This window comes from Paroedura picta, chromosome 6 (genome assembly GCF_049243985.1).
Source record: "Paroedura picta isolate Pp20150507F chromosome 6, Ppicta_v3.0, whole genome shotgun sequence".
Classification (NCBI taxonomy): domain Eukaryota; kingdom Metazoa; phylum Chordata; class Lepidosauria; order Squamata; family Gekkonidae; genus Paroedura; species Paroedura picta.
The window spans coordinates 21,499,028-21,634,745 of record NC_135374.1 but is presented as its reverse complement, the minus strand read 5'-3'; the positions used below and the strand labels follow the sequence as shown (position 1 = coordinate 21,634,745).

At 41.5% G+C, this 135,718-nt stretch overlaps 1 protein-coding gene across 3 annotated transcripts; it reads left to right on the top strand.

The window, feature by feature from the left end:
• Positions 1 to 15,718: 15,718 nt before the first annotated feature.
• Positions 15,719 to 127,125, top strand: MICU2 (mitochondrial calcium uptake 2). Of its 3 annotated transcripts, XM_077341690.1 has the most exons (12): positions 15,721 to 16,021; positions 74,738 to 74,885; positions 80,317 to 80,348; positions 80,456 to 80,531; positions 91,710 to 91,757; positions 99,943 to 100,025; positions 103,069 to 103,134; positions 108,075 to 108,172; positions 119,203 to 119,374; positions 119,552 to 119,660; positions 121,179 to 121,336; positions 124,160 to 127,125. In XM_077341690.1, the coding sequence occupies exons 1-12, from the start codon at positions 15,797 to 15,799 to the stop codon at positions 124,262 to 124,264; spliced, it is 1,320 nt and encodes a 439-aa protein (XP_077197805.1). In that variant the 5' UTR covers positions 15,721 to 15,796; the 3' UTR covers positions 124,265 to 127,125. The 3 variants fall into 3 exon arrangements, with proteins under 3 accessions (XP_077197806.1, XP_077197807.1, XP_077197805.1); XM_077341691.1 differs by lacking the exon at positions 124,160 to 127,125 and having other exon boundaries at positions 15,719 to 16,021; positions 121,145 to 121,272; XM_077341692.1 differs by lacking the exons at positions 121,179 to 121,336; positions 124,160 to 127,125 and adding an exon at positions 119,777 to 121,136 and having other exon boundaries at positions 15,720 to 16,021.
• The last annotated feature ends 8,593 nt before the right edge of the window (positions 127,126 to 135,718 follow it).

Genomic DNA, 135,718 nt, shown 5'->3' with positions numbered 1-135,718 from the left:
TGAGGATCCCAACGATAGTAGGCCAAGGGAGATACTGCGGTGGTCAGAGATGGGACAAAAGAGTGGGGAGCTATAGAGCTTCACTAAGGTTCCAGCCATGGATGAAGTCTTGTCACGCTTCCACGATCTTCCTGCCACAATTGATACAGAAAGGGTACTAGAGGCCCCTTGGCCATCTTGGGGGGATATGTTTGAGGGCTTCAGGCGGCTCTCTGAGACTGAAATGGACAAGTTGCTGGGGTCAATGCAGGTGACCACCTGCACCCTTAATGTCCATCTTGGCTGTTCAAGACAGGCAACCAGCTAATAGGAGGCTCCTGGGAGAAATTGACAACCGCTCCCTTACTACTGGGGAGTTCCCAGAGGTGCCAAAGATGGTGGTGGTTCATCCTCTACTGAAAAAATATAGCTGGATCCGCAGCTACCGTCCTGTCTTGCATCTTGCGTTTCTGGGTAAGATAGCTGAAAGGGCTGCCACGGACCAGCTCCTGGCATTCTTGAAGTAAACTTTGGTGTTCAATCCATACCAGTCGGGCTTCCATCCTGGCTATGGGGTGGAGATGGTGCTGGTGGCCTTGGCAGACGACCTCCGGTGCCAGCCGGCTCAGGGCAGTTTGGCTATCCTTGTGATATGGTTGACCACAAGTTGTTTACCTGCGGTCTTGCCTGGCCTGGAATTCAGGAGACAGCCCTTCAGTGGCTGTGCTCCTTTCTCCAGAACTGGACACAAAGTGTTAGAAGAGTTTTCACATCCCTTTCAACTCCCTTCTGGGGTTCATCAGGGAGCAGTTCTCTCCCCCACATTATTTAACAACTTTATGCGCCCTCTGGCCCAGCTGGTATGGAGCTTCAGACTGGGTTATCACCAATATGCGGATGACACCCAGCTCTATCTCCTGATGGATGATCGCCCCAGAGACATTTGCACTAGTCACTTTTGAAGTAGTGGTATAGAAATATATGTATAAATAAATAACTATAATTCAAAAATAATATGCAAGTTGTCTACTTCTCCAAGAAAACTTTAAGAGTAACATGGTATTGTTGTTCTTCTAAGGAGGAGTGCGAAACTAATTTTACCAGCAATGTCAAAATAGCTAGGGCTGGCTCTGACAATAATAGCTATCATGTGAACAGCATCTCCCTCTCTCTATATAAAGACACTTGGGCCTCACTTACTCCCTGACAGGAATATCAAAGTTCTTAAGGTTCTTCTATAATAGAAAGTTCCAATTTGGAACATTCGTAGTCCAGCATACCATATATACTAGAAAGGTCTTTTTAAAAATCCATCCAGGCATTTTTAATGGTCTGGGTTCCAGTGCCAATCCCAGAGACAAATTAAGCAATGGAAATGTAAAAAATAGGGACCAACATGGCCACATCATAGAAGTAGTGGGGGACTGCAACCATGCCATCAACCAAGGTGGGCATTGAATAACAAGCTACAGCAAAGCAGTCAAGAGAGGCAGTGATTTGCCCAGCTAGATTGCTAGATTGATCAGGCACTGGTGATGGGAAAAGGGAACCAACACGAAACTTGGGAAATGCTGCTCCATCAGTTTGATGATCGAGATTTGACTGCTTCTGAGGGGACCAGAGTTATAAGAGGCCTGCTGGTTACTATGTAAAGCTGAGAAGAGCATGGCTGTGGAACAGTCTATTAGAACAGAGCCTCAAGAGTTGGATTACTTCCCTCAAGAGCTGAGGCTTTGGGTCTATGGATGAAAGCACTGAAAGAGAGATGTGAAACACTCAAAGGGAGGTCTAGAGGAAGATATGATCCCATGCCTATTTATCACTACAGATACTGTAAGGCCTTTACATTTTTTTTATTCCTAAAAATATATAAGGACTTTAGCGATATAACTGTTACACATGAAGCTTCCTTATACTGTTATCACACCACAGATATCTCAAGGCCATTATGGTCTACTCTGACTGACAGTAGCTTTCCAGGGCCTCAAGTTGAGGACTTTTATAATGCCTGCTACAGTTTACCTGGACATGGTGACTATTGAACCTTGGACCTTCTGTGTGCAAAGCAAATGATCTTCCAATAAATCATTGCCCCACCCCAAGACTCCAAAACAGAACAAACCATATCCCAGACAGAATCTTGGGCTGTAATCTCAGATGGGGGTGGGCAGGGAGCAAATGCCAATATTATGTAGGGCAGTGGTTCCCAAACTTTTTCAGCCTGCCCTCCCCTTAGCTCCCATGCCACATCCCTAGTACCCCCCCACACACACACACACACATACACACACATATGAATATATACCTCTTTCCTGGTGTTAAGTCTACTGCCACTTGAAAACACACTATATTGCCTACATATTATTTATTGTGGTGTGGTGGCTATATTTTAGTCTGGGAAACAATATATAAGTTCTTTGGAAAAGTCATTTGTAAAAGCTACTTTGGGTCCTCATTGGGGAGAAAGACAGATGGGGAAAGAAAGAGAGAGAGAAAAGCAAGTAGTGGAAAATTCCAGGGCCAGGAGCAAGCAGGAGAAGGCCTCTCACAGATGCCAACCCTGGGTTAAGAAATTCCCGGAGATCTGGGGTAGAGCCTGGGAAGGACAGAGACTGATGAGGGGAAGGAGCTCAGCAGGAATAGGATCCCACCCAGCCCACCTTCTGAAGCTGGCATATATTACAAGAAGCCAAGCATGCTTGGCCCTGTCAGCACTAGGATGGGAGACCACCAAGGAAGTCCAGGGTAATTACTAGCCTGCAGCAGGCAATGGCAAGCCACCTTGGAATGTGTTTTGCTAGAAAACATAGCCACAGCAAGAAGCGTCAAACCGCTGTCCCCCTTCTGCTCCAAAATGCCTTACCACCTCCCTGGATCCTTCCACCACTCCCAGGGGGCACATACTGCCCACTTTGGGAACCCCTAATCTAAGAAGATATGTTTGGTAAAGAGCCAAGTCACACATGTATGACTCGTCTGTTAACTTGCTTTAACATTCTTCAAACTGACAAAGCAGGGATGGTCATTTCTGGTTAAAAAACTATTTTTTGCAGAAATGTAATCATTTAGTATATGAGGCTATTTCTGTGTCACTTTTCTCCTCTAGGGAACTCTAAATGGCTTTGAGAAATGTCCTAATAAATTTTTTTAATAAACAAAAAGACCAGGTATCAATTCACATGGCTGGCTAAAGAAGGCTACAAGTTCAAAGCCTTTTGACTAGTGCTTAATGGCTCCTGCCTGTGGCCACACCCTAACCAAGCAAAGGAGGAATTAAACTCAGTTCAGATCGTATTCAGATGCAGTTATTGAGCTTTTAAGTTCTTCCCTACTTCCCATGGCCAAGTTTCAATAAAACATCCAGCCCAGGAAAATACTGAATACTGCTCTCTCAGATAAATTATCGCTACTTGTGATGATGATAAATGCACAGTATGATTAACATACTGGTTGATTATAGCAATTAGTCAAACAACAATGGCAAGATGGCCCATTATGCACGGAATGGAAGGTCCGCATTCGGGGGGGGGGGAATGGCGGCAGCTAAAATCACCAATTATGCACGCTGCAGGCGGCAACCGGGCACAGAGTCAACGTATGCTGCTGAAAAAGCCGCATTAGCGAGATGCAGAAGTGGAGCTTCTCGGGACCAGGGCACCACCAGAAGCGGCTCTGGAGTAGCTGTGTGCATAATCGGATACTCTGGGTTTTGCCACCATTGCATTCCATCCCGTGCATAAGAGGTTTGCTTCGCTTCTTCCTCCTCTGCGTCCTCCATGCCACCATTTCATCGGCCGTGCATAATAGGCCCATGAAAGCAACTGGCATAATTTAATTCGATTTGCAAACTCATAAGAACCTACTTATTTGGCTAAGGAATGTGGAGGAGTTGTCTTGTATTGATTACGTCTTGCATTAAAAATTGATCTTAGTTGTAACACATGATTCCTGAGTAGCAGAAGGCCATTTCTGGTATGCCAGCTGGATTTCTGGTACATGACCTCAAGGTAGTAAAGTGCAGATTTAAAGTGTTGCCAGCAGCAGCTGGAATGGATTTGATCAGTTTGTTTATTGAAAAGTTTTTTAATCTTGCGCATCAAGAGCCTCTTGTGGCGCAGGGTGGTAAGGCAGCTGACATGCTGTCTGAAGCTCTGACCATGAGGCTGGGAGTTTGATCCCAGCAGCCGGCTCAAGGTTGACTCAGCTTTCCATCCTTCTGAGGTCAGTAAAATGAGAGAGATGGAATCCACCTGGACACTATCCAGTGGGAATCCCTCTCTCCACTCACCACTCGCCCACCCACTGAAAAATATGTGGCTGCTTTGTGTAAACTTGCCAACCTGTTTGTGGGTGGGTGGGAAGAAGTATGATTCATAGCTACTCAGAGCAGTGGGGGTGGGAAGATCTTTTTGAGGGCTGGGGAGAACAGGCTGAAACCCTGCAAATGGGCAAGATCAACAACTACCAGTACACAAGCATTCTCTGCAGTGGCTCCCACTCTATGGAATGCTTGCCATGGAACTGTTCCCTATATCGTTGTTGGCTTTTTTTTGGGGGGGGTAGCTTAGTGGGGATGACTAGGAAGTTACTGGGCAATACCTCCTTCTAGATCCTATCAGTGGTGTAGTTGTTAAGAGTAGCAGAGTCTAATCTGGAGACCTGGGGTTGATTCCCCACTCCTCCAGATGAAGCCTGATGCGTGGACTTTGGGCCAGTCACCCTTCCCTCAGAACTCTCAGCCCCATCTTCCTCAGAAAGTGTCTTTAAGCTGCTTTGAGATTCCTTAGGGTAGACAACAGTGAAGTATAAAGCCCAATTCTTTTGACAGCTTACTACAAGCTGAAACCACGGTTCAAAGCTCATGTGCCAGGGTATACCATAGAGCCCCTAGCAAGGTTCTCAAATGTGTTTTAAATGGTTTTCAGGGCTGAGATGTATTGGAATCACGAGATCTATCAATGTGTTTCTGTGTATGGGATCTTCAGAAGCTAATTTGTTTATAGACTATCTTCAATAACTATTTTGGGCATTTCAGAATGTCCTATACATTGATTGTGGTTTGTTTGTGTATGTTAAGTCTGCGACCGATAAGGCCTTGATGGACCAATCTAAAGCAGATAGGGGAGGAGGACAAACCAGATGACAAACTAAAGTTCATCACAAATTTTTCTACAGTTCATTTGTGAAGTGGTGTTCACAAACTGAAGATCCACAACGAACTTCCACAAATTTTGATGCAGTTTGTGGCAGTTCATGAAGAGAAGAAAACAGCGGTTAAGTTTAAATGGCCCAAAGACATTTAAACTACCGCTTTCTGCTCCCTATGAAAAGCTGCAGGAAGCTGAAAGCAGGGGTTTAAAATGGCTTATGAACTGATATTGATTTATTTTATTATTTATTTATTTAGATTTCTATGCCGTCCTTCCATTCGGCTCTGGGCAGTTTACATTAAACGTTGTAGAATGGTTACATAGAATATTATAACAATGCAATAAATAACAATCATAAAATAATCATAGCATAACATGACACCCAGAACAATATTATTAACAGAACAATAAGAAAGATAATCTCTGGACAGGTCAGATTGTTCAGTCATGGGAGAGCATCTGGGGGGGGCAGCAGATGTTTTGAATCAGTTGGCCTCATGCAAATGCAGGAGCTCCCTTTTGCAGGCCCTGCAGAATTGTGGAAGTTCGGGCAGGGCCCTGATCTCTGCAGGCAGCTCGTTCCACCAGGTGGGGGCCAGGACTAAGAAGGCTCTGGCCTTTGTTGAGGTCCGACGTGCTTCTCTGGGGCCAGGGATCTGCAGCCAGTTGGAGGTGGTGGAGCATAAGGCTCTTTTAGGGGTATAGGCAGGGAGGGGCGGTCTCTCAGATACACTGGGCCCAGTCCACGTATGGCCTTGAAGGTGATTACCAGAACCTTAAGCTTAATCCGGAATTCAACTGGAGCCAGCTGAAGTACCGGCCAGATGTGATAATTACTTCAGTCTGTGATTTGGCTATTAATATGGGGCAGTCACAGAAATGTTATGCTCACTTTTGCACTGAGAGTTTAAAGCACTACTTTCCATTGAAGACATTTCCCGCCCCCTTAACAAAAGGTTTCCAAGCACACTTAAAAAAAAAAAATTAAATTTCAAAAACAATTCCATAATTGCACACATACAGCAGTTATAGAAAGATCTATTGAAAAAAATCACAACTGCAGAAAAGGAATTGAGGGGACGGGAAAAGTTGTGGGGGAACAAAGTACAACTAAGTACAATCTCCAGTGCTGCCATTCTTTATCTTCCTTGAGTTTAAAACAATATTTTTTGCCATGAGGACTGAGAAAGGGCACATTTGTAAAGGATAAGAAAATAAGAAAACATAATAAGAATTTTTTTTAAGGTGAACAGTGGAGGGAGAGAGGTGGGGTGAAGACACATCAATAGAGCCATGGCAATAAAGGCTGGTGGGATGGCGGTGGTGGTGGTGGTTTGGAAATGCTGCCCCGGCTCAGTGTGTGCACATTAAAAGCTGGGGTGGACCATGTCTGGCAGGGGAAATCTTCTCCCGTCGGTACACTGGAAGCAGCAAGGTATGCTGTCCAGCTACCAGAAACTGGTGGCAGCATGGCGCGGCAGCCACCGTGCATAATTGGTCACAGTGACCCAAAACCAGGAGTCATCAGGAGGTCCACCAGCACTCCAGAAGCCCTCCAACTGTTGCCCCTCAAGCACCAAGAATACAGACAATCACTTCCCCAGACAGAGTCTTCCGTCTAAACCTCATAACTAATAGCGAGATGGGCCTTTGCTCCACATGTATATCCAATCCCCTCTTGATGCTGTCTGTGCTTGTAGCCACTTCCTGTGACAGTGAATTCCATGCATTAATTATTCTTTCAGTGAAAATGCAAATTCATGGAAACTTCCCACATTTTTGACAGGGAAAAAAATCACACAAATTGTGTTCAGCAGCCTTAATATCCGAGAATAATCTGATCTTGATAGAGATAAGAAACTAAGGAAGATTGGTCCATGGATGAGAGACCCAGGAAGGCTGGGACTGCTATTTTAAAAAGGCAACCTCTGAATTCTCTGGCTTTCAAAACTCCATGAAGAGGAATTTCATTGGGTTGCCATGAGTTGCTTGCAACCAGATCGCACATTTTACCATCTTTTCCTGACCTAGTTGGCCCAAGCTAGCACAATTTCATCAGAAGCTACATTATACATTCTGTTAAATCGAAGGCTACAGGAACTGGATTGTTGCCTGGGAGGTGTATGGATCAAGTCTATATAAGATGTGAAATTTTATGGTAATGCTGGCCAAAATTAAAGCCTTTAGCTCCAATAATGAAAATGAAACTTTCTGGGGAACTACAACATACAAGTATCCACTGCAGTCATGCCAAGTACAAACCTGCATCAATATAACATTCTGTGTAAATAGATACACTTTCAGAGGTGTTCAAATGAGCACAAGATCTGGAAACATCATGTAAGAATTAATCTCCCGTGCAACTCTTCCATTATGTTAAGTACAATTATAAGAAATAAACCCTCTTAAATAGACCTCAGTAGGATTCTGGCACTTTCTTAGGATTGTTCCCAATCTGCAAACATGACCCACCAGAAATTTAGGATTCCCACAAGGGAATTTTATTTCCACTTGAGGGCATTCGTGAGAATACTTTTAAAAATCTATCTGGGAGCACACACACACAAAAAAACCTTACATCAAAAACAGTTCTCAGTTCTAGAAATTGAAAGTGTCTTCAGATGGGATGAAATGAACTAAGTTCTAAGCTTGTAGACAGTAGTATAAACTATGACAATTGAGGTTGCAAAATTAGTGTTCAGGGGTGTAATGGAATGTTCCTTACTAGGTGGTGTTATTTAGCTCCATTTCAAGGAAAGTTTCAGCTGCCCATTTCCACATATTCAACAATCTTTATTAATGGTCATTTAGACCAATCCAAATTGTAGAATTTCCACATATTAAACCTGACTGTACATTTTTTTCTCTTCTGAACATCCATTGCCTTGAAAACAGGGTCACCATGGCACTTTCCATCACATTTCTTTCCAGACCTGTTGGTAATCTTAAAGAAATACAACAGAATAAAATGCACAGAATAATGACACTCTACCTATAAGCAATTTCCTGTAATGTGTTGTTGTAAAGTTGTAGTTGATCCAACGGTTAATACAGAATATCTTGAATAATGTAATTCAACATTATTAGGAGAAAAATGCCTTTAGGAAGGTTGGAGAAAAAGAAAAACTCATTACAAATAGGATGAAGACTGAAGCATGAAAACTTCCAAAGCAGATCTCTAAATACAACATGACCACCGTAATTACATAAAATATTCCAAGTAAGTCTTGGGAGTCTCAGTTTTATCCTTGATTTCCAGCTGCAGTTCCATGCCTTGCATGAAAATCCAATGACACAATAAGGTTTTATCACTTCTAGGAATTCACATAAACCCATACAAAAAGCCGGCTGATCCTTACTGTGAGAACGAGCATTATTTCGGTCTTTAGGAATGAAGAGATTGTGTGATCTCAAGTGTCATGACTTAAGTATAGAAGAAATAATCCCATTATCAATCAGCCAGGGCGTGCTGTCTTCTTTCTAAATATGGCTGAAATTTCTTTCTGTAGGGTATATTTGAAGATAGGTGAGAAGGAAGTGTATGTTCAACATGTCACAAATGGAAGAGATTCCTCCCACACATTTCTTTTCTATGAACAGGGACCTATGCTAAGTGGCAGTTTGCATCTGGTGGTGATAATTAAATTATACTCCTGAGGCTGTGAAGGTTCTGAAAGATACCGTGCAACGAAAAAATTGAAATTTCATACCTCCAGCAACAAAAAGATGAAAACCGAAACACTCTTGCATGCTTGTAACAGCTCTGTTCTAACACTAAGGATCACTGAACACAAATCTTCTCAACCGGCCGTGGACTCAAAAGCATTAATTGTGTACTGGTTTCTAAACCAGGGTATTCTTAAAAGTGAAAGTGTAGTGCTAACAAGAGTTCCATGTCTCTAAGTCCATTTACTTTGTACTTAAAGTGCCTACGTTAGACATGTGATTAGGACTGCATTGAGACTATAATTGTTTCCTTTGGAATAATCTAGAGAACAATTAACATAATCTTTGCAGTGCCATCCTAAGAACACTTTCCTGGGGGTAGATCCATAGAACCAACTGCAAGCTAACATTGCTAAATCAATTGGAGGAAAATATCTTTATAACGGTTTAATGGACAGAAATGCACAGTTGAAGCTTTTCATGGCTTGGAGGTAAATAATATCATCTGTTAAATAGTAGTCCGTTAAATTTCTATTTGTGGGGTAGGATCCCCCCCCCAGCTAGTTGGCAAGCCTAACTGTAACAGTGCCAACCTCAGCAGGTCTACACACAATCTTGCTCTAGTCAGTTCAATGGGACTTACTCCTCGGCCAATGGATTAAGGATTGTATTAAGCCCATTTGAGTCATTAAGCTTACCCTACAGTAACTTTGCATGAAATCGCACTGTAAATCTTGTAAAGATCTGGTTCTACTTAACTGTTGAATGAACTGCCCTGCAGATTTACTAAAGATCTCTGTTAAAGGGAATACAAAACAAACAGAGGATCTAAAGGTCTTCTAAAAACTCTCTAAAGGGTGCCAAATACTATCCGTAGGAAAGAGTAATTCTCTCAGCCCACTGAATAGAATAGCGGCAACAGCATTAATTCCTAAGCTAACTGCTCTTACAGCAACGCTCATGGCATTTTACAGAGTACAAGAAAATAGATTCCTATGCTGAGGAATTTAGAGAAAAGTATACCAAATTGATGGCCAGATGGCATCTTACTCCCAGCGAGCTTCATAGTATGCATGCTAATTATAATCCAAATGGGCGGAAATGTAAAAAATTAAGCACCTTATTCATTCATGGTAGCTTTGTTCTATAACAGTCGTTCATCAGACAGGAATGAAGGTCTGGATGAATTGTATTAAAGGATTAAAACTGAATGTGGATCTCCTATTATTTCTTTCTTTACACAAATAATTTTTTATAAGAAACAGAAATGTGGCTTTCTATCTAGTTAGCGCTACTTGCATCTTGTATGCTTATTCTGGGAGATCTGATATCATTCTGAGAGTGGGAATCAAAAAGCTTGACTATGCACCCATCGACAAACTTACCTGTTCTATACGGAAAAAGAAATTAGGAAAAAAAAGAAAAACGTTATGTACTTCATTTATTACCCCTCCCCCACCCCCACTTTGTCCCCATTGGGGACCCCAAGTGGCTTACATGGTTCTCTCCTCCATTTTTTCCTCACAACAGCCCTGCAGAGTAACTCAGCATTTGTCTGGCCCTGAGTCACCCAGCAAGCTTCCATGACAGGGAAGGATTTGAACTGGAGTCTCTCAGATCCTACTCTGACTCTCTAACTAGCATCACCCTGGCTTTACTTTTGTGTAAGAATAGAATATGTGTCTCTGAACAGCTACGAAGGGGCATAATCGTATGCAGAGTCATTTGAGCTGATCTTTATTTATATATTTATTTATTTTGCTTTTTAAAGATTTATTGACCCTGGCCTCAGCCTAGAGGAATGAGCTCCCAGGAGAGATCAGCGCCCTGCAGGGCCTAACTCAGTCCCACACAGCCTGCAAGGTGGAGCTATTCCACTGGAGTTATGGTGGATTCCAAAAATAACATCCACCACAGTAGCTGGCCTCACGGCTAGGGGAGGAAGGAGAAGAGATGTAAGATCTGCTCCTGCCAGACCTCCCCCATCTGGGGCTGTAGCTGAGGGCATGACTGGCAGAAATTGGAATGTTTTAATGTTTTAACCTTGTATATGTTTTTAAGGTGGTAAACCGCCCTGAGCACTGGAAGAGTGGGATATAAATAAATATGATGATGCAAAATATAAATGCAAAAAAAAAATCACATCTCTCTTTATTTCAGGTTGCCAGCCGGCATGGAGAAAAAATGCCTTTTTTTAAAAAGTAAAGTGTAAATTGACAGGAATGGGCAATGGAAGCTTTTCAGGGCATGGAGATAGTTAGTATCAGTATATGACATTCCTATAAGTCTCTGTTAAAAGGACACTTTTTTCTCCAGGCAACTGATAACTCTGCCTGCATTCCTCCCTACAACATACCCAAATTTTTTAGGCTGTGGTGAAAACGACCCAGTGTGGTGCAGTGGTTAGAGTCTGAGAGACCCAGGTTCAAATTCCTATTCTGCCATGGAAGTTCTTTGGGTAACCTTGGACCAGTCACACCTTCTCAGCCTAACTGCCCTAAGCCACATGGGAGGGCAGTTTCCATGGAAGGGTATATAAATTAAATAAATAATAATACATAATAGTAACCTACTTCACAGAGTAGCTATGAGGATAAAATGGAGGAGAGAAGAGCAAGGTAAGCTGCTTTGGGTCCCCAATAGGAGAAAAGACAGGGAATATAAAAACTAAAAGAATTAAAAGATTCAAGTTGGATAATCTGAAAATGCTATTATGGGGTATAAGGAAACCAGACTTCTGAACTGAGTATGTAGTACCATAGAACGTTCCACTGACAGATTTTTCTGGCATATTTTTCCATACAAACACAAACTGTTTAGCATCTTCTGAACGGAGGAATGAAAATTTGTATGATCGAGGAGCCAGTTTTTATAATTAGGACTGTCCCTGGACACTGGAAATGTTCTTATGTAGTCCTATCACATAACCTGTAAAAGCAGACAGCATGATTTCACCCACAGAGATCTTCTTTGTGAGAAATGGTCTCACCTTCTTTGTGAGAAATGGCCTCCGAGTGTCAATCCTGGACCAAGGAGGCAATGGGGAGGCGCATGATCTGCCATTTTTTGAGGTTTCTCAAAGCCTGAAGAATGTTTCAAGGGTTTCTTAATGGTAAAAAAAGTTGAGAAAGGCTGGAGTAAAGAGTATGCATACACACACTTTGAATGATATGACCAATGACACAGAATGCAAACAGTGGAGTTGGGTGCAGAATACCAGACATGTCTATTTCAAACCTTTGGCACAATGCTGCTGCTCATGACTGGGCTAATTCTAGTGCCAGCCAGCATTCCCACACTGCTGCTGTCATCTTTGTGGTGAGTGAGTGATGAATAAAGCTGCAAGGTTTCTGGGAGAGAGGGACCAGATCGAAGATAAAGGACTGGGTTTTATGTTGCTGATATAGACCCCTTGGTTTTATTGCACATGGACATCCCAATTAATCAAACATCATGTTATTTTTGGCAAAGGAAGTTTTTACAGCTGTGAAAGAAGAGGAGGGGGAACTGCAAGAGGTTTTTAGTAGTTTTTAAAACTCAGAATTGTCAGTCTCTTGCAATGATTTGGGGCTTTTCTAAGTTTGCACAGTGATATGATCCAGGAGAAGGAAGAACAGCAATTTTGGAAGAAAAGGAAATACAGCTTTATGGCCCACCAGGTCATTAATTAAAAACCTTCCCGTATAACAAATATTTGGTTTTTAAGGTTACTTTTGCAAGTGAGACAGAGAACACCTATTTATCTCGAACGTAATAGTTCTCTAACTCCTTAATAGTTCTCTAACTCTTTAATCTTACTCTGCCTTTCAGGATGTAATTGTGAAGGAACGCCATGCCACTTTCCACCTCTAATATAAAGCGCACATACACACACACATCAGGTTAACATTGAACAAATGTTGCATTTTATTTTTAGTACCTATCTTTACTTACAACAGTTACAAACCTGATTATTGTTAATTCAGTCCTTTTAGGCAGGAGTTCTATATTCCTACCAGCTCCTTTTACCCAAGAGGTATGTGACTGTCAGTAAGAAGACACAGGCCCAAAGTGTTACTGATATGAATTCAGCAGTTTATTGGCAGGCATTACTATGCAATATACCACAGAAGGAAACTGGAAAGATGCATGACACAGGAATACATAAGAAAAAGGCATAGATGCAAAACCATCAGAAGGGTGCAGATGGCTACAGAAAACAATATAAACTTGGTGTCAAGTAGGGCAATAATAGCTTGGCAGAGGTGGTTGAAGGCCTGCTACACTACTCTCATGACCTGTACCTTCATAGAGAGGGAACCATTAAGGATCACACCCAAGTTTCTGGAGGAGTGGACTACTTCTAATTGCACTCTGTCCAGGTTGGGCAAGCACGCTTCGTTTGGTCCCTTCTTACCCAGCCACAGGACCTCCGTCTTTGAAGGGTTGAGCTTCAGATAACTCTGCTTGAGCTACTTCATCACTGCTTCCAAGCATCTGGTTAAGGATTCTGGGGGAGAGTCAGGGCAGTCATCCATCAGAAGGAAGATGGGAACCACAAGCCAACAGGTCTTGTAAAAAAGTTACAAACAAAAAAGCAAACTTAATGTGTTTAAGCCAATTTAAGCAAACTATTAATTGCCACCCTTCTGTCCTAGTTTTAGCTTAGTTTCCTAGCAAGCAAACTAACGCAAATTCATAGTTGCTCATCCAAGGATCCAAGAAGGCTGAAGAAGCAAGACTCTCACAGGCTTATGAGCCTCGACCTTCAAACTCCTGGGAAGCAAGGGGTGAACTAACTAGAACTGACACAAGGGACTATGTGCTACAGAGGACAACTGGATGTCCAGGATCCATAAGCCAAGATCCGGTAGCACCCAGAAGCTGGCAGGGGCTCCTGGGAATTGTAGTCCATGAACATCTGGAGGGCCGCAGCTTGATTACCCCTGATTTAGGAAGAAGTAATCCCCCCAAATATATTTTTCTTGATATTTCAGATTTTTCTGCACACCTACTGTTGTTTTGTTTTGTTCAAGCTTGTAGAAAGACCAGTCATGTCTCCAGTCTCCAAACCTAAGTATTGCAAATCTTCAGAAAATTAGATATGTGGACCGGGACACATTTTAGTTTTTAAAAATCTTTTACCTGAGTTTCTGTGTTGGAAGGAATAAAACTGTAAATAAACAAATGTAGTACTTGATGAACCCCTTCTTTAATATGACTTTGTTGTCTTGATTCAAATGGCTAGCCATGTTGGTCTGAAGTAACACAATAAAATCAGAGTCCAGTAGCACCTTTAAGACCAACAAAGATTTATTCAAGGCGTGAGCTTTCGAGTAAACTGGGTCACAGCATCCAAACACAGCCACATGATAACTCCCTGCTAAACCAGCCAATCAGACCCCTCGAACCCATTTGTAGTTCACAAAGACATATCAGAAATAAAACTGTCAATTCTAGTGATGGCCTATTTACTGCTGGCCTTGGTTATACTTAAGAAATGCAAATGGATGCAAGTAACATGCTATCTGAGGACCTCTTCACAGATTACAAAATCCTTGTGGATGCCACAAAGACTTTTGATCTGCCATGTTCTAGGGTTATTTGGACAGGTATTATGGGACATGAGGAGAGCAGGCTTCCATCTTCCTCCTCTACAATTTCCCTGATTTGAGATGGTCCCAGGACCCACTAGTTTTCCCCTAAGAAAACCTATATATAATGCAGATATCCACAACAGGACAAATGGCTTCCAAGAACCATTTCAGATTGAGGAAAATGGTACAGAGAAGGCCAAAGCCCTATCTATGTGTGCCTGCAATAAGGGTTGTCAGCAGGTCCATGGGAAAAAAATCCTGTCCTTTTGGTAGAAACAGGGAGTGGGAAATCAACCCCAGCTGTCCAGATAAGAAGCCACCACTCTTAACCACTACACCAAACTGGCTCCCTTGGCACCAAGCTAAAACATTTGACTCATGGCAACCAGAGGATACACTGTGGCACGAATACAAACCATGCAATTTAGACTGGCAACCTCTGGGCTGGATTTGTTATTTACTTTACCAGGTTGTTGCTCTGAGCTCTACCTTCTTCCTTGGTGTGGTAGGCAAGGAGAAGCACAATGATGCCAGACTTTGCTCTGTTCACCTGACCAGAGTACAGCCAACGAGGATATGCATGGCAATGCCCAGCTCGGTATGGCCAGTTGTGAGGAGAAGCATGGGCACAGTGGCACCTAGTTTGGAGAGCAAAGAGAAGCACCAGCACAATTGGCCTGGACATGGTCTAGCCCAGCATATCTCAACTTTTTTACTATTGATTAACCCCTGAAACATTCTTCAGGCTTCAGAAGTGACATCATCATGCAGCAACCCACAGAGGGCCCATCCCCTTTCCATCCACCCCAGGCCTATCAATGGCCAATTTGGGAGGGGGTGGGTGAGTCAACATGACTATATATGGTCATATCACTGATAAATGTTTAACAAATCTTAAAAATATATTAACAATGAATTAACTCCCACCCATTCAGGAAACCCTTCCAGGGCCATCAAGAAACCCCAGGATTTCATGAAATTCCAGCACCCAGGGAGTCCAGGCATGGCAGTGTCTAGCTTCACCCTGCTGGCATCCGCTTCCTGCCATGCAAAGAGCACAGGCGTGGCGATGACCTACTTTGACCTGGGGTCTCTGAACAGAAACATGGCAGCATCTCCTTCCTTTCCCTCTGGCTCTCCCACTAGCAGCAGCGAAAGGGAGTTCAGCCCTTTTCCAGGGACGATTTAACTTCCCCGTCCAGCAACCCTTACTTCGGCCCTGCTGGGAGGAAAACGGAACATCAAAAGCAGAAGCTGCCCCAGCAGCACCTGACATTTCCTGAGCGCCCAGTCAGGTTTTCCGCGCATGCGCAGCCGTTCTTCCCCCGCCAAAGCAGCGGCGCAAACTGCGCCTGCGCGCGCTCTTGACAGAAGCGGTGTTTTGGCGAAGGTGCTTCGTTCGGAGCTCTTTCTATTTCCGGGAAAATGGCGCTGGCCCGGAGAACCGCCTTGGCGACCGTAGCCCGGTGTTGTCTGAGGGGCGCGGCCACGGCGCCGAGGGCCCCCGGGGGCCACAAGCGGGGGAGGGGCCCGTGGGTGGCCGCCGCCGCTGCCGTTGCCGCTGTGGCAGGCGGTGTCACGTTGGCAGGCTTGCAGAAAGGATGGAGCAGGCAGGCGGGGACTGGCGGCTTCCTGACAGTCCTGGCTCAGGTAAGGGGCAGATTTAGCGCAGCCCACCCCGGGATGCCGGTGGAGCTTCTCACTGCTGCTGGAGCAGACCCGCCGTTTATTCTTCCCTGTCAGTCTCCACTTTGTCTTCCCCTGTAGCACCGTGGCCGCATCAGAAGCTCTTCTATCCAAGGGTTTGCACGGAAGGAAGCCTCTCTGAAATGCATTGGCGGCCAGCTCCTCCGTGGGTCTTTCCCGGGAGGGACGTGGGAGAAACTGACCCCCCCCCCAGGGGCGAGGGGTTGTGTCAAGGTAGCAAACGGCAAAGTGCCTTGAAGGACGTCTTTGCTCTCCCGTGGGTTTGGGGCAAAGTCAGAATTTAAGAAAAAAACTGTGTAGGAATTAAATTATACTACACTGTCTAGGTACAGGGAATGTTTCCTGGATTTTTGGTATTAGTAGAAGAGAATCATAGGGTTGGAAGGACCCTTCAGGGTCATCTAGTGCAACCCCCTGCACAATGCAAGAACTCACAACTACCTGCCTACCCACAGTGACCCCGATTTCATTCTCAAATGATCCCCCACACACACCAAAAATCTCCAGAATCCAACCTGCCATGGAGGAAATTCACCTTCCATTCCACAGTGGTGATCAGCAATTCCTTGGGTATGCAAGGAAGGGCCACAAGAGACAAACACTGGCACATCCCTTCCTGCCCACCCACTTACAATTTGCCTAAGTTCATAAAATCAGCATTTCTGTTAGATAACTATCTAGCCTCTGCTTAAAAGTATTTGCAATGTTGACAGGTACTCCTAAGTACTCATAAGAAGTCATTTTGTGGTCCAGCAACGTTGACACCTAATTCTTCTGAGACAAGGGTGGCTGGATTTGTATCTTGCATCGGTTGGTGGCTTCAAAGCTGTCAACAGTCCACAAACTGCCACAGTCCACATTAGTGGACTAAGAAGGGCCTGTAGGGTTGTGCTGTGTATCAAGAAGCCAGTTTTGAACAGTATGTGAGAGACTTTTGGATCATGCTGTTTGTTTGTTTGTTTGATTTATTCACTGCTCCTCCCAGCATAGCTGGCTCAGGGTGGTTTACAACATTACTATGAAACACTATATAATTCATAAAAACAACAAAACATTCTACATCATCAGAGTAGTGTCAAAACAAAAAAACAATTGATGGTGTGTGTTGGTCTTTAGTGCTCTTGAGTTAATTCTGATATAGCTGTACATTTTAATAACAACCTGTTAGGAAGGAGTGTGCTTGTTTTAGGTTGATAGTATATTGTGGCAAAGGCGGCACTGGTAATTGCTGGCCAATAGTTGGAAGTGACTACAAAGATATGGAATATTATGGTTGTTGCTCTCAATTCATATATTTCCTTTCTTATTTTTAGTTCTGGTGCTCAATTGGTTTGTTAACACACACAATGCCTTTATTGGCATAAATTAGATTAGGAAAACAATTGGTTTGTTATGGTTGTCTTAATAGGTTATAAGTAGCCATGAGTGTGGTTCTGAAATGTATTTCTGCTGTTAAAGCTATACTCCTTGGTATTGGTTCATACTGATTGATAGTGTAATACTTTGTCATAAAGTAGTAGTTGGAAATTTCCTGAGAGAAGCTCATTGTTCAGCTGTACAGTAGTAAAAGCTCAGCTGTTAAACAGGAAAGATTTAATCCCTCATTTATCTCTGTTAACTATTTTACGTCCTTGTAATGTAGGCTGTCTCAATTATATTTTATGTGTTATCTCTACTATAAAGTGTTTTTTGCTAGGTATTATTTGCTTCCATTTTTCTATACCATAGTAAATCAAGAGTTTGGCACCCCTCCCTCCCCGTGATAGGTTCCAGGTATTAGATGACTTTTGTTCTTTTACTGTTTGTGTGTTCTTAAGTGATAAAAAATTGAGACAAATTTGATCTGGTAGAAAAAGTTCTGGAGTTCTGGGGTATGGGGTTGTCAACAGGAGGATGATACCCTCCTCTTATTTCTCCATGTGATCCCTGAATGCATACCTGAATTTTGTAATGAACTAAATAAGAACAAATAAGCTTAAGCTAAATCCAAATAAAGAACTAATGATAGTGGATAATTTGGTAGACTTGTTGTACTTGGAATAACTGCATTAGTTGGAGTCTCTTGCTTGAAAAATCAGGCTATATCTTGGTGATGCTTTTGGTCCCAGTTCTGGTCCTATATTTCCAGGTGTTGGTACTGGTCTGGGGTTCCTTTGTATTATCTTTGACCAATGTGTCAGCGGCAGCTTCTGCTGCAAGACAGGTGCCTCACTTAGCCACTATCATTTATACCTTAGTATCCTCTTGAAAAGACACCTGTGAGCCTGATCTGAATAGCCCAGGCTAGCCGAATCTCATCAGATCTTGGAACCTAAATAGGGTCATTCCTGATCAGTATTTGGATGGGAGATTACCAAGGAATACTAGGGTTGCTAAACAGAGACAGGCAATGTCTGTGAATATCAATTGCCTTGAAAACTTTATGGGGTCACCATTAGTTGGCTGTGACTTGACAACTAAATAAATAAATAAAAACCCAGTTCTTAGTGCTGCTGAAGAGGAATTGAAAAGTGCAGCAGTTACACTTAATGTCACTTGTGAGTTAGCAGATGCATCATTGTATTAAAACAACCATGCTGTGATATAGGGGGTTGGCCTTCACTTATAAAGTTCTAAGGATAAGCCAGTGTGGCTCAGCCTTTAGAACTTTATAGGAGTGACAGAGGCTCATCCGAAGGTTTGATTCCCCACTCCTCTCCATGAAACACCTTGGACCAATCAGAGTTTTCTCAGAATTCTCTCAGCCGCACCTACCTCACAAGGTGATTGCTGTGGGGAGACAAAGGGAGGCACTTGCTATTTTGAGGCTCCTTAGGGTAGAGAAAAACTAATTCTATTGAAATTGCTTCATCATCAAAGATCAGCTAGAGAGATCCTGGTTCAAGGTATCATCTCATTCACTGGATAAATTGAGCTCTGCATAAAGTGACTAGCTGGCTGCGTGGCCCTGTCTTTTCAGTTGCCTAAGGAACTTACTAACTATGGATTTAGATGGCATCGCTTCTGGATGTAAAGCATGCTGGGAGACTGCCTACATTCCCTGCCCTTCCCCTCCCCCATTTTCCTCCCGCCAACCAGCCGATTAGCTGTTTAGTGGAGGCAGGGGAACAGGAACCCTGTCTTCTTGGCTGTCCCCTGCCTGCTGTTTTGATCTTTTCCTGATTTAGAATTTTGGATGAAGGTAGCTCACCCGAATTCTGTGGAGCTAGAAATAAACCTTTTTTTCTTTGGTATGGGCTCTGTGTAGCAATTAGCAGAGTCATTTTCCAGTGTTGTTGAATGCCGGACATAGTGATATTTCATACTTGTTTATCTTTAGCACTATATTTTCCAGTGTCAGAGTCATAGTAATGTACTGCAGAAGGTCTTGAGATGGGACACTTCTATCAAACATCTGTTGCTGGCTTTGACTGAATGTTTATTTTCAGAGATCTTGCAATCTGCTGTATTAACATGCCACTACAGACGTGCTTCTCTCATTAACCAACTTCATCTTGGAATGTCTCGTCTTCATGCGGGTTTACTTTTGTGATCCTAAGCCTTGAGCTCAGTCAGTTCTTCTGTGGTTTGTTTTTGCATTTAATGGCTCTTCTAATTTCTTTGTATTCAACTTCACCTTCTAAACCAAACTAATCTTTGGCTGCTTCTTCAGATGTGAGAAACTTAAAGAGTTATCCAAGTTGCTTAGAAGTTTAAGAAAGCAAAGTTACTGCCTAGAAGGGCTTACGGATCAGACAGATGGTTTTAATACTGTAAAGCACTTTGTGCCTTAAAGTGTGGTAGAAACAATTCATAATCTAACTGCAGTTTAAATGATTGATAATAACGGGCAGGCGATGTGCCTGTGCTAGTCTGAGATGTGTTGAATTCTCAAAGTTGTAAATTCTCAGAAGGGGAGAGGCTGTGGCTCATTGGTAGAGCATCTGATTAGTAACTGGAACAAACAAGAGCAATAATAATAAATAAATATAACATAACATACAACATGCCAAACATAACTTCAGATATTTACTTGTGTTGAGTTTGCTATTTTATATAAGCAGTTCAAATCTCTTGACACATATTTAACCTTAGCAGTCTTCTAACGTTCTAATTCATAGACAGGTAAAGTAGATAGATTTTTACTTCCTATGTAAAAGGCTGCAGGTTCAGTCACTGGCATTTCCAGTTTAAAAAAAATAAATTGAGTAGTAAGTGATGTGAAAGACTTCTAAGTGTAAGCCCCTGGAGAGTCACTTGGAGTCACAGGAGTCAAGTGACAATGCTGGCCTTGATATACCAATGGTCCGACTCCGTGTGTTGAGTGACTACTGGAGCCTGTGAGCAGGATTGCGGAAGGACATGGAGGCAAATTGGTGCCACAGCTTGTTTTGATCTCGAGCAGTTGACTACAAAATTCTAACATTCTTCCAACAGTGTGTTCAAATTAATGGCCGTGCTTGCTTTCCTGGTCTCTCATAGTTAGTGATCCTCTTTTGCTTGCACTTATATAGTGCATTTTTATATACTGGACAGTTTACAGGTTTATCTGCAATTTTTTCAAGAAGTTGGAGGGAGTGCATGAATGGCAGTCTCTTGCTGTTTACATACTTCAGGTTGCCTCCTGAAAGGGCTGATGGACCTGTATCACCCACAGTACAACAGATCAACAAATAATCTAACTTCAGAGTACAGCCTTCAGCAAATACCTCATATATTCATGATAATTCAGTAGCAAATTTTGCAAACCATCATTTTCATCAAATTCATTGTCTATGTTATCCAGCTTCGCAGCATCAAGAGCTGCAGGAAGTCCTCAAATGTGCTGCCAGCAGTTTTACCAGCTGCTGCTTCCAGCTATCTTGCTTGGAAGAGCTCATGACAGTAAAGTCTTGCTTTCCAAAGCTTATGTGCAAATAATATGGTAGTGACCAATGACCATGCTATGTAGTTTTATTAAGCACTCTGTAATAATAATATACTGTTTTCCCCCTTACCATCTGAAAACAATGTGGTGATTACAAATGAAATGTTGAAATAAATCAGTGGCAGTGATGTGGCATGCCTTCTTTTTATTTGTTGCTTTAGCCATAAGATAATCAAGCCATTTCTGAAATGGCTGTTCACAGTACATTATCAGTACATAAGGTAAGTGAGCTCTGAAGCGCTTGCTTAATTGTCTGTGAAATGTGTTAAGGAAATTCTGCCCAGTATTAGATATCCACAATTTAAATGGATTACAATGCAATCCTAAATAGAGTTACCGTTTTCTAAGCCCATTAGATTTAGAAGGGTGTAACTATGCTTCAGACCACACTTATATGACATTAAATATATCAGGAGCACCATTAGTCACATACAGACATAATCATGTTGAATGACCGAGACAGTAAATAATTTCGCAAGCATGGAATCTGTAAGGCCATAATGTTATGTTCAAATTTAGAAATGGATTTTACTTAAGGGCGTGCACTTGTTTCTCGGCTTGGTGTCACTTACAGCTTTTTGAACGCAAGTTATAAATATGTCAAAGTGTTGTCTTTGAAAATATTTATACTTACGCATTCATGCATGTTAATATTTCACTTGGATCACATGAAATTTTAGAGTCTTACATACTAATGTAATCTGTATTGTCACTTCATTAGGAATTTTACTACATTTGTAATGTAATTTTTTTTTAAGAGCAATTATTTATCTATGCCAGATTGATCCATGTGAATTTTTAGAGTGTAAAAAAGAAATTGTTTGCATAGCAAAGCCATGTGGTACAGTGGTTTCAGAGTTATGCTGCTTTCTACAAGAAGCTGGGTATATCACCCAATGAATTACTAAGTAAGTAAACAAAATGAATCCTGGACAGTCTTCACACCTGTCTATAGCCTTATGCTGGTTACTGATGCTCATAAAAATTGATCCTGTTAATCCTATCTGTGTAGCCCTATATCTAATTCATATGACCAAATAAGGTATGGTGCTGCTAGGGGTTATCCCTGTGACTAAGGTAAAAAAAACTGATTTGCTGATGTTCTGTGATGCAACATGCTCGTTATAACTAAGCACCTAGTAACAGCATGACTGTGCCTTCTTAAATCTGCAAGTGGCAATATTTCTGATTATTTCTCCTAGATTACCAGTATAATTAATTTTATTACATATCAGACTTAATACAGAGTACACAGAAGGAATGGTAGAGGACAGGAAAGCCTGGAGGATCATTGTCCATGGGGTCGTGATGGGTCAGACGCGACTTCGCAACTAACAACAGCAACACAGAAGGAAGCATTTCATAGTGATAAAAAGGATATAATGCCTCCTGAATATTCCACTAGGGAAATACACTGACTAATGTGTTTGTAAAAAATGGTATATGCTTGAATAGATTTGTGTGTGTGTGTGTGTGTGTGTGTATATATACACATGTACATATATATATGTACAAAGAGGAAGACTTAACATGAAATGGATTGACTGAATAAAGGCAAACATGGCTTTCAATTTGCAAGACCTGAACAAGACTGTTAACATTTTGAAGGTCAATAATTCATAGGGTTGCCAGTGTTGACTCTTTTGAGCCTCTTTGAGACTCCTGTGAAAAGCGGGGTATAAAAAACAACTCTTGTTTTTCTTTTCTCCTTTCATTCATATATAATCTTGTGCTTGGTTGTATCTGGAATACTAGTGCTAGATTACAACTGAACCTTTATACCTTGGATATAAAGCACAATCAAGCTCTTATATCATCAAAAGATGACAAAGTTGAGGACTAGTATGTTGAAGGAGGGTCTTAAAAGTTAGCGGTGGCTTAAGGAGGAGGACGAGGACGAAGATGCGGCTTATAGTCACCTTCCCTTTCCTCTCCCCACAACAGGCACCCTGTGAGGTGATAGGAATAAAGCAATAAAATATACAGTAATACTGACAGTTTGTAAAGCAATAACATTCATAGGCAAAATAGTAGCCATGGATTCAATGGTCCTTAAAACAGAGTAAGACCATTTATGCACTGGAGGTTTCATGCCAGGCTGCAGGCTGGAGTTTGGGGCAGTGAAGTTCCCAGTACATAAACGGTCCCACTGAGCCCCCAGTGAGTGGATATTAGGAGCATGTTATACATGAGATGTCGCAAGGGAAAATGTTATCAGTCAGGTTTCAGTGATTACGGGCAGTCCTTCTTTTATTAATGACAGACATACTTCTGTTATCATATTTAGGATGACTCGAAAATATTTCTGATCTCTGAATAATAATCCTACATAATCCTCAAACATGCTGATTTGTGGACATTTGATCTAATTTTTATGGCTTTGAAATTATATTTCATTTTCAACTTGTTTCCATTCCAGTCCATCAAGATTTTAATGGTGAAGCCTGAAGTAAGGTATTTGTCTTTAAATTATTAAGGTTAAAAATAATATGTCAGATATGGGACCATGTAGCAGGATGATATGTAAAAGGCATGTAATGGATATATTTGGATCCCCTCCAGTTCTGCTGGACTCAGATATTCTATCTAGATGCATTCCTGAGCATTAAGGGTAATCATTAACAAATATGTGGAGTGGATTATTTGGAGTAGTTCTTCTTTAAATCAGAGACAAGACAATATATTTTGTTAATTGGTGTTCAGGCCAATGGAAGCCTGATATGATTTAAGGAGTCCTAACTTTTGAAAACTTTTTAATCATTAGTTATAACAGGTGTCTTAGGGTATGTGGCCAAATATTTTAGCCATTGGTTGCCCAAAATTTGCTTACTGAACTTGCTCTTGTGTCCTCCATTAGGCTCCATGCGTGGGGGAGAAAAGACCATTTGAGGGCACTACCCATCCCAAAAAGTCTTGCTATGTGCCTTGAATTTAAGTAATTTAGCACAGCAGTTCTTGATGGATCCCTCGCAGGGACCTTCCCTTAATCTAATTTTCAACAGAATCCAAGTACATACTGCACCCTTTCTATGGAAGCACTGTAATGATGCTATCACCCTCCTGGTTAACATGCTCTATAAAATTTGGTGTGAAAAGCTGACATTCATATGGTAGCAGATCTGCGATACCAGCTGCATTTCCATAATCTATTTTGAAAACAACATTTTAAATTGAACACGTGCTCCTATTATGCTTAACTCTAGGAGAAAAGCAGCATATTGGCTGAGAGGACAACCTGCTCCACCAATCACCAGCTAAAGCATAAAAAGAAAAAGGAGGAGAAAGAGTTTTTAAGAACATAAGACAACCAGTGATCCATCTAGTCCGGAATGTCTTGTGATGGCCAATCAACTGCACCTCAACATAGAAGCTGAGGTTTTCTTCTGATGTTGCCTCCTGGCACTGTTATTCTGAGGTTTACTGACTCTATGTAGAGCTTATGTTTAGTCACTGTGGCTAATAGCCACTAAAAGACTTTTCCTGTATGAACCTACGTAAGCTTTTAAAGCCATCTATAACTGTGGTCATCACTACATCTTCTGGCAGAAAATTCCATATTTTAGTATTTTCTTTGGTCTACCCTGAATGGGAGCCCTTCGGTTCTAATATTTTGGCATTTTTTGTCTTAGTAGGGCTAATTGTTCCCCTCCCCTAGTTGTATTAGTCAACAGGAGAAGAATACTTTTGAACTATTGAATTAGAGCAGTTCTTTCCATCTACAATTATGGGGGATTTAGCTGCTGTAGTGATTGTGCTACTCAATCCTTTGTCCAAGAGGGAAATAAACTTTTAGATCTGTCATTCATAACTGTCAGATATCTTACAATTGTATTCCTTCAAAGGGTTTCTTGTTGGTAGCCTGCTTTATGACCATAAAAATCTATAAAATGTCAGCCTTAGGTACAAGTTAATGTGTATGGGATCATTAAGCACTTAGTGCTTCATTTTTGTTAACAAAAACTTGGTTAAACATTGCAAACAGATACTATTTTCTTCTTGCATGTAAAGAGGTAGAAGCTGTTAAAGTGAGAATTTAAGATAAAGAAGATTACATCTTTTGTCAGGTGAAATCTTGATTGGAAAGGGAATGCAAACTTCAGGGCATTACCAGTCTCAGGTTTCTTTTCAGTTCTTCAGTGTCATTATGTGATTTATTTGAGAGTGTTTGTCCTAGCTTATAACTACTTGTAAGCACTGGAGATATTTTACCAAAAGTATGCCACTTAATAAAATTTCCTTTAGTCAAGTACCTGTTATTTACACCATAATGCAGACCTATCCATTGTTCTAGGATTTCATATCATTATTGCTGCCCCAGACTGTATTGAAGTTTCTTAGAAAGATGTTTTTTGAATTGGGGCAGGCTCCAGGTGTCCGTATGGCAGGCTTTCTCAACCGGGGTTTCATGAAACCTTAGGGTTTCTTGATAGCCCCAGAAGGGTCTCTTGAAAGGGTGGAAGTTAATTAATTTTTTATATTTATTTAAATTTGTTAAACGTTTATCAGATGCTGTGATCATATATGGTCATGTTGACTTGTGCCCCCTCCCAAAATGGCCAATGATGGACCTGGAGAGGGTGGGAAGGGAAGGGCCCCCAGTGTGGACATGTACACAGCTACGCTTCCCAACCATATTCTGCATGATTGCACCACTTCTGGGGTTTCTCAAAGCCTAAAGAATTTTTCAGGGGTTTCTCGGTGGTAAAGAATTTGAGAAAGGTTGCTGTAGAGTATTATAAACCAGTTATATGTTCTTTTTTTAGTTGGGAAGGCAGTATAGGGAGAAGTCCTATGCTGCTTGTTTCAGAAGTATGTCCCACGTTATTCAGTGGAGTTTACCCTCAGGAAAATTTCTATAGGATGCTAAATGGAACAAAACTGGGAGCCAGTGTGATGTAGTGGTTAAAAGTGTTATACTAGTATCTGGGAGACCCAGGTATAAATCTCTACTTGTGCTTGCTGGGTAACCTTGGGCCACTCACACATCCTTGGCCTAATCTACCTCACAGGGTTGTTGTGAGGGTAAAATGGAGTAAAGGCAAATAATGTAACCTGCTTTGGGTTTCCACTGAGGGAAAAGGCAGGATATAAATTAAGTAAGTAAATACAAGTCCAGTGGTGTCTTGAAAGACAAACATTTCCTATGGGATTTCATGGGTCACTGCTCACTTCTTCAGGTATCTGAAGCTCATGTTGAAATGACGTAGCTAAAACAGTTCTGCAGGGCCTGCAGAAAGGAGCTCTTCCTCCAGGCATTTGGTTGAGACCAGGCATAACCACAACCTCTGAAGGACCCTTGCTCCCTCCCTTCCAGAACTCCATCAGTGCGCTCTGGACCTGTTTGCACTATTGCATTGTTTGCACTCTTAAGATCACTACATAAACCCGTTGTTTTTGGATCTGTGCCTGGGGACTGTAGTCTCATGTGGCCTTTCAGTGTCTTTGTCAGCCAGTAGAAAAAGTACATCTAGGAGCATATTATTCACCACACTAAGGATGCTCTCTGTTAAGGACATCACACAGGCTTCAAAGGAAGCTAAGTAGAATTCAGAATTTAAGAGCTTCCGTAGCTTAAAGCAGTGTTCTAGTAGTTGAATGTCATGTAGTAGCAAAACTTTGTTGCCTGGAAACATGGCATAATTCAACTGTACTATGTTTTTAAAGATATGTTCTTTATGTTTATATTAATGTATCATGATAAAACAAGTTGTATCCATTTTCCCTATTTAAGACTGTATTTTTAATTTTTTTCTTTTTTAAGGCTTTTAATACAGAGGTTTACTCTTTTTTTTTAATTTAGTCTCTCCCAAGCGTGAGTCTTGTTTTATCCATAACATTTTAGAATTCTGTGTGTTTTATGCTGCTTTTGCATCCAATTGTATCTTCAATAACCTGTGTTTATCAGTTTGTCTTGTTTGCTCTGTTTGTGTGGGATTTTCTTGCTTTCATTTGCTTGACATTATTTTATGGTCTTAACTGTGAGCTGCCTGAAACAGGACCTGGATCGGTGCTGTGCAGATTCTCTAAACAAAACAACAACTCTTTAACATCTCTACACAGAAAGCAAGTAACTTTATCACAGATTGCTAATGTATCTCTCTTTTTTGTCTTGATCACACTGGAGTGTTGCTAAGAACAGATGGGGCTATGCAGAGACTGGAAGGCGTGGTTTTCCAGCACTACTACTAGCCGTTGAAAGCCTCAATAACTTACTGCATTATCCTTTGTTCAATGTTTTTAATGACTGTTTCTCTTCAGATTGGTTGCCTCTCTTCTTTAAGGGCAAGGGCTGCCTTGGGAGAAAGGTCTCCTCAGCAGTAGTCCTGAAACCACTGCAGCCATTGAAGCTTGGATGGTAATGCAAGGTGCCCCCAAGGAGCTTTGAAGGCAAGGACTCACTTCCCCTGTGATAGCGCCCCCTGCCAGGGTAGTGATGGAGAGTGGAACATAGCCAAATCATTCTTCTGGCAGAAAATAAAATGGTATTTGTGTGTGGGCAAGTGCTTTTCCCTAATATTGGGCAGCAGTATCAGAGCCAGGATTCTAATTCGGCCCTTTGTCTTACATTTTCCCAGCATGCTGTATTGGTTAAGAGTGGCAGCTTCTAATCTGGTGAGCTAGGCTTGATTCCCTGTTCTTCCACATGCAGCCAGCTGGGTGATCTTGGGCTTGTCACAGCCCTGATAGTGCTATTTTTACAGAACAGTAATTTTAGGGCTCTCTCAGCTCCACCTACTTCACCCCTACAGGGTACCTGTTATGGTTGTGAGGAAGGGAATGCAATTATAAGCCACTTTGAGACTCCTTTGGGTAGTGAAAAGCCGGGGAATAAAAACCAACTCTTCTTCTTCTAAAAGAGTGACTGCTGTCCATTCATGTAAGAAACCATCTCTTCTGCCTCTGGCAGCAACTCATCCCAGACATTCTGGAGAAATATGTGTCTAAAGCTTTGCGTCTTCATATATACACAACCTTGGAGAGTGTTTAGCAGTGTGTTCATTTGGACTCCAGAGCCTACTGAATTGTAACATGAAGAAAAATATATGGGCCAAAGCCGTTCCCCAAGTAGTGGTAATAAATGTTTTTGAGAACATGCAGTTCTGTGGATAATTTCTTCCTGAGAAATGTGTGCTGAATTCTGAATGCCAAGTTAGGATAATTGACATTTTCATTTGGGTGGTATTACTTTAAAATAAGTAAATAAGTATTTTTTAAAGTAGTCATTAAATCTATATTTGCCAGTGTGGAAAAGTTTATGTAATTGTTCAGGGGGTAACATTTTTTTAGAGTTGAAGCCTTACACCCTTTGAAATCCATTAATGTCAGTTGGTTTAGAAGGGAATAGCTCTGTTTAGGATTGTAATCTGAGACATTTTACCTTGTGTGTGATGCCACTGGTGTTGGTATGTCTTGTTATATGAGGCAGATTATTCAGACAAAATGCAGAAATATCAGAATATAGTCACAAACTACTCAGGAACTCAGGAATGTAGTGTGCTTTAAATGAAAAGAAAAGTCCCACTGAAGTAGGTTCAAACAAAAAACTTACTGGAACAGATCAAAATGAAGGTGGTATGGCTAATAAAATAATAGCAGTCTTGAGGTCTGTAATTCCTTCTTAGATTAGATACATGATATTTTGTTGGCACAGAGTTCAAACGCTGATTCTCATACTATTAGTAATTTGCCTTCAGTCATGCACAGGCTTGTTGACAGCTATTTACTAGAAATCTCCTGTAAAGTTGGGAAGGTAGACCAGGTATCCTGCTGTGTAGCAATAAGGGTATTGGCATACCAGCTGCAAGGGCTATTTTTAGCTTGTGTTTTAGGTTTATGGTGGCATTGTTATTAGTGCAATAAATGCAGTAAAAATTCAGAGTAGTAGAAACCTGAACGCATTACTGTTTTGTTCCTTCTTTGAGAAATGGGGAGGTTCAAGGTAGACTGTTGGGATCAGGATACCTCAAGAATAAAGGACCAGAGATTATCTCTCCAGTTAATCCTTTAAAGAAATTCTCTTTGGCTTCCCAGGCAACAAGAATAAAAGTACTTCAAACTATTAAAATGTAAACGCAATATATTATACTGGGTGAATGCCTAAACAGAAAGCTAACATAATGGGTTTGATCTAACAGACTGCAAGAGTACTCACGGATGTGGATCTTTACCAGTCCCTTTTACCCAGCAGCCACTTGAGACTGCTGAAAAGCTGATGCTTGCAATCATGGATGCTGTGTGAACAAAACAGGACAGGGCACAGGTTGACACTGTGTCCCTTCACTCCTAATAATTTCACTCGTGCAAGATGCTCCATCAGTGCAAGGGAGAGGTTGTGGCCACCCAGTTCCCTCTTCACTGTAGTACCCTTTGTTGTACTGTTGGGCTTCATGACTCTGTGCAACAGCTTTTGGGACTTCTTCGGCTATGAAGAAAGGGGTGGGTGGGAAAGATCCTTGACCACTTCGTCTTGAAATCTGTAGGATTCAACCCAATGCAACTGAAAGTACAAGAAGTTTTACAGGGTAATACTTATAATGCTGAGCATTTCCTGTACATTTTCTCAGAAACTTTGATAGCAAGTCCACCTGCAAAAATTGTTATCCTTGCAGAGACCTAACCAAAGGCCATGTAGAAGAAGAAGAGTTGGTGCTTATAAGCCCAAGGTCACCCAGCTGGCTGCATGTGGGGGAGCGCAGATTCAAACCCAGCTCGCCAGATTAGAAGTCCGCATTCCTAACCACTACACCAAACTGGCTCTAATAAAAATATGGTTTAATCAGCAGTCCACTTAGGGACCTCCTGACTCACAACACGTGTTCTTGCGTGTTCTTGGCTTCTATACCATAATAACTAAGTGAAATGGGTAATATAATTGAAAGAGTGAACCTTGCTTAAAACAATTATTTTATAGAATCAACAAAAAAGTAATCAAAATGCAATTCACCAAGTCTTTAAAAGTATCTATTTTAAAAAATTGAGCATGTTGTATAAAATAACCTTGAGGGATGGGGATTGAATATCATCTGAGGCTGGGTATTTCAGGATGAATGGTTTTTAGACGAATGCAGAATGCCCACTTCAAAACCAGTGAATTTCATTACCTGTGGCATCTGTTACTTTACATACAGGGCAATTATGTCTATTAATACTTCTAGGAACTAGAAAAAAATAAAACATTTTTAATGAGTTGAGATAATGTCCTTGTCACTAGCCCTTCTTATGACACCGTTGGCGTTTTTCCATCTGCGTTTTTCCATCATGCCAGACGGCATTTTCCATCTGCAACAGGCACAACTACTAGCACCCTGCCTGTCCTTGGAACACCTACCCACAGTGATCCATGCAACAGTCACTTCCAAATTCTACTTCCGTAACTCGCTGTAAACGGGCCTACCCGTGTAGGTTACAGCTGGGACAGAATGCGGCTTCCAGGGTCCTCACTAGGTCAACTTGGAGGATCCATGTTCAGCCACTGCTGAGGCAATTGGATTGGTTACCAGTCTGTTTCCAGATCAAGTTCAAGGTTTTGGTTTTGACTTTAAGGCTATATGTGGCTTGGGTCCTGATTACCTGTGGAACCGCCTTCCTCCCTATGCCTCCCGCAGGGCTCTTTACTTTGTGGTAAAAATCTGCTGGTGGTCCTGGCGCCCTACCTAGTAGAACAAGCTGCGGGTCCTGTTGGAGCTCTCTGTGTTCCACAGGGCCTGCAAGACAGAGCTCTTCCAACAGGTGTTTGGTTGAGGCTGGGTACAATGAGTACCAGGGATATTTCAGACCCCTTCCCCTATGGTTTCTTAGGTTTGATGCTAGACTGACCTAGAACCATCCTTACTATTTCATCTTGGGTGGTTCCGGTCCATTTATGCAACTGCTTCAGAGGTTGAGGGAATGGGTTTTTTTCTGGTAGGCTGTAGAATATACCTCTGTCTTGTTGTGTGAAATTGGAATTTTGGAGGTTTTAGAATGTTTTTATGTTATATTATGTATTGGTGCTTTTACACTTGTGGTTTTAGTATGATTTTTTTATTGTATGTATGGGTTGTGAACCACCTCGAGCCAGTGATGGGAGTGGCAGTATACAAATCAAATTATGAAATACATAAATACATAAATTCTTTAAAAGAATATAATACTATCAGTACTTTTTTGTCTGATTCTTATGCACTGAATTTAAAGACTGGTAAAAAACAGTGCAGATGGCTTTTCTTGGCGGAAGATAAATCTAAATAAATAATAAATAAGAAGAAAAAGAAAGTTGGTCTTATGCCTCATTTTTCACTACCTGAAGGAGTCTCTAAGTAGCTTACAATCACCTTCCCTTCTTCTCCCCACAACAAGCCCCCTGCGAAGTAGGTGAGGCTGAGAGAGCTCTGAGAGAGTGCTCCGTGGGAACAGCTCTAACATGAGCTATTATTATTGTTGGAGATTTTTAAAGGGGTTTTGCTGTGAGGTTTTATCTATTGTTAGCCACTGCAGGCCAATTATGGGAACGGCAGGGTATAAATTGAATAATAAATAAATAAATAAATGAGACTGTGACTAGCCCAAGGTCACCCAATTGGCTGCATGTGAAGGAGTGGAGAATTAAACTAAGCTCACCAGATTAGAAGCCACTACTATTAACCACTACACCCAGCTTGCTCTTGGTGGAGATGGATGGTGTTGAGAACATTGCTGGTGATAGAGGAAGACAACCCTCATGTGGGGCTGATGATATTGGGTGAATGTGAATGAGAAGATTTGGTCATATTATGCAGTGAGAAGCAGAGGTTGGGAGTGGCTTGACTTCCCACACTAATACCGCCTGAGACCCTGAGTAGGTATCTGCATGTATAGGATCAAGTTCAACATCTGTAGGCTCGTAGAGAATCACTATGGGAGTCATTTTTTCTCCAACTCCTCAGTTTCTCAAGAGTGGGAGATTGGAGATTTTATTCATGAAAGGAATGCTTTAGATATTGTCTTGAAACGCTAGACAAGAAAAATGAAATTAATCTAAACATTTGCTAACTATGTTTAATCTAAGCATTTTAATGAATCTAAATTTAAAATGAATTAGTCTAAACAGCAGATCTTTTGCACAAGCAAAAGTATAAAATATATAGAAACTGCCTGTTATCATACCGTATGAACACTGTTTGCCTTAGTCTGTTGCCTTTCATTCACAGTTCTTTAGATCTAACTCATTGTGTAGAGCCAGCTGTACAGGTACTCCTGAAGAATGGCTTAAAACAGTGTTCTTTTATCTTTCAAAATCTCCTATCCACTATTCATCTCTAAGCAGCAGCATGGGATGTATTAAACTGTAAGCATGTGTGCTCAGTCATATCACAAGAGGGGAGCATGCAGTGGGATGAACTAAGAAAGGTGGGGGCAGGAGACGTAAGCTCAGCAGTAGGGTGTATAGTAATATGAAGCAAGCCAAGGGTGATAGTCCTGGAAGAATCTTCACCACATCATGACCAGAGGAGGGTAGCCTGGTTTCCTTTTCTATACATGTGCACTAGCTGCTGGGCATATATTAATAATAAACAGCACCAAAAAAAGGCATCTGTACAGGACCTTGCAACTAGCAAGCAGGACTTTTCAGATCAACCTTGGCTTGAAGACACCCAGCCTAAAACACACTTGGGATCTATTACAACAGGAATCCACAAATGGTACTTTTGAGTCTTCCCTTGTAGTAGCAAAGACTAAGGGTCTTAGAAAAGCTATAGAATTGCATCATATCAATTCTATCTTTGTCGGTCAGTGGGTCAGTTTCAGAAGCCCAGGAAGAATACTCTGTATTGATGCCCCAGTACTATCAGATAGACTTGTCCATTCAAATAATCTGTGCAGGCTAAGCTGTTATTCTGTTATACCGTTATGTTATACTGTCACCCGGTTTATCAATTAACAATATGAATGTTATTATATATATGGTTTCATTTATGGTTTCAGTTATATGTAAACTGCCCTGAGCCTTCGGGGAGGGTGGTAAATAAACAAACAAACAAACAAACAAACAAATAAATAAAAGATACTTATGTGTTTTCTGAAAGGTTGTCCATGTCGCCCAGTAATCAGGGCTTTATGTGGAGGTGTAACATTTTCTGTTCTAGTCTTCAACTTGTTTTTTTTTTTCCAAATAAGCGTAGATTTGACTTGCTCTCCAGAAGTATCTTGATCAGGCATCTAATTGCTCACTGTACTCATGAGAATGTTGAGGAAGTCAGGTGGAAAGGCTGATAGAAACTTACCATGCTGTTTCTGAAAACACCCCTCCCCCATTCATTAGTGATGTTACCTAAAGTGTGGCAGGATTATTTGACTCTCTGGATGGAGCATTGTCAGAAAGCCTTTCATTGGTCCTGGAAAAAACATCTGTAAGTTACTGTTCTATGTCATAAAAATTATGGCATTTCTGTGATTTCTACTCTCCTCGGTAATCACCGTTTGTGGGAAAGACAGCTGAGTAATGAAGAGATAAAGAGTTGGCTCTTATATGCCACTTTTCTCTACCAGGAGTCTCAAAGCAGTTTACAATCGCCTTCCCTTTCCTCTCATAATCATATTTATGTGACTTGTTTGATGGATCCAGTTTGATGGAAAATTTTGTTGTCTACGCAAATTGCTTTTGCCAAACCTTGAGGGGGCACTGGTGATCCCTATATTGCTAGTCTTTGGACTGCGTCATCTTTGGAAGGATGGGATACAGATGAGATACAGATTTGCAACTCACATGTGGCCTAGGGCAATTTTTGGTTTAATCAAGCTAAGTTTAATTTTTGGTTTAATCAAGCTGGTATAAAGTATGCCTCTTTATACCAGTTGCATGGATGGGAGGATGCTGTTGCAGTTGTCCTACTCATTGGCTACCTGGAGGCAGCTGGTTGGCCACTGGGTAAACAGAATGTTGGAGTAGATGGGCCTTTTGTTTGATCCAGCATAGTTGCTCTTTCATTGTTAAGATTTCTTATGAACCTTTCCTCTTCAGAGGCCTGTGTCTTCAGGAATGCTGTTATTACAATCCAGTGATCATTTTCTCAGCCGAAGTCACAGTTAGTTACACAAAGGTGTGAATGGGGAAAAGGGAAGGGCCTGTGGGATAGAAGCTTGACCCATTACAGCCACCACACCTCTCTCTGTGTACGACAACAATTCCATTAAGGCTGCTCAATGTGTTACATGAGTAACTTTATGGCATGTAATATTGACACAAGCATGCAAAACTTCTAAAATTAAACAGTCCATTATACTCCCATTCAAATCTGCATTAATTACATATATAGTCATGTTTATGAAAAAATAGTATTAACAATAAAAATATAATTTCAGAGTACTGTACTAATGTATTTACTTACAACAGTAAGTTAAATTATAGTGTATTTTAAGACTTCACTGCCAAGGGCAATAAACTTAACAACATGCTTATTAAAACCTTTGTATGAAACATCATAAGAACAATGCAGACTAAACCATTCTTGTATCCGAAAACCTGGAATGCATAGGAGGTTTTTTTAAATTCTTTATTGCCCCAAGTAAAACTCTGTGGAAACAGATAAGTGATGACAAAGCTTTGATGTTAATAAACCCAAATGGAAGTCAAAAATCAAAGTGTGTAAGCGGCTAGGTTATAAAAAGAGAGATGACAGAGTTATACCCTGTAATTAGGTGTAATTTGTGCTTTTGGCACAGCTATTTGTCCTGCATGAATGAGAGGCTGTCTTACATTCTCTTTGCTTGTATAATAGAATTACAGTACTACTGACACATCCCCTTAAACATGTTAAAAGTTTTTTAATGTATTTGACAACAGCATGATTTTTCCTTTTCCTTTGAGACTCCTGACTTACATGGATAAATAGGTTTAAAGGTAGAAAAAGCCAAGCAACAACTATACCCGGTGCAAGTATTTAATAGTAAAAGTATCAGCAGTGAGTTCTGGGGGTTGGGGACAGGCAGGACTGGGGGGGTAGTGAAATACAGGAAAACCACACTTCAACTTTCTGGCACAAGTCTTAACCACAGAGGTACTTCGAGTTGTCCATAGAGGCAAGAGAACAATTGAACAATCTCATTAAAGAATGCTCTGACCTTTTATGTTTAAGAGCTGCAGAAGCACTGTCTGGTCCAGATTTCAAAGTTCAGCTTAATTGTGTTGGCTCCATTACTGGTACGCACTCCAGAGTAATTGCAACATAAGCAAAACTATCAAACAGTTTATACAACTGAATAGGAGCACTTAGCTTCAGAGGAACCCCAATTTCATATCAAAGAGCTTCTTGAGACCAGGATTTCAACTAGTATATTTATAAGTACAAATATTTCCATTGTACTAAATTAACCATTTTGATAAGCCTCTGTAATTGCAGACCGAACGCTTTTTCTAATGAGGAATAACTTAAGTGTATGTGACCATGCTTCACACACTGTGGTAACAGCTTCACAATATGATCCCACGTTTTTGTGCTAGTGCTCAAACCTGGCTTTATTATGCGGTTCTGAAATTGTATGCTTGTGTTACCACAATCGAATGGTAGTGCTTGCATATTTAATAGGGGTAAACATCTGCTGTAACAAGAGCCTTACTCACTCTGAAGTAAATTAACATTTTCCTGTGAAGAAAACTCAATTTCTGCATTATTCAGCTTAATTCCAGGATCGCTTGAATCCTTTCCAATATATCTATATTTTTAATCTTCATTAGAAGTGAGGTTTCTATACTTTTGCTTGACTGGATTGTCAATGCCAGCTGAAGGTTTACTATCAGGAATGAATACTTGTTTGTGAATCATTGATCAAAGGTCACAGCAACCTTGGTACATTGATAAATTCTAATACAAAAGGTTAGGAAACAGTGCGATTGTGGCATTGCTTAAAGAGCAGAACTATGCTACATTTGCTGGTAAAGTTATATAACCGCTAGGGTCGCAACTTTAAAAAACCAGATTAAACAATCCTCCTTCCATTCATCTCACTGGATTTCTAAAAATTGAAAATATAGTGCATAGATTTTTAATTTAAATAGACATATCTTAAATTCTTGTTTATAGGTTTCATAATCCTAGCAATGATTTTTTAAAATTATGTTTTCATGACAGTGCCAGACTTTTAAAATCACTTGATCGAGTAAACTGTGTGTGGCAATATCTGGCATCATGCAAAAATGAGGGCAGTATCTCTATGGGTAGGCTTTAAGAATTCATTCAGAGACCACCATGAAGGGTGCCTAGCACGTCACAGGGTTGACTCTTTCCCTCCGTAAAAACTAGTACATATAAAAGTGTATGTTAGAAACCATCTGCAGGAAATTGTTTTGGCGTAGCTTAGAATTGGACATGGGTTCCATACACATCAGTGCCTGTTAAAAGGGAAGCCCCAATGGTGTTTCCCTCAGTTAAACTAGTGTTGTTCCTAAGATCTGGCAGATATGATTGCCAATCAGAAGAAAGCTTTGATGTCTGAATGAGAGGGCAACTTGGAAATGGTTGCTTGGCAAAAATTATTATATTTAAAGGCTCCTTTCCTGACAGTTGTCTCCCAAAGGAGATTCCAAAGAGAGATAGACCCATGCTCAGTCTTACGTTCTGAAAAATGCATGCCTATCTGACTTATTCAGTTATATATTTATATATATGATAAATTGGACATCACTGTGACTCTTTAGCAGAGGATTAAGTAAAGTGTTTAATTATCGGCATTGTGACTCACAGGGCACGTCACTGAAACATAAAGTTTGACTGTGTCCAGTCATTCAGTTTTTCTGGGAGGAATTATTACTGAAAGCAATTTTTGGATTAGAATTTTCATTGATTTGAGGATACTCGTTTATGTACTTTTAAATTATCTGCCCATCTCTTGGAGGCTAACTGATGGTAATAAAATGAACCCTTTGGTCACTTACTACAGCTAAAAGACTTGTATTACAATGTTGGAGAGTTAAATGCCCACCTACGGCAAATCATTGAATTGAGGAGCTTTAGAACTATTAACATTTAAACACATGGCATGTAGACCACACTTGCGTATGGATTTATTTGTAGATTTTTGGAAATCTTTCATAGAAGGTTCTGTGTAGATCTACCACCACTGTTGTTACATTTTTGTCTCTATATATACTTTTTAAATTTAGTTGCTAGATTCCCCCCCCTTGTTCTTTCTTTTTGTCTTGCTTTTTTTTGAAAGAAAAATAAAATAAAAAAGTTAAGACCCACAAAGAAAAGGGAGTAGGTGAGAGTAGGAGAAGATTATTTTGACAGAATTTAGGTCTGCTTGCTCCTCTCTGGTTTTGCTTGGGTGAGATTGGTGGCACTGCCCTATGGCCTGTACCCTTCTGGCCAATGGCAGAGGTCATCTGATTTTTGTTGCGGTCCAGGAGAAATTTAATTAGGGTTTCTTCTGGCATGGGTGTGCACCCTGTATTTACATCGTCTTTGGCTGATGGCTGGGGCCAGGCTGGGTTTATCCTTACCAGGGAAAGAGGAGGTATAGCCTTGTAGTGGCCCTTTGGCCTCTGGCTGATGACAGAGGCCTATGTGTGTCCTTCCTATCACACCTGTCACCTCAGGGAATCTAGTACATGATACAGTATGGCCTAAATGCCACTGTACTGTAGTACCTCTTTAAATACACATATTTTCATTCCTTTGAAAGGCCAAAATAGATGCCAAATTTCTTAGTATTGAAAATAATTATGAAATTCTGACTTCTCTCAGCTTTCCCCACCCTTGTTAAGCATGTGGGCATTTTCAGATTTTAAAATAGAGAGCCTAGTGGGTATCACCACATAGTGACCACCACGGAGGTGGTCAATACCAATTTGTTTTGGGAGAAGGAGTTTCTAAACCAAGTGTCATCCTACAACAGAGGTACTGCTTCCAAGGGGTGCGTTTTTAAACTCAAATATGATAGATTTTCTGAAACATCACCTGAACTGAGCAAGGGGGGGAATACTATGGGAAGAACTGCTGTTTGTTTCCAGTTTTCAAAGAGAATTCTTCCTTATGGGACAACAGAATGGGTTTCCAAACCCAGAAATAATCCCGAAGTGCAAGGCTATAATATGCCTGCCTAGATGATTTGCAAGTCAATGGTTATACGGACCAGACCAAGCCAAATATTTCCCCTGCCCCATTTTTAGTTGAGACCTTTTAGATTTTATTACCAAACATGGTAAGTTAGTGGAAATATATTGGTGGGCACCACAATGCTTCAGGAGCCACAATTGAGATTACTGATTTATCTGGACCTTTGCTTTTGAGCTAAACACACAAAAAGGAAGGGTTATTCTGACTCAATTTAAATTACTAGGTTGGTCTTGAAGTATGTGAAAGTCGATACTTCATTTTCACCATGAGCCATGTATGTTTATAAAGTTGGCAGTCCCAGGAGATCTTGCAGGAATGGCATAGGATGATTTCCCATGTCAGCCTTTTTATTTTTATTGTGCAGGGATCAGTCGGTGATTAGGTGATGAGATCTGATGAAAAGATCTGGATTCATACCTTAAATATGTTTAAAGGTAAAGGTATCCTCTGTGCAAGCACCGGGTCATGTCTGACCATTCTAGCATTTTAGTTCCCATTAAATACTGATGAATTTGGCAGAGTGTATGCATGTATTAAGCCCTATCATCAATGCTCATAAACTTGTTTTAACAATTATTGAAAGAAGCATTTTTCAGTGGTGCTTTAAGATGCTTTTATAATATAATAACCCTATCTTAATTGCAGTTATTAAATGTTTCAAAATCAGATAATCATTTCTAATGTATTGAAGACATGGACTTCCATCAAATACATTTATAGCCACGTATGTGGCTGATACCTGAAAGCTATTGGCATAAAGTAACAAAATGCTTTTGTTTAAGTTGAATAATGTGTGTTGTGGGCTCAGACTTTTTGTTTTTACATTTTTATTGTAACTGGTTAACTTTTAACAGAGGTGTGAAAATGTAATTGGTTGAGTAATGAATTAGTTTGTCTCATTCAGATGACCCTAGCCCCTTTTAAGCCTTCAAGATGCTTTGGAAAGCTGACACAGAGTGGTGTTTGCCACAAAATGGCTGCTTCAGGAGGTGGAGCCAACTACAAAATGTCAATGAGTGAGGTTAGCTAGATAAAAAAGCCCAATGTTTAGAAAGGCCAATTATAAATATGTATTACACATCCATCAAAAAGCTGTAATGTCCACAAATACAACCTTATTAAAAAAATTCTATACCTACAATACAGTTCTAAAAATCCAAGTGATAAAAAATTATCCAATATAGTACATTACAATGAGGCCAGCACAAACATCAATCATTTATACAAAGAACTGCATAAAGATCTTATATCTACTTACACAACTATTCAAATTGCTCAAAAACAATATTTTTCACATAAGAAGGTAAGTCCAGTGAAAATAGTATGCAAGCTTCTGTCTTCCTAGTCTCCACGTCATGTCTTATCATCACATATTCAAGGTCAAACCAGGAGATTCCCGGCCAGAACTCCCTGGGAGGCTCCCCAACAGATACTGGGCCTCTGTTATATAAGCTTTATCCAGGGGACAAAAATACCAATTCTGTTGTCTCTTTTCCAAGTTGTCCTTATTGAAAAAGGCAGTGTTCCGTTAATCCCATATAAATAATTTCCTTTAGTCAGGTTCGGAAAGAGTGACGTCTGCCTTGGCTTTCATGGCAGTCTTTTTCATACTGTTTGCATCGCGTCCCATGTGGGCTTTCAAGCATGATAGCCTTACTCAGCAATGATGGTTTCCTCTCAGATTTTGATGTAGAGGCACCAAAAATGGCTGGGAGCTTAGGGGTTGCAGTGCCTAAGGAGGCAATTAGAGCAACTGTATCAGAGATGGCGAGTGATAGAAGCGCGCCAAAATGGAGTGTGGACCAAAGCAGCCGTTTCAACTGGTGTCCATTTTAGTGACTGGTGTCACTACAACCGGAGAAAGCCTTCTCTTCTAACTCCTTCTACAAGCTGTATGGACTCCATTTGCAGTACTGCTGAACATGATTTGAGGGAAACATCACAACCTGATAACATTAATACTCCCATAAATGTCAATTTCACTCCTGAAACGTAGGCTAATCTCTGAAACCTTATCTGCTTAGATATGACTGGACAGCCTTATCAGTACTGATAAGTGCCTGGGTGAAGAGTGGATAGTTAGAAAAATGACCAAATAGGGTGTGGGACTGTACCATTGTGTAAAACCAGGCATCAGAGGCAGCTCAGTCAGTCTGCTAGCTGTGAATGACTCCTTATGTATTATTTATTTTTTATTTATGTATATTTATATACCGCTCTCTCCCGAAGGCTCAGGGCGGTTTACAGGGAACAGATACAGATAACATGAGGTAACACATGCGACAACAGCAATAACAGTGCAACACCCATAACCCCAACATGATAACAGCAATAACATGATAGAACTGCAAAGGAGCCTCAGCTCAACTCTTACTGGGACCCAGTGGGATAGGCAGATTAGTGATGGTCTTAATAGGGGGGGGGGGGGCTGAGTGCCAATTGGAAGCGATGGTCCGGGTCGACCTCAACCAAATGCCTGGTGGAGGAGCTGTATTATTCCCCACCCCTTGCATCCTGCCTAATCAATAGTAGGTCTTGTAGTTGATGATGACTTTCTAAGTTTTCTCAAAGACTGACTCATGATCTTAAATCCACTACCTTGAGAAGACAAGTAGCAGCACTAGTTACGGTAATTTCTCTTATCAGAGAATGCCGCATTTCAAGACATCCACACATTTGTACTATCGAGAGGTGCAGCTATTAAAGACCCACCTTAGAAAACATAGATTTCCTACGTGGAAACTGAATATGGATCTTTTTGCCTGACCAAATCACCTTTCAAGAGTATTCACCAGTCATCACTAAAGTTCTTAAGAAAGAAGTCATTATTGTTGGTCATGATTATGTCTGCTAGGCAGGTGTCAAAATTAAGAGCGCTATCTGTCAAATCAGAATTATGCATGTTTTATAAAGATAAGGTAGTCTGTACCAATCCATCATTTAAACCCAAGGTGGACTCTTCATTCCATAGGACACAGGATATTGACCTTTCTACCAAATCCTAAACATCCCAAAGAGAATTCATGGCACACGTAAGAGGAGCCTTAAAAGCATTCTTCATGAAAACAGATAAAATAAGATCAGACAGCTTTTTCATATCAGTTTCTTCTTCTCTTGACATGTCAATGTCTCAAGTCCTGCATCACAGAGGCGCACAAGACTCTGAAACTGGAAATTTCTCCAAAGATCATTGCTCATTCAATACGCAGAATGGCCACTAATGCTGCCTTCTCTAATCACACTTCCCTTGAAGAAGTATGCAAAGTGGCTACTTAGTCTCCCATGTCATCATTCATTTGTCACTACAAAATTGATTTATATACCCCAGCAGATATGGCCTTTGGCAGGAGAGTACTGCAACACATTAGTGATAACAAAGATGATGACCCACCCATCTCTTAGGACACTGTCATGGGAGATCCCACAAAATGCCCTCTGCCTCAGAGGGAGAACAATCATTGATTACTCATCAACATTCTTCTCTGAGTATGGGAGGACATTTTGTCTAACCCATCTCTGCTATTCCTTCTCTAGCCTACTGTTCTTAGAGTATTATTTTTCAATCTTTCAAACCATTCTCCCTGGGTGAATGGTGGGAATCACTCCACAAGATATCCTCCTGTCCTCAGAGGAGAAGAACCCTTCACGGTGATTAATTAATGGTCGTTCTTTGGCAGCAATTGCTGCCAAAGCAACTTAAAAACATCTGCATAGCTAGCCAGATATCCAGTGGTTAATCAGAAGCTTTGATGGGCACAAGCTCCATTTAGTCTCACCTGCTTTCTAAAAAGACTTGGTGGGTGCCAGAACAGGTGTCGTCGGCAGGCATCATGGTACCCACCACCACAACATCCAGCTAATGCTAGCCTTGGATTCTTTTTACACTGCTGACCTCTATTTCAGCTGCCTGGCATTATTAGTTTGATTTTGTGCCCCCACCCCGAGCATTCCTCCAGGATATGGGGATTCTTCCACTTTATTGGGTGTGGATGAGAAGGATATAATTGGCTACTTACTTTAAAAGCCTTAGCAAACCAATGTAATGTGTTACTCTTGCCTCTTCTTTTAAGAATAATAAAATTATTCCCCTTAGGAGTGGTCATGATGTGAAGTTGCTTAATAATGTTTTAGGGCATGATTATGACATCATTTGCCCGCTTCAATTTGGAGAGTGCTGAACGTGAACATACTTAGAATCGGGGCTTGAAACATTTAGCATAGTAGAGTTCTAAACAACTCAAAAGCTTGCATGCTGTTTTGTAATATTTTTTGGTCTTAATAAAAGGTATCACATTAATCTAGGAATTAAAGCCTCATTCATCTAGGAATACTGTTTCATTAGAAAACATTGGTTAGCTACTAAGCCCAGCCACAGATCAATAGTGAGCTCTAGTTAAAGTTCTGTTTTCAAATTCTGCCTAACAAGTACAAGTTTAAATTATTATATCTTCACTGCTTCTCTCACAGCTATAATTCTCAACTTCAAAAATGGGAATAGTAACTCTCTTCACAAATGTCTCTGAAATATTTGTAAAGCATTCAAAGCAAACTAAAATAACATAACTCCATTTGGAGTGGGGAGGAAAATCTCAAGTAATTTGAAAAGGTTACTATTTATATAAATAAACTCTAGTCCTTTGTTATAATCCTTAAAAACTTTATAATTGTCTGATGAACCAAAAGAACAAAAATCCCAATTGTGTGTGACATGTCATTTCACATTATCTAGTCTCCAAGAACTGAAATCCTGTCAGATGTGAGATTCAAAGCAAGATATACTTTGAATAAGCACTTCAGAAATCAAACTCGATTTTCTTTGTAAGTTATACATCCCTACCTTGAATTGCTTTCCTGGATCTAAGTTGATTGGCAAACAGCAGTTGGTGTTAGGAATTTAGGACATCCATTTGTGGATATCTAGGAGATTTAAATAACACATTCTTTTAAAAATATCTACTAGCTAGCTCACTCCTTGCAACCTTTGTTTTACAGATGGCTTTAAAAAGTCTGGTGCATTTCAGATCTGAGCATGGATTTAGAACAGCTTTTAAAAATCGTTCTTACTGCTGGGGACTAAGAAATACTGTGACATAACTACTTAATCTCTAGCTAGGCCAAGGATTCTTTTTACATAATCCTGTCTTTCTTAAAAGATGTTAATACAGACTGAAAGCAGTTACAAGAAAACTCTTGTTAAGTCCAGTGGCCTATAATAAAAGCAGTGGCATTAATTGTGTTGCTTTTGATGATTACTTTGAGTTCTTACATTTAGGGTTATTAATTTTGTGAGGATATGTATTCTTTCTCAACCAAATATTGAGAGATGTATTACTTTGCTTTGCTAGAATATTACTTTGGGTTATTAATTGGGGGAAACATGAAAAGTTGTGTGTGTTAATACAAAATCAATCCTTAATTTTTTGGAAGAGGGGAACGATGACTCATAATTGCAAGAAGAAAATCAGTGTTCAATACAGTTGACCTTGCAACTGACCTTGAAATTGTTTCATGAAGAATAATGTATTTCACAAACTTACGGTAATTACATGTCAATATAATTCTTTTTTTTTTCTAAAGATTTCTGAAATTATGTCAAGATTATTGTTTAGTTTACTGATAATTAGTCAACAAAAAACTTTGAATCAGTGTCCATGATGAATGCCAGAAAACATTTTTTTTCTTCAGAATCTTCTTCTATGGACTCCTGCTTATATAGTAGTAGTTTTGGCATTTAGACATCCTCGTGATTTGGAGTTTGATTAAGCCAGGAAGTGTTAAATCACAATCCAAGTACTAAAAGAGGATGGCACTGGGAGAAGATTTGAGCTCTCAACAAAGTCTGTTTGTGCCTGATCAAGGTTAATTGCTTCCTGTTTTGATCAGGAAACTTTAGGCTAAGGACTGAAGTCAGACTAATGTTTCCACCAGCAGAACTGCTCTCCCATTTCACTTCCCTGATCTCCACAAAATGGTGCTCCTGGGGTCTGCAGTGGGAAGGGCGAATTGGTGGAAATTACCAATTTAGTCTGGATCAAACTATAAAACAGTTGCCTTGGAAACACTGTTCTGTGCAGGAAAAGTATAATGATTTTTTTTTTCAGACCATTATCTGAGAAATGTAGCTAGTTAATGACGTTGATCAACAAACTGATTAGAAAATAGGATGAAATTTCAGTGTCGAAGTATGGAGGCATTCTTGAAAGGGTTTCATCCCACCTTCCCAAGAAGATGAGAAGAGCTGGGTTTTTTATAACCTTTTTTTCACTACCCAAAGGAGTCCCGAAGCAAGAACTTTTCCCTTCCTCGTCCACAAAAGATACCCTGTGAGGTAGGTGAGGCTGAGAGAGATCTGAGAACTGTGACTAGGCCATAGTCACCCAGCTGGCTGTATGTGGAGGAGTGGAGAATTAAACATGGCTCTCCAGATTAGAGGCCAGTGCTCTTTAACCACTATACCACACTAGAGCTGCAGAGCTACTGATGAATCTGTGTTTCCTAAGAGAAGACCCCCCCAAAAAAAAAACGACCAGCCCTTTGCCTTGCACAGAGGTAGCTGATGAGGCACATAAGGCTGGACAGAGATTCCTATGGACTGTCATTGTCATTACTGGAGTTGATAAATGATTTTTAATTTTGGATTGCTGAGGGGGGGGGGACTCTTTTTTCCTCCAAGCATGTAAACTGCTCTCTTTCAGTGTGCTGTTTTGATGAGGATTCTGTATTTGTTTCCTTCCTTTAAAAACACACAAAACAGTGTAGTGGCTAGAATACTAATGTTAAAACATAGCTTTTTAAATGTGGTAAAGTAAGATCCATGCTTATTAAGAAGGCTTTGATCTTAGATTCAGGTGGGTAGCCGTGTTGGTCCGAAGTTGTGGGTAGCTGTGTAGGTTGCATTGATTTTAGGATTATTGAGGTGCGTCTCATTGTTTGTTTAAACAAATGGAATTTTCATTCCTTACGCTAGTCTTGACTGTAGACAAAAGACACTTGATGGGTGTAAATGTTTTGCTTTCTGGCACAAAAAAATACAGCATACTAATACTACAGGGTGTATTGGCTCTTAGAAAACGTAGTAACGATAAACAACGGAAGCAGCAAACCCTACTTGTTGCCTTCTATGGCTAATGGCTTGCATGTAAGTGGAGTTCACAGCATATACTTAACACTGACTTTGATGTCTGAGAAATCACCAAAGGATCTTGTTTGAAAAACAAACCTCTTGCCATATGTGTCGGGACAATGAAGGGAACGTCTTTTGAAAGCAGCTATGTTGCTGTAGGGTATTGAAACAAATGCCCCTCAGAATTCTCGGAGAATTGCAAGGACAGCTCAAAGGCTTTATTCTTTACGGAATTTTGTCCTGAACCAGCTGTGTGGGCTTGCATAGTTTGCTTCTGTTCTTATGAATGACTTGCTAAAATAAATGGAACTAAAGAAAATTGCATTGGGGTTAAGGGGTTGAGCGAAAAACTGAGCAGACATTGAAAGGCTGTTCTGACATACATGAGTGTACTGGTAGGATAACTTTTTGAAATGATCTCACGTGTGTGCTCATGGGATGCGGATTTCGTTCTCCTCTCAGAATGTAGCTATCTGCACAAACAGGATTCCAGGTTGTTATCATTGATTTAGTTTAGAAAATTCGTAGGCATGGTGGGCACACCCCAAGGTATGCAAGTGGACTCCAGTCACACAATGGGGCATTACTGCTTCCTTCCTGTTGCTGTCTCTGATGCCCTCAAAAAGCCGTTTCTGGGTGTCAGGAGCCAGTTTGGTGTAGTGGTTAAGAGTGCGGACTTCTAATCTGGCGAGCCAGGTTTGATTCTCTGCTCCTTCTCTACATGCAGCCAGTTGGGTGACTTGGGCTCACCACAGCCTTGATACAGCCGTTCTGACTGAGCATTAATATCAGACAGAGCTCTCTCAGCCTCACCTACCTCAGAGGGGAAGCAGAGTCTAGCACCTTTAAGACCAACAAAGATTTATTCAGGGCGTGGGCTTTCAAGTGCAAGCACTCTTCGTCAGACCTTCAGGGCATGCAAGCACTCAAAAGCTCAGACCCTGAATAAATCTTTGTTGGTCTTAGTGCTACTGGACTCTGCTTCTATTGTGGTACTTCAGACCAACACGGCTACCCATTTGATTCTACCTCACAGGGTGCCTGTTGTGGGGACAGGAAAAGGAAGGCAATTGTAAGCCGCTTTGAGACTCCTTCTGGTAGTGAAAAGCGGCATATAAGAACCAACTCTTCTCTCTACATGAGCTGCGGCATGCGCGTCTGTGAATGGAAAGGGAATCCATGGAAATTGGAGAGGTGGTGAAGAGACCCTTTTCTGCAATTGCAAATGCCTTCCAGCCCTGTGAGAAGACTGTGGGATTCCAATCCTAGTTTCCAGCTGCGTGGTACTGTCAAACCTTATGGGAATGCCAAACCTATATTGTAATTGGCTTTGAAGCAGAGACTGAAACATGATCCTGGAATGAAGAATGCATCTGGTCTGCACAATATAACATTATGCATTTTGCATGTTGGCATGGAAAGTGAAGTCCTTTCATTATTTTAAAACAGTGAAATGCCCTTCCTCACAACATGCCAGTGGGAGGGGGAAATGTCTGGCCCTCCGTTTCGTTGCTTTCTTCCACAGCACAGTGGCTCTTAGATGGTCATTGCAGTTGGCAGAGGTGTCCACCCTGCTGCTTATGGAACTGGTGTGTGCTGGCTTCCTTGCCTGCCTCCTCCAAGCTTTCTGTAATAGAGGAGTTGTTCTTCCCTGGAACAGGGGTGTCTATTTGGCTTGGAAAAGTTTTAGTTGTGAGAAATTCCTGCCTTCCAGAAGAATTTCAAGTTCAGCTTAGCCTTAATTTTTGTGTGGGTTTTGATTAGATGACAAGCGGGATACGAAAAGGCACCGAAAACTGTAACAAAAGGAGCTATGTTCTTTCTCTCCTTCAACCCTGCTGTTGTGCTTAAGAGCCACTGGCCTCCCTGGGAAGGCATGGGCAATTATTAGAGGTTGATCGAGCCCCTTCTCAAAAATGAGAAGTAGAATGCCAACTTCTGAGCTGAGACTGGCTTTTTTGTTGCTCCTAGAAAAACGTTAGGGGTCATCAGAAAAAGTGTTGTGAGCCCATCACACGCCCACATTTTGAGTTGCTTTTTTCCCTTAAGCAAAAGCCTGCTTGCGGAAGACAAATTAGGTTTATTGATTTTACTGACCGTCTGAGGCTGTCACTAATGAGTTGCTTTCCTCTAGCGATGAAACGTTTCCCTCCACTAAATCTAACCCCAATCAACTATTGTGTTGCTGAGTTTAGCGTTCGGAGACTGGCTAGTTCTATATTGAATTTATGAATGCCACTGGCTTATGTTCCACGGTTCCACTCAGCAATGTTTCCTCCAACTTAAGTGATTGTTCTTCCAATGACTCCTTAGGCTGCAGGAAGGCTTCAAATGAGTAGAGTGGTAGGATACAGATCACGGTTAGATCCTAATAAGTTTATGGAAGCAACCCCCCCCCCCTCCCCAAGCCTCTGTTCACAAAGAACCAGTCATTTGAAAATGACCTGAAGAGAGTTGTGCCTACATATTATGTTATTGAAATTTAGGGCAAGCCGTAGGAATTGGACTACAAAACAACGTTAACTGTAGATACAACTTGATTTTGTTTTAAAATTGTCTGGTAATTTCTTTGCTAAGAGTGGCAGACTACCTTTTATGATGGCACTTAGAATCACAGAATTGGAAGGAATCTCCAGGGTCATCTAGTCCAACCCCCTCCACAATGCAGGATCAGCCTAAAGCATCACTAAGTTGCTGTCCAGCTGTTGCTTGAAGACTGCTGGGGGGGGGGGGGAGGGAAAGCTCACCACCTCTTTAGGCAGCCTATTCCACTGCGGAACTATCCTGAGTATGGAAATAAAATTCCTGATATCTAGTCAGCACCATTCTCCACATTGTCCATTACTGTGGGTCTTATCCTCTGCTGTCAACAGGAACTGCTCCTCCAAGTGATAACCTTTCAAATACTTAAAGAGAGTATTAGCAACTTCCTCTTCTCTAGGCTGAACATTCTGAATTCCCTCAGCCTTTCCTTATAGGGTTTGGTCCCCACTTGTCTTGCAGGGAGAAAAACCATGAAGTTCTGTGACCTGTTCTAAGTGGGAACAAAAGGATTGCTAAAAGAGCCATTGCTCAGTGGTACAGCATATTTTGCATGCAAAAGGTTTCTGGTTTGAAGCCAGTCATCTCCAGTTGGGTAGTGGGGTTGTGAATGATTTCTGTATACGACCTTGAAAAGCAGCTGGTAGTTGAAGCAGAAAGTGCGGGGCTTCACAGAACAAGCCTGACTTGGTATAATAAAAGTGCCACTTGCTTAATTTTATTTATTGAGTTCATTTATACCCTGCCTTTTTCTCTGGTGAGGACCAAAGCAGCTTCCAGCATTCTCTGTGAAGATAAAGTGGAGAACCAGCGAATGATGTAAGCTGCTTTGGGTCCCCATCCTGTGATATAGACTGTGTCACTGGTCCAAGGGCTCCTAATGAGCTTCTATGACAGAATGGACATTTGAAGGTGGCTTTTCCAGATCCTAGTCCGGGCTCTTCAGGTTGGTTCCTGTTAAGCTGTTCAAAATAGCAAAACAATGCTAGTGAAAAGCAAACATTAAAATTGTAAAGGTTAAGTAAATAATTTTGTGGTTTGCTATTTTTATAATTTGTCTAATTTTGACGCAAAAAATATGCTACATATGTGACCTTGAAATAGCTAACTGAAATAGTTCTAAGACTGAAGCTCCCGTACCACAGTATAAATAACTGTATAGGTGCCAACCACTAAATGTGCAAAAAATAACACCTCTGTCTTGAAAGTCATATGATTTGCTTGCATCACACTTTTTTTTAAGGAACTCGAGAGGAGGGGGCATGGTATATGGTTAAAGCTTATCCTGAACATCTGTGACTGGGGGGGGGGGAATGTTAATGAAAGCTCAGGTTTGAAACAGCTGGAGTTTTTCAGGAAAGCACCTGAGATCTTGAAAGTGGTAATAAAATCACAGTAACTTGTAGGTAGCCAAGCATTTTAAACAAAACCCCCAAAAACTTGACTTTGGAAAATAGGAAGGCAGTTAAGACAATGGACTACAATACTTACAGTTGTACCATTTACTAATAATCACAGTTTAACATTGGTAACTTCCCACTGTTGAAAATGAGGTTGGTAAACATCATGTATTGCGGATATTTACTAATGGCATATCAGCAGTCCCTCAAGGGAAAAAAAGTAGACTGGATTTTTAAATGGTTCTGAGCTATTTCTGCTAAAATGCTTTTTAAGGCTATAAACCAGCAGTGTAACAGGTGCGTCAGCTTTTGTTCCCATGTAGTTATGGAAAATAATTATGGTATTGGCTGGCCATGTTTCAGAGCCAGCAGTATGGGAGCCTGATGCAACGATTATAAGAAAGTGTTGTTATATTAACTCATTTTAACACTTTTGTTTCTGTACCTTAATTTTTATTTTAGCTGAACAAACTGTTTAGCTTCTCAATGTTTTGGACTTCCAAAGTATTCACAGTAGAATTTGGTTAAGGACATGCAAATTGCACGCCGTTGTAACAAACTCCTCTGAACAGGTTAGGTTTATGAGTAGTGGTTAAGAACAGCAGCTTCTAATCTGGTGAACTGGGTTTGATTCCTCGCTTCTCCACATGCAGCCGGCTGGGTGGCCTTGGACTCGTCACAACACTGATATGCTGTCCTGTCAGAGCTTGCTCAGCCTCACCAACTTCACAGGGTGTCTGTTGTGGGGAGAGGAAGGGAAGGTGATTGTAGGCGGCTTTGAGACTCCACTGGTCAGTGAAAAGTGGGGTATAAAAACAAACTCTTCTTTTTCTAAACAGGTTTACATGACTTTTCAGACCCTAAACCAATTTGTGTGTGTGTGTAAGGCAGAGATAATTATATGAGCATGGGCTCCAGGCTAGTTACAGAACATTTAAGACATTTAAAATATGGACTAGTTAAAATCAGGATAAAAATATTGCAAGATTGGTCCAAAATACCCTTCTTCCCACAATGTACTGACATAATCTCATCCAATGTAGGCAATCTCATATATGAAAGTTTTATAGTAATGAGGCATATCACTACATATTCTTCCAATAATTTGAGTATATTGTTGATACCAATCTTGGAGCTTGTGGCAGGACGTAAGGGAAGAGATGCCTCAGTCACTTTCCCTTTCGCCCTCCTTCTCCATCTTCTACTATCCTGTCGCATTATCAGGACATGAATCCACTGAAGGGTCCCATTTATGGAACATGGCTTTCTCGCCTCCTCCCTCCCATTGTCATCCCCTTTTAAAGGATTACTAATTACTAAAGGAGAGCCTCTTGTGGCGCAGAGTGGTAAGGCAGCCGTCTGAAAACTTTGCCCATAAGGCTGGGAGTTCAATCCCAGCAGCCAGCTCAAGGTTGACTCAGCCTTCCATCCTTCCGAGGTCGGTAAAATGAATACCCAGCTTGCTGGGGGGTAAACAGTAATGACTGGGGAAGGCACTGGCAAACCACCCCGTATTGAGTCTGCCATGAAAACGCTGGAGGGCGTCACCCCAAGGGTCAGACATGACTCGGTGCTTGCACAGGGGATACCTTTACCTTTACCTTTAATTACTAAAGGACTGAGGGAACGAACCGACTGAGGGATTGTCAAGTTATTGTTGAAGTGCCGTTCTAATTGTTCCAGTTGATATGTTGTTGTTATTGTTATATTGTTATATTGATTTTGATATTGATTTTGATAGTGTTCTATGTGAATGTTCAAAAATGTAAACCGCCCAGAGCCGTAGGGAAGGGCGGTATAAAAATATAAATAAATATAAATAAATAAATAAATGTCCAAAGAAATCCAGGCCAATTCCAGCTTTTGAAACTTCTCCCCATAATAAAATAAAATGACACATGACACATGCTCATTGAAACATGCTGGGAAACTTATCAAATTGCCCCAGAACTAAGCACCTAAATGTGAAGTCTCCCACTTTGAGCTCAAAGCTCAAGCTAAATAAACATCCTGCCCTTTCCCAGATGATTCTGCTGGTAAGTCCCCAGTGCATTATTGGACCATATATTGAGAGTCAACTTGGTGTAGTGGTTAAGACTGGTGGCCTCTAATCTGGAGAGCTGAGTTTGATTCTCTACTCTTCCACATGCAGCCAGTTGGGTGACCTTGGGCCAGTCACAGTTATCTCAGAGCTCCCTCAGCCTCACCTACCTCACAGGGTGTCTGTTGTGGGGAGAGGAAGGGTAGGTGATTGTAAGCTGCTTTGAGACTCTTCGGGCAATAAATAGTGGGGTACAAAACCCTAGCTCTTCTTCAGCTCTCTCTCATATGATTGCAGTCGAAATCACACAGGCAAGAGAAAAAGGGGGGATGTTGGTGGTGTGATCAATGTAAAACCACCTTCTGTATGTAATGATAATGATTGCATTGAGTGTGCTAGCTGGGGCCAATGCTTTTGAGTTGCCCTCACCAAGCAAAGAACAATTGCACATTTGTAGCGCCATCAGCAATTGTCCTCAAGAAAATGGCTTCTCAATATTTATTGCTTTGAATTGGGAAAGGGGAAAAAATACTTTTAGTCACTTAGGTAACTGACCTAACAGCTGGCGGCTGATGTGGAAAAATGTAAAACAATTTGTCTGGGACTACAAACCAAAGGAAATACTGCATGTGTCTAAATGGAACAATCATTCAGCACTCCAAAAAGATTTGAATAAAGCTTTGATGGAAAAGAAATCATTGGGTCTAGGCAGCAAATACACAGCTGCAAGAAAAGTTACTAGGTTGAATTAGCAGCTGTTCAGAATGTTAAACAAGGAGCGATATGGTCTCATGAGCGGTACACTCTGGTGGAAGTCTTTGTGGGTCGCTATACTACACAAAACAAGAAGGAGAAATTATGGAAATTGTGAGGACTGGAAACGAATTATGAGAGGAAGGCATGAGACTGAAGATAATCCTGTGTAACACGTTAGGCATGCATTATAGTCTAAATTCTGTAAAACACTTGGCTGCTTTTTAATGTGCTGCATAATGGACAGAGAACGTTGATTCTAGCTAGGAGGATGGTACAACTCCTGCTGTTTTCTTTGCTCATCTTGGGGGCTTCATTCAGCCAGGCTGAACTTTAAATGGGCCATTCCAGCAAGCACTGACTGACCTGCCTTCTTGTCCTAGAGAGGAAGGAATTCTGCATACATCCTAGCAGGGTTAAGGAGTGCAGCCTGATTGTTGGTGCCAATGGTTGATCTCATTTTCTCTCTGCCTATATTCTAATTGCCTTGTAACTTCAAAAAAAATTGCACTTCTTAAGAAACATAAAGAGAAACAATCCTGTGCAGCTGTTCTACCATGCAGGTGAATAGATACTTTGCTGCTAAATATGCATACTTGGAAATCTTCTTGGGAGTAAGTCCCGTGTTATTCAGTGGGGCTTATTCCACAAAACAGTGCTTAGATTACAACCTCAGTGAGGCTGACTCAGCCTCAGAGTTAAGCATACTACCTTCCTATTGACTTGAAGAAGAAGAAGAGTTGGTTCTTATATGCCGCTTTTCCCTACCCGAAGGAGGCTCAAAGCGGCTTACAGTCGCCTTCCCATTCCTCTTCCTTTAACAGGCAAGTGACTCCTTTCCTATGTACAAATAGATCATTATCCTGCTTCTGTGTAACAACAACTTGATATATAGGCATTTATTGGCAATACGGCTTTATGCTTTTTCCCATGCCACCTGAAGCACCACTTGCTGACTTTTTCAGCTAAAACTGCTGTTAAAGGCAGAAAAGAAGACAGGACTCTGTTTTTCTTCATCATTTGTCAACCCTGCACTGGAGCAGTAAGTTAGAAATCAGAATGCTAAAGAAGCTTTTAAAAAGTTGGGTACAACAGCGTTAAATCTTGTTTGTTTCCATAAGAATTTTTCTGTTGTTGTTTGGGGGGAATTCCACTGATTCTGCCTACCTTCTGTATACAGTCCATGAAACATATATATATACTAGATTCAAAGCCTTTGAAAGCCCCCCCCCCCGTGTGCTTCTGGGCATGAGGGGAAGGCCTGCTTCTCCCCTCCCAGCATCGGCGCAGCCTTTTGCTCGGGCCTAGAAGCACAGCCGGGGCCTCTTTGAGGAGAAGGCCTCCATCTTCACTTCCCCGAGGCTTTCTGGCCTGTCCTGGTGAGGGCCTCAAAGTCTGTCCCGGTGAGGGCCTAGAAGCCTTTCTGGCCTATCCTGGTGAGGGCCTAGAAGCCTTTCTGGTCTGTGCTGGCGAAAGCCTAGATTGTGCCCTCACCCGATTGGCTAGAATTGCTGTCTGTCCTGTTGAGGGGCAAATCGGAAGGCTGGTCCCGCCCCGGACTGGTCCCGCCCACTCTCCATCCACTTACACCTTAGCGAATTACACACAGACACACACACACACACACACTAGCAAGAAAGCCCATTGCAAGCGGGAATGCAATGAGCGCTAGGACCCAGGGGACACCGGAAGGCGCAGATCTCTCTCTCTGTTTCTCTCTCCCTCTCTGTCACAGCAGGAGCCCTAGCAGGTAATCAGGGCTGGTTTGTAGCAGGGAATGAGAGCTCGTTTGTAGTTTGGGGCGGCTCTCTCTGTCTCTCTCTCCCTTGCAGCAGGAGCCATAGCACGTAATGAGGGCTCGTTAGCAGTTTGGCAGGGCTCTCTGTGTCTCTCTCCCACACACTGGTTCCTGCAGCCTCTAAGAGCAAAGTGGCTAGCATCCAGGGAGGCAGGGAGGGAGCTGTTGGTGCAGGGCCAATCAGGGTGCGGCCCTATTCCAACTCAGAAACTCCGGACTGTTCCACCCCTCAGGCTGTTTCACAAATATTAAGAGGAGGAACAATGGATGAGATATTTATTTATTTATTTATTTATTTGTTTATTTATTTATTTATACCGCCCTTCCCTACGGCTCTGGGTGGTTTACAGAAAACATTTTGGAACATTTGCATGGAACAGTATCAGTATCAATATAACAATATAACAACAATAACATACCAACTAGAACTAGAACAGTATTTCAACAATAATAACTTTGACACTCCCTTGGTAGGTTCGGCCTACTCACACACAGACACACAGACGTACACATACACACACACCTCTGGCTCTTGCTGTGCTATTTTCCTATAAAAATGTATTTCCAAGTGCTTACAGAGGTCGTGCAGCTGGTGTAACTTTTCGTGCCTTCACTGACCCCTTAATCAAAAATCCCCCCCCCCCCAAATAGGCCTGCGTGGGTGCTTTCATGGTTGTGGCTCTGAGCTCTCTCCCCAGAAAGATTTTTCTGCCCCCTTCTGTTGGCATCTTTTCATTTGGCATTCGCTCAGATCTTTCCTTCTTGACCCATGTTTTAATTGCTGTCTTTATGCCTTGATGTGTTTATTAACTCTGTTTTTAATTTATTTTAATGATGTGTGCTTGGGGATGGTAATGTTAATGTTTTTAAAAACATTGGGCAGAAGGGTGGGATATAGAATTTGTAAATTAAAAATAAAACTGGCTTGCTTAAATAATTCCTTAAAACTATAGACATATCCAAGAGAGAGATCTCTTTGGGGCATCTTTTTAAAAAATTGGCCGTTTAGAATACTGACACCTCTTTCCAAAGGCTGTACTCATTCCAAACATTTCCCAGTAATACTGACAAAATAATGTGCCAAAAGATATTAGGTAAATTCCTATAGTCAAGCCAGGAGGCCAGATTTAAATTCAGTATTATGTATTAAGGAAGGCTGAGTTACCATGCCCATAATTAATATTGGGAATTTGGGTGGCTATTCAGAAAGAAATAATTGGAAACTAGTGCTTGAAAGAGTTAAGATGGGGGACTAAATAGTAAAAGCAGTGTATAAATAACCCATTCATTTAAGAAAGAGTCCAGCAACAACCTATGGATGCGAAAGCTGGACCTTGAAGAAGGAAGACAGGAGGAGAATAGATGCTTTCGAATTGTGGTGTTAGAGACGAATGCTGCGAATACCACCGACAGCCAAAGTTACCAACAAGATAGTCTTAGAGAGGAGCAAACCAACTATGTCATTAGAAGGGAAGATATTACGGCTAAGGCTCACTTATGTTGGACACATCATGCAATCAAACTCGCTAGAAAAATCATTAATGCTCAGCATGGTCAGTGGCAAAAGGAAATGTGGTCGCCAAAGGATCCACTGGCTCGACACGATCAAAGCCGATACAGGGATGACCATAAACCAATTAAAAGAAGCAGTCAGACAGGGACGCATGGCGGAGACTTTACTATAGAATCGCTGAGAGTCAGACACGACTGAACGGATAGTATCATCATCATCACAAGCAACATCAGTCATATTATCTCAGGTTCATACTCCTGCTCATCTGTGATATATGCCATCATGTGTCAGCTGTGGACAGTACCACTGACATGTGTTCGCTGCTGCTTTTTGCCTTTGTTTTGCTCTCACTGCATATTTCCGCTTACATAATACAATTTCTTGCATTGTTTGCCATGTCACGTTTAATACTTATGCCTTTTTTGGGATGGGATTTTTGCTATTCTGCTCCTATTACATTGTCTCCTCATCCTGTTGATTGGACTGACTCACATTATGCATTCTTACTTTAAGTCACAATCAGAAAGTCAGACTATATAAATCACAGTTTGGTGTAGTGATTAAGAGTATTGGCCTCTAATCTGAAGAACCGGGTTTGATTCGCCACTCCTGCACATGCAGCCAGCTGGGTGACCTTGGGCTAGTCACAGTCCTGTTTAGAGTTCTGTCAGAGCTCTCTCAGTCCCACCTACCTCATAGGGTGTCTGCTGCTAGAAGATGAAGGAAAGGCAATTGTAAGACGCCTTGAGACTTCTTCAGGTAATGAAAAGTATAAAAACCAACTCTTCTTTATAAATAAAATTAAAAGTAAATGTAGAAGAGGATCAAGCTGTTTATTGATGTTGGTGTTGCCAAATTATAGCATCATGCCAAGCACCATTTTCCTGCTCCTTCAATATTATATTAGCTAAGTTTGAGAGATTCAGTTTTAGTGTTGAGTCTATTGAATTGTACTCACAGCAGCTCCAGAGTAAACAATAGGTAAGTAGGAATTAAATCACGGTTAAAAAAGTGGTAAATAGGCATTAAACATGGTTCCATAAATACTCAGAACTTAACTCCAAAACTGTGACCTGGCTCACATGTCAAGGGGCAATAGAGGGATAGCAAAGGAGCAAAAGTAATAGGCTTTTTTCTGAACAACCTGGAATAAATTTGAGATGCAAAGATTCCCCAGAAGCTTTAGAAAATTTGCAGTGTCAAACTGGAATTAATGCTGCGATTCTTTGTTGCTAGGGTTGCTAAGAGCCTCTTCTGGTGCAGAGTGGTAAGGCAGCAGACATGCAGTCTGAAAGCTCTGCCCATGAGGCTGGGAGCAGCCGGCTCAAGGTTGACTCAGCCTTCCATCCTTCCGAGGTTGGTAAAATGAGTACCCAGCTTGCTGGGGAGTAAACGGTAATGACTGGGGAAGGCATTGGCAAACCAACCCGTTTTGAGTCTGCCATGAAAACGCTGGAGGGCGTCACCCTAAGGGTCAGACATGATTCGGTGCTTGCACAGGGGATAACTTTACCTTTACCTTTAGGGTTGCCAGCCTCCAGGTGCTGGCTGGAAAGCTGCTTTATTTATTTATTTATTTTACTGATTTCCAGGTGACTGAAAACAGTTTATCTGGAGAAAATGGCCACTTCAGGAGGTGGATTCTGTGGCATTATACCACATTGAAGTTCTGTCCCCCCAAACCCCCGCCCTCTTCAGTCTCCTCCCCCAAAATCTCCAGGTGTTTTCTATTATGGAGCTTGCAACCCTATTTGTTGCATACATTTTAAATACATCCTCTGGGTTAATTTGGAAACATATATTTTACTTCCACACTTCTGTGTTACACAAAATAGAAAAGAACGGAGCAGAATCCAGACTTTTCTTTTTCTAAGTAAAGACTGTTCGGGCAAAAAATAAAGCAAAACATTCTTGACAGAAATAGCTCAAAATAGTACCACCATTTATATAAATAAATATACGTTGACAGCTTTGAAAAATGTAGGAGTACCTGAAGTCTTGAAGATGTTTGGATACATTTATTGAGCAAAAGGAGATGGCACCAATTTATATGTAACTTGACTCAACCTGTTTCACACATAGCTTTATCCTTCTTCAAATAAACATTATTATACTGAAAGTATCTGGAAAAAAAATACTGAGACGTGAATAGTGTTGAAAAACTTTAGCAGGAGGTAAAAAAAGTATTGCTTTGCTTTGAATTTTGGACCTCCCAAGGAAGTTTAATGGAATACTATCAGTCTGCTTCCAAGAATACAGAAGCTTTTGATAAGGGCAACCTTCGCTAGTAGATGTGGAGGCCTGGAAAAGGGAAACCTGCAAATTCTTTCTCCGAGGCATTCCATTATTCTGAAAGGTTGTTTGGGCAGCGCTTCCTTTTGCAGGAGCCATGTTGATTCTTCCTCAGCGAGGCTTTTAGCAAGTATTGTATTTCTCACGGAGATAGTTCAATTATAATTTACTTTTTGTACATTTCACTGTAGGGTTTTTCCCCCGACCTTTGAACTGCAAATGCAACTCTGAAAATATACAAAAGATTTTAAATTGTTATGTGTGTGTTAAGTGTCATCACCTTCAATTTATGGCAGCCCTATGAATTAATGACCTCCGAAGCGTCCTGTTGTTAATAGCCCCGTTCAGGTCTTGCAAACTGAGGTCCGCATTCCTTTATTGAGTCAGTCTATCTCACGTTGGTTTTTCATCTCTTCCTGCTGCCTTCAATTTTTCCATTATTAGCCACTGATTAACCTACTTTTTATGACACTGTTAATCCAGAACACCCATGAGATGTTGGGTGGTTTTCTTAGATTGTTAAATTGTGCTTACCTCAATGTACTTTTTTTGAGAATATATTTTCCCTGAAATTTGTCACTCATAGATTTACCGCAACAACAGGGTTTCCTACAGTCATTTCCCATAAATGATATTCAAATATTTACAGAAGGGGGCTTTTTCCTCCAATATGAAACTGAGTTGTACTTCAGGGGGGGAAACCTTTTGTTAGAGCAAAACCTTTTTGTTAGAGCAAACCTTTTGTTAGGTTATTGCTCTGTAGTTTAAAATGCAGCTCCATTTTGTGTGTTATGGTGTCTTCTGTGAACTTCAGGGCAATTTCTAGTTGCACCTTTTGTGAAGGGCTCTGCACTGTTTAAAACATTTGACATGTGTGATAGCTATGCTGGTTGTGAATAGCAGCCTTTCTTGATAAGGATTGCTGAGAATATGCAAAAGGCATCTGCAGAATAAGTGAAGCATTATTCATGTAGTTAATTGTCATTGCAGTAAACGGTTTATTCTTACCTTTCTTGCAGATCAAGTCTGCTGTTAGAAGCAGACTTCTTATTCACCTTCAAAGAGTTGGTTTTCATGTCTAGAGTCTCTCTCTTGAGGGATAAACCTCATTGTAAAATGCGCTTTCTTGGTCTTTGCTTGTGGTCCCTTGCATCTGGGGTACTGTTTGAGAAATGTTCTAAATGTGGAACAAAAATGACTCACAGTGGCTTAGGAGGGCCCCAGAGTGTTGGACCTTGTCCAGTTTGTCAACACTGTACCCAAAAAACTCATTTGGCCCTTTAGGCTGAAAGCTGTCCAGAGCGATTCCGAGCTTGAGTCCAGCTATCTTGGGTTGGCTTTAACTTCTGAAAATCCCATTCTGGGTCCCCATCAGTCTGTTTGGTTCCTGTGGACCCAACTATCAAGTTGTCTCTGATCCCTCCAAAGAGGGTTTGGTTGCCTGGGAGGCAGAATCTAGTTTTACTTGTTTGCCTTCTTCAGAACTGTCAATCATAGTCAGAACCCCCTGCGAAGAAGCACAATAAATCAAAGCACAGGGAGAAGACTGAGCCTGTCCCAAAGTCAGCACATATAAAGGTATGTATCTCATCAAAGCTACAACAATGAAATTTACTCTCAACAATATTGCTGCAGTTGACCACAAATGATAAATATAAAATGCCTAGAAACATATATACTTATTGGGGAATAAGTGGGCTTTTCATTTTTGTTGTGGTGGGACCCAGGTAGGACCATAAGAGACAAAAAGCGGAACATAAGAGACAAAAAGCCAAGAACCACTCCTCTAGACTCTATGTAGGGTTTCCCTTGGAAATGCACAGCTAAGTCAAGAATGTAGCTTCTAGTCCTCTGGTTTCCTGTTTGCTTCTGGGCTCAATTGAAGGTGCTAGTTCTTACTTTTGAAGTAAGATGCTAATTCTTACCTTCCCTGTTTGAGACCTGCATATCTGAAGGGTTTCTGAACCCGTGTTTAGCATGGAGAGCTGAGGACCCTCTCAGAGCTCTCGCAGTTCCACAGGGCCTGCAAGACGGAGCTATTCCGTCAGGCATTTGATTGAGGTTGAATGGCAGAACATCAATTGGGCTGCCCCCTCGAAGCACCCCACCTTGGGTGGGGGTGGTGTTTCCAGCATTGCATGGCAGGGAGATGGAGGAGTTGTTTGGGGTTGTTTGTTTTTTCTGGGTTGGTTTTAAATTGTGTTTTTCATTGCTGTGAACCGCCCCAAATAAACTGGACGGGAGGGGCAGTATATAAGTCCAACAATAAACAAACAAACTACTGTTTTCCTCATAGCAATCCCTGCTTCTTGTGGTGCCTTCATGCTGAGAGTACATTCTTCTTTTGGTTCTCGTGCTGTGTGTGTGGTGATACCTAAATTGTGGTACATGTTTCTGGAGATGTAGGGTTGCCAGATCCTTCCCTGGCAATAAGAGGGGGATGGGGGGGACATACAAGGGGAAAGGCCTCATCTCTGCCATTGCATAGGAGGTGATATGAGTGTAAGGGAAACATCAACATGCACTTGTGACAACAGGATCCCTTCATTCATTAGTACATACAGTTCTCCTGTCCAAACTGTCTCCTGGAAAATGCACCTTACTGTTAAATTTTTCCAGGAGAAAAGAGAGTGTCTAAAGTAAGGTGTGCAAAGCAATGATTATTAAAATACTGTCACTTCAAAGTAATTTAATGTGGTAACTTGCAGGCTGAGTGTAAATGTATGGTTTGTTAAACAAGTTGATTCCTGCCTTGCTGGAACTTGTGGACCCTCTCTGCCTTTATATTTTCTGCAGATGCAGATATCTCTTTACCTCTCTACCTCTTTCAGCTTATATTTCAGGAAGAATCTGAACAAAGCCAGAGCTTGCTAAAAATTTTTTAAAAGTGAACTACATAAAGCTTTTTAGAAGCCAGGATGTAATACTAGTGACATACATATTCATTCATAATGCAGTGGCTGCCAAAATACGTACTGACAGTTGAAATAAAATTGTAATTGGAAACTTCCATATAGCCCATATGGTCTGCTTTTGTTTTCCTTGTGGTGGTGGATACCATGACCTTTCATATCTGTTTCCCACAGTGAAGGAATCCACAGTCAGAATTTCAAAATTCTCTCTTGCCCTTTTCCCTGTTTTGAGGACAATATACCTGATATAGAGCCTCTTATGGCGCAGGGTGGTAAAGCAGCAGAAATGCTCTCTGAAGCTCTGCCCATGAGGCTGGGAGTTCAATCCCAGCAGCCGGCTCAAGGTTGACTCAGCCTTCCATCCTTCCGAGGTTGGTAAAATGAGTACCCAGCTTGCTGGGGGGTAAAGGGTAATGACTGGGGAAGGCACTGGCAAACCCCACCCCCTATTGAATCTGCCATGAAAATGCTAGAGGGCATCACCCCAAGGGTCAGACATGACCCGGTGCTTGCACAGGGGATACCTTTACCTTTTTATACCTGATATCTTATGGTGCAGTCCTAACAGAGGTACACCTTTGAAGAATTGCATTGTTTGTTCTCATCACTGCCTCTGCTTGGCTTGGCAATGACACCAGTATAATTGTCTTTGGAGTGAAGGATTTTGTTGTGCATTAGACTGTCACACCTTGAAATAGGAAACCGAATAGATTAGACATTTGACAGGAGAGCTTTTTGTCTTAGGAAGGCTAAATGTATGGCTTCTACCCTTTGTTGACTATCTCTACACTTGGTGCCTAGAAAGACTCTGTCTTGCTTCTGAATGGTTCATGGGTTTGGGGAGAAGCTTACATTGGCTCTCAGTTGAGTTCTGGGTTCAGTTCGGTTTTGGTACCAACCTTTAAGGCCATACATATGTGGTCTGGGACCTGCGTATTTAAGGGGCTGCCTGTCTGAATATGTCAGGGAACATCAGGGCCCTGACAGAGCTGACACACTTCTGCAAGACCTGCAAGACAGAGCCAGTATGCATGAGAGAAATACTACACCATATGGGCCTCCCTGCCAATCTCCTATACTCTCCTTACCGAAGGAGACTATCCAAGGATAACTTTATCTAAACTTGAGAGCCAGTTTGGTGTAGTGGTTAGGAGTGCGGACTTCTAATCTGGCATGCCAGGTTCGATTCTGCACTCCCCCACATGCAGCCAGCTGGGTGACCTTGGGCTCGCCATGGCACTGATAAAGCTGTTCTGACTGAGCAGTAATATCAGGGCTCTCTCAGCCTCACCTACCTCACAGGGTGTCTGTTGTGATGCGGGTAGAGAAAAACGGCATATAAGAACCAACTCTTCTTCTTCTTCATCATGAATGAATGAATGAATGCTAATTTAATTGTGTTTTAATAATCCATTTTTATATTGTATGGTTTTATTACACATATTGTTGTAAGCTGCCCCGAGATGACTGGCTCAATAGGGGCAGCCTATACATGTAAATATATAAAATAATAATTTAATGAATGCGAACCATCAGTGTTCTAGCTGCAGTTAGTCCCCAGTGGTTTGTGCTCAAGCAAGCAGAAGTGCAAGGATAAGTCCATGGTTGCCACTTGCACTAAGTCAGTCTTATTGTTTCTCCACTGGTTTGCTCTTGTGCAAGTTATTGTGCAACCAATGCCTGGGTGCTATAATACCTAGGAAGAAAAGCACTGGGTGCTGCGCAAGATCTTGCACAAGGAGCACAGTGCTAAGTCCATTCATTTTTCCATTTGTGCGTTGCTAGATCTAAGCCATTGGCTTCACTGTATTTTCACTGAAAGATTGCATTAGCACACTCGCAGGGTCTTATTTCATATTCCATTGAGTACACCCCAAGGTTGTAAGCAGAGAATGAAAACACAACGCTTTTCTTCCTCTATCCAAAGGTGAAGATGGAGCCAGGAATACAACCACCACTTAATCTAGCATAGATGGGAAGTAATAGACCAGTTTAAATGCTTCCACTCCCTGTAGTTACTTCGGAAAAGCCTTTCCCTGTATTGCAGTCAAACATAGAACCAGACAGGCTTCCCTATATTATGACCTGGGTTTTGTATACAGTGTTAGTACATCAGCATCACTTTGATGCCTGTACCACTTTCTCCCTCTGAGACATGCACAATCACTCCACTGCGGAAGAAGACTGATTACCATGACCTTGTTAGGCTCTTCCACCTTCCACAGTTCCTGTGCTTGTTTTTTTGGAAGTTGCCAGAACTTGCAAAGCAATCACTCCTACTGTGCATGTATTTCTTTTGTTTAATCCTGTCTGCCACACACAGTGAACAGTTTGTACCCTTTTCCAAACCAGGCCCAGAAATGTGTTATTTTGCAAGTACCCCCATGGCATTCTTGACTTATATGTTAATAGGTTTCATTACTTGGAGGAGGTGTGGTTGTGTTGATGTTACCTGCCTAGTTCCAACTGGTCCAGAAGCCTCCAGGTTTGGAGGTTGGATATGATTACTGAGGTAAGAAGGCTAGAATTTTTATTTTTGCCAAAAAACCCAGGTTATGTTATATGAGCACTCTCTCCCAGTAAGGATTGCACCTGACACCTTTCTAGGAGCTGCTCGTGGTCAAGAGTAGGTCTGAAAACCTTGAGGTTCGTACCATTTTGGAGTTTTTAAGACGTTCTGAATAAAGAACTGTAGGATTACATATGGTTTCAGAGTACTACTTGGTTATTCTTCTGAAGGTTAAGCAATGAAGAGAGGAACCCTGATGGGGGAAAGTGTGCAAGTAAACTATTTGGGCCATACATTGTGAGATTTTATAGACTAGATATTTGTCTGTCTTTGGTTGAAGAGTATTGCAGGCTGTATTAAATGAATTCTTCAAGAAAGGGTGGTCCTTTTGTCTCTAGTTGGCGGAGTACTCTATCATATGTATATTATGGCCTTCCTGAAATTCCTAAGATTGTACCATGCCTCCATTTATTTGGTGATGTGATATGAATGATTACCAAGGCAACAGTCAAATAGGACATTTACTACACATTCTCCTTATTGGGTTTTCTTTGGTTCCAATTCAATTCACCCATCTGCAACTAAGTATGCCTTTTGAATGAATCATTGTAGTTTATATCTGATCTGAATGGCTGGGATTGGAATATAATTCAGAATGCCTACATAGATTTTTGCGATGATTTGCTTTCTTCCTCTGAGATCTAGGTTAACAAAGGAATGCTGGATCACTGAAAACTTGGACATTTTTCCCTTTTTTAAGTCTTATTTTGGAAGTGTTGGATTAAAAAAAAATTGAAGCTGTCTCTTCATCATGTTTTAGTGATTGCTGTTTTGGAAGTTCTTAGGTGACTGTCTGTAGATGGGGATGGAATGTTGCTAGTGGCAGCCCTCAACCAGAATGCATGTGCCTCCTTTTCTGATGGAACATAAGTACAACCTGTGGTCTGAATGGAGTACCTCTATTGAAGGAAGACAATATCTGAGCAAGCTGACAGTTATGGTAGTTCTCTAATACTTAATTGTATAAGAATTGTTAAAAGTTCTCAACATTTAGAAGTGGAACCCACTTCTAAGCTTATGATATATTCTGACTGCAGACCACCAGTAGTGTGGTTCCATACATTAAGGGCCGTAGGCTATACCTGTCGTTTCCTGTGTCAGTGACTGTGATCAGCGAAGTCTGTGGGAATGAATGGGATGGTAAGGCAGAGGTGGGAAAAGGGGAGCACCACCCTCCCTTCTCTTTTTCCCACTGCTTCTCCTGTCAGAACCTGGCATTTTGAACTTGGGTCATAAACCGTATTTTGGGAACCACTGTTTTAAGCAAAGGGTTAAAATTGCTTGGTTCCATGGTTTCTTAGCCTAGATGAAAAAGGGAAACCTAGAATTATGGGCAGTCTAGAACCCTTAATCCTTCCATCTGTTCATCACTATGGCTTCAATTTTTTTCAAGGGGGGGGGAACTATCCAAGATACTCACAAGACCTTGGTATGGGCAACTGCTGAAAAATAATTCCTGCTAGCGGATTCAATTGCTAGGAAGAGCATTTCTATTTGTGTGTAAATACAGGTGTATGAAGACAGTTAAAATAAATGTTAATACGAGGACTTTCTCTACAGAGGGCTAACTGATCTTTTCAAGAATTAATCAAAGAAAACTGTATTTATAAATATGTGTGTCATTGTTACCAATAGTTTTCTGGGGGGAAAAATGACAGACGAGTGCTTTGAGCACAAAGATAATAGGATGAATAATTATTTAATTTATTCACATTATTCGATATCTATATGCGTCCTCAGGCACAGTTGGTTCGCAGCTATGGGCTGGGTTGTCATCAGTATGCTGATGACACTCAGCTCTATCTCCTAATGGAAAGAGGGACAGATCTCCCCCCAGAAACATTTGCCAGTTATTTGGAAGCAGTGGCTGGATGGATCAGGAAGAGTCGGCTGAAACTCAACCCCTCCCAAACAGAAGTCCTGTGGCTGAAGGGGCGGGAGCTGGAAGCACGTTTACCCTGCCTGGATGGGGTGCAACTGACACCAGCACTGCAGGCCCGGGCTTTGGGAGTGATCTTCAATGCCTCACTTTCCATGGAGGCTCAGATTACGAAGGTAGCCCAGACAGCGTTTTTCTATCTGCGCCAGGCACGGTTACTAGCACCCTACCTGTCCTTGGAACACCTAGCCACAGTGATCCATGAAACGGTCATTTCCAGATTAGACTTCTGTAACTCGTTCTACATGGACCTACCCTTGTCCTTGATCTGGAGGTTACAGCTGGTACAGAACGCAGCAGCCACTGCTGAGGCAATTGCACTGGTTACCTATCAGTTTCCAGATCAAGATTTTGTTTTACATTTAAAGCTATCCGTTGATTGGATCCTGCTTACCAGTGGGACCACCTGCCCCCCTATGCCCCTCGCAGGGCTCTTCGCTCTGCGGTTATGAATCTGCTGGTGGGCCTAGGGGAACTGGGAAGCAGGCCCAGGAAGCACGCCTGGCCTTGACCAGGGCCAGGGTCTTTTCAATCCTGGCCACTACTTGGTGGAACAAACTCCTAGACAATTTGTGGGTCCTGTCGGAGCTCTCTGGGTTCCGCAGGGCTTGCAAGATGGAGTTCTTCCGCCAGGCATTTGGTTGAGGCCGGGTGCAATGAGTAGAGGGGATATTTCAGACCCCTTCCCCTCTGGTTTCTTAAGTTCGGTACTATACCCACCTAGAACCACTGTTGAACTACTCTTACTATTTCATCTCTGGTGGTTCCTGTCCATTTATGCAACTGCTTCAGAGGTTGAGGATTTTTTCTGCTAGGCTGTAGAATATACCACTGTGAAATTGGAATTTGGGGGGGTTTAGGATGTTTTTATGTATTATGTATTGGTGTTTTTACGCTTGTGGTTTGATTATGATCTGTTTTAATTGTATGTATGGGTTGTGAACTGCCGCGAGCCAGTGATGAGAGCGGCGGTATACAAATCAAATTATAAATAAATTAAAAAATAAATTTCTCGTCTGCTTTCCTAACTGAGACTCAAGACAGTTTACACAGAGTTAAGTCAATATATTCAATAGGATGGATTTGGACTGCAGAAGACTGGAACCAAGCAGAGATCTGAAACAGAGCTGGATAGTTAGAGAAAGACTTAATACAGAAAGAAGCAGGAGATTGAAAACTACAAGGGAAGTAAATATAAGAAAAGAATGAAAAACCTCTTAGTTATATACTACACTGCTGAAACAAATTGACATTGACACAGTGCTATCAGGAAGAATAAGATAGACAATGAAATATTGCAGATGTGTGAAGAATGAGTGTGAACAAAAGGATTAAGAGGAATTTATATACATATATTAATTTAGATCCAAATACATGTATGAAAACTTTCCCCCTGATACTAGAAAAATGGATTAATGAACATCACCATACTTAATAACTAGGTATGTAAAATGTAATTTATGATACATGTTATAGTTTGATGAAACAACTGTGTAAAGCTTTTTATTCAGTTGTGTTGTTAAGATTAAATAGTCTGACTAAGAGCCATTGTTATGAGATGAATTAAACAGGTTTAATGGGAACAGGGGGAGACCATTGTGCACATATTGTTATGGCTGCCTCGGGTCATATTTCTGATATGAACCAAATGTGTAGGGAAAACCCTTGTCTATTTTCAAATAAAATCAATTAGTTTAAGATTTATAGTTCAAATTAAAAATTAGCTTTCAGAAAAAAGACAGTTGCTGCCTTCGAGCATTTCTCTGCACCAGATTGTGTGTCTTCAGACAATGCTTAGGCATAATTTGCTTTCTAACAGCTGATCGTGGCAATGTCAAAGGAAGGTAAAGACACTTTCATCACTGGAGGCTTCTTTTAAATCATTCAAATCTAATTTAACATTAGCTATTAGAGCTCTGCCATTAATATATCCATTTTAACACTAGAGCTCTGACTTAAAAACCACAAAAGTGGCTACATGTGCCTTGCTTGCCATTGTGGGATATCTACGTGGGGATGACCTTGTATCTAAGTGCAATAAAACAACTGAATTCTTTAACTTAAATTCTATCCTTGACTGGTTTATGTTTTTCCTATTATGCTGGTATTAAAGAAGCACAAGATCAAATCTGCTTAGCGTTCAATTATAAAATATGTTTACTAAATAGGACATTTTTCACCACCGTTTTTTCAATTAAATCTATTTTTATATTAAATTCATTGGCTTTCATAACTTAAGTGACATTAGCTCTGAAATATACTAACACCTTTAGGGTCTTATGCCAAGAAAAAAGGTCACTGTTTTTGTCATTACAGTTACCATTAATATTGGCCCCATTAATATTGGCAGGGGGCTTCAGGGTGAGCTGAGGTGTTTAGAGTATTTCATTGCTGAAATTACATGGTTGTAGATACATACCACATAAGTCAGTACTGGTAGCACTCTATTTTAAAACCCAGAAAAGACCACTAAGGCCCATTATGCATGGCCGCCGAAACGGCGATTTCGGGTCACATGGACAACGCGGAGGGGGAAGAAGCGAAGCAAACTGCTTATGCACGGGACGGGACGCAACGGCGGCAAAACCCAGAGTAACCGATTATGCACACGGCGACCCCGGCGCCGCTTCTGGTTGCGCCCCGGTCACCCGGAAGCTGCGCTTTCTTCAGTGTTTCGCTAACGCGGCTTTTTCGGCGGCATGCACCGAATCTGCGGCCGGTTGCAGCCGGCACCGTGCGTTATCGGTGATTTTAGTCACCGCCATTCCACCCCAATTGTGCGCTATTCCCCCCGTGCATAATGGGCCTAAGAGAATCTTGTAGGTTGACTAACCACCAATGGGATGCTGCGTGACTGATATTTTGCTTTTAAGAATTGCTTTGTTTTGCTGTGAAAAGTAGCAATATATAAGGAATCCACTGAATCCTTTGATAGCTGGTCCAGTGTTTTAAGTGGTTTATTAAAACCTGTCTATTCAGACTTAACTTCCAGGCAATCACAGTTCTTATTTAATTTTTTGCAGTGAGCCTTTGAGGGAAGGTCTGGTGTCAGGGTTGGAGATTCAGCCTGAACCATGGACTGATCACTACCTACTCAAGGCAGGGGAAAACACCCCACAAGGAAGGGAGTCTGATTAAAATGATGTGCCCTAAAAGGCTCATGAAGCCTACAAGATTCAAGAATGCTCTGAGGGATTTTAAACATGTGCTTTATTGTAGGTGCAGAGTTTGGAATGTGAAGTTCTTTAAAGCTTTTACATGGTTACCCTACCCTCCAATGTCTTGTATCCTGGGTATGAACCTGGCTCCTTGGTCTACCATGGAGTTGCTTGACCTAGAGAGAGCTGGGAGATGTCTAGAATGATGCTGATAGAAAACTCATACAGTCTGTGAAGCTAATTTACCACCACCTTAAGGTATCTGAAGCTGCTGACTCCTAGGCCTGCCTGAGCCTGTAGTCTCTGTGGAATAATCAAACAGTCTTGCTAAGTTTTTTGCTGAGGAAATATTGTGAATATGCAGGAATTTTTTTGGTAGTTGTAACATAGACCAGTCAGAAGAAATGTATTGCTATAGCCAATTTTGACCCAGTTACAGTGATGGGTGTTGACAGGATCCTGGGCTGTTACTAATGCCCTACTAGACCCTTATCCATCCTAATTGCTAAAATCATTTAAGAACCACATCAACAAATCCTTGATGTCCATCATAAATCAAGCAGTAACTCAGGGCACCTTACGTTGGGCACTCAAAGAGATGGTTCATTTTTGTGGATTCTGTTCAGTCCCACATTAATATATCCTTTTCAGACAAAGTGACTGAGAAAGAGAGTAGCTGATCAACTCAATGTCTTATTTGATAAACTTTTTTTGCTGTGGACCCTTTTCAGTCTGGCTTCAAGCCTGGTTATGGGACACAAACAGCCCTGGTGACTTTGGCTAATGTCCTCTGTTTTTGTTGCTTCCACTGGACTTATCTACAGCCTTTGATACAGTGGACCATTTCATACTATGGAAATGTTTAGAGATGGAACTTAGTATCAGGTAATTTGCTCTAGATTTGTTCAAATCATTTCTTACAGACCGGAAGCAAAGGGTCAGAGACCAGTTGTCATCAGTGTGAAACTTATTGTTTGGGTTTCCACAGGGTGTAGTTCTATACCCCATTCTATTCAATCGCTATGTATGGCACTTACAACAAATCACTTATCTTTTGGGAGTTGGCTGTTATTAGTATGCTGGGTACAGTCCTTGCCCCTACACATATTTGTCCACCTTCTAGCCCAGCTGATACAGAGTTATGGGCTGGATTGTCACCTATATATGGATGACACCCAGGTCTATCTTTTGATGGATGGATGGCCTGACTCCCCTCCGGAAACATTTACCAGCTGTTTGGAATTAGTGATGCCTTGGTTCAATCAGATCCTGAAACTCAACCCTTCTAAGACAGCAGACCTGTGGCTGGGGCAGGAAGGGCCAGATCAGGAAGTGTGCCTTACCTACCTGGACTGGGTGCAACTTAAAATCTCTCCCTCAGCCAGGAATTTGGGGATGATTTTGACACCTCCTTGTCAATGGAGGTGCAAGTCACCAGAGCAGCCCAACTGACATTTTTCCATCTTTGCCAAGTGAGGCTATTAGCGCCCATCTGTCTTTGGAATACCTAGCTACAGTGATCCATGTGACAGTCATCTCCAAGCTAGATTTCTGTAACTCGCTCTGTGTGGACCTTCCCTTGTCCCTGACTGGGAAGTTGCAACTGGTTCAGAATGCTGCTGCTAGGGTCCTTACTGGAACATCTTGGAGGGCTCACATTAAGCTAGTGTTGAAGTAGCTGCATTGGTTACCAGTGGTGTTCCAGAGGAAATACAAGGTTTTGGCACTTACCTTCAAGTCCATCCATGGTCTGGGCCCTGCAAACCTGAGGGACCACCTGTCTCCTTATGCCCTCTTCAGAGCTCTTTGCTTTGCGGGTATGCATTGGCTGTTAGTTCCTGGCCGCCGGGAGGTATGCCTGGCCCTTTGCCTGGTGGAATGAGCTCCCAGATGAGCTTAGGGCCTTGCAGGAGATGTCACAATTCCACAGATTCTGCAAGATGGAGCTCTTCTGCCAGACGTTTGTTCAAGGCTAGGGCCAGAGAATCTTCGGTCCCCCTTCATCCACTCCCCTTTTAAAGGGATAGCTATTAAGACTGACAACTGCCACCAACTGCAGGTATGGACTGGCTAACTGTGACTCCGTGGAGGGTGGGATCTAGAGGGGAAGGTTTATGCCACCATTGTTGGTATTATCTGTATTTAGTATTAAGTATTATCTGTATTTTAATTGTGGTTGGGGTTTTATTGTATTGGGAGTTTTAACCTGTACACTTACATGAACCAGCTTTGCTGAAAATGGCAGGAAATCAGTCAATCATCCATCCATCAGTCAAATAAACAAACAAACTTTATACCTGCTCAACCAAATCTAACAGTAATGCAGTAGTGGTCCTGAATCACTGCCTGTTTGTTGTATTTGAAGAGAGCCAGCTTGGTGTAGTGGTTAGGAGCGTGGACTTCTAATCTGGGATTCTCCTCTCCCCCACATGCAGCCAGCTGGGTGGCCTTGGGTTCACCACAGCACTGATAAAGCTGTTCTGATGGAGCCTCACCTACCAGCCTCACCTACCTCACAGGATGTCTGTTGTGGAGAGAGGAAAGGAAAGGGGATTGTAAGCCACTTTGAGACTCCTTCTGGAAGAGAAAAGTTGCTTCTAAGCACTAACTCTTAGTTCTTCTTAAATGACGAAGTATGAACAAATTGAAACTAAATCCTGACAAGACAGAGGCAATGTGGCTGAAATCTTCAAGGACACTATGGTTCCCAACTTCAGTGGGGTTCAGCTGATCCTCGCTGATTCCAGCCACCAGGTGGAATGAGCTCCCAGATGACATCAAGACCCTGCCAGACCGAAAACAATTTTTCAGGGCCTGCAAACTGGAACTCTTCCACCAGGCTTTCAGTCGAGGCACGTGAGCCGTCACCAACCAGAGCCCAGAGGCAACTTCCCACTACCACCTGCTCTCATAGAAAAAAAAAATCGGAATTAGCAGGTGCAGCAAAACCAAGTCCCACAGTTGAACATCAAACTGAAATGACAAAACAAATTGTTCTATTACTGTGTTATGAATTTTTTAACGGAAGTTCTTACTGTTAAATATGTTATGGATGCCAAACCAAGATGGATGCCAAACTAAGACAGTTCCAATGTAAACTGCCCTGAACTGTGAGGAAGGGCGGTATATAAATATAATAAAATAAAAATAAATTTAAAAAATAAAATGAATGCTGGGGAAACTAGTTGATGCACCTGTAAGAAATTCATCCTGCAGCCACTCCATTAGCTGGGTTTACTGGGTTTCAGTTACTGGGTTTAATTCAAGGTATATCATGGATAAGGCCCTTCATAGTCCTTGACCTTCATATCTGTGGGCTTGCCTCTCCCACTATGCTTCACCACCATAACTTTAATTATCAAATCACTTCTCCACATGCAACCAGCTGAGTGACCTTGGGCCAGTCGCTGTTCTCTTAAAGCTGTTTTTGCAGAGCAGTTCTTTCAGAGCTGTCTCAGCCCAACCTCCCTCACAGGGTGTCTGTTGTGGTGAGAGAAAGGGGGAGGTGTTTGTAAGCTGCTTTGGAACTCTTTGGGTAGTGAAAAAACAGACTGCCTGAAAATTGGCAGCATTACCCCTTGAGTGATGAGGAAGTAAAAATCTTCTCTCACTTGGAAAACAAGAAAAGCTGTAGCTTCACACACATATTCATACTTTGAAGTAATGAGTCGTAAGGGGCTTTGAGACTCCTTCGGGTAGTAAAAAGTGTGGTACAAAAAACAGTTATTCTCTTCTTCTTAAAATCATCACAATAACTTTTTGAGTATCCAGGTAACCATGGTATAAACAGTTACCAAACGACTCAAATGCATCAATTTATAACAAGATGACTTATATTAAAATTATTTCAAAATTATCTCTTTAGTCCTTAAAACAACAAATCATAAAATCATTTTTTCCCCTTTTGTACAAGAAGTTAATAAGGGGTATCCAATTGTTGCCATTTGCTGTAATCAAAGACGTAAGTTTAGCCAACTCTGCATATGAAATGTCACAATGATTGTTTGTAGATAAAGTATAAACAGCGTTATAGAGCTGGAAATGTGAATCCTGTCTGGCTTACAGGCACGCCACAGAAAAATAAAAATCCCAGAAAATCGTAAAGAATTTTTTCTGTTCTTTGTCGTAAAAGTTAAGTTGATAGTTGGTTCTTACAAACAAACTGAACAAATCCAAGTAATCCTACTTTCTTCACCTGAGACCACATTTAATCACATTCCCACAGTACTTTAAAACCTACTCGGCATTCCCAGGCGGAAAAGCATGCCCATTTGCTTCATCCAAATGGCTTTCTGCAGTTGCAAATGATTTTCCGCACCCTTGAACAGGTGCTTTGTCCAGAGTTTATAGTTGTGTTATAACAAATTGGCTTATTTAATAAGGTGTAAGATGTCTTGCATAAAGCTGTGTAACTGGGAACATTTGGAATGCATTAGGCCTATTCTATGCTCTAAAGTTTCATTCTACGGCTGCCTTAAAGAGGCATTTAAGAATTTTGACTAAAACCATTTAAAAATTCACTAACAACTTACCACTTTCCCCCAAAATTTGAAAGGGTAGAAAATGTTTCCGGAACCAAAAGGGAGGGAAAAATTAGTTCCTTCCAGTTTTTGTCTTCGTCACTTCATAGTTTCATAAATTTATCAAAGATGAACAGCGGCATAGAAGAATTTTTGCCTTAAACATTCAAATTGGTATCGTTAACATCTGCTATAAACACCTTGTGGAAAGGTGAAGTGAAATCACTTTTCATGGGTCATGGTGTCCAACTTGTTTCTACACAAGCCATAGTAAAAAGCAGGCGGGATCAAAGATTTTCTGGCATCCTGCAGGGCCATGGTATGAAGACGCCTTGGTCCAAGAATGGTGTTAGTGTGTTAGTGTGTTACACTAATTTTGCAAGCATTGCATTGCCCACATATTTATTTCCAAAATCAGTTCACTTCCTTTCATCCAAACACGAGGCATACCGTCTGGTCTGGACAAATGGATAAGCCTGTCCTAATGCTGGGAATTTTTTTTTTCCAAAAGGGAGCCTTTAGCTGAAAACGGGCTGTTAACAATTTGTGCAGGAATGGAGGATGACATCATGTGGAAACAAAAAAAGGGGGCTGGGTGATTAGAAATGAATTTATCAGTGTGGAATCAGCCCAGTTTAGTCTGCATATATTTTGTGCAAAAATGGAATCAGAAAAGTTTTTAATATCTACCATGGTGTGGGGAAGTTCAATAAAGCTGAGAGAAGCAGTAAGACAAACCAGCATCATATCTGGGTGTGTATTGTAGGTTCAGGAGGAGCATACATGGCCTGGATCTGGAGTACTAGTTTAAATAGCCCCAAAAATGTATCCTGAGGTCAGGATTGGGTGGCTAGTCCCGAAAACAGTGTGTTCGAACCCGAGCCAGGTTCGATTCTGCACTCCCCTACATGCAGCCTACTGGGTGACCTTGGGCTTGCCATGGCACTGATAAAGCTGTTCTGACCGAGCAGTGATATCAGGGATCTGTCAGGATGTCTGTTGTGGGGAGAGGAAAGGGAAGGCAAATGTAAGCCACTTTGAGACTCCTTCGGGTAGATTAAAGCAGCATATAAGAACCAACTCTTCTTCCTCTTCTTCTAAATATCAGTGTGAAATAAAGAAATGGAGGCTAACTAATGGCTGTAGCACGTCAATCAAGAAACCTTGATTGAGTTAAGGGGAAACCTCCGGAGTGAGGTGCTTCAGAAAGGGTGTTTTCAGGCAGGTGTAATATTAGCATAAATGTGGACTGCGCCTCGTTGCTAAAAATGACAATCCAGCCCCGGAACACCTAGCCACAGAGATCCACGTGATGGTCACCTCTTGTCTGGATTTCTGCAACTCGCCCTATGCAGGCCTGCCCTTAACCTTGATCCGGAAACTACAGCTGGTCCAGAATGCAGTGGCCAGGGTCCTCACAGCAACACCATGGAGGTCCCACATTCGGCCATCCTGACCCCTACCTGGTGGAATGAGCTCTCAAAGGAGATCAGGGTCCTGATGGAACTTGAACAGTTCCACAGGGCCTGCAAAAAGGAGCTCCTCCACCTGAACCAATCACTTCCCATTGGTCCCTGAGCCTCCCTCCCATGGAAAACACTGCCATTTCGTCCAACCCTTAGGGTCATCAGTATGCTATAATTGATTTATATGTTCTCACCATCGTTCTGCTGTTCTATTATATTGTTATTTTGTTATCACTGCATTGTTATTGTTCAACTACTGAGTTCAACTATTGTTCAACTACTGAGTTATCTGTATTGTTTGCCTGTTTAATGTAAACCACCCTGAGTCTCAGGGGACGGCGGTATATAAAATGAATGAATGAATATAATAGAATAGTTTTATTTGTGAAAATAAATGACCTATTCCAATATTTTGTAGTATAGATTTGAACTGTTAAAGTTCATTGGTCAAAAAAAAGAAAATAATTTTTCATGACCACTGGGGATGTCTAGCTGTTGTTGAATGGCTGCCTATGTTTTAAAAAATATCCTAAAAATATGTCAAAAGGATACTGCTGTCAGGGAAATAGCATGACTAGTTATACAGTTCTTGGGAAGGTAGCAAATGATAGTGTCTTAAAATGCAGGCTTTTTTGTGACATTTCTTACTTTTTTAGAAAGAAGATGTTCAAGATGAGGAGATGGCTGAAAAGCTCTGCATTCGAAAGAAACGCTTTATGCAGTTTGCCTCTGTGCAATATGATGGAGAGTATTACATGACTCCGAGGGACTTCCTGTTTTCAGTGATGTTTGACAAACCAGGGCGTAAGTTCCCAGTTATCATTCATACAACACTGTTAAATGAATGGCGGTGAAACAGTGATATTACTGTGTGTCCAATACTCTCCGTTTCATCATATTTGTGCATTAGCTTGGAATGTGGCAATCTGAAATTACCTTGGTGAAATTACTTTTCATAAGAAGTTTGTTTTCAGGTTCTTTGACACTGGTATTCTTTGATTAGTTATTACTACTGAAGGTACCTAAAAACGGACAGCCCGTAAAGAGCTACCATACCCAGATTTTGTGGTTTGTTCTACATTATGTTTGCCTTTTTCCTTTTTGGTCAGCATACCTCCATGCCTTGTTACAAAGTGCTTATAAAATACCACTGAATTCCTAAAGACATTTACTATGCTACAGGAAGGGATGCTGGTTGAGAAACACAAGTCCAGACCCTTGGGAACATGGAACTAGTTGCATGGTTCTTAGACCTGACTCCAATGTAAATAATTAATAATTAATTTAATATTATACAATCCATTATTCATTCTCACTCTCCTGTGAGGTCTGAGTTTGTCAGTCCAACAGTGCTGGATATTTTAGTTAACAGTTTCATCATATTATACCGTTATATTGTGCTGTTATTTTGGTTACAATTATTAGTTATCAGTTATACATGTTACAGACTGTTTTATGTATTGTTCTCTGTTATGATGTAAACCGCCCTGAGCCTCCGGGGAGGGCGGTATATAAGTATGATAAATAAATAAATAAATAAATATCCATAAGAAACACTTAATCCATTAAATAAATACTTAGTGTGTAGACGGTCACCCTCTCCTTTACCTGACCCTGCTACCGATGCAATTGATGAAATGGAGAGTTTAGGGAGAGAAGGGACATTTTAATTATGATTAGAATGGGGGGGGGGTTTTTGAAAAAAAGTAATTTTCAATTTTTATATATTTATTGAGAACATTGCTATGCTACCTTCCCATCAAAATATGGTCCCCAGGATGGGAGAACATTCAACCCGCATTTAAAATAATATTTGTTATTTTTATTCCACCTTTCTTATGGCGAATCAAGGCAGATTACACAGACTGAATCAATGCAATCAACAAGATGGGACATTCAGTAGACAATGAAACAGGATTTGGGTTGTAGAACCAGCCAGAAGTCTAAGAAAGTAAAATTACATGGTTTTAATCCAGTTTTGCATAGTTAGTGGAAAATAGGAAACTTCCAAACTTCATCAAACAGGCCATTCTCACAGGTGGAGGCCACAACAGAGAAGACATGTATAGAAGAAGCCTTTTACATACTGGGAAAGCATCTAAATCCAGAAGGTGAATACCCTGGAGGTCTTCCATGAGTGTTCCACCTCTTCATCTGATCAAAGCCTTCTGAATGTGCTGCCATGCAAACAAAACCAGCAATATCCTGTTCATGCACATTTTCTATGATTGCTCCCCCATTATGGAATGTTCTGCCTGAGGCTGCTAGGAAAGCCTCCATGCTTAGAATCATAAAATCATATGTACCCTCCACGGTCATCTAGTCCAACCCCCTGCAGAATGCAAACAATTCACAATTACCGCCCTCCCACAGTGACTGCAATTCTATCCCCAGGTGATGCCCTCCTCTTCTGAAGTGTAATGGGTCAGCTCAGGAAATGACCTATACTAGGGATAAACATTCCCTGCATTAATTGTCTTGATGCCTTAGACTATTAGGTTTGTTGGAATCCACTCCCCCAGTTAATCTGTTCCTACCCAATTACATTATTTTGTGTTAAGATACAAATGTTAACAATTTTTAAAATCCTCTTGCTGGTTGGCTGCATAGTTTTTATCATACTTGTAATCTGCCTTAAATCCCATTGAAAAAAGGTGAAATATAAATAAAAATAATAACAGTCATAATCTTAGTATGTGTGCGAGCATATCAGAATTTATGAACCCTCATATCAACATAATAAGCTGTCAAAATAAGGTACAGATCTCTAAAACGATTGAAACAATGTTAAATCAGTGGCAGTCTAAAATATAATATACAGTTTACAAAAACACTATGCAAAGAGATGAGTCTTCAGGATCCTCTTGAAAGCACCTAGGTCTTAAAGCCCAGGAGTTGAGAATGGATCCACAGCACCAATTTAATACAAGGAGACACAACAAGAGATTATCTGATGCTGATCTTAGCGAGCCTAGGGCAATACAGGAGAGAAGATGTTCCCTCAAATATTCAAGACAATAAAAAAATAAGTACCTGTACCTTGAATTTAGTCCTGAAGGCTAGGGAACTGATGTAGAATGGGGGGGGGGGGGGTTATGTGTTTTCTTTGGCTCACACTAGAAATCAGTCTGGTTGCCTCCCTCTGGACCAGCTGCAGCTTCCAAGCAGCCTTCAAAGTCAGCCCCACAGAGAGTATGTTATTGTAATCCAGCTACGAGGTTACCAGGGCATACACTGCACTGGCCAAGTCGGTACGTTCCAAGAAGTACCATAGTGGGTGAATCAGCCAAAGCTGATGAAATAAGCTCTTGGCTCCACTGCTTTAACCTGGGACTCAGGGGGTATATCTGGATCCAAGTGCGTTCCCAAACTACAAACCTGATCTTTTGAGAAGGTGTGCTGCCCCATCTAAGATGAGCATTTCTACCACTGTGCCAATCCCAGGACTAGTTTATTGATCAAACAGACATTTGGATCACTATTCTGAAATAGAATATATGCACTTTCTGGTGGATTGGATTTTCTTTTCTCCTGGGGAACGAGAAAGGAAAACATATGTGACTGGGATTTATAGTTCTCGTTTGCATAGTGTTTTTCTACCTAAAAAGTAGGAAGGAAAGCATCAAGATGTGGAAATGTCTGCTGTATTCAGGGAGAGAATTAACATTCTTCCCCTCCCCCCTTCAGCATTACAACCTTATCACTAATGATTATGGTCATTTTTTTTGTAGTTAAAAGATTCTTTCCCCGCTGAATATCTTCTGACAGCTGTAAGCCCGCTCTAGCTTCATGTAAATGTGTGCAAGCACACACTAGTTTAATTTATTGCCATTGCTGTGCTAATCCCGCACTGATGTCAGATTCATTCTGAACATTAGTGGAGAGAGATGATAGATGACAAATGTCTATTGTTGAATATTTATGGGGCAAAAGGACCACACCTGCTAGAAAGAGGCTAAAATAGCTACTGGAGGGGGGGCGAGAAAGCAGTCTATAGTGGTGTCTGTCAACCGGTTCCGGTTGTCTTGGCCTCTGTGGGAAAGAATTTTTGTGTGCCTATCTAGCCCTGGCATTTAATGTAGCTTTACTTATAAAATTTAAATTGGCCCTTACCTGGTTGGTGTGTAGACGTTCTACTGTCTATTGCAGGGATAGTCAAACTGCGGCCCTCCAGTTGTCCATGGACTACAATTCCCATGAGCCCCTGCCAGCGAATGCTGGCAGGGGCTCATGGGAATTGTAGTCCATGGACATCTGGAGGGCAGCAGTTTGACTACCCCTGGTCTATTGTTTAAAAACCATACAACAGAACCTGAGAGAAGCGGGGAGGTTTCAAAAAATGCCAAGTTTGTCTTGAGCCAAAATTCCATCACAGACTTGGAAGATCTGCAGACTTGAAGAAGTTTCCATTCTTTCACGCTCATAATAATAAAAATTCAGACCTGTGTTTTAAAAGCATTAAGGGTTATGTTACTGCTGTAAACAAGTTTCATCATTTTTGCTGTCAATTTGCATTAGTAAAAGTGTACAGAGTGAAAGCTGATAAAACTGTAGAAAAGTGGAGTCTTGTGCTTACCCAAATGTATTTTCTGTGTCCCCAGAAGCTTTCCAAGACTATAAGCTGATTCCCTTCAAATACCATAAATCTACACATTTGATGGCTTTTGCATGCTCAATAGGTTCAGGAGGGAGAAGGAAAGACAGTATTGCAAGGGTCAGTTCACCCAGGAAAACTTATGCCCAGATTGAAATCCAATTTTTGCATTACCCCTGTCTTTTTATTGAATTGGAGATGTTTATAACTGACTACAGAGTCAGTTGCTGCAAGATTTATTTTCTTCTGTCATACATCTCACTTGGTTTCCGCACAGCAGCTTTGTGTTTTCCTAGTACCATGATTTTTTGAACAACCCGTTCTAATAAAGCTAAGTTTTTTTTTCATATTTACTGTTATTTTGAACATTTTTGCTTACAAATCAGACTGATTTTTCAGAGTTGAACTTTCCTCTTGTGGTGTTCATATTGTATGTTACATATTATTAGGTTCTATGCACCATTAGGGCGTTTGCAGAACTGCAGCCCATCTGAGTGGTACCAATGAGAACACAATGAGTGTTCTACTATAAGAATAATAATCTGGTAATCAGATACAATAGATAATGCTAAAATGTTGATGAAGAGCCAGGGAAAGTGATTGTAAGCCACTTTGAGATGCTAGAGTACAGAAAAGTGGGGTATAAAACCTCCCTAACATGTGTTTCTCCTAGCTAGTGTATTTTTCCTAATCCTTTTTGCCTTGGTTACTGCTGCATCAAGAAAGTAAAAGGGAAGAGAAGAGCTCTCCCTGTACTTATTGAGACAAATGTTTTCTACTGTAAATATCAGGGCGAAAGTTACATATTGCAAAAGGGGAAGAAGAGGAAAAGGAAAACATGAATAGACATGGCCAGTGAAGCCACTGTAATTTTATTTACTTATTACTTACTTACTTATTTATTTGGATTTTTATACCACCCTTCCATACGGCTCTGGGCGGTTTACATAAAGGTAAAGGTAAAGGTATCCCCTGTGCAAGCACTGAGTCATGTCTGACCCTTGGGGTGACGCCCTCCAGCGTTTTCATGGCAGACTCAATACGGGATGGTTTGCCAGTGCCTTCCCCAGTCATTACCGTTTACCCCCCAGCAAGCTGGGTACTCATTTTACCGACCTTGGAAGGATGGAAGGCTGAGTCAACCTTGAGCCGGCTGCTGGGATCGAACTCCCAGCCTCATGGGCAAAGCTTTCAGACGGCTGCCTTACCACTCTGCGCCACAAGAGGCTTGTGGGCGGTTTACATAGAATGCTGTAAAAATAGCTTCTTCTAGTAATGATAATTTCATACAATATGTTTAATAAACCTTTTATTGCCACATTTATTTTTATCTTTTAGGCTTAATAGGTAATGTAATATGTAAAACCTTACATTGATAAAGTAGATAAGGAATACCCGAAGACAGTCCTTTTTCAGATTCTCCTCTGTTGCAGGGACATCTGAATAGGCTGTTCCTCTTAGGTATTGACATTGTGCTTTCCTGAGCACTGTGAGAATTAAGAATAATGTAGCCAGCTCTTTTGTTCTGGTTCATATTACATCCATTTTTCTCCATAAAAATCTGAAGAAATGCCACAGAAATTGATCAAAGTTTTGACTTTGAGATGATGGAGTAGTGATGTTTTTTTGTTTTTTTTACAGGTAAAACTTTGGCCAAGAAACTGACAAAAAAGGTAAGCAGTGTGCTCCTGCTATTTTTCAAAGAGCTCTTGTTCTTTCTGCCACTTGTTTTAATGGATTCCTCTTTCATAACTGACTTGTATTTATTTGTTCCTCAAAGGAGGTAAATGCTGCACTTGGAAATGTTGTGAAGGCTAAACCAGGGCCATCCTTTTTCAGGGACCTCGGAGATAAAGGTAATGATTTGTCTTAAGGGAATTTTGTTTAAGGAAAATTCTGTTTACTATTAAAGGTGAGATTTCCAGATGTGAGAATTCTGCTTGATTTCCAGCTGCAAGAGATTAATTCTTTGCCTTAAGCTACTCTAAATCTTTGTAACGGGCTAGGATGACAAATGTGAAAAAAGAAGGCAAATCTATAAGAATCTTTGGCAAACAGGAATGGAGTCCTTAAGTCCTATAGTGATTTTTGGAACAAAGCTATGAACTCATAGGATCAGTCAAGCTCCCTAAACAAACTCTGGGTTTGGGATTCCAGGAAACTAACTTTCTTGACCAAAAAAATACTAAAGATCTCAGTGGGTTTGCAGACCCTCCCAAAGATGGCAAGAACAGCAAGGTTCTCTTTTTGTTTGATTTGATGCATCAGGGTAATTTATTGATTTATCCATCTATTTATTTATTTATTTGTTTGTTTGTTTATTTATTTTTCAATTTTTAGCCCACCACTCCCGAGAAGGCTCAGGAGAAGTTGGGTTACATCCAATAAAAATTCCCAAGAAAATACCCCTAAAAATATACAGCGATATCCTAGCAATATCCAACATCCAAGACATATGCAGTGACATAAAAACAACTAAAATACCCCCTAAAACCAATTCTGGGGGTGGCCATGGAAAACAATTTTTAAATTGCCCATAGAATAGTCCAGGAGGGGGGGGGGGTCCAGATCTTCCTGGTGCGCTGTGATTGCCCTGTGACATGAATACACTGCTTTATATACAAATGAACATCTAGAAAAGGTTGCCAGATCCCACTAGGAAAGAAGCTCAAATATCCTAAAACTGTGTTGGAGGAAGAGGGTGTGGAAGAGAGGATGGGTGATATTCAGCTGCACTAGCGGTGGGAGATGATCCAGATCTACGACACAGCATCTTTCTTAGGTACACACACAAACACAGAGTATACTTAGTGTTTGCTTAACCACACATAGTGGCAGGCTAGAAATTTAATAAATAATAATAAAATTCATAAACATGTTCCAGCATCTTTTCCCTTTTGATTGTCCTGATCTGAAGAGATAGCAAATAAGAGCCTGCAGTAAATACAACCTGCCCTATTATCAGGTGGGCGAGAGTAGAGAGAACATTCATTTGTGTCCGTGGCTTTTCTGATTCTGACTTTGATATGGTCCTAAGACTTGTATGAGAGCCTCTTGTGGTGCAGAGTGGTAAGGCAGCCGTCTGAAAGCTTTGCCCATGAGGCTGGGAGTTCGATCCCAGCAGCCGGCTCAAGGTTGACTCAGCCTTCCATCCTTCTGAGGTCGGTAAAATGAGTACCCAGCTTGCTGGGGGGTAAACGGTAATGACTGGGGAAGGCACTGGCAAACCACCCCGTATTGAGTCTGCCATGAAAACGCTGGAGGGCGTCACCCTAAGGGTCAGATATGACTCGGTGCTTGCACAGGGGATACCTTTACCTTTACCTTAAGACTTGTATGAATCTGTGATCTTTGATCATCTTCTGTTACCTTGATGAAACTCTGCTTTATGGAGCTACTTATCTTGAAAGGCAGATGCTGATTGTATGGAATTGCCTGTTTTCTAATAAGCATCGTTTTTCATGACATTTGGGATTTGGATTTGACCTCGTCCTTCACCAGGCTATTTTATCTTATCGGTAGTTTCACTAAGTAAAAGTGTGTAGCTTTTAAAAAAAAAACTGGAAATGTTTATCTTTTTTTTTTTTTTTTTTAAGTTTTTATTTTTATTTTCCAAAATTAAAGACAGTAAGATATATGCAATCTATGTTGTCAATACAGGAAAAAAAGGACTATGCTCTTCATTTAATACATTTGGTTCCCTGTTTCAATTCCCTTTGTGTTATTTTTTTAGATAGTTCAGGTAAGGGCCCCATTGTTCTTGAAAGGCCTCTTCTGTTTTTCCATTAATTATCAGTGTCAGTTTAGCCATCTTGGCAAAGTCAGCTAGTTTGTTCAGCCAGTCTTCTGTCGAGGGTAGTTCTTGCGTTTTCCATTTCTTGGCCAATTCTAGTCTTGCTGCCGTCGTCGCGTAGAAGAAGAAGCTCTGTGTGTGGGTTGGGAGGCACTGAGGAGGAACACTTAATAACATAGCTTCAGCTTTCATAGGGAATCTAAGACCCCACATTTTCTGCATAATAGTATGTATTTTTGCCCAAAACTTATAAACTTTTTCACATCTCCACCACATATGAAAAAAAGAACCTACTTTATCATCACATTTCCAACATTTGTTGTTACAATTTTTGGCAATTTTAGCGATCACTTTTGGAGTTACATACCACCTATAAAACATTTTGTACCAATTTTCTTTAAGTATTTGACTGTTGGTATACTTTGGTATTCTAGACCATACTAACTCCCATTGTTCCATTGTCACATTAGTCTCAATATTTTGCATCCATTTGATCATACATGGCTTTACCCGTTCCATTTCTGTCTCGTACCTTAGTAACAGTTTATATATTTGGCCCTGTAAATGTGGTTTATCTTGGATTACTAAGTTTTCAAACTCTGGTATTGGGGCCTCTAGATTTAACGGTTGCTGGAACTCTGCTTTAAATCTGGATACTAGTTGGTTGTACTCTAACCATTGAATTTCTACTCCTTCATCCTTTATTGTTTGTATATCCTTAAGCTTACCAGTCTTTGATATTAAGTCTTTGTACTGAATACAGGTCAACCTTTTTTGTTGAGCTTTACCAAAATGTGCCTCAATTGGCGATTTCAATATTGATGGTGTGGGGGAAAGTCTCTTATTATATCTTGACCATACATTCATAAGCCCACTAGTCCAGGTATTTGCTACTACTTTTTGTTTTTGTTTCCCTGCTGGCCATAGTCTTTCATGAAAACTGTTACCCATAGTTTTTCTTTCAAATACCAATTCTCTTGAGTGCGGTTCCCGTATCCAGTCCACTATGTATGTAAGTGTTGCTGCGTCTTTGTATAGTTTTAAATTGGGTACACCTTGGCCTCCTCTCTCCTTCACGTCTTGAAGTATTTTAAAAGCAACTCTTGGCCTTTTTCCACTCCAAATAAATTTGTTAATCGCTGATTGCCATTTTCTTAGCGTTTTTTCCTGGACCACTATTGGTAACATTTGGAACAAAAAGTTGAATTTAGGCAACAGGTTCATCTTGACCGTAGCCATTCGAGCTGACCAGGACAGTTTTAACTCGTTCCATCTTTTGATATCCAGTTGCATGTTCTTCCAGAGTCTTTCATAGTTACCAATGAAGAGTTCTTGGAATTCTTTGTCTAGATAGATTCCCAGATATTTCACCCATTTGGGATTTGTCTCACATCCGGTTTTTCGGTTGATATTTTGCACTTCGAGATCTGTGGCTCCCTGTAAAACGATTTTTGTTTTATCCTTATTTATTTTGTACCCTGAGTAATGTCCAAAGTCTTTCAATAGTTCCAGGAGAGGGGGAATTGACGCTTTTGGGTTCATGACAGTACACACTACATCATCAGCATAGCATTTTAATTTGAATTCCTGATCATCTATTTTGATTCCCATGATCTCCTCTGTGGCTCTTATCTTAGTTGTCAGCATTTCCAGTACCAGGTTAAATAACAATGGAGACAAAGGACATCCTTGTCTGGTGCCTTTACCTATTTTAATGGATTGTTTTGTAAGCATTCCATTTATTAAGATTCTGGCTTCTTGTTCCGAATATATTTGTCTGATGAATTCCAGGAAAGTACCACCACAATCGGTTGCTTTCAGTGTTTCAAATAGGAAATCCCAACTAACGTTGTCGAAGGCTTTCTCCGCATCCAGGAATATAAAAGCGGCCTTCAACTTTTCTTTACGCACGTAGTCTGCCACATTCAATACGAATCTTATGTTATTTCTCATTAATCTTTTTGGCATGAATCCAGTTTGATCTTGATGTATAACGTCTCCGATGCATTTTTTCAGTCTTTCTGCTAAGATTTTTGCCAAGATTTTGTAGTCCACATTTAGCAGAGAGATTGGTCTATACGAGTTGGGTGAGTTCGTGTCTCCTCCTTCCTTGTGAATAAGTGTTATTGAGGCCTGTTGCCATGATTTTGGGAGAGATTTTCCAGGATTGTCTATAATCTCATTCACTAGTTGAAGTAGATGTGGAGAGACAACATGACTCATCTTCTTGTAATATATTGCACTCAGTCCATCCGGCCCTGGGGCTTTCTGGGCTTTTGTTGTCATTATTGCATCGTTTATTTCTTGCATTGTAATTCTTTGATTAAGAATTTTTCTGTGATGGTCTGTGAATTTGCTCATTGATATTTTTTGACAAAATGTTCCAGGGTCTATATTTTGTTCCTTTTTCGTAAATATGTTCTGGAAGAATTGGGTAAGACATGAGTGAATTTCTACTTCATTATTATAGTTCTGGCCTTCATGTGATAGCTTTGTGATGCTATGCTTCTGATAGCTCTTCCGCAGTCTTTGAGCCAGCCATCTCCCCGGTTTATCTGCCCATTCAAAGTTTTTTTGTTTGAGATAGTCGAGTTTCTTTCTCATTTCCTCCACCTCTAGGTTGTCTCTCTGTATTCTTAGTAATTTTATTTGTTTTGCTAATCCTCTAGTTTGATGTTCTTGATGTTGCTTTTCTGTCTGTTGCAATTTTTCTTTTATTTCACTCAGAGTCTTTTCTTTTCTTTTTCTTATTGTAGTATTAAGTCGTAAGAGTATGCCTCTCATATATGCTTTACTGGCATCCCACACCGTGGCCGATGAGGAGTCTGGAGTGACATTTAGTTTGAAGAACTCTTGTAGACTTGCTTCGCAGGTCTGCTGAACCTTTGGGTCCTCCAGAAGATAATTATTCATTTTCCACCTTCTTATTCCGACTCTTTTCACACAAAGCTCTATTTGTAATGGGTTGTGGTCTGCGAAGGTGTTTGGTAGTATCTCTGAAGTTCTCAGTTTGTGTAACATTTGTTTTGACGTCCAGCATTGATCCAGTCTTGAGTAGGCATCATGTCTGTTTGAATAGAAGGTATATTGGCGCAATTTTGGATGGTGTTCTCTCCATACGTCCACTAGAGCCAGGTGCTTAAAATTAGATCTTGCAGAAGGTGGAAATGTTGAACCTGATTTCCTTGAAGATTTATCCCAGTATGAATCTTGGACTGCATTAAAGTCTCCGATTATCATTACCTCATTTTCCAATGAGTCCGAGTTGGACAGGAAGAAATCCCTATAAAATGTCTCTTTGGCGTTGTTTGGCGCGTAAAGGTTCACCAAGACAAAGTTTTGCCCGTCAGGAAGCTTAATCCTAAGGATAGAAAAGCGTCCATCTGGGTCCTCGGATATAATCTTCGCATTTATATTGGGGTTTACAATATATGTCACCACCCCTCTTTTCTTTTCCTTTGCTGATGCAATCCATTCTTTTCCTAGGCTTTTGTTTTTTAATAGTTTTTGGTGTCTTTTTGCAATATGGGTTTCTTGTAGACATATTATATCACATTTTAGTTTTCGTAGTTGATTGAAAACTTTCGATCTTTTGTTCGGTGAATTTAATCCATTAATATTAACAGAAACTATCTTCAGAAGCTCCATTTTTACTTTCTGGTCCCAGCACCTTTTCTTGCTACTCCCTTGTGTTCTTGCTGGCTTGTCTGTTTTCTCTGTTCTTCTGCCAGGGCAGAGCCTTCGGCTAGGGTATCCGCTAATTCTTGTGCTTGTTGTAGTGTTTTTATGATCCTTCTTCCAGTTGGTAATATAACTTCCAATGCGAATGGAATTTTCCAGAAGTATCTGATGTTTTGTCCAATCAAAATTTGCCGTAGGAAGTGAAATTGTGCCCTTTTTTGTAATATCTCTGGTGGCAAGTCTTGAAAGATCTTAACTTCTTGGTCTTCCAGGGTGAATGGATCTTCTCTATGCTTTCCTTGGAGTGCGTTCTTTGCTGACTTAGATTCAAAGCCGACGAGAATGTCTCTTGGCTGGTTGTTTCTCTTGGCTGCTCTGGAATTTACTCTGTAAGCTTTCTCGATTTTCACCTCTTCTTCCTCCAAGTATGAAGCGATCGCCTCAGTGAGTTCTTTCTTTAAATCTTCCTTGCCAAAAGATTCCGGGGCCCCTCTGATTTTCACGTTCCTACTTCTCACTTCTGTTTGCAGGATTTCAAACTTGTCATCTGCTCCTACTCTCCAGCCTTCCAGTTTTTCAATTTTAACGTTGTGTTCTTTTAGTTGTTTTGTATTTCCTTCTACAAGTGTTTTTATTCCATCTATACTATCTGTGAGTTCCTTCTTGATGTCTTGTATTTCTTTGGAAAGTTCTTTAGATTGTTTTTTTAATGCTTCATCCGTATAGGCTTTTATCTCTTTGCTATGTTTCTCTAGAAGGCGGGCTATTTTTTCCATATCTAAGCTTTCTTCTTCTGAGCTTTCTTCCAGTTCTTCTTGGTCTTGTTGTTGTCGTTTCAGTCTTTCTAGTTCTTTTTCTTTTTCCTTAATTTTCTTTGCCTTGGCAGCTGTTGACATATCCTTCTTTCTTCTCCAAAAGGCTGTCACATCAACCTTTAATTTCTTTTTTGGTGATCTATCAGCTTTGGGGAGTTGTCTATCTTTTTTTCCAGACATACATTGAATACAAGTTATATTAATCAACAAGTGGTTATATCACCTGGTATATGTCGCTCTTTGAACTCTATTATTACAGGACACTATTAAATCAGCATATATACCGGTATACCCAATATACTTTATAGCCAAATTATAGAAAATAGTTACACCAATGTTCTACCCTCCGATCCTGCAGTGCCTCCTTGATGACCTGGGTTCACTCTGCTTCGCTTCTTCAACCCTTCTTATCTACAGCATCTCAACAGATGGGAAGCTTATCCCGGTTATATGCACCTGCACCTTAGCCTGTCAGGCACCTCTGGAAGCAGAGAGAGATAAAGAGATAAAGGTGTGTTAGATATGACTTGAAAACACCAGGGGGGGGAGGATGGGGGGAAAAAAGGAAAAAGGGAGAGAAAAAATAGATCCGGGGCAAAAAGGAAATTTAAAAAAGTAACAAAAAAGAAAGAAAGAAAAAAATAATAATAATAGAAAAATGTGATTTAAAAATAGAATAAATGTGATTAAAAATAGAGTAAAAATACTAATGAGAAGCAATATGCTAAAAATAACAGCAACTTGAGAGGAAAATAAAATGTCCACTAGATGGCAGCAAAGTCTTGATAATCTATCAGTCTCTCCTTGTAAAACTCAGAGTCCTGGGAAATCAGCCAAAGTACATTTATGAAGTCAAACAAGGAGCCCTTGCGAAACAGAACAAAAAGGAAAAATCAAAAATAGCACTCCAGATAAAATTTTGTCTCGTTACACGCACTAGTCCCTGTAGTTGCCAATGGGAAACCGAAACTATTTTCTTCACCAGCTGTCGTTCGTCGCTTTGATGACCTGTTGAAGCTTTTCCAAGCCTGAAATCTCGTTCTGGCACGAAACTCTCGCAGAACTCTCGCAAAGTCCTTATATCTGCTTTTTCAATCTCCGGTTTATAAACAATGGTGGGGGGGTGTTCTGGCTGTCTTAACCCCTTTCTCTTCCTTCTCCCACACTCCCTGTCACTCTAACTTGCTTAAATTAGAGAGAACAGCTCTTCACGCCGAAAGTTTGTTCCAAAGGGAGAGGATGCCGGGGGAAACCCCCACTCACTGTTTGTAGGCTCGATCTGATGTCTGCCAGTTGTTTTCACTCCGGAGTTGTGATGGGTCAAAAGTCTTGCAAGGAAGAATCCAATTAGCTTTGAAGATTAAAGATTAAAGTAGAGGCTGTGTAGATTGCAGAGTTGTAGAAAAGGACGAGAATTTTAAGATGGCGAACGGCTCTTGCTGGACCCTGTGCACACTGAGCTTGCGTTCCAGGGAATATTAAATCCCCTGCGGAACAGAAAGGCCCCAGAAATTCACAGGGAATTCCTGAGTTGGTGGTAGGTGAGTTTGCGTACTCAAAACCCGATTATTGTCAATCACAGCAGTGATTGACCCTCAGTGGAACAGGAGCTCGAAGTATTCGAGCTATCCAAGTGCCATGTCTCCGCCCGCACTCGGAAATGTTTATCGATAAGCTATTAAAAGTAACCAATATCTTGGTTTGCTTATTTCTAATTCTGATTCCAAAAGCTGAACAGTCATTGAATTTGCTTTGAAGGCAATTGTGCCTCCTAGTGGAACACCTTTAACTCCCCAGTTTTCTTGTTTACTGTATTCTACTGTGGATTTTGTATTTTGCAAGTGTCTGCTTGCATTCATCTGTTTTATAATTTTAGTTTGCAGAACATTTTAGGTCTTCCTTACTATAAAAGTTAGAGGAGAATTACCTTCAAAAGATGATCTGGCTGCATATGTATGACACCACTAATTCCTTGGTGTGTAAAAGTTCTGTCTTCCATTAGACATCTGTACCTTCATGAATATCAGTTCTGTTGATCATTTTAAAGAACTGGTATAACTGGATAAAGAAAAGGAATATAGTTTAACATCAAGATCATAAAGATCTATGCCAGCTCTGTGATGTAGCTAAGTAAAAACTAAGATGAATTGTTATGGAACTGATTGAGCTGTAAAAATGTGCTTTGTGTCAGCCAGATGTATGTTGATACTAATATGATCACTCACAGACAAAAAAAGCACTCTTTAAGTAGATTCAAAAAGGAATCGTTGCACACCTTTTTCTGAAAATGGGTTCATGCAGTTCAAGCTGCAAACAAGAACAAGACTCAATCCTTTGAAATGTAAGCAAAATGGTATCTATTATGGGAGGAGGGCCAGGAATCATGTTATTCAGCTTCCTATAAGCTTACTGCATAGCACTTGTCACTTGAAAGGCAGAGGTTGTAGCCTTTAACCAAAGTGGTTAAGACACCCTCACCACTACTTGGCTATCTTGTGGCTTTGCTGAAGCTGCCCTGGTATGTTTCTCTCCAGTAAGCAGAGGGGCACAAGTTCCAAATGCAGCACAGCAATGGGTTAATCACTGTCTGCTTTCATTTCTGGGCGCTATTAAATTAGACAAATTATGAACTTCATTGCAAAGTTGGTACAAGTAGACTGGTTAATAGAAATGTCATCTAGCCTTGACAGATGTCTAAAGATCAAAATCCAACTGTGAGACCCATTCTGCACTGGCAGCACCACACCAGGCTGCTGCAGGATGTTTGCAAAGGGGCAGTTTGCCCCGCTGTTTCCTGTGCCCCAACGGGGGACTGTTTTCAGCAGCTCACCCTGTCCAACCCAGATTTCTACCTCACATGAGGCAGCCGTGGCAGGAAGGTTCCGTCACATGTGGGGAGCAACAGGGGCCAGATTTGGTTTCTGTTTAGGAATGTAGTAGCAAGACCATGTTCCTAAAGAAAACAAAATTCCCCAGGCCGCTCGGCAGCCCTGCATGGTGCCATGGAGTTGCCTTGGGCAGTTTATGTCCCTTCCAGGACACCGGAGATGCCCCAAGGTGGGGAAGGCCCAGGGTGTTCCCTGCAACATGGGCCTACCCCTGCATAGGTCTTGGTGGCACCCACGGCAGAAAAGGGAACGTGGAAAGATCCACATTCTCTTGCCACAGGGCAATGGAGGGCCTGAATCAGGACAGGCCTGGGCTAACGCCAATATCATGTGAAAACAGTGATTAGCCCTGCCTCCAGCCGAGTGCCGGCCCAGGCCTAATTCCCCATACCGAAAAGGTATGAGAGGGAGAATGCACTTCAGATGTTCCAAAAGAAAAATGGATCATTTAGTGATTCATGTTATGCTTTCCAGGCTTTCAACATGTCTGATTTTTGGCTGCTGAGGAGACAAAATTGAATGGTCTTTAACTGCCTGAAAGCAATTTGCTAAGTCTGAGAATACAATTTCCTACAACCAAGGCTAACGTCAACTGGCATAATACTTATGCTTCCTAGGGCTTACATTAAAAAATTAAACATAATGGAGTGGATCTTGTCAAAGATGGGCACACAGAAGATGGGCAGAAATTGTTTCCCTATTCATCAGCCCTCCAACTTCCACCTCATGCTGTTCCTGCTCCCCCCCCCCCATCCCAGCTTTTCAGGGGGGATTTAGGGCTCCTTCAGAGGGGGGGGGGAAGTCATGGAAATTGTGCTTCCATGCATGGGATTTAGTTGGGATCCCACCGATTAACTATTTAGTTCAAATAAACGATTAAGTGCCATTAACAGAGCACAGCAGTTATAAATTAATTGTGTGAAATGAAGTCATGAAGAGGGAATTCTTTACCTATCAGTTACCTAAATGTAAATTATATAAATGATCTCCTTCTAGATGGTGCAGTTTGAATACCTGCTTTCAACAGTTTGTATTATTATTTAAGATGCCATTCAGTCCTCATGTTAAAAGTAGTGGGGGGGGGTGTTATTTATAAAGGCTTTTAAAAAAAGAATTTTTAAAGCGTGCTCCTATAAGAGGGGTGCTTTAAATTCTTTTGTTTAAACCATCCTCTTTGCATACTTTCTATCTTTAGCTGGCATGCTGCTATTTTGACACCCTCACATCTTGTGTTTGTTCAGGCTCTTCGTTTAAGTCGGCCTTTCAAAGGGAAATGTTGGAATTTTCCTTCAAAAAGGAAAGGGGGGGGAAATACCCACTTTCACCTTGCTGAAAGGACGTGTTCAGATTATTTTTTTTAAGCGAAGCCTCTTCTTGGCTCCGAGCCCGGCAGCCCTATCAGCGCCCCGTGCTGCCATCGTCCCCTTGAGACAAGAGAAAATCTGGTCTTCACTTTTCTAAGACTGCCAAAGGATGAAATACTTTGATCCTTCAGAGTAACGTTAGAGTAGCTCTCCTCCCAGGTACTAAATATGACAAAGCACACTTAATTTATTCATCCTTCATATAAACACTGGATATTTTCTGTAAAAATCGAAAGATTTAGTGCAACCCTTTTATTAATGCCAAATAAACCCAAGTCTCTTAATGAGATGTCAGCGTGATGGGGGTGGTAGAACAAGAAGTTCACTGCTGGTGCACTGATATTAGGAACAGAAAAATCTGACTTGAGTGATAAAGGTTACTATTTCTTGTAGTTGATTTGCTGTATTAAGATTGATTTTCCAGGCTGATCTCTAAATACAGCCTATCCGTGTTCTGTTTCTGAATTCACATTTTATTATTGTTTTGCTTCAGGACTGATCTCCTACACAGAATACCTGTTTCTGCTGACAATTCTCACAAGTAAGTATCTTGTAAGGTGTATATCGAAACGTGAAGTAGTCTTAACGTTTTGGCTTCCTTATCTCTTAAGATGATTACATCATTGCTCATGGCGGTTATGATTAGGCATTGACAATATTTCCGAGAATATCAAGTTTTTATGGGCAGTGGGAAACTCTGCATATTTTTGTAAGATGCTCTGGACAGCTTTTTGTATAGTGAGGCTTTTGGAGTGGTCCTCACTTAGTGGCAGAGCACATGCCAGATATGCAGAAGTTGCCAGGCTCAATATCTGGCACCTCACTCAGTCAGAAAAGGATCTCTAGTAGCAGAGCTGTGAGCGGAATTAGCCTTAAACCTGGGCCAACAAATTGCCAATCCTGAGCTAGGTGGACCAGTGCCTTAATTCAGAATCTGTATTCATCATTCCCATGTGCCTCTACTAATATCTCCCGAGTCCAGGCTGGCTGCTCTAGGAGAGACCTGTTTACCGTTTGGGCAGGTTGATACAATATAATTTTTTCAAAAATTTTCCCCTGAATTACTTGATGAGAACTGAGCAAGCCCAATGCCCTCCGGGAAATACTGATTGGGTGCAGTTGGCTGCTATTCACAAGTGAAGGAAAATGTGGGGTAAGGAAATTATCTTCCAAGCCACAGGAATGTATGACTGGGAGCAGAAGGGTTTATGTGCTGTAGAGCAGTGGTCCGCAACTGCAACCATGCATGCGCAGCCGGGTCACACATGCATGTTTGCACTATGCGCGGCCGCAAACAGGCGTGTGTGGGAGTGCTGCGCATGAGTGTTTGCGACCGCACATTGTGCAAACGCGCGTGTGCGTTTGTGTCCGTGCATGGTGCAAACACGCATGTGCGACCCAGCTGCGCAGCGCATTTGTGGCCGTGCATGACGCAAACGCGCATGCGCGGCCCGGTGTGGCCCAGTGCCAGGGAGCCGTGGCCCAGTGCCAGGGCCTTCGTGGCCCGGTGCCGGGCCACAGCCCGGTGGTTGGGGACCACCGCTGTAGAGTGCGCATTTCTCCATCCAAATTTTCTATCACCATCCTCCATCCCCACCAAACGTTACAACTTTAAAACAAATCTGGTCAGTATGCAGATTTTTAAAAAGTGCTGAGGAGAAACTATCCTCATGACAGGAAGCACTTTGAGAATTTTTATTTTTATTTTTGAATTTCTTGGCCAACCCTCTCTGGGTGGTGTTGGGACAGCTCACAACAATTTACGATTAAAACCTGTAAAATATAAGTTTCAAAATAAAATGTGCTGTTCCCCTGAAGGACTACTTAAACTGTATAATATCCTAGAAAGTGGAATGTTGTGGGGCCAGAGCGTGTGTGCCCAATGCTAACTCCTTCTCAGACCCCTGTGCAACATGAGAAGAGGCAGGGAAGTAAAAATGCATACAGGGGATCTGCCTTGAGCCCCCGTGAGAAAGTAAATAATGTAACAGAAGGAAGGAAGGAAGGAAGGAAGGAAGGAAGGAAGGAAGGAAGGAAGGAAGGAAGGAAGGAAGGAAGGAAGGAAGGAAGGAAGGATGGATGGATGGATGGATGGATGGATGGATATTCTGTGCTGCTAACTATATTTGCTAAGCAGGAAATTGCTCTACAGAGCTAGATTTAAACAGTTGAGTATTCAGTGAACTCCTGTAGCCCCATAGTTCACCATACTTGTATGATGGATATTTCATAGTTGTTTATTTGCTTTATGCCCGATTCATAGTCAGCACTAAGAATCATAGAATAATAGAGTTGGAAGGGACCTCATGGGTCATCTAGTCCAACCCCCTGCACTATGCAGGACACTCACATCCCAATCGCTCATCTACTGTAACCTGCCACCCCTTTGCCTTCATGGAATCAGCCTCTCCATCAGATGGCTATGTAGCCTCTGTTTAAAAATTTCCAAAGATGGAGAACCTACTACCTCCCGAGGAAGCTTGTTCCACTGAGAAACCACTCTAACTCTCAGGAACTTCTTCCGGATGTATATAGTACATATATCATTATAACATTGTAACACTATGACAGTTTCTCAGTTGCTGTTTTCCGGAGGTAGTGGTGGGGAATGGATACTGCAGGAGAGTGGAGCAGGGAAAATGGCACCATATGGTGAGGGCCTAGAAGATTCGGTTTCACCTGGTTTTGCTGTGGTCTTTCCAAAAGCATGCAGCGATGCATGTTTGGTATGATCGCAGAGAAGATGGGAGAAATGCAGGAGGTATATGGAAGCACCATGATGCTGTGGAAAACAGAAAAGAGCCTGTGTACCAGTAGCATACAAGCCAGAGGAATTAACCCAAGTAACACAGATGTCATTTTCTCCCAGCAAACATTTGTTTTAATTTTATTATAGCATAATCATTTCATCGACCTTTGTCCATTTCCCTCCCTGTTAATATGGACAAGCAGAATTCCAAGTGAATTCCAGCACACTTTAGTGAATATGCCAATTGGGTTTGGTAGCCTACTCATGTCATTATGCTTCTTAGCTTTGGGCCATGTGATAAAGTATAGTGACATGATGCGAATGAGTGTTTGTGACTCAAGGAATTAGTTTGGTGTGGGTTTTCTCAGTCACAAGTGGCAGTTCCATTTGCACCTCAAGTTTCATGTGGTTGAATGTGTACTAATGGTAGATGAATCTTGGAGACCTCGACCTGATTTACACATTATGTGGACAGGATCATTGCCACCTTCTGCAGCATGTTCAGCTTATTCCCTAACTGCCCAAGTGTTGCACATTATTGAAGTTATGTGGTAACAGCCGTGAATGTTGTGATACGATGTCACTTGCATAATGCATAGATCAGTTTTGAGTTGCCCTCATTTCTTCTCCCATGTGGTGTCAGCCATTAGATTACCATGCTAGGCAAGTCACCATGCTCAGACAATTGGGACTGGGAAACAGGACCAGGAAGGCTAGAGTTCCTCTGAAATGAAATTGCAGTGGATGCTCCCAAGGGCTATTATTTTAGGCTGGCTTGGGCTCAGAGCTGCAGTTTTAATTACTCTTGAGTCATGTTTTGAAGGTTAGCTGAACAGCTATAAAAGCTGGGGATTGTGTTTTTGTTGGCTTTTGTAAAATGAAAGCTGAGATTCTGGAGAATCACTAAGTGGCCAAATCAAAATGAGGGAGAATTATGCAACCACATAAACATGTTTTACAAGGGTCTCTATAAACTGTCACCATGAAGGCAATGCATGTAAGAAAAATACACTCCCTCTACCTAGTAATAATGTGACCTACTCTGCTCCTATATACTTCTTAAAAAGTAGCAAGTTAAGTCCTGCTGTGTGGCACATCATGCTCAGCCTTTATATGCCTCTCTTACAGAAAAACAACACTTTGTTCTTGCTTATGTGTTTTCTAACATGTCCGTGTTACTTTATGAAGCCACTTTTCTGAGCGCCTTTTTCTGACAGATCTTGAATGACAGTTTTGCCTATATAGTAGTTTTCAAACTGAGCAGCTGTAGAAATGGATGATTACACATCGGGGTGGTCTAAAGCAGAGGCAACCAAATCATGATTCTCTAGATGACCATGGACTACAATTACCATGTGCCCCTGCCTGGTCTAAAGCCTCTCTGGAAAGGATACCTAGGCTGCTCTTCCATAAGGGCAATCTGAGGAGTCTCCAGCAGCCTCACCACCTGTCTCGGTTCCTTCTCTGAGAGATCTCCCTTTTGCTGATAGGTTAATAGTTAAAGCAGTTCAAATCTGGGAAATATGGGAGGAAGTGCTGGCCTCCCTGCCGGAAATCCATCAAATGAAATATGAACCAAATTTTGTCACCCAAAGAGTATTGTGAACCCCCTTCGACCCCACCCTGCAGGAGAGAGAAAAGCAGGCAATTAGGAGTCAGCATCGATTGTAATAGTTCAATGTTTTAACTAATTCATTATGTTTATATGTTATTTTATTTTATCTATGTATTGTGTTCCATTGTAACCCGTCCCAAGTCACTAGAGAGAGGATGGGAAATACGTACGTATGTAAATATACATATATACATACAAGTTTCTGAAAAAATTCCACCAGCCAAAACTGAAAGCTTCCTCATCTATGTTCTGGTAAAAATCTACATTCTAGCTGATCTGATATCTTGTTCTACATCTATGTTCTGGCTGATCTGAGATCACATCTCATGCAGTTGAGCCCTTATTAAGTAGAATTTGCTTGGTAAATGAGAATCTTAAGATATCATTGGTGTGGATTGTGTTGAGACTTGACCAGTGTTGATACCCTTGAGGGGGGGGGGCAGGGAGAGGAAATTAAGTGGCATCAAAGCAACTTCGTTCCCACTCTTTTTCAACAGGACTGAATGACATTATTTCCTTGGTATTTCAAATTGATTGAATGTTGGAAACAAAGGAACCTTTGTGTGTGAAGAAAAAAGAACAGGGCTCACAGAGCTTTAAGTTATCATATACATCATTTTTGAAAGAAAATGTCAGCAGATACTGGTATCTCCATCTGCATCTTACAGGTTTCCCATTTCAACCCCATCACTGATAGTTCATAGTTATAAAGTGTTTGTTTATGAAATCTTGGTTTATTAGGAACTACACAAATTTCAAAGTAACTTAGTTGCTTCCCCCTCAGTGGCATTATCTCAATATTATACAGAAATCTGAGGTAGACCTGCACCGCCAGCCCTTCTTCTCTGAAATTTATAAACAGTCTTGCATCCAGTTTTACATGCCGCGCTGCTCTGCTTGAGCACGTGTGGCTCTCTTACTGTTCAGCAGCTGCTGTCTGGCAAGGATCTGGGAGACCCAGGTTCAAATCCTTGTTCTGCCATGGAAGCTCGCTGGGTGACCCTGGGCTAGTTGCATGTTCACGGTCTAACCTACTTCACATGGTTGTTGTGAGGATAAAAATAGAGGACAAGAAAACATTGAAAGCCCACTTTAGGTCTCCACTAAATAAGATTTTCCACCAATAGAGGATGTAGCAGGTCAACATCAGTCAAACAACTTTGGTGGAACTGGGCAGATGAATTGAAGAAGAAGACAGTCTTTGAGTTGTTTTTATCATGGTTTGAGCAAGATGGCAGTCCCTTCTCCTTGACAACATCATCAGTTTGAGAGCCCACTTTGCAATTAGAAGGAGGTGCATTTACATTGGAGACAACGTCCTAGGAAGAATAAGCATTTTTGGGTCAAAATTCAATTTTCTTGATACCCACTGCTCTAAGCTCTTACTTTATTTCCCATTCAAACGGGAGTTAAGACTGTACTGGGACCATACAACAGTTGGTTTGTTAAGCTGGCTGTACATTTCTCTGCAAACAGCCACTTTTGAGGGACTTGTTGTTTGAGGAAGATGAACATTCTCTTTGCCAAAAGCACATATTAACAGCCAGTGTGGATGCCTGAAGCTCGTATGTTAGACTTATTGTCTTTGTAATTAAATGCAAGTGTGCTGAGCTTTTTTCTTTTGAACCTCACTTATTTTATAAATACATACCATTGGAGTTGCATCACATCAGATAACAGTGTCATCTTGTGAGCTCTATGAAGAGCTTTAACTCCTATGTATTATGTGGGGCTACTTTCTTATCAGCATGCTGCAACAGATGGTATGCATCACTTCAGAATAAATCATTCTGCCCTTATTCGCCAATAATGTTATAGCCTACACACACATTATCAGAGTCAAAGAATACTTAGGAAAGCGTTTATTAGGAAACTTTCCGCTGGGAAGAAATCGCCTGTCGCCCTCAGTTGTTACAGCCTTCTTCCTCAGGGTCATTAGCACACTGTTACAGTGCTATTTGCAAAGTAGTTGTGTATCCATAGGTTGATCATTCATGAATGCTCAGTGCCTGCTTAGAGTACTGCAGGGATTTGAAAGCAGTCCGAGCCAACTCCCAACCAAGGCAAGGCTCTGCCTAACACAAAGCAAGGTCAAGATAACTCAAGCCAGGAGGCCGTGTGCTCCTGGGTTCACCACTGAAAGAGGCACAGAGTTCAACATCCTGGAAGAACCTGCTTTCAGCACTGGAGCATGTTTGTGTAAAATCATATTTGATGAGGACTCAGTGGCCAAACAGAATTTTGGGCAAGTTGAGCATTCAGTCCATTTCTCGTCTTTCTCTTCTTCTTCGATGGCTGTTACTTTTGCCCATGGCTGTCACTTACTGACCACCTATCATTGTGTCACACATTCTCTTACCATGCCCTGCAATCCTCACCAAGAAACCTCTGTATGGGGATTCCAAATTAGCTGTGGAAATGAAAGACACAGTACTTATAGGGTACCTCTTTCAATTTCATCAGTGGTGGGGAAATAACATTGTAGGGCCTCTCTTTGCAATCAGGGTACAGAATGTACCCAGGAACCTATAAATATTGCTATTTTATCATACTCTGTCACTATTCTGTGTTGTAAACTGCTTCAGAAAACAGTGTTTTAAAAAATGCACTTGGAGTAATTTGGGCAGTTCTGGAGGCCTCACTCCAGAGGACAAAATGGAGAGGGGGCAAAGGAGAGTGATGAAGATGATCCAGGGCCAGGGACCAAGACTTGTGAGGAAAGGTTGAGGGATTTGGGAATGTTCAGCCTGGAGAAGAGAAGTTTGAGAGGTGACAGGATTGCTGTCTTTAAGTATTTGAAAGGCTGTCACTTAGAGGAGGGCAGGGAAAGGTTCCTGTTGGCAGCAGAGAATGGGACCCACTGTAATGGGTTTAAACTACGTGTAGAATGAAATAATGATCCACTTTCACTTAAGATAATGGATCTTACAATCTGTTGGTTTAGCTCCATTCTTTCACACGATACCATACCAGATGACTTACTGCATACATCAGCCAATATCTCTGATGTACGTGATTGGGTGCTCAAAGCTGATTCATTGATTGATCACCCTTCAATTCTGCTATCACAATCAGCCCCATGGTATAAAACAATTAAAAAAGACCACTCTAGAGCATCATATTTAGTAAACATAACAACACGCAATCTTAAAATGGCCCTAACATCTTTGCGGTTTGAAATGATGCCATCAGCCATGCTCTTTGGACGATATCTCCAAATACCCACAGCCCAATGCCTGTATATATGTGGAAATTCATCTGTGGAGGACCTGCCCCACTATGTTTTGGCTTGTCCCCTATACTCTGAACCCAGGGGCAAATTCCTTGCCAAGTTACTACCAAACTCACATCCCACTTCTGATTTTGATAAAAGTCGCCTATCTGTTATCAGATGTCAACCCCTATATTTCATATAAGGTGGCACTTTTTGCTCTGGCCGCCAGGAAGATCCAAGCCAAAGCTGTTTTACAGGTGTCCCCACCTTGATACACCATGTTTCTTTTAAATTGTAACTCAGTAGCCCTCGTCTACAATTTTATGTACGCAATTTTGGAGAAATATTGTTCTATCCATATTTGTACCATATTGTTTTTAATTATGTTTTGTAATGGCCTTTGGCTAAACACAATAAATGTTATCGTATCGTACAATCTGTTGGTTCCCACAGCCTCCCCTTCCCCTACCATCAAGCAAGCTGAACATGTGGCAAAGCATAGAAGCAAGCCATGTATAGAATGCTGAATGTGAGTTTTGGACAAATACTAAAAGAGGAACAGGTGACACTTCCTTCTTGTTTTTCTGCTAGCTGGCTTAAGAAGAAGAAAAAGAAGAGTTGGTTATTATACGAAGGAGTCTCAAAACAGTTTACCATTGCCTTCCCTTTCCTCTTCCCACAACAGACACCCTGTGAGGTGGGTGAGGCTGAGAGAGCCCTGATGCTCGGTCAGAACAGTTTTATCAGTGCCGTGTCGAGCCCAAGGTCACCCAGCTGGCTGCATGTGGGGAAGTGCAGAATCGAACCCGACATGCCAGATTAGAAGTCCGGACTACACCAATCACACTAACCACTACACCAAACTGGCTCTCTATTAGATATACGAGGGGGAATGGTGTATGTTGAAATTCTATGTGGTTGATTGACTTTATAATACTGTTTTTACTGGGTTCTGCTTCTGAATGGCCTCTGGGCCATAATAAAGATTGACTGACTGACTTGACTTCACCATGATCAGGTTTAACTTGCTTATGCTGTATCTTGATATGAAACCAGAAGCACCTGCCAAATGACGGGTAACAGGACTATGAGGCAGCATTGTCTGACATATAAAATATTTCTGAATAAATCTGTCGGCTTCCTTGCAGAACCACAGACTGGTTTTCATATTGCTTTCAAAATGCTGGATGCAGATGGGAATGAGCAAGTAGAGAAAAAAGAGTTCTCTAAGGTATGGATATCTGTTCTAAAATCTTTTGGTTTATTTATGGAAATACTTCATAGCTATCATGAAACGTGGACTGTATTCAACATTATTCCTTCATCCATGTTGCGATGGTGTCATGCACAAGAAGACATGTCCTTGCTTAGATCAGCCAGTGAAATTAATTAGAATTTCAAGATGAAAGGCAGTAAAACTTGAATTGTCTCAGAACTGTAAAGCAAATTTCATAGTTTTACAGTTGGACATATATGGCAGTGAAAATTTGACAAACGCTTCTTCCTTTGCTGACATACTTCATCAAGAACGATGATGCTAAGGACCAGGCACTTATACCTAATGCATACAAAAACAGATTTTGTTTGCGAACTCAGCTGTTAAAACTTATCATTTGGGAGAGGGGTTTTTTTATTATTATTTATATCTTATATTGATATTTGGGGCAAAGCCCATTATACCTCAGAATACAACGGGCACTAGAATTTCCAGGTTGGGGGGAGGGGGAAAAGAAAGGATGGAAGGAAAGGGGGTAAAGGAGGGGGAAGGAAGGTAGGTAAAGGGGAGAGAGGGAGGAGGGAAGGAAGGTAGGTAGGTAAAGGAAGGAGGCAAGGCTCAGTAAGATCGAAGGTGGCATGGGTGAGGCTGGAGCTGTTTCCCCCCAGCACCCACTCACCAGTTGGCCAGCCTTGCCCTTGGGCCCTTATCTGACGTATTCAGTTCTAACAGGCTTGCTTCCTTGTAAAGAGAGAAAATGGCATTTCTCATGCTGAACTTGGGGTGGGGCACAATGAAGCATGGCTTGAAAAAAGCAATGCTTTGTACAGAAAAGCCTTCCTGACCTTTCTCTCCAAGTGGGAGGCCTCTTCTGCCCCAGCTATAAATGGCTGGTGCCTGTTATATGGCACACTTATTTCACAGTGGTCTCATCTCATGCCCCTCCCTCTGTAACTTGTTTTGAACTTCTGGGCACAACTGGAAGGGCGAAGGAACAGAGGAAAATAAGCACCCAATCAAACTTACCTATTCTGAGCAAAAGCAGTGAGGGATGGTGAACTGCACACACTGGTAGCTAGCGAAAGATACCTGTATGCAATTTTAGACTTTTCATGTGCACCACTTTTTGAACGTCTAGACATCCAGGTGTTGGGCTATTTCGGGGAATGTTGTTACTTGCCAAACCTAACCTGCCAAAACAATCATTTGGTGATGGTAGGAGGCACCAGAGATGAGAGCTAAAGATGATGAAGCAGGCTTTGACAGCATTGTTCAAACTTCCCCTTTTGAAGAAAGAAACTGAAGGAGTACGCAGAGGTTGTGTCATGGGCTGTTCGTCTCAGGGCGATAAACATACTTTTAAAAGCACTTTCCCTAAATCCTCTGCTTTCTATCTCTATCCGTACTGTTATCATAAATAACAAGTCCCTTGTTCTTTTATTTTTGCTGTCCATTTGAGGACTGGTGCTAACGTCTCTGAAAGGTAGGTGAGCTTTGCAGTGGTGCTGTGTTAAATCTCTTGTAAGAAGTCTGGCCTCAGAAGAGATTTGTGGGTAATTATAAAGGTTTCGCAAAGGGAACTTACTGCCAGGAGTCTCCCGAATGATTTGCTAGAGATTTATAGTAAGCTGCAAGTGTGCATATTTGCTGGAGACCTGGTTTTGGATCTTAATTTATTAAAGAATAGGATGGTACATAATCTACAATACTATTTATAATTTTTTTAAATACAATTTCCTGGTACTGCTTTTGTAGTGTTTTTGTGAGTGTTCAGTGCTTCATCTGTGCTGTCTCAGTAATCCTGACATTAGGAAAGCTGTTTGAAGATGAGATTGTCAGACAGTATTCATTCATTCATTCATTCATTCATTCATTCATTCATTCATAGAATCATAGAATCATAGAGTTGGAAGGGGCCATACAGGCCATCTAGTCCAACCCCCTGCTCAACGCAGGATCAGCCCTAAGCATCCTAAAGCATCCAAGAAAAATGGATTCATTCATTCATTCATTCATTAGATTTATTATCTCTTGGGGCCTGTTTTTCAATGGTCAAGGCAGAGAACTTCCCCAGCTGTACTGCCTGAGATCCTTTCTCTTCAGATTTCAGGGCTAAATTCAAGACCTTCTTTCTTGTGAGGGGATTGGTATTCTTATCCTCATATTTCAATAGAGAGCTCTGGGTTGGGGTGTGACTTGCTGAAGTCACACAGGGAGCTCCATGGCAAAATTTGAACACAATTCTTACTAGCTCACAGTTCTCACTCCTAGCCCATGCGCTATAGAGCCAGTTTGGTGTAGTGGTTAGGAGTGCGGACTTCTAATCTGGCATGCCAGGTTCGATTCTGCGCTCCCCCACATGCAACCAGCTGGGTGACCTTGGGCTCGCCACAGCACTGATAAAACTGTTCTGACCGGGCAGTGATATCAGCGCTCTCTCAGCCTCACCCACCCCACAGGGTGTCTGTTGTGGGGAGAGGAATGGGAAGGCGACTGTAAGCCGTTTTGAGCCTCCTTCGGGTAGGGAAAAGTGGCATATGAGAACCAACTCTTCTTCTTCTTCTTCTTCTATACCAACTATGACTAAACCAGTTTCCAAACTTGCATTTGAGGCTTTGGTTTCACTTTTTAAAAATAAAGTAAAAATAAGATAAACAAAAATAGCTATTGCCTGTTCTCACCATTTCCCAGTTGTTACACATTATTTACACATATTCAGTGTCTGAAAACCCGAATGACTTATCTTAAAAACAGCTCTATTTAATAAAAATCCAAGAGTCCTTTGAGCTTCATAGATAAATATATATAATAAAGTTTATGATCCAATAAGCATCTTATGTCCTGAGACTTCCAAGAGCTTGATCCCTATGTCTGTACCATCTTATGAAGTGTCTTCATGGAAATTGTTGCAGAGGGTAATGTGTAAAAAGAAGTCTTTCTGAAATAAATTTTACATGTTAAAACAATTTATTTGTCAAAATACATGCAAATATATTTAAAGGAATTTTTTAAATCTTAATTTAAAAGATGGTAGAAAATGAAATCATTTTTGTTTTAGCTTCAGAAAATAATTGGGAAACAAGATGAGTTAAAAGCATATCCAAGGGATGAAACAAGGCCTCAGGTAAGTTTCCACAGACAGTGGTTTTGCTTTAATTGTTTAATGTGGCACTAAAGTATTGCCCTGAGCCGCAAGTATTGTGTGATAGTGGAGTGGGAGAAAGGAGGAGAGAGAGAGCTGGTGAGTCAGAACTGGCCCTGGCAAGGGACTTGGGGTACAGGACACTGGGCAGTCCAGAGTCATTATCTAGCTGCTCTGGAAAGCAGCACACCAGGCAGTGCGACCCAGCCCTCTTAATTTGCACCACCATTCCTTTCCAGTGTAAGAGAACTGAAATAAATTCTTGCAGCCCCAATAGGGTGCACCACCGGAATCTGCTGTCTGAGTCCTCATCCCCCACAGTGGCCAAGAGTCCCAGCCCCGAGGGGGCATCCCCCAAACCTCACAATGCTTAGCAAGTTTAGTCAGGGGCTAGGCTGAGAGAGGCCACCCATAATTTTATTGTGCCTAGATGTTTGAACCTGGATCTTCCAGGGCCCAGCTCAGCACTCTAGCCACTGTATCACACAGACTTTCCAGTTATAGTCAGTCCATAAAAGCAAAGGAAAAGGGATTTAGCAATGAAGCCAGATGACTCGAAAACGGCACTGCAATGTGCTTTATAATTCAGCTGCTGAGCCAGTGATACAAGGCAATTATTCCTTTTAGACAACTCACTTCATACCTCAATTCTCATTTAGGATGACCATGCCATGTTCTTGGAAGGAAGCACCATAGAAGTCCACTAGAACTTAACACAGAAAGACAAATTAATGTTCATATGTACTTGTAGCTGCCTACTCTTGTATTGCGGACTTTCATGTTCCTCAGGGCTTTTACTAAGTTTCCTTTTTATTTTTTGTATCTGCTGGATTTTCTTAAAAAATTTGTTTCAGATGTATGTTCTGCCTTTCTGGCTCTGGTGATTTATTAAGCAGAGGGCCAAAAAGTCAGTTCCGAAGAGAATGTGTTGTTTTCTACAACCTTGAACCATTTGTGAAGAAAACTGATCTGAGCTTCTTGAAAAGCCAGAGCTTCTCTCTTCTCACTGCAACTGCCTTCATCCCTACTTTCCACAGAATAAGTGACTTGTAGCAAGTCTCCTTGCCTCAAATCCCAGGATGCTCTGACAATGCTTAGGGTAGGGGAGATGGTGGAGTAAGCTGCTGGAGAGCCTGGGCCCATTCCTCTGTCCCTTTCGCATGTTCTAACAGACTGGCTTGGCCTTAGCACCCACTTTTGACAGTGTGTGCCGTTCAAATGCAGTCCTATTGATCATGAATTCAGGAGCTGATTTGATCATCACTGAGTGGCTGCCCTGAACAAAATTGGGGCACTACATTTTGTAACATAGAATATGCATATCAAACCTTAATGTTAACCGATGCCTCCTTCTACCCTGACTGCGCAATAATGATCTATATGCCAAAAGGGAAAAAAAGCTGACTAGGGAAATAGAAATACATCATCAGGGCCCATCTAATTCAGCATTCTCTTTGCAACAGCAGTCAGACACAAGTAAGACACAACGGTACCTTTCTAAGGTTCTCAGCCACATTGAATATTCCACATAGAAGTAGGGGGGTATCTATTTAATTTTAAGAGTCCCTCTTTTTAAAATATGTCTGATTTGTGATGTATGTAAACAAAAACAAAAAGCCTTGAGACTACAGCCTTGCAAACTTGGGAGCAAGTACTGTTAAATTCAATGAGACTCATTCCCAGTCAAATGCCCAGGATTTGGTTGTATATCTGTAAACCGCTCCTGCAGAGTGGTAGGAATAAAAGGGTAAAGGCTAAAGGGGAGGTGAAAGGATGGCATCTGTCCAGGATAAAAACTCGGAGGGCCCAATCAGGAGCCTCGCCTGGGCCGGCCGGGGAGTCGCCACACAGAAGAAGGAGCCCTTCTGACACGGTGAGTCCTTCGGCTGGCTTCCCCTCACCCAGGGAAAGGAGCAGGAACGCCGCATCAAAGACGCATTCCTGCTCCTTTCCCGCCCTGGCTGCCTTAACGCTGCGGGGGGGGCTGGTAGCTGGGGGCCTTCTCCCGGGCCCAGGAACAGCTTCTTCCCGGGGCTGGGAGAAGGCCTCGAGTCATGGCCAGGTGGGTGGGGAGCCCTAGGGGGGGAACCCCTTCCACGGCAGCCCAGAGCATGATGGCTGCCTCTCAGAGCCGGGAGAGGGCCCCGGGAGCGCTGCACTGGCCCCGCCCACCAACTGAGTTGCCCACCAAACTCCTGGGCTGGGGGGGGGGGCGGGAGCGCTGACTCCTTCCTGACTGCCTCTTTTTCTCTCCCTTTCTCTCCCTCACACTTGCTCGCTTTTGCCCTTCCTCTCTTTCTGCTTTTCTTCCATTCAGCCTCTCTGCACCCAGACTCACAGCCACCTACACTTCTGTACCCCCAACTCTTCCTCCCCCTCGTGACTCGACCCCCTTCCCCCCTCACGACTCGACCCCCCCCCACCCTTCCACCCCCCCTCCCTTCCACCCCTGCCCCATCCCCTTTCAGGGCACCTACCTCCCTGTTTGCCTTCCTCCCAGCATTCCCTTTCTCCTTCCTTCCTCTCCCAGCATTCACTTCCTCCTTACTTCCTCCCTACATTTCTCTCTCTCCTTTCTCTCTGTCTCTGCCTCTTTCTCGACCTCTCACTTGCTCTCATCCTGTCTTCATGCCTTTCTTTCTTTCTTTCATCCTCCCTTCTTTCTATCCATCCATCCACCCCCCACCCACCCCAACTCCCTAGCGCCCGCTGTATTTTCTTTACAGTGGGCTTAATTTCTAGTCTATATATAATTTCTACAAGCACAAATATATAAATCTCAGTTTAAAAAATAAACATTGACATAACAACATTGTTACCTTACAGCAACCTTTCTCAACTATTTTTATCATCAAGAACCTCCTGAAACATTCCTCAGGCTTCGAGAAACCCCAGAAGTGGCATGATCATGCAGAATATGGTTAGGAAGCATAGCTGGGGACATGCCCACCGAGGGCCCCTTCCCTTCCCACCCCCTCCAGGACCATCACTGGCCATTTTGGGAGGGGGTCAATATGGCCATAGTCATATCATGGATATACATTTAACAAATTTAAAAAATGATTTAATAATTAACTCCAACCTATTCAGGAAACCCTTCCAGAGCCATCAAAAAACCCCAGGGTTTCATGAAACCCTGTTTGAGAAAGCTTGATTTAGAGCAGGGGTAGTCAACCTGGCAAATGCTGGCAGGGGCTCATGGGAATAGTCCATTGACATCTGGAGGACCACAGGTTGACTACCCCTGCTTTAGAGCATACTTATGAGAATATTTTATGCATCCAGAATAACAAACTAAAAGCCTCCAAAACCATGGGCTTGATGTATTAATTTGCTAACAGAATGACACAGTGCAGCATACATAATAAGCAGTTCCAAGCCAATTTTCAGTTGGTTAACATTACTTAATTCAGAGGAAAAGGAAGACTACCTGGACAGCAAAATGTGTGCGGCACACTGAATGAGTACAACTTGTAATACGGAATGCTAAATAACCATTAGAATTAAATGTTATGAATAGATCGTTGTCTTTCATCTTGCCTCTTCAGTAGAAAAAAAGAGGCAGAGGCTATTTAGATGTCATAAGAGCAGTATGACTGAAAACCCCTCCCAGACTCCATGTTGCTTAGTGTTGTTGTTGTGTTCAAAGAAAATGCCACTTAGTCTAAGTGGTGAAAGAAATACATAACACAGAAATCCGGCACTTTGTGTGGTTTTGGATTTTTGAAAGGATGAAATAGCTGAGTTAAGTGAACTACATTCTTTGTTTTCGGTAGGCCTTTCTTTTACTGGGGGGGGGTAGTTATACAGCGTATATGGAATGATTTGGTCATTCAGGAGGAGAATGCGTAGCCCTGTATACAAAGTTGCACTTGCCTAAGCCTGTTACCTGAAGTCTGGTATCAAAGGAAGTGTGCATACACATGAAAGCTTCTACTCAGAATTAAGCATCATTGGTCTTAAAGGACTCAAACTTCTTTTGCTTCAACCAACATGGCTACCTACCTGAACCCATTTGACATTTAAGAGCTGCAGCTCCTTAAACTATGAAACATAGTTAATATTTGGACATTCTACTTTTTAATTTCTAAATCCTTCCCAAACTATCCAGTGTAGTGTCCTGGTTATCGTGACAGACTAGAATCTGAGAGACCGGGGTCTGATTCCCCTTTCTAATGACAGCTTGCCCAAAAGACTTTGGACCAGTCTTAAAGTCTTTTTTTTTTTCATTCATAATAGCAATAGAAACTTGTACTACATTCCTAGAGATACATAGGACTGGAAAACTAGAAAATATTTACTTGTGATGGAATGTAGTCTTGAAATCGGCACTTTTATCCACAACATCCATTGGAGTAGTAATTGATTATATATGATGCATATTTGCTACAGTACAGAGGTTACGCTTGTTCTGAATGAAAGACTGCATCAGGGTAGATAAAGAAACCAATTTAATGCCTAGTTTGTTATACATTGTGTTATACAATATAAAAACAAATCAGGATCCAAAGAACTCCTAAGTAGCTCTTAATACAAAAGGGAAGTTTAAATTTGTGTTTCTTTAACAGGAGCTTTCTATACTGCACCATTTTCTTGAGTGATACGGCATATGGCTCTGCCTTACAAAGATAAAAAGTCAGAGGTTCCAGTGGGGTATACCTAAAATAAATTGCTCTATTCTGGCCAAAGTCTACCACATCTTCACTATTTTTATTTAAGCAACAAATATAATATTGTTTCATATTTGCTGGCTTGAATCTCTTGTTCCTTCACTTGAAATTAAACCTCAGTGTCGCATAGTATTCTGTGAACAAACAATTCAGTCTTTGCTTTGGAGCTCACACAAGCAGGAAGACCAAATTAGAAATAAATCCAGGTCGTTCTGACACATTGTTAGTATTGCTGTGTGTGTTTTCTTTCAGGAGCCAGAACTGGAAGGTTCTGATATTAATACCATGCTGTTGGTACACTTCTTCGGAAGAGGAGGAAAAGAGAAGCTGCACTATTGTGAATTCTACAGGTAGTGTTATTAAAAACAATAATTAGTTAACACCTGCTAATGGTTATTCCCCTTGCTCTGTGTTATGAAGTAGGCTGTTTTAACACTGGCAAGTCCATCAACTACTGCAAATCGGTGTGACAATATTTGCTGCTTGGTACCACCCGTGGCTTCCATAATAATATGTGTTATATCAAAAGGATCTTAGGTAGTGCTACATTCTATGGATATCACAACTGCCATCTTGTCAGCACACTTACCCTCAACTGCTTCCTTAGGACCAATTTCCAGCTGGTAACATGCCCACAAATGACACTTAGATGCTTTTAGCATAGTGATCTTCTCAGTCTTGTACCTTTGACACTACAGAATAATTTAACAGAAGAGTGAAGCCGAATGCCAGAGGATTTGGAGCTCCAAGGATATCTGTAAACAGCATTCGCTGTCTGTATATTTGGCTAAAGTCTTGGTGGGCGGAGAGTGGGCGTGGCCAGTCTGGGTGATTGGGCCCTCACCCGGACTGGCCACGCCCACTCCCACCCACCAAGTCAGCCAGCGTCGTCGCACTAGGCTCCCTTTGGGCCTGGAATCTCTCTCTCCGTGGCAAGAGAGCTGCTGGGTCTAAAGGGAACCTCCTGCAGCGGCAGCACCGCAGGGGGGGGCCTGCGCACTCCCTTTAGGCCCCGCAGCTCTCTCGCCATAGCGAGAGAGCGGCCGGGCCTAAAGGGAGCCTCCCATGGTGACGCCTGCCCCGTTCTATTTAGGCCCTGTAGCTCTCTTGCCATGGTGAGAGAGCTCCCAGGCCCAAAGGGAGCCTCCCGCAGTGACTGCGCCACGGGGGGGGGCTGCTCACTCCCTTAACGGGGGGCCTTTCAAAGCCCGTTCTTAGAAATGGGCTTTGAATCTAGTATTGTATAATGCGCCAATTGCTACCATTTGTTGTATGGCATGGTGTGACCTATCCTGGGGCGCACTACGGCCCGGCAGGCTGGATGCTGCTTGCTTCTAACTGCCAAGTCACTTTGTAAAGTGGACTAAACTGTGTAGGAAAATATTGTCAACTCATCTGTTCTCTGTATTAAGATCTAGACAGGAAGCCCAGCTGAGTCCAATGTCCAAATTGAGGGCTGAGCTGTTATCACCTGCTCTCCCCTCTTCCTCCCTCCTCACCCACTTGGTTGATGGCAGATTGATTCCTTGTTTGTTAACTGGAGTTTAGATTTTTTGTGCAAGGTTTTCTGCTGTTTTTTTTTTTTTTTTGATATTACAAGCCACTTTGAACTCATGCTGAGCAGAGAAACACCAATTAAAATATCCAATTAAATGACTAAACATAACTGCATAACATTAACTCCAGCCTCCATCCATTGATACTTGGATTTTAAAGAAAATGTATGTGTTTTTCCATAAATAAGAGACATTTGAAATAATGCATCTGGTTTGGCTGGGGGGGGATCCAAATTATCAATGCAACTTTAATTATACTTTTATCTCAGCTTAGTCCTTTACTTTGCAGAATCATCTGCAAATCAAAAATCTTGCTAAAATTATGGCAAAGATACTCCCTCAAGGCCACTTCACATGTTAGTTTTCAGTCGTAGGAGTTCCCTCATAAATTATTGCTGTGTTGAAAAGCAGAGCTTGAGAAATATTTATACCTGTGTCAACTCTGAGTCCAAATATAAATGCTAAAAATCTGGGAATGGCTTGGCATGCTAATTTCTGGTAACAAGCAGTCAGCAGTACACATCTTCATTTATAATGGGGTAGGAAAATCAAGAAGCATTTTATTATCCTGGCAATGCCCACAGTATGGGAGCTTCACACAAAAGCCTAGTAGAGGAGTCACCAATGAACTTGCACACAGATCTCCCAACCCACCTGTGCAGATTTCTTCTCCCCTCCATTCCCTTTGTGTTAAGCTGAATCCATGTAACTATAGTAACCTTAGGGACTAAAAGCTTAAAGTCATTATGTAAGTGTTAAAATTTTAAATTGAAAATTGTTGACCAGACTCTGAAATCATGGATAGAAACGAGCTTCAAATTCAGGTTTAAAGGCTAGCTGTGGTTACCTATGCTTGACCCATTCTACATCTATACAAGCCCAACATTTGTAACCTCAGAAGTGTCTTGCACGTGTACCTGGGCTCCCTCTGGCATAACTTTATGGCATGGAGAACATCTGTACCCAGTGCAGCAGGCTGGATAGGGTGTCATACCAGGGCTGGAGAGGCCCAGCTTCAAAGGCCCACTTAGCCTTCAAAGTTTACTGGACAGGCTTAGATTCCTTCATCCTAACTTACCTCAGAGGATTGCTGTGAGGATAAAGGAAGAGAGAATCATGTTCACTACCCTTGGAGGAAGAGAAGTAAAGTCTAAGCAAGGGTTCCCAACATTTTGGGGCTGCAGGCATCTTTAGAATTCTAACACAGGGGTGGTGGACACAACCACAAATGGTCACTGCAGGAGTGGTATGGCGCCATGAAAGGGGCCTGTGTCTACGGCGTGGGCTGCTTCCTATGCAAAAGGTATGTCAGATGTGATACAACTGCTTCTCCAAAATGCCCCAGTTTCTAGAGCAGATAATGCTGATGTGGAAAGGAGCCATATGGTAAACTCTTCCCATGTGACTTGGGGCTTCTGGCATTTATTTATTTTTATATTTATATACCACCGCTCTCAAATGTCTCACGGCGGTTTACAAAATCAGTAAAATACAATAAAATCTTCTTAAAACACAAATAAAATAATAATAACATAGCATAACAAGATGGCAGACAATAAAAATATCAACCCCCCCCCCCCGTTCAACATGGATTCTGCCTAGAGCGAGGAACCTAGCTGGCCTTAATCATTATTGTTGTGGCACCACAAAAAAAAACTGCAGAAGGAACCCTCTGTTAACCTTGTTCCTTTTTAATGCCTGAAAATTCTGTTCTGTAATAAATAAACAAGAAGCTATCATAATGCGTATATATTCATTCACTCATTTATGAGAACCAAATTATCTTCCTGATATCTGAATCTGAAAAAGTATCAAAGTAGCATAACACATGATGTGTGTTCAGCTGTTGTATCCAGACAAAAACACACACAAGAGGTGGTTAGAGTTTTTTTTAGCCAAACAAGACAAGGAACAGCAAACTCCTAATACTGTGTGAAATATTTTCTTCCTCTGATTTCAGGTGCGCCCCCACCTTCAAACAAAGAATTTTTTCCTCTGTCTGCAGCTCTTAAAAACAGCGTTCTGTTAACACTCCTCGCCTCCCTTTTCTCCAGATACAGTAGGGCCTCTTAACAAAGCAGAGGGCAGAGTGCACCCGTAAAAAGTTGTTTGCATTTATAGTGTGAACTGGAATGTTTCAGGTAATTAGATAAAATCCTGCATTGACCCAATGAGGCATAACACTGATAAAATTGTGTACCGACTGCATTCAACAAATGTAGGTTAAAGACCTTTGCCTACCACACAGATAGAACCCCGCAGTCAGAATTGAGACTCCCACATCTTGGCTCTTAAGGCAGCTGGGATAAGTGTAGGGTTTAATACAGGTAATTTTTCAACAGCAGCATTTATTTTTCATGCACTTGGAATGTGTCTCCTTATCACTACCCACATATACCCCCACCCCATTTGCATTGTGACATGACAGTGAAGTTTGTTTTAATGCACAGAAAGGAGAATGAAAGGATCAGTGTCTTTAAAAAAAAAAACCCCAAAAGCTGGAGATATCACTTTTCACATTATTTTATTTGCGAGTAACTCAAGCACATCATTTCTGGGTTGCTATTGTTCAAGGGAAAATGTGATTTCTATCTGATGGCTTTTCACAACATTTTACTTCACATGGGAAGCCATTGTTGGCTTTTTGATCAAAGTGCCATGATGTTTTTACAAGAGATGACTGATGAGCTGTACAGACATAGATCATTGTCAAAGGCAAGGAAAAAATTGATGGCAAATGCTTTTATCATTTTCCAAGTTCTTGTTAGAGAGCCTTTCCATTGATCAGCAGAGTAGCTCGAGAAAGCAGGAGTGATTACATTTGATTAGGCTTTCTTAAAACCTGTCACACAAGCTTTAGATATAGTTACCTGTGTAATTTACATTCCTGAAAACACGGGGGGAAATCATTCATACGGCTTAAAGGTTTTACATGTGGTTAAGATATTTCCCACCCCCCCAAAAAAATGCTTGATATGAAACTTTGCATTTATTGTTCATTCGATTCTCAGGTAAATTAGTGTTGTTCTTTACAAGTACATAGCTTGGGGCTGGTATGCATTTTACATTTGCCACATGGAAGCCACTCTAAAATTCATGCCACATGTCAAGCCATTCATGGATTCTTGGAATTGTGAGATTTTTTTTCTTTCACATTACCCTAGACTGTGTTGGGGTTTTTTTAAAAAACTGTTTACAGTGGCATGCAGAAAACTGCCCAAGCGGTGTGGCAAAGAGCTGCACACCAACCATGCTGTGTTGTTGGTCATTAAACTAGCACTGTGTTATTTTGGGTCATCATAATAGGGCCTTTTTGCAAGCACACTTGTCATCATGTTTGCATCACAGCTGAGAAACTGAGTAAGCCAATGTTGAAGTCTTTGTGAGGCCTACCTTCACTCCCAGATACATGTTGAGGCCCAGCTGATAAATCTCACCTGTGGGTCTCAATGTGGGTTGGGCAAGTGGTTGCCACATTAGAGTCTGAAAGCTCCCTTCTAAGTAGCAAACCAGCAGAAGAGAGTTTGGTGTTGAGAAGACGATTAACTCCTCAGATTCATTTTAGTTTGGTTCTGAACTCCAAGCTATGGTTGGTGCTACAAGAACCAGTCCACGAACACTGGATATGGGCATTAATTTGTTCCTCATGCATGGTGAGCTAATTAGTTGCTTCCTGCTTTACAGGAGAACATAATTTGCTGTTACAGACAAACTGGGAAACTAAACTAAATTTTCCTGAAAATCAGGATTGCAAACTATGAACAAATCATATTCTCATCACTGAACAGAGGAGAGGATGTCTCTCTTCTTTGAACTTTGCTTGGCTCCAACATAGATGAGGGAACCAACATAGATTAGGGTTCTAAGGCCTCTTTGCTAGAGTATTCTATTGCAAGGTTTCGGTCTGATTTTTTTTGTCAGAAGAGAGTTTGTTGAAGTCAGTATTAGGAAAAATCTGTGGAGCAATTCTTCAGATTAAATATTTTAGCATTGTTGTCTCACCTTTTATTTGGATTCCTGCAGGCATTAGTAATGCAGTTAACATTTTGGAAATGTTTAATTTTAAAATGTAAAACTTAAAAAGGAAAGGTGGTCTTGACTACTTTCCTTGGATAATATTTTTTCTGAGTCCTGATGGTTCTAGTAATATTTGATCCAAGAATACAGCAGTAGGAGATTTTTGGACTGACCTCCCATTACCACAAAAGGATATAAAAACTTCTTTTTAAAATAGCCAGTTTCTTCAATTTCCAATATAACAGCTGCTGCAGAAGTAATTGATGCATTTTAAAACTTCTTTTACAACCTCCCTTTCCAATCAACAGGTCTGCAAAGAAGCATACAATAGTAAGAAAAAATCTAGATCACATCAGTATCAATACTAAAATACTAAAAGAATAAAAAATGCTAAAATTAAGAACTCAAAGTAAAGATATAATATACTAAAATCAAAAGAGAACAATATCCAAAGTCCTGTCAAAATAAAGCTCTTCTCAGAAGGCAATGGGAAACATATGGAAAGACTATTTCCCAAACAAGGTCTCATTGCTGAACAAGCATTCCCTTAGTATAGGGATTCCCAACCAGGAATCCATGGGAGCTCTGGGGGGGGGGGGGTCCATGGCCTTTCCCCTTCTGCCTTAAAGGACTTGGTCACAAGCTAAGGAACTGGTTGTCTATGCCCAGAAGGCTCAGTGGGTAGGCCATGGATGTAAAAATCAAGGGGAGGTAAGCTATGGTGTAGTATGGGGGATCTGGAATGTCTTCTAAATTCGTGACCTTCTTTCCAGCCTACATATGGCGGAGCTGCCATAGTAGTAAAGGCAGGAGAAGGGAGTGAAAGAAGGGCAAAGGGTAATGGCATGGGGGGCGTGGCCAACTGACATCACTTCCGGGGGTCCTCAAAGCCTGAAAATGTATTTCAGGGATTCCTCTAATGTCAAAAGGTTGAAAAAGGCTGCCCTAGTGGATGCCAGCTTCACTTTAGAGAAGGAAGATATCTAGAGCAATGCATTGGCTGAAGACTTAATGTTTAGGGAAGATGAGAGAGAGATGCCTATGGTGTATTCAGTATGTGTGCTCTGATTGTGCTGTTTTGTATTCTGCCTTGGGTCTCAATGTGAAAGGTGGACTATGAATAAAATAAATAAAAATTCCCAGCTGGTTGTTAATGTGGTAATATAGTGACGTGGTTCATGTTCAGGCTTAATTTGCCTTTTGCCAGGCTCCTAGAGCAGCGGTCCGCAAGCTTCCGCTTGCTGCGGACCGCTGCGGCATAGTGGGCGGAGAGGGCAGCCCGGGGGCCCACACACGCGCGGCAGCCCCAGCGCAAAGGTGCATGCGCGGACTGCCGCGCACGTGCGTTTGCGCCCGGCAGTCCAAGCATACGCATTTGCGCCGCCGCCATGCCGGCGGCCACGGCTTCCCCTCCCGGCCCCTAAAGCGGCCGATTAGCTTGCGGCTCGGCAAGCTTCTCTTCCCTCCCCTCCCGAAGCGAGAAGCTTGCCGGGCCGCTTTGGCGGCTGATTTGCTCGTGGCCTGGCAAGCTTCTCGCTTCGGGGGGGGGAGGGAAGAAGGAGCCGCGGCCCGGCACCAAGGCCTTCGCAGCCCGGCGCCGGGCCGCAGCCCACGGGTTGGGGACCACTGTCCTAGAGAAAATGCTTGTTTCTTTATGATTCTCACCAGGGAGCTCATTCTTTCCTTCCACATTCTTTCCTGCACATCATCAACACAGAAATTATCCAGCTTCTTTTTCTGATTTAACACTCACTAAATTTCTGCCTAAAGGAGAATAACATAGGCTTGAAAGCAATAAAAATTCTGAACTCCAATAAGTACTAGTTTCAGTGATAGGTAAAGGTAAAGGTATCCCCTGTGCAAGCACCGGGTCATGTCTGACCCTTGGGGTGACTCCCTCCAGCGTTTTCATGGCAGACTCAACACGGGGTGGTTTGCCAGTGGCTTCCCCAGTCATCACCGTTTACCCCCCAGCAAGCTGGGTACTCATTTTACCGACCTCGGAAGGATGGAAGACTGAGTCAACCTTGAGCCAGCTGCTGGGATTGAACTCCCAGCCTCATGGGCAGAGCTTTTAGACTGCATGTCTGCTGCCTTACCACTCTGCGCCACAAGAGGCTCTTAGTTTCAGTGATACAAGGTGATTAATAAATTCAAGCATTTGCTTCCCTGTCAACTGTGAATACATCTCATAGTACTGAACTCATTTCAATACAATCTTTCAAAAATCACAGATTTTGGTAACAGTGGTAAATTCACATCTGGTGGACGTACCCAATAATGAAAGAGTATTGAGATGTTAGGAATCCCTATAGAGACTCTTGTCTGTTTGTGTTTAGTGTGTTGGAAGATCTGATAATAAGCTACAGTAGCACAGACAATAATATCATCCATTTGGCAGAATTCTAATTCACTCAATGGTTGCAGACAATATAAAACATTGCTAAAATGATATAGTTGGCACTATCAGGATGGGCCTAAATAGATGAAAAGCCTAGGGGGGGTTTTAGGGGAGTTGACAGTCTTCCATTGGGACTTAGAGAATGGAGATTTAATTAGTGGTTCCCCTTTTCTAGAGTAGAGAAAAAATGCAAAGGCTATCAAAAGAATATTTAAACTACTAGCTTATCAAATGTAAGTGATCCTCATTTTGCTGTAGCATAAGTATTATCCTTAATTAACAAAATTAGATTACAATACTTGGAAAGACATTGTGTTAACCTTGTTTTTGAAAGGTTGATCGCTACTTTATTTTAAGACTGTTGAAATACTTGTTGGTCCCTTAATTCTACCTAGTAAGCCCTATTTGTTGGTTCCATGTTGTCAACCTGGCCACTCACAAGTTCTGTTTCATTGTCACATTTATCAAATTCAGTTATGCATTCAGTTCCCCATTTTTTTAACCCATAGCTTATTGGTATAAAGTACATGGATTTAGAGAGCTCTCTAGTGGTAGAAGTTCTGAAACACAGGATTAAAAATAGTTATATTAGTAAAAACTGGTTCATACATTACACCACTATGAACCCACCTTCACGTCTTGTGAATTGGTAGCTCCAAGATCTGACCGATTTCAACAAGCATTTTAAATTATTGATACAAAATGTTAATAGTTGTTAACCATATTAAAATTCTTGCATTTCTTACATAATCCTTGTAAATGAAAAAGTGAAGCAATGTTGTTTATATGGCACCATAATCTGGCTGGTATATGATGTAGGAAATATTTCAATGTACTGGCCTGTTGATTTTGATGCAGTTTTAATTAAGGTAAAATGCTGTATTTTACAGTTAGTGGCACACTTTACAGATAGTTACAACCCATTCAGGAGATTTGTTAAGAAGGCAAGGCACAGTGTACTTTTAATATCATATCAGAAAGACAATCTGGCTGTCCTGCAGGCTGCTATTTTATTTGTGTATTTGATTTATATACAGCTCCTTCCTGCAATACGGACTATAGTGGTGAGGGATACATTTCAGCTTGTTCAATTTGAGAATATGGACAAAGACCGATAGGGAAATTAAACAGGCCACTTAGAGGCTTCCCCATTGACCTTCCTAGATGGTTGAAACTGCTGGGAATGGGAGGTAGAGCTGGTTGGGTTGGAGAAGTCATAAATCCACCCTTAAGAGATGCAGTGGTTGCCAACATTTTGAAAGAAACTGTGTTGAGGCTATTGCATGGCAAGAGGACATTTGTCAAGGCAGAATAAGGGTACCAATACCAATAATAGATTTCTGGCAAAGAACTGGCCATAGCTTTATTATTATGCAAATGAGCATCAACGTAGCATGGAAGAATCCAGTCATTGTGGTCAGCAGACCGCAAGGAAGTCCCAACTCCAGCAGCCAGGCCTGGAGGCACACAGAAATAGCATGCATGATCTCCCAGGCCTAATACTTCCTGGGCACATGAGAGGTGGCAGGCAGATGGAGGGGCCCTGCGGGATTCAGCCTCTACTAGGATCCTGGCCTGCCACCCAGGAATGTGAGCAAAGCAACCAATCCCTGCCCCCGGGGATGGCACTGTAGGTGAACATCCACACAGCCTCTTATGGAGGCCCCCCAAAATGGAGGAGTCTAGCATGCAAGCTCAGTTTCCCCCCAGTATGACAACTACCAGCTGCGATGAAGGAAAACAATAAATTAAATAACGACTTCACAAGATCAATACAAACAGACAACCATGATAACCAAAAGCGCAAGCTATGAGGGTGGGGTGGATGGGAAACAGCAAGGCAGTAGGGAGGAAGAGGCCGAGTGCCACTGCATAGCCCTTTAAATGGGGGTACTCGCCCCAGTCCCCCAACCTGCCCTACAGCTCAACGGCCAAACATCTCCCCCCCCCCAAAAAAAATAACAGGAAAACTAAGCATGGGGCCCTGGAAACCATCGGAAACTGGGAGCCACTGACCGTATCCAGCCACTCTGGGTTAATTTGAAGCCTGTTGTCCCCATGCAGCCACAATCTGTGGCCTGGATGATGGATGACCATGTTTGTTGAAGAAACCCTGATTTTCCAGTCTTAATAATTTCTGGTGGGTCTCCACTATTCTTCCTGGGCAAGGTTTCTGAGTGTATTTTTTTAACCCAGTTGCAGTGATTCCTTATCTAGTTCAGTTCGATCTGGTTTCCCAGGAACAAAATTGCTTTGGCCATCTGAATGGATTATCTGGTCTAGGAAACTGGGAGCAGGGTGAGGCAGGATGCTGTTGTTAGTTGCGAAGTCATGTCCAACCCATCATGACCCCATGGACAATGATCCTCCAGTATAATAATAATAATAATAATAATAATAATAATAATAATAATAATAATAATAATAATAATAATAATAATAATAATAATAATAATAATAATCTTTATTTTTACAACCCGCTCTTGTTAACACCCAGGGCAGATAACAACATAAATTCCACAGTCAATAAAATTATAAAATTGAATATAAATACCATAAAACCAACTAATTGCCCCCAACTAGTTCAGGGTTTTGATAAGTCGATTGATCGTTAGAGGAAGCTTGTCTCTCAATCTGAGGCAGTGAGGCTAGCACTTCTTGCAGTTCCATCAGGTAATACATCCCTGTTGTTTTTTCTTTACCTCTCAGCAACCTTCATTGTTTAGTATGCCATTCTCCTTGTTGGGCAGGTTTCAATAGGTGGTTCTGGCAAAATGTTGCTATTTCCCATGGCCATTGGGGTGCTGCAGAATTTGACCTTGTCCCCTATGCTGTTTAATATCTACATGAGGCCACTGGGGAGGTTGCTTTGTTGATTATCACTTCACTTGATCTTGTTCTAGTTTTTTAGTTGTTTCTAGCTCTAAGAGCCTCTTGTGGCGCAGAGTGGTAAGGCATCCGTCTGAAAGCTTTGCCCATGAGGTTGGGAGTTCGATCCCAACAGCCGGCTCAAGGTTGACTCAGCCTTCCATCCTTCCGAGGTCGGTAAAATGAGTACCCAGCTTGCTGGGGGGTAAACGGTCATGACTGGGGAAGGCACTGGCAAACCACCCCGTATTGAGTCTGCCATGAAAACGCTAGAGGGCGTCACCCCAAGGGTCAGACATGACTCGGTGCTTGCACAGGGGATACCTTTACCTTTTTAGTCAATGGCTCTTGTTGCAAGACATCCTAGCAGATCCTTGAGAAACAAAACCAAATTCTGTAATACCCCAAAGGACGTGGGATGGAACAACTTTCCCCCAGGATAGAAAAATACCCTAAGAAATATATACTTCTTAGTAGTTGGTTATTAAGTGTTTTTATATTCTTTATACTGATTTATTTTATCACTGTTATTTTTTAGATTTATGCAGAATTTACAAACAGAGGTACAAGAAATGGAATTCATCCAGTTTTCCAAAGGTCTAAGCTTCATGACAAAGGAAGACTTTCTGGAGTGGTTGTTGTATTTTACTGATGAGGAAAACAATGACATTTACTGGCAAAATGTGAAGGAGAGAATCCAGCCAGGAGAGGTTAGTACAGATTGCCTACAACTTAATTTTCTCCCCTCCCCCCCTTGATGTTTAATTGAAGAGTATTGGTGCCAGCTTTCTTTGCTTAATTTTTTTTTCAAAATTGATAAGTATAATGAATCTTGGTTGTAGACTGCTTAACTCAAAGTCTCATCTAGTTCTGTTTTGGTATTCTAGTCTATAAGTATAGATGAATTTAAGACTTTCTGCCAGTTTACAAACCGCCTTGAAGACTTTTCAATTGCCTTGAAAATGTTTACTGTAGCCAACCGTCCGGTTAAACAAGGTAAGAAATAAACAATTTTGTATATTTAAACTTTTAAAGATGGATGATTAGGTGCATGATTCTTGAAAACATGTACTCTAAATATCAGTATATGATGCCAATATCTCCTTATACAGGAGAGTGCTACACCATAAGAACATAACAGAAGCCATGTTGGCCAAAACTCCAGAAGTGCTCCTACTGTTGTCCCCCACTACCAAAGCACCAGATCATAATCTCCAGACTGCAGTGGTTTGTTTTGATTGCCAGAAGATTATTGCCAGGATAACCATCAATATTGCAAGCACTGGAAGATGGTGACTGGCTCTCTTATTCCATTAGGCAAGGCAAATAATGGTGAATAGGCCCCTAACACATACCTCCAAAAAGAAAGCCGTATATAAAATGCTTCACAAATAGATTTTCTGCTTCACCTGGCACAAGAAGTTACAATAAGCTGATCTGCAAATCCACTTGAGAGTATGTATTTATTTGGTCCTTTCTATTGTGAGAGAAGGAGACTCGAGCTCTTCTCCTTTGGGCTTTGTCTGCAGTATGCGCATTCCCTGTCCTTGCAGAACAAGAAGTGATGAAAAGCTGGAATACACAGGCATGACTGTACTGCCAGTGTTTGTGCAACAGGTGAAGTGGCCCTTAAAGAGCCTTTGTGTTTCAGAGCTGAACCTTTAAAGAGGGACTGCATGGAATCAGTTTACTGCTACTCATCCTGATCATTTCAAAGAAAACCTGTAGTGGAACTCTAAGTATGACGGCTCAGAGATAATAACATCTGCCTTGTTTCACAAACATTTTTGGTTCTTTTCTGTTAGCTGTTGCATCACCACAGATTGAGTAGTGGTCAATTGTGATATCCACAACTCTAACTGCACACACCTAACATCTTGTATCTGAGCATGGATTGTATTGCTCTAATTAATAAAATATTCTCTTCCCCTCCATTTGCATATCTGATAAAATCTGGCTTTTTGTTCTTTCTTCCCCATTTTACAGTTTGTGCATACTGTTTTTGTTGAACATGATAGGACATCAAATGATAGGATATTTACCTTGAAATTGTCATGTCTTAAATATAACCTTGGGCTGTGAAATGTTGCAAAATGGAAAAAAGAGTTCATAAAGTACCCTTCTTCCAGTCTAAGAAGCCTTACTCCAGCTTTGCTCAGTGGAAAGGGAGGACAAGGGTAGTCTACATCCCAGTATCATGGAGAATTACACTGATTTTTTTAAAGACTCTTGTTGAGCAACTTCCTGTAAAGTAGCTGTTTTCAACAAGTTTTCCCCCAGTTCCCTATGAAAGCAATAATAAATGTTTCAAAAGCAGCCTTAACACCTGTTATAAAACACCGTCAAAAAATCTGCATGCATTCAGTTCACGTGGCTCAAATAATGTGAGTGACTGCTTAGAAGGAATAATCTGTTTCTAAAATTCTGTTTCAGTAACATAAAGAGATCCATAATCCTATTAGCTATCTTTTTCCCCTTAGTTTTTAATATACTATATGTTGCATATTGTGCTAGCTGAATTCAAGAGAGCTGTGAAAGTGGCTACAGGACAGGAGCTCTCAGATAATGTTTTGGACACCATCTTCAAGATCTTTGATTTAGATGGAGACAATTGCCTCAGTCATGCAGAGTTTCTTGGAGTTCTGAAGAACAGAATGCATCGAGGTTTAAGGGTAAGTAAGAAAGACTCAGATTTCTGTTGGATGTTTTAGATAAACTTAGATATATGCTGCTTTAAACAACTAAGGAGTCAAAGTACAGGATATAAATGGAAAGGCTATGGAAATAATTGATAGTAGGGAAAGGAAAAGAAAAATAGGGCGCTTCCTAATTAAAGTGAGCTTTGGCAGTTCTGAGCTACAAATCAGGACATCTCTGGTTTTATTTCACTGCTATCAAGAACTTAGTTAGACAAGTTGCACTCTCAGCCTGTCTCCCATTGGTAAAATGGCAGTAATACTGGTAAAGGTTATTATAACCTATATAACCTAAGGTTATTATAACCTAAGTTTATTATAAAGTGGTGGTCCCCAACCACCGGGCAGCGGCCTGGTGCCGGATCATGAAGGCCCTGGCACTGGGCCGTGGCTTCCTGCCTCCGCAGGGCTGCGCCGGGCCGTGCACGCACGCTTGTGCCATGCACGGCTGGGCCGCGCATGTGTGGCAGGGTCACGCATGCGCGTTTGCGCCATGCGCAGCCACGAGCGCATGTCCGACACGTGCAAGCGCGGGACTGCCCACATCCGCGTTTGTGGCCGCGCATGGTGCAAACATGCGTGCGTGACCTGGCCACACATGCGCGGTTGGGCGATTACCCTCCCCGCCGCCGCCGGTCCGCAGTCTGAAAAAAGTTGTGGACCACTGTTATAAAGATTACAACATAAATTAAATATTTTTTTTAAAAAATCTTACTATTATGTTGCTGCAAATTGGTCTCTATCTCTGAATGACCAAACTCATGCAGGTTCCATCTAATCCATGCTAATATATTTGTATTAATAAAGAATCTTTTAAACAGAATCTCTGGGATTCGAATATAATCTGCTCTTGGTTCCATTATATCATATTTGACTTTCACATAAGCCGGTATCATTCCGATTGTTATAGCAGAGACAAGGGAGCAGGGGAGTGCTCTGTACCAAAGATGCCTGCAGCAAGGACTCTGTGTCAGCAGACTGGGAAAACACCCATCTGCTTTAGCAGAACACTCTTTTTAGCCTCTAGATATGAGAGCAAAGCTCATCAACTGATTCCACCCCCAAAGACTTTACAGAATCAGGTGGGTAGCAGTGGTGGTCCAAAGCAGCAGAACAAAGCTTGAGTCTGGGGGGCACCTTTAAGACCAACAAAGCTTTATTCAAGGTATAAGCTTTCATGTGCTTGCACAGTTTGCTATTCTCAGGTTAGGTTGCCGATTGGTTCTAGAATTGTGTTTCCCAGATATAGGAGAGGCTGGTTTTCCCCATGCAATATGATAAAGTTTATTGGCTATAATCAAAGGCCATCACATACAACAAATTATAATTGCAAACATCAACATTAAAACAATCTAACTGGAGAATGAGGAGCCTCTTGTGGCACAGGTAAGGTAGCTGACATGCTGTCTGAAGCTCTGACCATGAGGCTGTGAGTTCGATCTCAGCAGCCGGCTCAAGGTTGACTCAGCCTTCCGAGGTCGGTAAAATGAGTACCCAGCTTGCTGGGGGATAAAACGGTAATGACTGGGGAAGGCACTGGCAAACCACCCCGTATTGAGTCTGCCATGAAAACGCTAGAGGGCGTCACCCCAAGGGTCAGACATGACTCAGTGCTTGCACAGAGGATACCTTTACCTTTAACTGGAGAATATTATCAAATAAAAGTATTGCCCTTCCTAGATGTAGCTCTGGCCCATATTTTCTTGGCTGCTAAAGCATCTGTAAGGCACAAGAGAGAGAAAAAAGTGCAGCTTCTCAGAATCTGAAGAATTTAGGCTCACTAAGAATGCTGAGAGAAATTTGGTTGTGGGATGTATACAGAAAGCACAAGATAACATATAGTGTGGTAGGTCCTCTGGAACTGAAGTGCCACAGATACAAAGATATGAAGCCAGCGGTATTTGTGATTAACATCCGTCTAGCAAGGCTGATGGCATGGTTTGAAAATGAATTGATGTAAAGGGGTAGATTAACCAGGTAGGAGGCTCTAACATGATCCCTTTTACTTAATTTGTACCATGAGGAGAATTTAGGCTGGGAAATTGATTGTCTGTTGCTTGGCAGTAGCTGCCCTTGCAGCACAAGGTAACTAAAGGTTAGCTGGGACAACCATTTTGTAGCTGGTACCACCTCCCACAGCAGTCATTTTATGGCCGCTGTTTTGTTCCTGGACTCACCATGCTGTGCTAGAATTCCAAAGGTGCCCACAGACTCAAAAAGGTTGGGGACTCCTAATGTACAGCATAAGGAAAATAAAGATATAGTATCTTCATATGGAATGCGAACTATGTGCTTATGCCACATTCAGTGAAATTGTATCAAAACATCTACTGGATTTAATGGAGAACAAAAAGTTTGACAAGCAATCCAATGGAAAGTTAAAGGTAAAGGTATCCCCTGTGCAAGCACTGGGTCATGTCTGACCCTTGGGGTGATGCCCTCTAACATTTTCATGGCAGACTCAATACGGGGTGGTTTGCCAGTGCCTTCCCCAGTCATCACCGTTTACCCTCCAGCAAGCTGGGTACTCATTTTACCAACCTCGGAAGGATGGAAGGCTGAGTCAACCTTGAGTTGGCTGCTGGGATTGAACTCCCAGCCTCATGGGCAGAGCTTTCAGACTGCATGTCTGCTGCCTTACCACTCTGCGCCACAAGAGGCTCTATATAATGGAAAGTTACTCCAGTCTAAATTCACTAAAATCAATGGGCTAAACTGGAGTTACTCTACAGAGAATAGGAACATAATATTAGGAACATAATAAATGCAGTGCAATGACTACTGGCTTTTTAAAAACAGGTTCCTCAGCAACAAGGAGTCCAAGGCTATTGGAAATGTGTGAAGAGAGAGAGCATTAAAGGAGCCAAAGAAGTCTGGAAACAAACTGGGAAAAGTCCTTTTTAAAAGCACCCTGAAATACTTCATCCTGGTCCTCCCGTGTCTAGATTTGCTTCATTTTATGTATTACTGTTTATTTATGTTTACATGATGGCAATAGTAAATGCAGCATAGTACAATCATTTCACACTGTTAAGCGTTTTCTCACTCGTAATTCTACATCTGTAAATTCAGGCCTGCCTATGATACTGTTATTTTCAAAACTCTTCACAGTGTGTTCCTAAGCGGATTTACAGCCTTCTAAGTCCATGGGCTTAAAAGGGTACAATTCTACTCAGGTACTATAAGTGTTCTTATTCCAGTTCTCGGAGATCTACACTATCAAAACTCTTGCATTGATCAAAGTATGCCAGGAATTTAATACAAGTTGCTAGTTTGAAGATGTTGTGGAAAGAAGCTGGATTATATTCACAGTGCCAAATGAGTTAAGAGATCATGCTTTTACAGAACAAAACATGAAACCTACACTTTTGGAGTAAATTTCATGAAGCCAAAATTATTTTTAAATGGAAGTCTTGAAATCACTGAATGTAGCCCATTTGAATTCACTAGCTTTGAGTGACTAAAGAAGTGGACATTTAACAAATTACAGTTACGTTTGTACTGAAATGCCAGTTCTAAAATGTAATATTGAAACCAGTCTTGCCTTGAAATGCTTGTTTTGTATGATATTCTTGTATTTTTGTTTATACTAATTTATACAACTCTCTCTTTACTATTCTGATTGCAGTAGACTTTGGTTCTCAGTCCAGACTGGAAATTTGAAAATGTTTACATAAACTGGCAATCTGTAAACTTGTTACTATGTATAGACTAAGCCTATGAAGTAATGGCTCTTCTTATGGATACAATGACTTGCACTTGTCTGATTGGTCGCAAAAATGTAAAACGTTTGCTTTCCTTTTGAACAGTTCCGTAAGTACAAGAATTTCTTCATTTGACCAGAATAACTTTACAGCTGTGCTTAGTTTTGAAAGAAGGCACTTTAGGAAAGCCTTTGAGTGCAGAAGCTACAGTGAGAAGACTGAACGTGTGCTATTCTTCCTCATCCCAGGGCTATCCTGCAGCAACTCAGATACTTCATAATAGTATTTAACACTTTTCCTTGTTTAGGTATAAAATAGCACATTACAGGCTCAGCATCTTTCCCCTACTTTAGATTGTATCTTGCCAATGTTTTTAGAAGGAGGTTAAATCTTTTGCTGATTGTGGGCAATAAAAGGACTTCCGCTGCAGTGTCCGAGTATGTTCTGTCGTAAGTGAGCATGCTCAATAGCATTTTGTTACAAAATCAGGCAAGCACTGTTGCTACAGTACCCTCGGTCTTCCGTTCTTCTCTTTGTAGTTCTAGTAATTGTTTGCAATTCACACAAGACTTGTCAGTCCAGCCTACTAATTCATCATGAGTTGGGGGGGAAGGTCAAGAGGTCAGAGGCCTAAAATACAAAATTACAAATTTAAAATACAAAAATACAAATTCAAGAGCAGTGGCTGGTTGCTCCCAGGTTAGATATGGTACCATGAACCTCAAGCTGTCAATTCACAGGCAAGAGAGAATGGTGGTAGCAAAGGGAGCCCACTGGCAACCCATTGCAGAGATGGTGGTGGTAGCAGCGCCAGCCTATAATCTATATTGTACAGTGCCCTTTCTGAACAGCTAGTTGCCACTGAGGGGGCCATGAGCTATGAACAGTTTCTAAATGTTCACTGTAATTTATCCTAACATTTTTGCTTTCCTGTAATTACTGCATTGACTCCATATATGCATGGGTAGGAGGATATTATACTTTTCTTGGAATTCCAGTTGCTCAGACAAGAGCAATTTTTCTCTCTACTATTCATTGAAAGGGAAATTAGAAACAAAATTTTCCATTAGCACAAACACTCCATGTTTCTACGGAAATAAACTCTGCCTCCAAAGACTAAATCAATCCCTGTTAATCCAACAGAGGAGCGCCTAAGTTATGGTAAAAAAAAACAACCTCTAAACAAGAGCAAGATAATAACAAGATTGATATTCAGGCTAAAAAACATTGGTTTTATACACCGTTTGAATTCCCATGACACCCTGCCAGCATTTGCTTGGGAATTGTAGTCCATGAACATCTGGAGGACCACAGGTTGACTACCCCTGTTGTAAAGTATAAATGTCTGGATAGAAAATGCATCTTCCTGGGATGGACCTTGAAAGAAGCCACATTATGGAATAGGTGGAGGGGAAAGGTTAGGCCATTGTTTTGAAGGCAATAGAAGTTATTCCAGACTGTTATGAATTTAAGCCTGTGCTGACAATAGCGAGCTGCCCATCTGAAGGCAAGCTCTGCTTTGAGAGGGAACAGAATGCCATCTTCAACTTCTTTATTTGTCAGTTTGCACCACATAAGCACATGTTATGGTGGATTGCAGGGCTATAATACCACCCCTGAAAGAGATCCTCATGTTAGAACACCAAAAATATTGTTATTAATAATACATCCAGTTGCTCTGCATAGCTAAGTCTCCATCAACAGACTCTATTTATACATTTAGCGTTGTCTAAATTCAGGGCCCATAAGCACAGCTCAGCTGAGGGCAGAGGGCAACTTCATCCCTTTGTCCCTCCTCATTCCAGTCACCCCCAATTTATATGAGCCCTGCAACCTCAGAAATGGAAGGCATAGAGAGGAATGCAGGGAACGTTTTGTGCCTTAAAACCCAGATAGTTGGGTACATGTCAGGATTTAGCACAATTTTAGTTTTTAGTTCTGGTTTTATATTACTAGCTGAAATCTGTGTCTCCTTATATTCTGTACCTTTTTCCACTTTTTAAACACTCTACTGGTATTGTGTGATTTCTTTACTTACTATTAAATTTTGACTTTAAAATATTTGATATTTAGATGTTCTCATTGTCCTCTCCACCCCATGTATAATTTTATAAACCTCTGTCCCCCTCTTGTGTTTTAAACTGCAAAATTCCAGACTCCCCATTCTTTCCTCTTAAGAAAGGTGCTCTAACCACCTAGTTATCCTCCTCTTCACTTTCTCCCCCCCCCCCCACACACACACACCTCTACTGTACCTTTTTGGATGTACCGAGATGAGAACTGAACAGTGTTCCAAATAAGGCTACACTATATATTTAGGAAGCATTACAAGATATACTTGCAGTCTTTCCTAATAATCCCCAGCACACTTTGCCTCTTTCACTGCTGTCATACACTGAATTGACATTTTCACTGTGCTATCCACTACAGGCCAAGACCTTTTTCTCTTTCCTGCCCCTGCGTGCCTCCTCCTCCTCCAATTGGTTTGCCTGTCTGTCCAGCAGCCAGCCAATCACCTTTTTTCCCCTGACCGCCCCCTGCAGGATCAGACCAGTGGTCAACCTAGTCTAGCATCCTTTCTCACACAGTGGTCAACCAGAGCAAACAGCAGGGCTTTGAGGCCAAAACCACCCACTGATCTTGCCTTCTGGCTCTGGGAGTCAGAGGTTTAGTGCCACTGAACATGGAGCTCTCCCTCAGTCACCAAGGCTAATAGCCACTGACAGACCTATCCTCCATTAATCTACCTAATCCCCTTTTAAAGCTCTTCATGCCAGGCCATCACTAAATCCTCTGGCAGCAAATCCCACAATTTAATCACTGGAATCCCTCAAACAGAAGGGAGGAGATATTCCTTCTGGTAAACCAAGGCCCAGTTCACATAGGACTTTCAATTGTACTTGAAATAACCAAAATAGCTGTTAATGATGGGCATGATGTGTCTCTTAGGCTGCGCTTTATTAGAAGTCTGGTTGTGATATTTCCAAACAAAGGCATATTAAGTTGATCTACAACACATGAGTGGCAAAAGGCCAGGAGAGCTAGTATAGATGGATGAAGAAACTCTGTTCTATAGCCACCACCTAAGTGTCAAGCAGCAGATGCAACCAACAAATGGGATAACTCTTAGCCTCCTCCCCTGCTTTCTGAGCTCCTAGAGACATCCTGATGGCACTCTCAGAACACTTAGTCTGATCCAGCCATTGGGAACAAAAGCAACATGCACATATAGACCAGTCAATATGTATCACCCTCACTTTGAATCAAGGACTGCAGAAAAAGAAATTGATGAGTTCACATTCCACCATGCTTCTCATGCGATGTGGAGAAAGACACAGGAATTGTGTAAACATACAATTCTTGAAGACAATATATTGAATTCCCTATCTGAGCTGCTTGTTTGTCTACATTTTCAATATCTTTGCATCAACATGTATGATAGTTCAGGAGGAGGAGGTATGGACATATACTCAGGCATTGTTTGGCTTCCATTAACTACAGCTGATAATATTTATATACTGCCACCCGTGTTCATGGTGCTATAAAGAGTAGCATCTATGCAGATGTTACAGAGCAGACAGCTTCCTGCAAGAAGACAATTGCAGTATCAATTCTGACAGAGAAAAAGGAGGGAGAAGCCAGTTAGCAAGCAACAAAGGACAGCCACTATAGAGGTTTTGTTTCAGTTGGTGGCAAACACTGGAATTGACCCAGGTTGAAACTACCAGTTATACTTATTTATATGGCTGAGGATTAAAAACTGAACCCTCTATCTACAAGGGAATAGTAGACCTTTCTTAGCCATGTACATATTAATATTTGGGAGAGTAAAATTTGGATACTTATTTCAAGAAGCACCTGAAAAGAATCACTTCCAATCTAGAATATACATGTCTAAGGAGTTTCCATGTTAGCCTTTTTATGCCAGCTCTATATTATTAATTAGTAGTGAAATACAACTGAGGCAAATGTTCTGGGAGTACGTTTGTGGTTCCTTTTGAACAAACATTACCAGTGCCCACAAGGTGGAGCTCCAAGATTTCTAATTTGTTCCTTTATTCGTACCCATTAGAGCTTTTCTAAGAGGGGAATGTGAATATGTCCAGTAATTTCCTGAACGGTTTTATAAATCTAGCCCATGAGTGCAATCCACAGCAAGTCAGGAGGCCCTGGTCAATGGCATTTAAGCACAGAGTTATACATTTATGTATTTTTGGATTCAGTGGAACTTAGGTACACTTAACTTTCTCCATATTGTACCCTAATGTCCTTTGTACTTTTACTGTTATCCTAGTTTACGGCACTACTGCAGTGCATTTTGTATTTTTAAAGTCACAAAGCAATAAAGTCTGTTTTTCACTCAGTGTAAGTGACATCCATAACCATAAACCCAAGAAATATCAGTTTATATTCAACAAACTGTCCACTAGAGGAGGATCTTTCACTTTAACCTTCCCTCATCAGTTCCCTGCAACTGCAGAAAAGCCTCTGCTGACGAATAGAGGACCCTTGTCAATAAAATGCACCATAACACGGCAGGGGGGGGGGGAAGCTACAGTAAGGAGATGAAACCAGCCAACTTCACTGTTGTATAAATGTAAAATTTGTAGGATCCCAAACAAGGCCTTTTGAGAGACTTCAATTATTTGAGTATATTTCTAGGCAATGAGATCAGCTTGACGCTGATAGCAAGAAGAGAGGCAAGTTGCTGAGCCACAATATTTGTCACGGAGAGTGCATGGTATAACCTGGTCTCATCAGCTCCTGGAAGCTAAGCAGGGTCAGCCCTGCTTAGTACTTACATGAGAGACCGCAAACCACCTCTGCTTCTTACTTGACTTGTAAGCTCCTTGCTCGGGGTCGCCATAAGTCGGCTGTGAATTGATAGCACCTTACATAATACAAAGAGAGGTGAACAAATGGTCCAGCAGCAGCTTTCACGACAGGTAGGCAAAAAGTCAATAAATAAGTAAACACTTCAAGTAGATTCCTGAGACTACTAACAACCTTTGGGCTTCAAATGTAAAAAACGAAAATTAATTAAATAACAACACCCTGACGTAGCCTGGTAATGCTCATCACCAATGCTCATCACCAATGGCATCACTGACACTCTCCAATAGGCACCTGGGCCACTTGCATGACTACATTCTGCACAAAATGAAAACTGGGGAATAACTGTCCATAAAGACATTCTACCTGCTAGGAACTACAGAGGAAAGAGAGGCATCCGGATTTCATGCAGCAGATGAATGACAACCACTTATTTATATTGACCTATGATCTGGAAAAGCCTTTGAGAGGTAACTAAATAGGACTTGCTGCTGGTCTCTTGTCATGCTGAACACACAACAGAGGAAGAAAGCATCCTCCCACAGCACCTGTGTCCATCACACCAGCTGAACAGAGGCCTTTGGAGGTTATGCTAGTGGTTATTGAGGAATCAGTCTTTCAATTAATCATTTTTATGTTTGTGGTTTTTAATTTAGCTTTCTTGTGGCAATGAATTCTGTATTTATACATAATGAGAACAGTTAAAAAAAAAAACCTTCCTTTCCCTAATTTGAACTTGTCAATAAATTTAATGCTACCTCCCACTTGAGCCAGGAAATTACATCTCTGAATAGAAACTCATTGTTGTCTCAGGATTTGGAAATTGGTCTGGTATGGATCAAGCAACAAAGTTTCCTCCAAGTAAGTCAGGAGCTTGCCCAGAAACACAACATGCGAGACTGGGCGGTAGCTAGCCAGGTCTCACGGGTCCAGCAATGTTTTTTTTCAACAAGGGACAGACTACTGCCTCCTTCAGCACTTCCGGGAACTCCCCTGTAGCCAGGGAAAGGTTGGCAATCTCTCCCAGAGGGCCTCCTATCTCCTGGTCACTTGTTTTGAGTAACCAGGACGGACAGGGATCAAGGGGACAAGTAGTTGTCCACTTTGGTTGTCCACTTTGAACTTGTCCACTTTGTTCCTGAGAGCCTTCTGAAGCCATCAAATGTATCCCTCCATGGCTGGCAACAGGCCTCCAGTTCTCTCTCTGTATTAAGAGTGGCAGGAAGGTTCCACTGAAGCAACAAGACTTTATCTGTGAAAAAGCTCACTAATGCCTCACAGCCAAGAGCCAATTCACTGCTATTTTTGCGCCCTTCTTCCAGGGCAGAACTACCATAAACAACTGGGCCGGGCAGGAGCTCCTGGACACAATAGAGGCTGCATAAAACTCACATTTAGCCACCCTAACCGCCATCTCATATGCCCTCATAAGCGTACGATAAGATGCTCCTGCAGCTTCATCACGAGATTTCTGCCACACTCACTCTAGCCATCTCTCTTCCCTCTTTCTCTCCCTTAGCGCCTTCGTATTCCAAAGGGGCAGTTTGAGATGAGGTTGCCAATATGGCGGCTAGGATCCTTAATGCAGCACAATGGAAAAAAAGAATTCTTGCCAGGCATTACAGACTGATGGAATATGGGTCAATGGCAAAACTGATAAATTCATGCACAATAAATCAACATCTAAATTGGGGGGGGGGGGGAGTCCAACATTAGATTATGTTGAAGAGTTGAAACTGAGATGGTGAAAAACTGATCTTTTGGCTGTATATGCAAACTTTAAGGAAAATGCAAACTCTGGAAAAATTACAGTATATGATACGGAACATCAAGTTGATGCAAAATATTTTATTTATTTATTTATTTGGAGTTCTATACTGCCCATTCCTGGGTGGTTTACATTGAACATTGAATAACTCTTACATGGAACATTACATAGTCTGCAACATTGAGCAACCTTCAATAAAACATTATAACAGTTCAACTGTAATACATCATGTAATAACATTGGGAGGTCAATTATGTCGGTCATGGGAGGGTGTCTGGGAGGGGGGACCAGCAGATGTTCTGAGTCGGTCAGCCTCAACTGAATGCCTGGTGGAGGAGCTCCCTTTTGCAGGCTCTACGGAACTGTGGAAGGTCAGGTAGATCAGATATGCATCTTGTCAAATGCACAGTTAAAATTATAAGGTTGAAATGTTAGAAATGTTACAGGTCAATGAATTCACTGTAAACGGTCCCTACCCGCAAGGGAGGGCAGTATCATAAAAATGTAATGAAATAAAAATAAATAAATAATATGTAGTACTTTTCTTTTTTATCCCTCTAAAAAAATTCTTAAACAAAAAACAATAAAAGGTTCAGAGCCAGAGGAAGCTAAATGCTGCTCATAGAGTTCTGAGCACAAATGCTGCAAGCTCTGAGGACCATATGCTTATTCAGCTGCATGAAACATGCTTCTGCATGCAGAGGAGGCTCTGGAAGCAGCCCGATTTCCCTTCCCCAAGGGTCCTGCACAAGATCCTGCTTGTAGAAGGTAAGTAGCTGCTTTGAATGCAGAGGAGGATCTCTGAATTCTGGCCAAAAATAAGTACATTTCATTAAGCAAACATGTATTGATTTAGGGGGAGAGCAACTAATTTAATTTCCCCCCCCACCCGCAAAGCCTAGGAACACAGAACTGATGAGGTGTAGCCGATTATATGTGTCACATGAGGACTAGAAAATGCAGGCTGAAGTCCCTACTTATCCATGAAATGACATGAGCAATTCATCTTCTGCCTCAGTTCAGTATCAACAAGCTTACCTCTCCAAAGTGGTGAGAGTCTTAAGAGTTTCTGTTCTAAAGCATTCCACAAATGGCTAACCAGAACAAAGTAAGCTCAAGTATATGTAGAAGTAACAGTGTTAAACTAGAACCAGGGAAACCAGCTGGGTTCAAATCTTTCATAAAGCTCATTGGGAGACCTTGGCCCAGCCAGAATCTCTCCGCCTACCCTAATTCACAGCATTGTTATAACAGTGAAACCGTGTGAAGGAAAAGCAGAACATTTTTGTAAGGCTCCAACTTTACCAAAATGAAATTTGGTTGTTCCATGACATCATTTTGAATGCCAGCCCAGCCCCCAGCATCTGTTTTCAAACAAAATGCAAAATAAATTGCAGTGGTGTGGTTCCCTAAAATGCTATGCCTGGTATCATAGGATTTGCATGGACAAAAAGCCACGTGAGCGGGGTTGCAGTGAGGAGGCCTGGGGAAAAGAGATCACCAGCCCTCACACCAATGGAAAAACTAGTCACAAATTGCCCTGTGGTTGGTATCCTGGCATCTATGTCCTTCCTCAAAGGCCAAAACGGTTCTGCAAGAGGCCCTGCCCTCTCCTTGTACCCTTTACTGACATAAACCAGCAACCAAAAACTGTTGCCTAGCAATTGCCATTGAAGCGACTGCTTCTATTATTTGGGGGGAATTTAATCCCTCTACAATGTTTGTGGGGTTTTTTTTTTTTAATTTCAGGTTTTTCTGTAAATCCAGGCTATTTTTCCCCCAGGTTTGTAGAAAGATCTGTGTTGTTTGCCCAGTCTCCAGATTGAAGTAACCATAGATTTGACCATGTTGGGAATTAGATTGGGTCATTACTTAAAGGGAAAACAATGATATTTACAAGAAGCTGACAAATTTAGGAATTTCAGAGGTGCTGTAACCTTCAGGGCGACCGTCAGGTTTCCACTGAGTTTAACACTATAGTTGGCCTTCAAACAATTGATAAGGCTGACACAGAAAAAAAACCATATCTTCTTTTTTGTGCTGGTTGAGCCAAACTGAAGGTTTAAATTGTATGCAAAGTTCAACTTTCAATTTTATCAACCAGCGTCCTTTATTTAAACTGTGGTCTATTTCTGCAGCACAGACTTACCTCGTTGAGCTGAAGCCCCATTTATTTTTCGAATTTATGGCACACATCCTACAACAGGACTTTTAAGCAAGTGTTGGTCATGTGTAACGTGTTTCGCAGTTAATTCGGAAGTGGTCCCTGCTGGTTACCATCATGCATTCTGTCATTAACTGAGCCTTTTTTTTTAAACCCATAAACTGGGTTCATGAGGTTTTTCTACATAATGTTGCAACACATTCATTTTTTTAAAGCTCACTTTGTAATGGGGCCACTCTGCCTGCGGAAAGTGCAGCCAAGAGGGTTTGTAAAACGAAGGCAGTTGCTGCCCTGCCAGCCAGAAAATTGGCTGGCCGAGGCTGTCAGTAAAGAACCCCACCTCAGCCACCAGGGACTCTAGTGGAATAAAGATTCTTGTGTCCCACCTGCCTTCTCAGTTGTCCTTGTGAGGAAACCCGGGCAGCAGAAGGTGGGGAGGGAGGCCAGCCCAAAGGACTGATATGGAGACAACTCCTCCCCTGGCCGCCCCCTTTTCCCCCTCCTGGCTGCACTATCTCCCCACGTGGAGTGGCTCCATTACAAAGTGATTATTTTTTTGTTTTCTGGCTGTTGTGGGTATTCCAGGCTGTGGTCTAGCAGAGTATTTTATTTATTTATTTATTTGTTTGTTTGTTTGTTTGTTTGTTTATTTGTTTGTTTGGATTTCTATACCGCCCATTCTTGCAACTCTGGGCGGTTTACACTGAACATTGAATAACTCTTACGTGGAACATTACATAGTCTGCAAGGTTGAGCACCCTTCAATAAAACATTATAACAGTTCAATAGTAATACAATATATAATAACATTGGGAGGTCAATTATTTCGGTCATGGGAGGGTGTCTGGGGGGGGGCAGTAGATGTTCTGAGTATGTGGCATTTTTCCAGTTATTGTGGTTGGCATCTTCAGAGGTAGGACACAGTATGATGGAAATCAAAATTTTAACAAAAGTGTGTTGCAATGTAGCTTGCCTTCCGCAGCGGCCCCCTTCTTCCCCTCCCAGCTGAAATCTCTCCCAGCTGAAAGTGGTGTGGTTCCACCAGACATGGTGCGCCCAAAGGATTGATACAAGCCCAAAGGAACTGCTCTGCTTGGGGAGAAAATTCAACTAGGAGGGAAAGAAGAGGGCAGCCAGGGGAGGGAAGTTTCAATTCAATGCACTTTCCATTTTTAAAATGAACTTTGTAATAGAGCTGCTTTGCTTGCGGAGAGAATTCAGACAGGAGGGGAAGAAGTAGGCAACTGGGGGAGAGTTGGCCCTGGCATCCCTGCATCAGGAAAGCCTTTCCCTGCCACAAGCTGGAATATTAAAAAAAAACAAAACGCCAATTACATTACCCAATTTCCACAATGAAAAATGGGACCTCACTGTTATATATTATAACATTGCTTATATTAAAGGGAAAAAACAATGTCCTAATGCAATCAACATTAAGCTTTTCTTAAATTGTGGATATCTCAGGGGGAACTTAGGTAGGAGCAGAAGGGCAGTAGGCAAGTGCAGTGGTCCATAGATCAGCTGGTACCGGGCCGCAGCTCCTCCTCATCCCCGGCTGCTGCCTCAGGGGCTGCCCTGCCACTCTGCCGCCGGCTCACCTTTGGTGCTCTCCAACAGCCACCATGGCTGGGCCCCCCCCCCTCAGCATGGCACTGCACAGCTGCTGCTGGCAGCGCCCCCAGTGGGCGGCAGGAAGACAGGGACGCTGGCAGGAAAGCAAGTAGAGCAGGGGCTCAGGCTGCAGCGACGTCCCTCGGCGGAAGACTACCCCCCCCCCAGGCATCATTAAAATTGTCAAGCATTGACTGGTCCCCGGTGATAAAAAGGTTGGGGACTACTAGGCAAGTGAACATGCTCAATGAGGACACAAAATGGCAGCATGGCAGGAA

What these genes read in the sequence shown, in the direction of transcription:
- MICU2 (XM_077341690.1), top strand. Translation starts at nt 15,797, where the DNA reads ATGGCGCTGGCCCGGAGAACCGCCTTGGCGACCGTAGCCCGGTGTTGT. An exon ending in GATGTTTGACAAACCAGGGC is followed by an intron (nt 74,886 to 80,316) that starts GTAAGTTCCCAG and finishes TTTTTTTTACAG; the next exon opens with GTAAAACTTTGGCCAAGAAA. An exon ending in GAATGCATCGAGGTTTAAGG is followed by an intron (nt 121,337 to 124,159) that starts GTAAGTAAGAAA and finishes TTTTAAAAACAG; the next exon opens with GTTCCTCAGCAACAAGGAGT.